The sequence below is a fragment of the Tenrec ecaudatus genome, chromosome 11 (genome assembly GCF_050624435.1).
Source record: "Tenrec ecaudatus isolate mTenEca1 chromosome 11, mTenEca1.hap1, whole genome shotgun sequence".
NCBI classification, from domain to species: Eukaryota; Metazoa; Chordata; class Mammalia; order Afrosoricida; family Tenrecidae; genus Tenrec; species Tenrec ecaudatus.
Window position 1 is genome coordinate 108401512 of NC_134540.1, and position 144179 is coordinate 108545690.

At 42.9% G+C, this 144179-nt stretch overlaps 2 protein-coding genes and 1 pseudogene across 3 annotated transcripts in view; 2 read left to right on the plus strand and 1 right to left on the minus strand.

Annotated features, from left to right (window-relative positions):
* Positions 1–595: 595 nt before the first annotated feature.
* Positions 596–95099, plus strand: RNASEH2B (ribonuclease H2 subunit B). Of its 2 annotated transcripts, XM_075563486.1 has the most exons (11): positions 596–960; positions 16356–16427; positions 24560–24667; positions 25453–25529; positions 35570–35684; positions 53550–53614; positions 54587–54689; positions 57095–57176; positions 63419–63461; positions 70647–70727; positions 73063–73497. In XM_075563486.1, the coding sequence occupies exons 1-11, from the start codon at positions 897–899 to the stop codon at positions 73168–73170; spliced, it is 918 nt and encodes a 305-aa protein (XP_075419601.1). In that variant the 5' UTR covers positions 596–896; the 3' UTR covers positions 73171–73497. The 2 variants fall into 2 exon arrangements, with proteins under 2 accessions (XP_075419601.1, XP_075419600.1); XM_075563485.1 differs by lacking the exons at positions 70647–70727; positions 73063–73497 and adding an exon at positions 94758–95099.
* LOC142460859 (translocon-associated protein subunit delta-like) lies at positions 55231–57065 on the plus strand (annotated as a pseudogene).
* A 14830-nt stretch (positions 95100–109929) lies between the features above and the next one.
* Positions 109930–144179, minus strand: part of LOC142461034 (guanylate cyclase soluble subunit beta-2-like) — a 101052-nt gene continuing 66802 nt past the window's right edge. Inside the window, exons 15-16 of the mRNA XM_075562698.1 lie at positions 136155–136247; positions 109930–110030 (exon numbers count right to left, since the gene is read on the minus strand). Of these exons, the coding sequence (XP_075418813.1) occupies positions 109930–110030; positions 136155–136247 (194 nt within the window). The remainder of the gene's footprint in view (positions 110031–136154; positions 136248–144179) is intronic.

Sequence of the window (144179 nt, forward strand, 5' to 3'; positions counted from 1 at the left end):
CATTGGACTGCGATCTGCATGGTCAGTAGTTCAAAGCCACCAGCAGCTCTTTAGAAGAAAAAACGAGGCTTTGTGTTCCTATAAACAGTTACAGTCTCAAGCCCACAGGCGGTCACGGTCACGGTGAGCTAGCATTGACTCAAAGGCAATGAGACTTAAACTTTGGGTTGCTAACCAGCAACCTGAGCAGTAGCCACAGGAGGCTGTCTATAGTCCTGTAAAGATTTAGTCTCAGCAAATTCAAGACTCGTTTAACAATAAGAAAAAGACTAGTCCTATACCATCCGATATATAGTCATCGGGAGTCGGAATAGACTGATTGACGATGGGTTTGGGGGTTGCTTTTCATGTTTTGGGAGTCACCATGCACAGGAGATTCTAGCATTCAGGCCAATGCGGGGGGCGACAGCAGACCAAGGTACATGGACTGAGACACTAGTCGTCACGCCTGCCTGTGTCGCTCCCGGCTGCAGAAGTGCTGGCCCCTGTCCGAACCCGGCCGGTCCGAGGGCCCCGCGGGTGGAGCTGCGGTCGCGGTCCCCGCGCGCCCCCCGGCCGCCCGGGCCCCGCGGCTCCGCCCGCCGCTCCGCCCGCCGCTACCATCGGCCGCGGCGCGGAGGGGAGCCCGCGGCGGCTGCCCGGGCCCGGCGGGCGGCGCCCGGGCCCAGGGTTGCCGCGGCCCGGCGGCTGCACTTAAAACGTTCAGCGGGGACGTCGCGCAGACCCGCGGCTGGCTGGCCCCGAGGACGGAGCGAAATCGGGGCTCGGGCCGCCCCCGCCGCTCCCCGGCCCTTGGCGCGCGCGCCGCCGGAACAGCCCCCGCCCGCGCCCTTTCCCGCCGCCCGGAGCCCGAGGGCCGAGCTCGCGCTGCAGAGTGCCGGGAGCCCGCGGGCAGCATGACCGCCTCCGCCGCCCGGGCCGCCGGGCCGCGCGCCCGCCAGCACGTGTTCCTGCTGCCAGGTACCCACGCGGCCGCGCGCGCGCGTGCAGAGCCCGGGGGCAGGGCTGCTTCCTGGCACGGGCTTCTGCTCGTTTCCGGGTGCCGCGATCCGAGCCCCGGAGTGGACCCGGACCGGGAGTCTGCTCAGCTCGGATCCACGTGGGCCCCGGGGGCGAGCGGGGACAGCCCCAGTCCGTGGGGTGGGGCCGGGGGACGAGGTCGAGGGGCCGGGCGCCCCGCAGGGTCCGGGCGTTTTGGATCTGGGTATATCTTGGTGCCCCCTCCCCTCCTCCCCCAAATTAGGTAGTGGATCAGCAGGCAGCGAATCCTGTAGGCCCGGTGTTGCCCAGGGAACTTGCGTGGCTCCAGCACCTCTCCTGCCCTGGGCCAGCCCGCGGCAGTGGCACTGTTGAAAAACGTTGCACCTGTGCTGATGTAACCCGGGTCCCTGGTCTCGGAACCGAAGAATGGAATCACAGACCACACGCGGCAAACTAAGCAAAAGTTTATTTAGGACGAAAGAAAAGCAGCAGACACAGAGGGTGGGGACTCACACAGTTGCTTGTTTCTCCAAGGTATGAACGAACCAAACCGGAGTCTGGTCACACCTCTCAGGTCCTATCAGTGGCCTGGTCACTCTGTCCAGATAGGGTCTTTGCATAAACATGGGCAAGGAAGTAAGCAAGCAACCGTGTCAGCAAGGAGACTTAAGGGTTGCTGACTTTGAAATTAACCCAGGGTCCAGTGACTACTGATTTAAGATTTAAAATTATCCTAGGCTGTTGAAATTCCCCCTACACGCATCCTGTCGCTTTCAGTGCTTCCTGTGTGGCTTTGTGAGGGCCCTCCAGCCCTGTCTGCCTACACCGCTCTGCCTCTCACTCCCATGCCCCGTCTCAGTACTGCCTTTGCATCGATTTCCACTCTTAACAACACTATAGGACAGAGTAGAACTGCCCTGTGGGTTCCCGAGACTGCATCTGTACAGGGGTAGAAAACCTCATCTTTCTCTCGCCTAGAGCCCAGCCATTGATGCTTCCAAAGGGCAGCAACTTGTAACCCCACTACACCACTAGGGTAGTGAGGCCTGAGGAACTCAGGGTGAGCAAAGGATCTTGGTTGTAGGATCGGGAGAGTTCCAAGCGATTCAGACCTGCGAAGACCAAGTGAGGCTAGAAGCAGGCCCTCTGCATCCGATGACCAGCCATCAGGATGTGTGGACTTAGAAAAATAGACTGCCGGCCACCAAAGGAGAAGTAACAATGCATTAATTGTCGAATAAAAGATTTTGAGAACCTAGGATGTGCAAACATCATAAGATTTGTTTTATAGAGGAGCTGATACCAAGGGCTCAAGTAGAAAGAAAATGTTTTGAGAATGATGATGGCAACAAATGTACAAATGTGCTTGACACAATGGATAGATAGATGGGTGCATTGTGGTTAGAGTTGAATGAACCCCCAATAAAATTATTTTTTAAAGAGTTATTTTGGTTAATTGGCTAGCTCATTTGGTGGCATAACATAGTCAGAAGGGGCTTTCTCTCCCCCAAAATTCATGGAACAATGGAATGAAAGAAAATGGAATTTTCCCAAGAACTTTTTGAAGTCCCTGCGTATTTAATTTTGAGATTGAACTCAGCAGATGCAAGGACTTTTTTTTAGTAAATGTTTACTGGTGAGGATGTAGTTGCCCAGTAATCTAGATTTGTGTGGGGAATATTGAAAATCAGTCACCTGACAGTCTGTCCAGAATTTAGTGTATGTACATTTTAGTCCCTTTCCTTTAGAAAAAAAATATATAACATCAGCTTTCATTGAGCTGAATAGATTCCAATCTCATAGCAACCCTATCGGACAAGGTAGAACTGCCCCTGCCGGTTTCCATGGCTGTACCTTTTATGGGAGGAGAGAGCCTCATTTTTGCAGTTAGCAACCCCGTGCGTAACCCACTGTGCCAGCAGGGCTCCAAGAATAGGGTGTTATGCTCCACCCTAACCTGTAAAATGCACAAATCTAAAGTGCAAATCAACGTACACAGACAGCCCTGTAAGCATCCCAGGTGGACATAGAGAAGTTTTCCAACTCTCTTTCATGCGCCTTCTGTGGATAATCTGTAGTTATACCTGTACGCGGGCCTCCCTTGCCATAGATTAGCTCTGCCTGTTTCTATCACTGTACTGCCTTCTTTCATTTAGCGCCTATGATATTCATTAATGTGGGTGGCAGTGTTGTTTTGTTTAGCAGTGGTTTTAAAATCATTGATGGATATCCACTACCTTCATGTCGTCTTTTGATGGACACTGGGGTTGTTTGCAGTTTGTAACTACACTTCAAAGATCATTTTAAAAAGAAGACTTTTAATAGGCATTTATTTCTCTGGGGTTTATGCCCAGAAGTGGAATTGCCAAGTGTCATGGATTAAATTGTATGCCTTAAAAATGTGTCAGTTTGTCTGGGCCATGACTCTCAGTGGTTTGACAGTTTTATAATGATGTCATTTGGCAGTTATCTAATGATGTCCTCATTCCCAATGTTGCTGTGATATGTTGTGAACTGTAATGAGCTTAGGGTGGAGCATAACACACTTATTAATTATTTTTGGAATTAGGAAGCTGTTTTATTGCTTGTTCGTGTCATTAAAGGTAAAGGTAAGCATCAGGTGCATTGTTTTGCAACATTAAAGTGAAATTGTACAACAGCATCGAAACCACTGAGAAAAGCAACTTTGCTATTATAATTTATAACTAGCATGCCATTCTTCACCATCAGTTAATAACGTGACATTCTAAACTCAACCGTTGAGGAAATATCACTCAGCCAAGTGATTTGTAAAAAAAGACAAACTAAATTTGAGCCTACTGACATAATTCACAGTGTCTTCCCCTTTTGTGTTCATGAAATAAATAGATATACGCTATCTAAGGGCCCTTCAATATATTTTCTTCTAGAATTCCTTGGTCCTGATTTAGTTATTTATGTTTCCTTTGCCTGAGTTGATTGAGACATTTAGTGTGGTTTTGCTTCTGTTTTTCAGTATATGAAACCCAGGATTGATGAACCCATAGAATCAAAAAGTAGACTAAGGGTTCATGGGGGTCCAGTGTGGGAGGGGAGTTTGTAAAGGGGAGCTGGTATCAAGGAGTTCAAGGAGGAAACAAATATTTGGAAACTGATTGTGGTAGCAATTGTATAGTACTGCCTGATGTGACTGAAGCAGTCACATATATGGGATCCCATATATGGGATGACGTATCTGTCCTAGTTCCTAATAAAATCGTCTGAAAATAAATAAGTAAGATCTCAAAACAAAGCTTCATAGGTAGAACAGCGTAAACAATTTCAGCATTAAAGATCGGTTTATTCTGGATTAGATATTCACTGTATTCTTAGATTTTAGCAAACATTTTTTTTCTTTAATCATTTTATTGGAGGCTTGTACAACTCTTATCACAATCCATCCATTGTGTTAAGCACTTTTGTACATTTGTTTCCCTCGCCTCGTCATTCTCAAAACATTTGCTTTCTACTTGAGCCCTTGTTATCAGCTCCTCATTTCCCCCCTCCCAACCCCACTGCTCCCTCATGAACCCTTGATAATTTATAAATTATTATTTTGTCATATCTTGCCCTGTCCAACATCACTCTTCACCCACTTTTCTGTTGTCCGTACCCCAGGGAGGAGGTCACATGTAGATCCTTGTAATCGGTTCCTCCTTTTCAACCCACCCTGCCTCTACCCTCCCAGTATCGCCACTCTCACCACTGGTCCTGAAGATATCATCCGCCCTGGATTCCCTGTGTTTCTGGTTCCTATCTGTACCAGTGTACATCCTCTGGTCTAGCCAGACTCGCACAGAATTGGGATCGTGATAGTGGAGGGAGGGGGCAACATTTAGGAATTAGAGGAAAGTTATATTTTTCATCGTTGCTACATTGCACCCTGTCTGGCTTGTCTCCTCCCCATGACCCCTCTCTAAGGGGATGTCCAGTGGCCTACAAATGGGCTTTGGGTCTCCACTCTGCACTACCCCCGTCATTCACCATGTTAAGATTTTTTGTTCTGATGCCTGATACCTGATCCCGTCAACACCTCGTGATCACACAGGCTGATGTGCTTCTTCTTCTATGTGGGCTTTGTTGCTTCTGAGCTAGATGGCCACTTGTTTACCTTCAAGCCTTTAAGACCGCAGACGCTATATCTTTTGATAGCTTTTGATAGCCGGTACATCAGCTTTCTTCACCGCATTTGCTTATGCACCCATTTGTCTTCAGTGATCGTATCATGGAATTGAGCACACAATGATATAATTTTTTGTTCTTTGATGCCTGATAACTGATCCCTTTGGAACCTCATGATCACACAGGCTGGTGTGCTTCTTCCATGTAGGCTTTGTTGCTTCTGAGCTAGATGGCCGCTTGTTTATCTTCAAGCCTTTAAGACCCCAGACGCAATATCTTTTGATAGCCAGGCAACATCCGCTTTCTTCACCACATTTGCTTATTCACTTGCTTTGTCTTCAGCGATTCTGTTGGGAAGGTGAGCATCATAGAATGCCAATTTAATAGAAGAAAGTATTCTTGCATTGAGGGAGAACTTGAGTGGAGGCCCAATGTCCTTCTTCTACCTAATATTAAACCTATAAATATACTTGCATAGATCTATTTCCCCTTCCTCATATATAAATATATTTGCATATATACATGTCTTTATCTAGACCTCTATAAATGCCCTTTGCCTCCCAACTTTTTCCTCTGTTTCCCTTGACTTTCCTCCTGCCCCACCATCAAAGCAAAGCATTCTTAGTGAAGTCACAATCCTGAACAGATGTCCAGGGCGTTTCCCTGGGGTGTAACTTCTATCACCTTTTATCTTGAGATAAAAGAAAGGAGCCAGCCGAGGAGGGATCTCAGTCCGACCAGGAGCAGGAGCAGAGTGTAGCCTTTGGATCCTTGGTCCCTGTACTGAGAACTTCATGTAGAGACACCGGGAGATCTCCAAGGAACGCCTTGCTCACAGACACTGTCAGGAGATAAGGACCTGACCCAGGGCTGACAGAGCAAGCCTTCCTGAGAGCTGGCCCTCTGAAGTTGTCTTTTCAATCATCCTAGACAGAGCAGAGGTGTCTGAAGCTCCCGTGTGTGCTACTTTTATTACAGCAGTATGTCCTAATGAAGATAGCACGTTGAGGTATTTACGCTTAGGTGTAATTTCTTGTTGCTTTGTGCTGTCCAGTCAATTCCAATTCAGTGACCCCACATATTAGAGCAGGGCTGCCTCAAAGAGTTTCTTGGGCAGGAATTTTTTTTTTTTACATTTTATTAGGGACTCATACAACTCTTATCACAATCCATACATATATATACATCAATTGTATAAAGCACATCCATACATTCCCTGCCCCAATCATTCTCAAAGCATTTGCTCTCCACTTAAGCCCTTTGCATCAGGTCCTCTTTTTTTTCCCCTCCCTCCCCTCTCCCCCCTCCCTCATGTGCCCTTGGTAATTTATACATCGTTATTTTGTCATATCTTGCCCTATCCGGAGTCTCCCCTCCCCGCCTTCTCTGCTGTCCCTCTCCCAGGGAAGAGGTCACATGTGGATCCTTGTAATCAGTTCCCCCTTTCCAACCCACTCACCCTCCACTCTCGCAGCATCGTCCCTCACACCCTTGGTCCTGAAGGTATCATCCACCCTGGATTCCCTGTGTCTCCAGCCCTCATATGTACCAGTGTACAGCTTCTGCCCTATCCAGCCCTGCAAGGTAGAATTCGGATCATGGTAGCTGGGGGGAGGAAGCATCCAGGATCTGGGGGAAAGCTGTGTTCTTCATCGGTACTACATCGCACCCTGACCGACCCATCTCCTCTCCTAAACCCCTCTGTGAGGGGATCTCCATTGGCCGACACTTGGGCCTTGGTTCTCCACTCTGCACTTCCCCCTTCATTTAATATGGTATATATATATACATACATATATACACATATACACATACATACACACACATATCTTTTTTTTTTGTATGATGCCTTATACCTGGTCCCTTGGCACCTCGTGATCGCACTGGCCAGTGTGCTTCTTCCATGTGGGCTTTTTTGCTTCTGAGCTAGATGGCCGCTTGTTCACCTTCAAGCCTTTAAGACCCCAGACACTATCTCTTTTGATAGCCGGGCACCATCAGCTTTCTTCACCACATTTGCTTATGCACCCATTTGTCTTCAGCGACCCTATCATGGAGGTGTGCAGTCAATGATATGATTTTTTGTTCTTTGATGCCTGATAACTGATCCTTTGGGACCACGTGATCACACAGGCTGGTGTGTTCTTCCATGTGGACTTTGTTGCTTCTGAGCTAGATGGCCGCTTGTTTATCTTCAAGCCTTTAAGACCCCAGTCACTATCTCTTTTGATAGCCGGGCACCATCAGCTTTCTTCACCACATTTACTTGTTCACCCCCTTTGGCTCCAGCAGTTGTGTCGGGAGAGTGAGCATCATAGAGTACCAATTTATTAAAAGAAAGTATTCATGCATTGAGGGAGTGTTTGAGTAGAGGCCCAAGGTCCTTCCGCCACCTTAATACTTAAGCTATAAATATAGACACATAGCTCTATTTCCCCATCCTCCTATATATATTTGCATGTACATGTCTTTGTCTAGACCTCCATAAATGCCCTTTGACTCCTAGCTCTTTCCTCCATCTCCCTTGACTTTCCTCCTGCCCTACTACCATGCTTCGTCGCCACCTGGGCTAGAGTATACCTCTTCTCTAAGCAACCTTACCCTTGATCATTCCCCACCAGGCCTGCCACTCTCCCCTCTCTACCATTTTGGGTCCCATGTTTTTCCCTTGTCCCTGGGTTTGTTAACACCACTTCCTTACCCTCCCTACCCCCCCAACCCCAAGTCCCCCCTGAACTGTCGGCCCCGTTGTTTTTCCTCCAGATAGTTCATCCAGCCTGTCCTATTCAGACAGACCTGTGGAGACACCAACATGCATGAAAACAAGACAGAGGAAAACAAAGCAACAGTATACAACCAGACAACAAAACACCAAAAACAAACCACTGACAAAGAACAGAACAAAACAATTCACAAGAGAAAAGCTTGTAGTTCGTTCAAGGATCGTTTGCTGGCCCTTAGGAGCATTTCCAGTCCAGTCTGTTGGGGCACCACGCCCTGGCCCCAAAGTCCACTTTCAGCATTCCCTGGGGACCTTGCCACTCCATTCCCCTGCTGTTCCGCTGCACTTCCCCAGTGATATGCCTCGGTGTGGTGGGATCAGGTCAGGTGCAATTCCCACACTGTGTCTCCGGTGTTGTCCCCTGTATCGCCCTTAGTCACTGAGTGGCATCATTTCTCATAGTGGGGCCAGCCATGTTGTTCTCTCTGGACTGGCTGCTCTACTCAATAACATCATCCTCACGGCCTCGTGGGCCAGGCTGTGCTCCACTCTCTCCTCCTGCCCCTTCATCTGCTCCCGTGTGCTCTGATCAGATATGTTCACTTCCCGGAGCTGCAGAGTCAATGTCGTCCTTTGGAACAAATTCTTTTCGGGGGAGGGGCAGGAATCCACTTAATTTATGGTGCTGGGGCCAGCCTCCCAGACCTCTCCACTGGTTCCCTACTCCATGCCGGGATATTGCATTCACACCTTGCGGCACTGGGTTGAAGTCTGGTCCCACTTTCCCTGTGGAGATATAAACAATACCCTCCCCTTGGGTGGATTAGTGCCCCATGCCCCCGCTCCCCTTTTCTTCCTTATATTCATCCTTTTGTTTTCCTTCCCCCCCCCCTCCACCATTGTCTACTATGTACATCCCTGGTTTTGGTCTGGTCTCTTCCATACTACACAGTCTTCACCCCTAGAATGTTTGCATACAGTAGCTTTTTCCCCTATGCCACTTTTGCTTTTTAAAAAAATTTTTAATTCTTACCTCAGCGGGCTCATGTTGTACTTGTCCTTTTGTGCCTGACTTACCTCGCTTAGCATGCTTTCCTCCAGTTCTGGGCAGGAATTTTTACAGCGTAGCCATTGTACCTCCGTTTTCCAGTTTACATTTTCATGAGCAATGTGTAAGATTTCCAGTCCCGCCAAATTCTTACTGGAGCTGTTTGTATGGTACAGTGGTTATTGTAACATTCAGGATTTGGTCTTCAATCTAGTGAAGGACCTACCTTTATACTTGCTTTACATGACGGGAGTCCTTTTGTTTCTTTGCCTCGCTGTAATTAGATTGAATTTTAGACGTCAGACTTGATCCATTTTTCAAAATCAAGTGCATTGCTAGCATTCAGACATATAAAATCAGCTGAGGACATTTGAGTTTTGAATTTTGTTCCATTTTATTCTTTATTGATATTATTTTTTTAGGGACCCATAAAACTCTTATCACAGTCCATACATACATCACTTGTGTAAAGCACATTTGTGCATTCAATGCCCTCATCATTCTCAAAACATTTGCTCTCCACTTAAGCTCCTGGCATCAGCTACTCATTTTTCCCCTCCCTCCCTGCTCCCCCCGCCACTCCTTCTTCCCCCCTCCCTCATGAGCCCTTGATAATTTATAAATTATGATTTTGTCATATCTTGCCCTGTCTGATGTCTCCCTTCACCTCCTTTTCTGTTGTCCGTCCCCAAGGGAGGAGGTCACATGTAGATCCTTGTAATCGGTTCTCTCTTTCCAACCCACCCTCCCTCTGCCCTCCTGTATCGCCACTCACACCCCTGGTCCTGAATTCTTAAAAGTGTGTTTATATCTTCATTGTATTAAGCATTAAAACTCTTAAAAGATGTAGCAATTTACTGTGTCTCTGGAAATCGTGCTGGTGGGTTATGAGAACAGTCTTGTTAAAAGCTGACAGGTACTGTGACTTTTGGCACTTTGGGGGAGGATATGCACCCCTTAGAAACCGATCAAGAGAACTATGCTGTCAGCCAAGCAAGATCTGTGACCTTTAAAACTTGAGTCTCAGTAACAGGCTGGCTTCTAGTGCCACCTACAGGCTCCGAAGTTAAACCCACAAGCGTGCTTTGATCGCTGCTTTTCATGAACCAAAACCCAAAAACATTGCCATCCAACTCGCAGTGATCCTGTAGGACAGAATACAACTGCCCTTGTGGGTTTCTGAGATGATAACTCTTTACAGGAGTAGAAAGTCTCATTTTCCACGGAGCAGCCGGTGGTTTTTGAACTGCCAACCTTGTGGTTAGCAGCCCAGTGGGTAACCTAGTATCCCACCAGAGCTCCTGTGACTGCTGTTCTGGAACAGGGCCCTCAAACTTGAGGACATTCAAATCAGCTGGGGAGCCGGACTACACCCCCAAGTTTCATACTGCATTGGTTCGGCTGACCCAAGAATTGTCCCCAACGTGTTTGAAGCTACTGGCTTGACCCCATTGGGAACCTCTGCATTCCCCACTGGGACGTCTGCAACGAGGAGCTGGGGTTGAAAGTGGCGTATTACGAGCTAAAGATTGGCAGTTGAACCCACTTAAAGGAATCTTAAGCCCTGGCGGCATAGTGGTTGTGCATCGGTCTTGGTCGCCAGTTTGAAACCACTGGCAGCTCAGAGGGAAAAAGGGTGGGCTTTCTACGATCTTGGAAACCCACAGGAGGTCGACAGGAGTCAGCAATGACTAGAAGGCAGTGGGGGCAGGAGCCTTGGGCTGTTAAAGTGCTGGGTCAGCAGCTCAGACCTGCACCTGCTCCATGGGAGAAAGATAGGGCTGTCTGCTCCTGTCAAGGTTTATCTCCCAGATACTCTGGGGGTGGGGGCGCGGTGTTGCTGAAGGTCACAGCGTTGAAAACCATATGGAGAGTCCCACTCTGCACGCATGGAGTCGCCATGAGCCAGAATGAACTCCACAGCCACCAGCAACAACCTAAGTAATGCTACTTTGGGTGGGGGTGGGCGTGGGGTGGGCAGAGGGTGAGCTCCTTTTGGGAGAGGTAAGAATCTTAGGCCAATCTACCCTAGGGCTGTGTATTTCCAGTGCAACTGTGTGTATTTATGTGAGACATGATAATTACAATAATACTACTATCAGATTTGTTTCTCCAAATGGAGTGCAAAAGTAGAGGTGGGTGCGTGCTCGAGAACTATTTTCTACTAAAAGGTCTGCAAAAGAACTCAATCGTAAAAGGAAAATTTAATTTTCTTATTTACTCTTGGAGAAAATTTATATTAATGTTGTTATTTCTGTTTATAGACTTGTGAGTATACCTTTTTATGAACCCAAAAGGAAAATTTTCTCATTTGGGGCTGGAAAAATAGTAGTTTAAAGTATGGCAAAGGAAAATCTTCTCTGTAGTTCTGTTTTTAGTGGTGTTAATAAAAAGAAAGCGTTTTCCCTCTTTCCCTAAGGGCACGTGGTTAATTAAGCTCAGAAGACAAACTTAAGCAGATAGTTTTGTTCCTTGTGAAAGCTCTGTGTGTGTGTGTTTAGATGGACGCCTGTGTGTGTGTATTTAGATGGACATCTGTGAGTGTGTATTTACGTGGACGCCTGTGTGTATGTGTGTGTGTTCAGATAGACGCCTGTGTGTGTGTGTATTTAGATGGATACCTGTGTGTGTGTGGTTAGATGGACGGTTGTGTGTATGTGTATTTAGATGGATGTCTGTGTGTGTATTTAGATGGACGCCTCTGTGTGTGTATATGTTTAGATGGACACGTGTGTGTGTGTGTGTGTGTTTTGACGGACCCTTGCATGCTGAAAACTTGCTTTCAGCAGAGGTAGTTCTCAAGACATAAAGCCGAACGTGGCGAGCAGTAGCCGGTGTTCGTACTAATGATAGACAGCCCCGACTAATCATGCTCTCTTTCTGGGAAGGGACTTCACTTGGTGTGGGCAGTCAGCAATGCAGACGTCTCTGAGCTTTCCACAATGGCGCATGTGTAATATGCGTATAAAGTCTGGCTTTGTCTTAAACTATTTTGGGGTAAGAACTTGCCTGGCCTCTCTCAGATGGCCACCGGGTCAGCTCCCTGACTGTGGAGCCCATTGTGAAGTGGGCGGACTCTACATGTGCGGCCTGTTGGTGTAATCAGACAGTTTTCATAGCCTGAGATACTAAAGGATCTAAGATACGTGTAAGTAAGAACTGATTGTTCCTGCATACTTGTCCTTGAGGATAAGCTGAAAAACTAAGCTCACGGCCATCGCGTCCAGGCCGACACTGCAGGACAGGGCAGGACTGTCCCTATGCCTCTCAGAGACAATACCCGACCACAGAGGCAAAAAGCCCCATCTTTCTCCCGCAGAGCGGGTGGTGAGTTCAGATCGCAGCCAACATGTAACCACTTTGCACCAGGGCTACTAGGTTAGGGGGGCGGAAATCACCGAAGGAAAATAAGCACTGTTCATTAAAAAAAATTAACCCATCAACTGGCGTCACCTGGGAAAGTTCTCTCTGGTCAGTGATTTTTTTCGTAAAAGCAGTTTCACTTGAACCTCATTTTTTTGTGATGGCTGATAGAGACCTGCGTGCGGCTGGAGAATTTTGGTTCCTGCTTGGGGAAAATGCTGTAGAAACCCCTCTGATGTTGAGCACAGCTTCCAAGAACAGCGCTACGGGAAACACTCACAGCATGTCAATGGTTTTCCCATTTCCAAAAATGGTGAAATGTCGACTGATGACAAACCTTGTTCTGGAGGCCCATCACCTTCCTGAATATGTCGACTTGTAGTACATGTATTTAGAGTTGGTTCCACCAGGTCAGACTGTTAATCTACTTTCTATTTAGAGGTTCTGAAAAGATAGTGCAACAGTATGTGACAAAAAAGCTGATTTGTGGCAAACAGGGACTGGTTTCGCTACCACAACAATGCATCTGCTCACACAGCCATCTCCGTGTGCCAGTTTTTGGCAAAAACCAGCATGCCCTCTTGCCCATGCACCTTACTCACCTGACCTTGCTCTGCAAGACTTCTTTTTGTTTCCACAAATGCAGAGGGACACGAAAGGACAGCGATTCGACGACTTAGAAGAGGTGGGGAGAAAAAAGGAGGGAGATGCTGTCAACAGATGAGTTTGAAAAATGTTTCCAAGAGTGGAATTGCAGATTTGACAAATGTATTCCTTATAATGGAGAGTACTTTGAAGGTGATAAAGTTGTTTCATAAAAAAAAAATTGTGGTTGGAGGGGGGTGCCAGCCCCCCACCACTAATCATGAGTTCAGTAAGCACAATTGTACAGTTGAGATATATAAATATTACATTAAAGTCATTGAGAGCATGAGAGATTGAAGAGAGAGTCAAACAATTGAGTCAGACACATTTCATGGTAGCATGCTCACCTCCTGCATGGTCATGATCTTACCAGCCAGGTCTGTGCACAGCGAGGGCCAAGGCAAGGTAGGGCAGGAACCTGGAAGGAGGCTTGAACACCTGGCAGGTGCACCCCGTTAATTGCTAACCAAGGTTTATATCTAGTTAGCGGGGCGTGATCACAGGAAGGGGCAGTACCATAGGCATATATATTATAGGAAGGGGATATACAATGGGCATAGGCGTAACAGGAAGGGGTGTGCCCATAGGAACGGGAGGGTCTAGGGCTATACATGTGACAAGATGGGTGGACCCTAGATTCATGATGGAGGCCTAACCTTGGTCACCCTTCGGTGGGCTTGACCTCTCTGGTGTCTCCTTAAAGGAAACAGACAACTCCTATCTTTATCAGAAGGGAGTGGGTCCTAATTGTTGTGGGATAAACAGTGGTGACTGCTTGCTCTGGATGGCTGATAGCCCTTAGGAAGAATAACCTCTGACCTACTCCTGATTACCTCCAAGTGTATAGTCATTCGCAGCAGCTAGGTTTGGCATATATTTGGGGGAGACAAGTTGGAAGAAATCCTTCTGTTTAACTAAAAAATTTCAACATGTAGCTTTGGGGAAAAAATTCGGGTTTTGGGGGGGGTTCATCCTCATGCTTGTGCACAGGCTTTAGGAAAGGATGGTCAGATTCATTTAATGGAGAGCCAGCAGCTGAGAGTGTCCCTCTTAATTTGGATGAAGACAGAAACTCACATAGTAATATTAACAAAGTTGATAAAAAAAAGAATCTAGATGCTCATAGTAGATCTATCATAGAAAGTAATGACATTTTGTCAGAATTCATCAGGGGAACTGACTGCATCGGAACTGAAACACTGTGGTACAGCCAAACTGACACACAACTTTAACCATCGCACCATACCACTCAGAAACATTCTGGGTATATTTTTGTCTTTCAATAGGAAGATTCACTTGTTTCCTTGCCATTGTCTAGCTTGGCTGGTCTGTTTTTACTAGTAGATATTTATTGTACTAATCCAAACAAATTCCTCCCATTTCTTTTATGAGTGCAGGTTTTCATACTTTTTCTGTCCCTTGCCTTATAATGTTAGCGACTGTATTATACATTTCCAGTTCTCCCCCTCTTCTGCTGCATCTCTGGTAGTGTTAGACTTGGGTCAAGACGGCTGAGCAGATGGCCCTTCTGTTCCTGTGACTGAGGAGGACAGGATAGGCCGGGGACAGATGAGTTTGGATGTTTGTGTCGTAGAACAATCAAATCAAGCTTGTCATTGCGTTTCAAAGCTGCTCTGTCTTTTCTGGGTTCAGGAGGATGGAACTGCAGATTAAGAGCTCTGTGCAGGGTTGATGTTTTAAAAGTTAGCTCTTGGGTATTGGAGAGATGACTATGAGAGGTTAAAATGGTAAACCTGACTCGGAACAGTTAAAACCTTGTCACTTGATTCCCCCTCGGATACACATTAGGTCTGACCTGGCTTTCAATACTTTCTGGAGTTTTTTGTTTTCATATTTGAGTTTTCTCTGATGTAGCTTGTCACTTTTGTGATATGTTTTCCTGTTTGTCGTATATGAAACCCAGGATTGATGAACTCAGGGACAACTAGTACTAGGATTCCTGGGGGGGCTCAGTGGGGGGAAGGGGAGCCGATATCAAGGAGGTCAAGAAGGAAGAGAATGTTTTGACATTGCTTGTGGTAGCAATTGTACACTACTGCTTGATATGATCGAACTATGGGATGATGGTATCTGTATTAGCACCCAGTAAAATGTTTTTTTGGGGGAGTGGAAAGTTGGCTCTGAGATAATACTTATATTTAAATCCTGGTGTTATAGCTGATTAGCCCTGTGATTTTAAACTTCTTTAAAAAAAAATTTTTTTTAACTTTGGTTAAGTTTCTCATCTTGACCCCTACCTCCAACCCCCATCCAAAAAAAAACCCCCAACATCTTGGGAATTAAATCAGCCTCTATTTCATACAGATATTATGAAGGTTAGTTATATTATATAGTCCTATGTGGAGGATTTATATATAATAATGCCTAATGTCTAGTAAATTGCTGATAAATATTAGTTATTGTTTGTGGATGTCAATTTGGGACTTGAGAGGATTAAGAGTGAAGGGGTGGAGTCTAGTCTGTCAATCCGGAGATAGCCAATGAGGCCTCTGTGTGGGCATGGACTTCTCCTGAGGATTCTGGGAACTCCTATATTTTCCTCCTTGGCGGTGGGAGACAAATTTTTCTCTCTCATTTCACGCCATTGGAGATTCTCTACTGACAAGACTGACTCCCTGTGAGCCATCCCTGAGGAGAAGCCACATGGACCTACCTTGATGCAGACAGAACTCTGGACGTGGAGAAGCCACATGGAGACCCCTGCCAGCACAGAGATGCTCACACCACCACTGGATCCAAAGACTTTCTACCCACTGGCCTAATCGTCCTACATTCATCATTATTGCAAGTGTTTTGTGAGCCAGCAGAGAACTTTATAGATTGATATCAGACATATGGACTATATGGACTTATGGACTTGATCTGGACTGGGCTGGGATGTTTTCTCAATGTTCAATTCCTCTTGTGTATACATTATAAATAATGAATAAACATTTATTTTAATTGTTTAAAAATGTTCTATGTAGTGGCAGTACTAATAGTGATAAAAACAATCAAGCTATTAGTAATAGTTCTGATTTATCGTATGTTTTTTATTTTTCTGATTGTGTTAGGAGCTTGCAACAAAATAGTTAAAGCAATTTTTTAAAAGGCAACTGTATTGTTATCATTATTTAATAAATCTGGCAACTGAGAAAGGAGATTAAGGAACGAACTAAAGTAACAAAGTCATCTAGTGGTTGAAACAAGTTTATAACCAGACCCTCTGACGCAAGAGCTCCCTTCTCAAAGAACTCACTCACATACAACTACCCAAAGTCTCACTGTGAGTTAAAGAAAAGCTGACGATTTGCTCAAGATCACCCGCTTGTAAGTGTTAAAAACTGAGTTAAGCTTTAGAGAGAAAAATCACATAAGTAGGAAGAGGGTGATATAAATAAGATGATGGCCCAAACAAATTTCTTTTAATTTTTAACATTCACTATTTCTTTTCAGAATATTTGAAAGATACTTCAGAGAAGATGAAAAGTGGCCTTATGTTTGTGAAGCTGGTTAATCCGTGTTCAGGTAAATTTCTTTGTCCTTTCCTGTCCTTTGCTCACCCTGAGCCTCCTTCCCTCTGGCCTGCCCATCTTTGGCCTCCTCTTTCTCTCATTATTACGCCAATAATGAAACGTGAGTGCATTTTAAATGTTGTGGTTATAAGGGCATTTGTACTTATTTGACATTGGATCTCCATTCTTTTAGAATTTAACTTTTAAGTAGAATTTAAAGTGAAAACGGCCTCATAAGGTGACACAAACAAGCTGAAGGCTTTTTCCGTTTTCCAGCTAATTTCACTCAACCTAATCACTTTTTAGTTTCTTCTTATGATTTTACTTATAATCAGAACTGTTCATATGAAATGCTGGCACAGCAAAAGAATAACAAATTTGATTTCTGTCTTAAAACAGATTTTCTTAAACCAACTTTTTTTCTGAGTAGTTATCTAAGATTACCTTTCATTTGTCTTTAATGTTGTATGGGACTAAGTTAGAAAATGTTGCTATGAAATCATAGAATCCTGTATTAAACCAAAATTTCAAACTATGAAGCTGTTGTTTCTCAACATATCCTCCATCTATGCACTTCTCAAGTCAATGTTTTAATTTTCTTAACCACGAATTCTGTGCATTTGATTTACACTAATTCAAAACAGCATTTTGGCATCTTCCAAAATTTAAATTTTGTACCTTTTAAATGTTCTTTGAGTTCAGGAAATAAAAAAGAAGCCTACAGGGGCAAAATCAGGCAGGAGGGTGGATGGGACAGTTTCATAATTAAATTGTCGTAGGACCGTCCTTGTTACCCTGGGAAAATGAGCAGGTGCATTGTGGTTCTCCTTTAACTTTCTTGAAACTTCTTCACAATGAGCCCCCATGATTGTCCTGTGTCCTTCAAGAAATATATCAAAATTACCTCTTTGAAATACTACCAAACCATCGCCATGACGCTCTGAGCTGACCCTATGACCTTGAATGTCAGGGGCTGTCACTCCTCTTGGAAGCAACAGTTTGGCTGAGCTCTTTTGTTAAGGTGTCCTCCAAAACTAAGATAAGTGTGCTACTGAGGAACGCCTCTGCCCTTGTGTCGAATGAACCTGTGTTTGGAATGAACTAGGACCCTAGCAGTGATCCTTGTTGACTTACTCCCTTGTAATGAAATAAACAACCCATGGTTTCTTTTTAGAAGGTTTTTACTTGACTTATCAAAATTTTGAGTTGTTTCATTTTTGGCTTGCTCTTCACGTTTTCATTAGGACTAGTAAGTATTTTTTTCCTCGTGTGGTTTTTTTCCCCTATGATATTTTATATAAAAGGGATTTTTGTTTTGTTTTTAAGATCTTTTTATTGGGGGCTCTTACAGCTCTTATAACAATCTATGCATCAATTGTATCAAGCATATTTATACATATGTTGCCATCATCTCTTTCTAAACATTAACTTTCTATTTAGGGATGTTTGTTTTATTATAAATAATTTTGTTCAATTTTCTATGCAGTATATCTTCTGTTTTGTCTTTTAGTTTTTTGTTCCATTGCCATTAAGTTGATGCTGACTCTTAGTGACCCTATAGGACAGAGCAGAACTAGCCGGTGAGGTTCCAACACTGTCACTCTTCGAGTGGAAAGCCCTGTCTTTTTCCCGAGGAGGCCGGTAGTTTTGAACTGCTGACCTTGTGGGATCGCAGCCACTAGTAACCAATCTGCCACCAAGTCTCCTTCCCTTTTTGTTCAGACAAAATATAATTACATAGCAAATTGATAATATTTATTTTTGTGTGCTTGGTCGATCCTTGATGATTTACTGAGTCAGCATTTTCCTCCTAAGTGTGATGCTGACTAGTGAAAGCACATGAAAAGCAGTGGGAAGAGACGCTCGCTGTTGGAGACACATAAAGAGCAAGAGAAGGAACAACAGCTGGACACCTCTAGTGTTCTTTTCCTAAAATGAAAATGAATGTCCATGTTGGCTCTTTGGACACCTTGACCCTTGTATAATAGTAAATCAAGGTGAGAAATCTGTGGGATCTTCAAAGAGTGTGTGTGGAAAATGAGACTAAAAGTTAAAAATAAAAAATGTAAAATGTATTTCTCAATATATAAGCACTAAGAAGGCCAAGATATCTTTATGGTTAGACCAGCTATGCTTAGAGAACTAAGGGCCGTGGGAATTTAACCATGTTAACACTGTGTTTTGCCTTTGTTCACTGAAGAGAAATGGGTGCCTTTAAGGATTTTTTAAGATTAGGAAGCAGAAAGAAGTCAGAAAAAACTAAACTAGGACTAAGTTGGAATGCCTAATGAGTTTCCATTGAAAACTTACAAAATTGCCCTCGATTGATGAGCCGACTGAGAGGAACTTTGTCCTGATGGAGAAAGACTGGGGAAGTTTTCTTCAGTATTTTTCTGCTAGAGCTTTGGCTCACTTCTCAAAACACTCTCATAATCAGCAGGTGTTACCGTTTCGTCCTCCAGAAATCAACAAGCAACATGCCTTCAGCATTTCCAAAACTGTAGCCATGAGCTTGCCCTTGATCCCTGTGCTTCTGCTCTGACTGGATCACGTCCACGTCTTGGGAGCCATTGTGTCTTTGGGATCCTTTTGAAAAAGCCATGTTTCTTTCATCTTTTGCTACAGTTCTTCCAAGAATTGAATCAGGATCTTAACCCTACTAGTTTAAATTTTCCAAGGAAAGGTCTGGTCCTGTCTGCAGTTGATCCGGGTGCAACAATTTTGCCACTTGCTGAGCAAAAAGTTTGCTCGACTTGTCTCTCTCACTCAGAATGTTGTCAGCTGAGCCAGTTAAAGCGTCTCTGAGGTGGGCTATTATTTCTGCCACGAATTGCCTGTCTTTTTCAATGAGGGCACAACCATATTTAATTTTTTTCTTTACAGATTGATGTGCATTGTCTTTGTGCTATTGTCTCCGTAAATGCTTTTCTTAAAGCATTACTAATTTGGTTATTCCTCCAGCCAAGCTTCATCATAAATTGGATGCTCATTTCTGCGTCAGTTTGTTTCATTAATTCATGTTGCGCTGACCGGGGCGCTTTTCAAACCGATGTCTTATTCTTTCTAGTGTCTCAAACTAGATCCTGTTCAGACATGTTAGATTAGGTTCATACGGTTTATTCTGGTGTTAAGAAATTTGACATCCATGTATATTTCTTTCTTCGTATGCATATTCCATGAACTTGCTGAAGATTCTCGTAGTTCTTAACAAGAAGTTTTATTTAGCGGGAAAGCTTTTTTAAACATTTAACAAAATTCCAGATTTTTTTTTTTAAAGTTAGCCCTGTTCTAAAATTCTTGTTTTGCCTTAACGTCCATAGACAACATGTTTTTACTTGCTGCCGTGGAAAAATAAAAGCTGCCTGAAACGTTGCTGTATGTTCTGTCTTTCAAATCTTCCCTGTGGGATGTAGTTTAGTTTGGTTTCTTTTGGTCAGGTACATTGAATCAGTTCTGACTCACAGGAGCTTTATGTATAATAGTACAGAACAGCGCCTTGTCCTGCACCAGCTTCATAAATACTATTTTTGAGCTCATTTTTGCAACTACCATGCCAATCCATCCCGTGGAGGATTGTCTTCTTTTTTTAAATATGTCCTCAGGGATGGGTCCCTCCTGGTGACATGTCTAAAGTCTGTGACACAGTACCGGACTGGCTAGAACTTCTCTTGGGACTGGACTCAGGCAACACGTCCCTGGCATACCAGGGGAGCAAGCTGGCCCTGGAAGACGGGAGGGAAAATTAACACAGGAGCGCTTGAACTTCATCTTCCTGTGACCCATCTTTCTGGCTCATACCCAGAGGAGAGTAATTTAAAAGAAAAGGTGGGATGGCCACCGGATAACAAGCTTGGGAAGATCTCAGCAAATACCAGAAAAGTTTCAACCGGAGGGAATCCCCAGGTCCCTGGAATCTAGAGAAAGAACATAAAAACTAAGTATACCACCTTTTTCTTTCTTCGAATCAAGAATAAGAAATTTCAGCCAATTTTGTCTCTTTCTGACTCACCTTCACCATTGACAGTGGTCTGACCTACCTCAGAGCACTCCCCCTGCATGGACCAGATCTTTCCCAGGTGAGGTAGTTAGTAGATTGTGCCAGCCTGGCCGATAAGCACAGGTAGGGTTGATTGAAGGGCAGAGGGATAAATGGCTTGGTGAGCCTCAGCTTTCTAGTTCTTGGGTCTCTTGCTTTCTGATGGTCGGACTAGGGTGCAGCTGCCTTAGCCAATTCCTTGCTTCAGCTGGCAAGACTCACTTCCTGTAAGACATCCCCAAGGAGAAGCTGCATGGACCTACCCCGATGCAGCCCTGGTGCTGGAGCAGCCGTGTGGAGACCCCTGCCAACGCTGAGATGCTTATACATTCAATGACTCGGCTTTCCTCCTACAGTCAGCAGCATAGTGTGTGTTTTGTGAGATGGAGGAGGACTTTGTGGATTGGTGTTTGACATGTGGGTTAATGTTGGACTTGTGGGCTCGGGCAGCACTGGGTAGGGATGTTTTCCTGATGTGCACTTTCTATATAAAACTCTGTCTTATACATGCGTTTCTGTGGATTTGTTTCTCAAAAGGACCCAGATTAATACACCAGGTGTCTTTTCAATTCATCCGCCCAAACCCCTCTCCTGGCTGGCCGCTGGGAGCCCTGCATAATAGCAGAACTCACCAGGGAGCACCGTGGTGCAGACATGTTCACTACCCAAGCAATGATTTTTGCCATCAATAAATTTCCCCCCTTCACTTCCTCATTCCTCCCAACGTGCTCCCCCTCCCATCCCACCCTGCCCAGTGGCGGATGAAGACACCTGCAATCCTATCAATGAAGCAGGAGCCCCCATCCAAACTGGATTTGTTAAATTTACCTCTTCAAGTTTTATATCCTTTTATTTATTTTAATCTATGTTACTCTTTGACCCTAAAACCCTTTCTTTGCGCCCCCACCACCTTGTGGCTACACATACCCCACAGGCAGGCCCTCACTGAGCCAGGTGCTCCCCGTCTTTGAAGCCAGGTTTTTCTCACTGGCCTTTAAGAGCACAGACCACACTCAAGTTCACACTACCATAGCAACAGAACTCCATATCTGTACCCAAGCCAAGCCAAGCCCTTGCTTATTTTTTACTCCTTATGTGCTCTACACATATAAATCTCTCCTGCTGCTTCTTTAATCTTCCTTCTCACTTTTTCCTCCTTATCCCCCTTTTAAAAAATTTTTGAATTCCACATTAACTCTGCCTCTGCTAAATATATATACATACAAATACTTTACTTTGGGGTTTGATTTTGAATTTGCTTACAATTTTTTCCTGCCTCGTTACTTACCTCTTTCTACCTTTTCCCTCTCCTAGTGAGTATGCCTAACCCTCTTAAAGCACATTTTCCCATTATATTTTACAAACCTTTCAGAGTGTCCAGATGGTACCTTACCATTGTTACTATTGCCAATATTTTAGTCTCTCTATTCTTCCCCCACCCCACCTTCCCCACATACCCATCTTTCTCCCTTTTCCCTAATTTCCCCACAGTTGGTTTTCCAGGTTCTGCTAAATGTCTCCTTCATAACTGGAAAAAGCCAGTTAGCCCAATAGAACCCAGTGGCCCACAGACCACTGATAACTGCTCCCAGGGCTGAGTTTGAACCATGGTGTCCTGAAGAGCACCAGGGGCTGCCAAAGTGACAAACTCCCTTGGAAGGACCATGGTCAGAATGCCCTCTAGAGGCAAGGGTGGCAAGACTTGGTCTCACAGACTTTAGACATGATGTCAGAAGAGATCTTCCCTGGAGGTCATTGGTCTTACAAAATCTTGTCCTGTGATCTCTAGCGTAGTTTCTATCAACAAGGCTGTATATTTCAACTACGGATCCTTCTTTGGTTCTAATTTTCACATTCCAGTGATCAATAATTATCAGTGTGCCTTGATTGTATCCTCAGTTAACTTCAGATTGCAGAAGCTGGTAAAAAATCTGTTTCTTCATCTTTTGCATCTGTTGTAAAGTTGAATAATAATTGTGTTAACTACTCTTTCATGGGAATTTATATTATTTTCTCATTGACAGCATCATACTTCAGGATAGATCTTGAAATTTCCATTTTTATTATGAATGGGTGTTAGGGTCTCATCCAGCGAGACCCTCACGCAGTGACCCGGAGGGGCAATGAACCTGGATGGGAAAAAGAAAGAGAGACATGGGGCAAGACAAGTGCTGATCAAGCCCGTTTATTTTGCCAAAACTCTGGGTATATATTCACAACAAGAAGGAAGTGGGAGGCACATAATCCAATGAAGCACACTGTACAACAACCAATCAGCCACATGTTCCCAATAAGGTACAAAGGGTGTGCAACAGTACTCAAAGACATCATGGTGACGTAAGGGTGAACTTATCACTATGTTCCTAATGTGGTATATCTGCAGTTCAATGGGTGCTCAGTACTTTGACTAATGGCAACAAGGTCAGTTATCGGAACTGCCCATACTACTGAGCACGTAGTTTGGAATGTGGGGGCGAAGTTGGGCAGGAAACAAAGCCTTGCTGTTAGAAAGCGGCCAAGTTTCTGCTACGTGTCTGAGGCCAGGGTCTTAATGGCTATCGGCTCCCACAAATGGGACCCCATTACTCTTCAATTTACCATTTCCGCTATAGTAGACCATATGATAGTCTAACTTAGATTGGCCAATACCAAGTCATTTCAGCTCACTAATGCCTAAGATATTTTCCTTTTACATGTTCCATTTCATTTTCTATAACTTCTCATTTTCTTAGATTCATATTTATACAATTTATGCTCTGGTTGCTAATTGATGTTTATAGGTGTTTCTTTTCATTTCAGTCATGCCACATCAAAGAATGAACCTCCCAAAGTTTTACTCCAAGTACATCATCAATTTTGGGTGCCTTCTAACCTTAGGGGCTCATCTTCTGGTACTATGTCAGGCAATATTGTATTGCTATTCATAGGATTTTCACTGGCCAATATTTTAAGACACAGACTACTATGGGCTTCTAGCTAGTCTGTTTTAGTCTGGAAGATCCACTGAAACATCCTCCGTGGTGACCCTGCTGGTATTTGAAATACCAGTGGGCATCGCTTCTAACAACGCAGCAGCATGCAAGCCATCAGAGTACAACAAACTGACCGCTAACTAGTGGTGGGTTCAGTAATGTCCCATTTTATAGAGGTGGAACCAGTGGCACAAACGGTTATGTAACTCTTCCATGACACATGGCCAGCGTGTGGTAGAGATGAATTCAAGCTTAGGAACATTGGCTCCAGAGGTGATGGCATTTTAAAAGAAAATTTTCATGAATTTGAGGGTTGGAACACTCAGATGTTCACAGCCCACTCCCCACCCACACACTCCCCCAACACCACCACCCCTTATTGTTTAAGAAACCAGGCGGGGCTAGGGATCCACCCAGATGAAGTCTACTTCACCTTCTTTGACAGCAGGAAGAATATTGTCGCGACCTTGCTCTTCCCCTATGGAACCGGTCTGCGAGCTCGCATCCTTGGTGTTCCCCTATGGAACCGGTCTGTGAGCTCGCATCCTTGCTGGGCCTCGATGCCAGGGAAGCCACAGGCTGCCCCACTGGGTTTCAGTGGTACAGGAATGGGTCTCCATCCCACCGCGACGGAGAGTCAATGAGAGAGAAGTCATCTCCATGTTTCGTTTTTTCTTAAGCATTTTATTAGGGCTCATACAACTCTTATCACAATCCATACGTACATCAGTTGTGTAAAGCGCATTTGTACATTCATTGCCCTCATCATTCTCAAAACATTTGTTCTCCACCTAAACCCCTGGCATCAGGTCTTCTTTTTTCCCCCTCCCTTCCCACTCCCCCCTCCCTCATGAACCCTTGATAATTTATGAATTATTATTTTGTCATATCTTGCCCTGTCCGACATCTCCTTTCACCCACTGTTCTGTTTTTATTATTGGTTTGAGTGGGGTTTATATAGCTGGAAAATCGGCACATCTATTTAATAACTGTAAGCTATCCTTGGAATCAGTTGTATAGAATATACCTGCATATTTATTCGTTTAATAGGTACATTTCTCAGAATTCTTATATAATCTCTTAATTTTTTTTTCTTTAATGTGAAAATTTTAATAAAAAACAGATTTGTCTTAACAGGGGAAGGAGCCATGTACTTGTTTGATCTAGATCTACAGAAGCTGTTTGAAATAAAAGTCTTCAAGGAGAAATGCCATTCTTGGTTCATAAACCAGTCAGTTCAGTCAGGTAAGTGACATGGTAAATGTATTTCCATTAACTAACTTCATGCTCCATCTCCTCTGTGTTAGACAAGATTGTCTAGAGAAACAAATCCAGAGACACAGATATTTGTGCAAGAAAGAGCTTTATCTCAAGAACCAAGGCCATAACAAGTTTATAAGCATCCTAGCCTAGTCCAACTCAAGTTCATAAATCAAGTGGCTCCAAACTCAGTGGAAACTTGACAGGGCACCAACAGACTCACATTGGCCACCCCTGGAGGCAGGCAAAATCCCAGAAGGCAGAAAGGTGTAGGGCCCGAGAGAGTGCCTTTTAGTGTCTACAACTCTTATACAAGAAGACTTATGACACCAGGGAATGTTTATCGGGCTGCAATTCAATTGATAGATGGACCCCACCCCTACCCTTAACCAGGTATGTCTGGTTAACATGATCCCTAACCATCACATCACATCCATTTTTCACACAGTTCTGTCCACCTGGGTTTGGGTTTGGTCCATGGCCCTTAGCACCTTAAACCCCCATCCCTACCCCTCTACCCCTCGCTCCCCCAAAGGCAAACAAACAAATAAAAACACTGCCATCGAGTAGATTGCAACATGAGGATTTGAAGCTCATGGTTTATTGTGACTTTAAGAATTGTATAGGAGACATCATGAGCCTGTTTCCCAAAATGTCTTAATTAGGAATTTCAAATGCATTTTCAGTGAATGTGTTTTCTATTGAGATTAAGATGAAATTACTAAATTGTTGAAATGTAATCTCCTTATTGTTCTCTCTTTAATCTGTAGAAGGCCATCTACATTTTGCCACACCAGTGGATCCTTTATTTCTGGTTCTCCACTATCTTATAAAAGCTGATAAAGAGGTGAGTTCCTCTTTTTTAAAAAAATGAAGAAACAAAATAGATGGGTCTTTATTTAGCTCTGTCTCTCCTTGTAATTATTCAAATGTAGATTCCCCGCACATCAGATTTAATTTGGCTGTTGGGGGGTTGGGCTGAATGTGCTCTGTGTGCTGATACCGACAAGAGTAACGACTCACAGAACTGGCAACCCTGATTAAATTTAATACTTCCTGTGTGGTGCAGGTGGTCCATGCTTGCAGTTGCTAACTGAAAGGTTGGAAGTTCAAGTTGACCCAGTGGTGAAAGGCCTGGCTTCCACGTCTCCAAACACTAACAATTAGAAACACTGTGGATCCTGTTTCTAGTTTGGCATGCATGGAATTTCTATGAGTCACTTAACTATAGCAGCTGAGTAGCTTATTTGTCAACTGTGTGACCTCATTGGAGCTTTTGTGCCTTAGGGAACTGACGTCCTTAAGCACTCATTACATTTGAAATATAATAAAAATGTTTTCTTCTCTTTTTTAAATTACCACAGGCCTGTGAATCAGGTCTCGAAGGAGCCTCAAGCTCTAGCAACAAGATCCCCATGTTGGCTTGGCCCACAGGTAGTGTAGCTCACAGGTTGAGACAGAGAACACTGGCCCAATCACCAGAGAGCAGGAGAGAGATGGAATGCTGGCCATCTTCATTCGTCTTGGTCGCCCTCCAACCAAGCTCTGACCTGATCAAACTTTGCCCACATTTCTCTCGGCCTCGTTGGCTCAATAAACCTAACCATCACTTAACTATACGCAAATATATGTGTCCACATGTAAGAAGCTCACCAGCCTTTGTGATTCTAGGATTGTAAATAATATAATCCAAATCCGAAGAAGGGAACAGTATCAGCTAATATTGTGATCACCCAATTTGTAGAAGGCTATTTGCAGCGTCCACACGTGGTGTGGTGAGCGTGTACAATCCTACCACACCACCTTTCCTGATTTTAAGCCCTGCATTAATCTTGTGTTCTGGTCTCACAACTGCCTCTTGATCCATATACAACTTTTGGATGAGCACAATGAAGTGTTCTGGAATTCCCATTCTTTTTGAGGTTATCCATAGTTTGCTATGATCCACGCAGTCGAACACCTTAGCGTAGGCAATAAAGCACAAGTAAACATCTTTCTGATAGTACCTGTTTTCCACCACAATCCACCTGACATCAGCAGTGATATCCCTGGTTCCATGTCTTCTGTATTTAGCTGAACCTCCGGCAGCCCCCTGTCAGTGTACTGCTGCAACCTCTGTTGGATGACCTTCAGCAAAATTTGCTTGCATGTGCTATCAATGATATTGTTCTATAATCTGAGCATGCTTTTGAGTCACCTTTTTATGGAATGTGTACAAATATGGATGCGGTCTCTTCCATTCAGTTAGCCAAATGCATTGGCATATATGACTAAGTGTTGCCCGTGCTTCCGCAGCCTACTGAACATTTCAATTGGTATTCCATTAATTCCTAGAACCTTGTGTTTGACGAGTGCTTTCAGTGCAGCTTGAACTTCTTCCTTAAGCACCATTGGATTTTGCTCATGTGCCACCTCCTGAAATGGTGGAATATCAACTAATTCTTTATGTTCAGTCACTCTGTCTTGGTCATTCAATGTTTTTCCCATAGAACCTTTCGCTATTGCAACTTGAGACTTTTTCTTTAGTTTGCATTTTTTTCTTCTTTCAGGTTAAGATATGCTGAGTGTTCTTTTTGGTTTTCTATCTCTAGATCTTGTGTTTCATTAACTACGCACAGGCGTTTAATTTTGTGGACCCTTATAAATTGGATAACCTTGAATGGGAATTTCACAACACTTCATTGCGCTCAGTCAGAACTTGTACGTGGATCAAGAGACAGTTGTGTTCAGGGAAGGTGTGTGTCAGCGTTGTATCCTTTCACCATGCTTGTTTAATCTGTAGGCTTAGCAAATCATCAGGGAAGGGGCACCCTCACCCACTTAGGAACATTGCTTTACAGTAACACCTAACATATTTCGTTGTTTCCTTCCTGTATTAGAAGTGATCTTTTCTTACTTAGTTAAAACAATACAAAACAGAACAAACGTGGCAAACACTTTTGAAATATACTAATTCTTTTCAATCTCCGGACTAATTTTATCATTTATTTATTTGAGCCTTTGGTATCAGCTCCTCTTTTTTCCCCTCCCACCCTCATAAATCCTTGACCAATTATATATTAGTGTTGTTATTTCGTGTCTTAAACTGTTGTTGTCTCCCTTTCATCCCCTTCTCCCCACACTCCTACCCTCATGATATCGCTGCCCCCACTACTGTTCTCAAGGTTTTTATCTGTCCTGAATTCCATGTGTCCAGAGCTCTTATCTCTAACAGTGTACTTGCTCCAATCTAGTAGGATTTGTAAGGTCGAGCTAGGTAATGGTTGTGGTGGGGAGGAAGCATTCTGGAACTAAAGGAATGATGTGTGTTTTGTCGGTGCTTTATAGCACCCTGGTTGAATTGTCCCTTCCTTGTAACCCTTCTGTGGGCCATGTCCAATTATCTACAGATGAGCTTTGGGTTTCCATTCCAACCCCCCTCATTCACATTAATAAAATTGTTTGTTTTGGATATTTTGATACCTGACCCCGTTGAAACCTTAGTATGTGTGCTTCTTCTTCCATGTGGGCTTATTTACTTCCCTGCAGGATGGTTGCTTTTTTTTTTTTTTGATGGCTGCTTATTTAACTTCAAACCTTTCAGACCCAAGATGCTATATCTTTTGATAGCCGGGCACAATCCACTTTCTTCACCACAGTTGCTTATGCACCCATTTTGTCTTCAGTGATCGTGTCAGGAAAGTGAGTATCACAGAGTGGTCGGTTATTAAAATAAAGTGTTCTTGTGTTTAGGGAGGCCTTGAGTAGAGGCCCCAAATCAGTCTGCTATCTTAAAACTAAACATATAAATATTTGTATATTTAATATATTCACATATATACACGTTTAGAGCTATACCTCTATAAATAGCTTTTGCTTCCTACTTCTTTCCTTTATTTCCTTTGCCTTCCCACTATCATGCTCACCCTCCACTCAGCTCTCAGTAATTCCTGGTGGATACATTGCACTTGATCAAACCCCACCAAGCCTCCTCGCCTTCATTTTTAGACTTCTTGTTCCCTCATCCTTGAATTGGTTGACTCCCAGCTTCCCCTCACTGCCCTGTCCTCTCCCATGTCCCCATTGGGACCTGGGACCTATTCTTTTCTCCTCGGGATTGTTTGTCCTGCCTACCCTATATAGATAAACAGGGCGGAGGAAACAAACAAACAAAAAACCTGATAGATAGTTCCAGGTCTGTCTGCTGACCCTTGTGAGTGTTTTCTAATCGGGTCTGATGAGGTCCCAGCCCTGTCCCCAAAATCAGAAGTCTGTTTTCAGGATTCCTCGGAGACCTGGTTACTTTGCTCCCTTTGCTGTTCTGTTGCACTTCCTTCGAGTTTCACCCCTCTGTGTTTGGGACAGACCAGGTACACTTTCCACACAGTGTCTCCAGTGCTGTCCTCTGTAGTGAGGGAACGTCTTGTCTCATGGGGGTGGGGTGGGGGGGGGGTCCAGCCCTACAGTCCTCCAGTCCTCTCTGTGCATTGGCTGCTCTGAGCAGGGATGTCATCCCGGGGCTTGGTGCGCCATGATGAATTCCACTCTCTTTCTCTTTTAGTTAGTGCCCAGGTGGTCTAGACCGACCTGCCACCTTCCCTGGGCTATATTTTTAATGCTGTCCTCTGTATTCCATTCTTCTTGGGTGGGGGAGGGGTCAACATAGCTCGACTTGGGCCCTGCTCCATCATCCTCTCTGTTAGTTCACTGCCATACCAGTATGTTGTCCTCAAGGCTTGGCACTCTGGGATGGGGTCTGGTGCCTCTCTCCCTTTCCTGTGGAGACATAAACAACACCCTCCCCATAGGTGTGTTACTGCCCGTTCCCCCACTACCCATATCTTCCCCCCCCCCTCCTTTTTAGTTGGCTATCATATGTATCCCTGGGTTGGATCTGACCCTTGCTAGAGTGCCTCGACCTCGCCCCGGGAATTGATGCAGTTTTTCCCCTGTGCCCCTTGTGCTTGTTAAGCTCACCTCAGTGGACTCATGTACTTGTCCTTTTGTGCTTGGCTTACTACAGTTAGCATAATTCCCTTCAGCTCTTTCCATGAGAAAATGTGCTTCATGCGTGTTCATAGCAGCATTTTAGGGCTACGTAGTAGTCCATTCATTGTATGTATATAATAGTCTTTTAATCTATTCATCAGTTGATGGAAATTTAGATGGTTTCCAATTCTTCGTGATTGTTAACTGCGCCATGATGAACATTGGAGCACAGATATCTGGTTTGGGTCTGTTTCTTCCTTCTTCTGGGTCTATGCCCAGTAGGAGGATTGCTGGGTCATATGGTAGCTCGATTTCCGTTTGTTTAGGTATGACCAGATTGGTTTCCATAATGGCTGCACATATCTACAGGACCATGAGCAGTGCATGAGAGTTCCTGTCTCACCACACTCCCTCCAGCACTTGTTGCTTTCTGATTTTTAGAATTGGGCTAACTTTGAGGGTATTGGGTGGTATCTCATAGTGGTTTTGTTTTCATTTCCCTATGGCTAATAATAGGAAAACATTTTCTCATGTGTTTATTGGTCGTTCGGATTTTTGCCCTGTGAAACTTCTGTTCAGGTGTTTTGCCCACTTCCTCGGTGAACTTTTTTTTTTCTTTCTTGTTGTGGGTTAGCAGAGTATTATATATTTTTGTAATAAGCCCTTTGTCTGATGTGTCATTGCTAAAGATGTTTACCCAGTCTCTGGGCTCTCTTATTACACTCTTGGAGAATTCTTTCGATGTGCACAGGTGTTTTATCTTCAGTATATCCCATTTGTCAATTCGTGTCTCCTCTGTGTTGTGTCCTTCCCTATTTCCGATAGACTGTGTGTTCCCTGCACCAAAGTTCTTAGGTTTGTCCCAGTTCCCTCGTTGATGGCCCTAATAGTTTGGGGTTTTACTTCAAGGTCTGTGATCTACCTTGAATTTGTTCTTGTGTATGGGGTGAAGTAAGGATCTTGCTTCATTTTTCTGCACATAGACATTCCTTTTTTTTAAAGCACCACTTGTTGAAGAAGGTATTTGCTTCCCATTTGATGTTTTGGGGGCCTTTATTGAAGATCAGTTGTTTATATGCTGATGGTTTTATTTCTGGGTTTTCGGGGTTTTTTTCATTGGTCTAAGTATCTGTCATTATACCAGTACCATGCTGTTTTGACTACTGTGGTTGTGTAATATGTTTAAAGTCAGGTAAAGCAAGGCTTTCGTCTTTGTCTTTCTTTTTGAGGAGTTCTCTGCTAATTCTGGGCTTCTTCCTTCTCCATATGAAGTTGACAGTCAGTTTTTCTAATTCTTTGAAGAAGGTTGTTGGTATTTTTATCAGTATAGTGTTAAACTTATATAGTACCTGGGGTAAGATTGACATCTTTATTATATTGAGTCTTCCAATCCATGAGCATTTGATATTCTTCCATTTGTGGAGGTCAATTTTAGACTCTTGTTATAGTGTTTTGCAGTTTTCTTTGTACAAGTCTTTTGGTTTTTGTTTTTGTTAAATATATTCCTAGCTTAAAAAAATATTCCTAGCTAGGTACTTCAATTTGTGCTTGTCTATTGCGAAGGGTACTACCTATTTGATCTCCTCTTCTGTGATCTCGTCCAGTGTTTATAGCAATCCAATAGACTGTTGATCTTGTATCCTGCCATATTCCTTTATCACTTCAAGCCACTCCTCTTGTGGAGCTTCTGGGGTTTTCAATGTATAAAATCATATCATCTGTGAATAATGGTAGTTTTGCCTCTTCTTTCTCCAGATGAATTCCTTTAATGTCTTTCCTTTGCCTTATGTTGTTAGCTAGGACTTCCAGTACAATGTTTAATAGAAGAGGGGACAAGGGACATCCTTGTCTGTTCCTCCTTTTCAGTGGGAATGTTTTCATCTTATCTCCATTAACTACTTCGTTAGCTTTTGGTTTTTCATATATGGATTGTATTGCACTGAGGACTTTTCCATCTTCTTGAGTGTCTTAAGCAGGAATGGGTGTTAGGGGTTGTCAAATGCTTCCTGTGCGTCTATCAATATTATCATGTATTTCTTATTCTTTTTCTTGTCAATGTGGTAAATAATGTTGATAGACTTTCATATGTTGAACCATCCCTGCTTCGCTGGAATGAATCCCACTTGGTCATGATGAATTATTCATTTTATATGCTTTTGTATTCTATTGACCAATATTTTGTTTAGGATTTTTGTATTGGTGTTCATTAGAGATATCATTCTGTGGTTCTCAATTCTTGTGGGATCCTTGCCCACTTTAGGTATCATTGTAATACTAGCTTCATAGAAGGAATTCAGTAGTTTGGTAATTTCTGTGCTCTGGAAGAGCTTGTGTAGGATTGATATCAGTTCTTCCCTGAATTCTTGGTAGAATTCCCCTGTGAAGCCTGGCCTGGGGGATGTTTTTGTTGACAATCCCTTAATACCATGTCTATTTCTTCTATTCCTATGGGTCTGTTGAGGTTCTTGACCCCCATGTGGATAGTCTAGGGAAGTATTGGTTTTTTTCAAGTATTTGTCCATTTATTCCAAGTCGTTGAATTCATTGTAGTACAGGATGTTGTAGTACTGGGTAATTAGCCTTTTAATTTCATCAGGATCCATTGTAATGTCCCCTATTTCTTCCCTCATCCTGACTATTGATGTTTGTTCCTTCCTTAATTTGATTAAGTTTGCCAACTGTCTATCAATTCTGTCAATCCTTTCAAAGAACCAGCTTTTAGCTACATTGATTTTTTTAAAATTTATTTTCCTTTTTTCCCCTCATGGATCTCAGCTATGCTTATTATTTCTTTTATTTTGCTATTAGTAGGATTATTCTGTTGACTCTGCTCTAATTGCTGGAAGCTTTGTAACAGAATATCAATGATAAGTCTCTTTTCCTTTTTTCATGTGTGCAGTTCATTGAAATTCAGCTATCAAGCTTCCTCTGATAACTGCTTGTGCTGTGTCCTAATGGTTCAGGTACATTGTATTCTTGTTTTCCTGGTTTTCTGAAAACTTCCTAATTTCATCTCTGATCTGGGCTAGTGCCCCTTCATTTTGCAGAAGGAAGTTATTCATCCTCTACTTTGTTTTCTTAACTGTCCTTTTTTTATAATTTCCAGCATTATTGTATAGTGATCCAAGAGGGAAGTTTGAGTGATCTCTATGTGATCATATTTACTTAGGTTCGATTTGTGCCCCAGCCTGTGGTCTACCTTCAAGTATGTGCCATGTGCGCTTGAAAAGAATGTGAACTCTTTTGTGTTTAGGTGAAGAGCTCTAAAAATGTCTATTAGGTCAAGTTACTTAATTGTAGAATTTAGTTTTGTAGCTTCCTGTTAAACTCTTTCCCTATGATCTATCTTTCTTGGAGAGCAATGTATTAAAGTCACCTAGTATGAATATTGAGCCTGTGGTTTCTTTTTTCATCATTTGGTACATTTAATTGATGAATTTCCCATGTCTCTTTTGGGGTGCATATGTATTATGCTCACTAGTTCTTGCTTTACTGTTCCCTTGAGCATTATATACTGCCCCCTCCTTATCTTTTTAAGGCTCACACCTTGAGATAATTTTGGCAGCGTTTAGGATTGTAACCCTGCTTTCTTTGAATTGCCATTTGCTTGGTATATTTTTTTCCAGCCTTTAATTATCAGCCTATTTTTGTCTGTGAGCTTAAAATGTGTCTCTTGTAGGCAGTAGATTGATGGGTTATGTTTTCTAAGCCAGCCTGCTAGTTTGTCTTTTAATGTGTGAGTTCAGTCCATTGACATTCAGAGTTATTACATCCATCTGTGGACTCTGTGATGTCATCTGGTACCTTCTGTGGTGTGTGTGTGTGTGTGTGTGTGTGTTAGGGGGTGTTCATTCTTGACTTATTTTCACTGTTGAGCTGTTATATTCGGTTCTGTTTTCGATGTGTTGACCTTTGGGTGGAGTTGCTCTATGTGATGGTCTCCTATTTGTGCTCAGTACATGTTGTACTTCTGACTACAGTAGGTCAGTATGAATGTTTTTAGAGCTGGGTTTATTTTAACGTACTCACTGAGATTTTCCTTGTCTAGGAAGAGTCATACTTATCTTCATAGATAATTTGGCAGCGTAGAGGATTCTCGGCTTGGCATTATTCTCTTTCAATTCTCTGTAGATGTCACTCCACTCGGTTCTTCATGGTGTCTGCTGACAGATCTGACCATATTCTTATCTGAGTACCTTTATAGGTGACTGCCTTTTTTTAAACCCTTGTGGCTCTTATAATTTTCTCCTTTTCCTCAAAGTTAGATACCGTATATACTTGAGTGTAAGCTAACCTGAATATCAGCCAAGACACCTAATTTTACCACAAAAAGTACATTAAAAATGTGCCTTAAAAACTCGGCTTGTACACAAGTATATACGGTAGATTAACCATTATGTGCCTTGGTGACTTCTTCCTGGGATTCAGTGTAGCTGGTTGGACTTATTTTAACTTCAGTAAAAATAACTTTACTTTCTGGCTTCCCCAAATAGCACTAATTTTATATTCAAAGTGCATGTGGTTTTGTTTTTTATGTATGTGTAGAAAAGAAAAAAATTAATACAGATTGTATTATGATTGTATAATCCTTTACAGGTAAATATAGGATTACTTCAGCGTTAATATCTAAAATGGTTGTGCACAAAGGTATGGAGATTAAGATAGAAATTTGAAGATAGTAAGACCTTGAAAAATATAAATTATTATTATTATTTGAGAGAAAAAATAATATTTGAAGTATTTCTTGGTACTTGTTATTCTATCAGAAAATATGGCAAGCTATTATACATATTTCTAAAGACTGAGAAGATTTAACACTTAAAACCAAAGAAAGCTACATTTCCAGAAAGAAAACTCATTGAACACCTTTTGTCTTCAAAATGAATTGTCACTAAACCAGAAAAGTAGAGTGAGTTAGATGTAACACATAGGTGAGATGTATATCTTCACCGAGCCACTATATAATACCGTCTATTTCTGTATCCTCAAATCCCCTTGATACTGCTAGTGAAGCGAAGACAAACGGAACCTAAGTGAAAAGAATCATCTTTTTATTTCTTCTCTTCCGCACTACTGGGTCCATTTTCACCCAAGCTGCCTGCACTCATCTCTAAGCTTGACTTGAGTGTTCCTGCAGCCTTTTGGGACTTATTCCCTAGTTGTCTTTTCTTTTACAATGGTCTCCATTTGAAAACACACCAGATAGCTTTAACAGGTACTTTCCTATTCCTTATAAGTGATGAGCATTCCTCAAAACACATTGAGAGGGAGGGAGAGAGGGAGGGAGGGAGGGAGAGAGAGAGAGGGCGAGAGAGAAACACAAGTTAGTGATCATCAACTGATTCTGACTCACAGTGAGTCCATGTGTTTTAGAGTAGAAAGGCCCCACCATGAAATACGTGTGTGTGATCTTTGGAACCAAATCACCATACTTTTCTTCCAAGACATTTCGGAATGGGTATGAATCAACAACCTTTTCGTTAGCACTTAATCATTTGTACTATCTAGGAGTTCTGTTCTGGGTTTATGTCCATGTGATGATCAGGATTCCTACTCATCTGCTCATTGGTCCTCTGCTGCTTCATCTTCACATCCAATGTGTTAGACTAGCCATAAGTGATCTCAATATCTCTGCAAGATTTTTTTTGCCTCCAGTGCTTTTCCAGAATTATACTCCTCTTCCTTGGTCTTGATGCCCAAGGTAGATGATGTCCTGGTTGGAGCCCAGCTCTTGTAAGGGCTCCCTAATGGGTACTGAAGGCCAGTTTTGAGCCTGCCCCATTCAGTGTAGGGGTTTTTAAGGGCTCATTATTTAGGACAAATGAGTGACCTCAGTTTAAAAGCATAGCTATAAGGTAAGATATCTTTTCCCCTTCTTTTCACATGTGAGCTCCTTACTTACCAAATCATATTTTTCAGGGTAAATTCCAGCCACTGGATCAAGTTGTGGTGGATGATATATTTCCAAATTGCATCTTGTTGCTGAAACTTCCTGAACTTGAGAAGTCACTTCACCATGTGACAGAGGAAAAAGGTACAGTATATGGGCCTTTGAGAATTTATAGAAAGGTTGGCAATATGCTTATATCTCAAAATATAACTTCTTAAAACTCACACCATTGCATCAATTCTAGCTCATAGCAATTCTTTAAAGATTTCGTAGAACTCTGCTGTGGGTTTCTAAAATTGTAGTTCTTTACAGGAGTAGAAAGCCTTCTCTTTCTTCTAAGAAACACCTAGTGGTTTTGAACTGTTGACCCTTTGGTTAGCAACCCAGTATCCACTGTGATACCAGGGCTCCTTTTAGCTACTTAAAGTGTCCCCTGAATTTAGTATTTACTCTTTGTTGGCCATAAGGAAAGCTTCTTCAGGAGATTTGCTTCCATGTATCAAGACTATTCCTCTATTGCTTTAGATTTCCAGCCTTAAGGTAACCTCCTAAAATATCTGGTGGCCCAGGCATACAGGGCCAGGCTTTGCAAGGCATAGATTTTCGTTTCAGTTCTTTACAGAACTCACAAACTGCTTTATGCTTCGTAGTTCTCATGTGTAAAATCACATGACGTCTGCCTTGATTGATTCAAGAAGCATTTGTTCAAACTCTTTACTGTCAAGTCCGTTCCAATACATAGTCACACTTGGGCATAATGTAAATGTCCCTGTGCTTTTTTGGACACCGAGGAGTAGAAATCCTCCTCTGTCTCCTACAGAGCAGCTGGTGGATTCTAACTGCTGATCTTAGAGTTAGCAGCCCAAAATATAACCTACTGTGCCACCAGGGCTCCCTCCGTACGTATTCGTTGAGCACCTATTAAAAGCATGTGTTTAGTACTAATGCTAGGCTATGGATGTATATATATTTAAACAAAGGGTTGTCCTTTCTCTCAAATTACCTCACATCTCTGGTGAACTGGAACCACACTCAGGCTACGACACCTCAGTGTGGTGGAAGGGAGCCTGGCTTCTCTAGGGAGACATTAGACACTTATCACTAAACTAGAAAAGTGGCCACACGTGATATGTGGGTAAAACCATACTTCTTTTTTATTAAGATAAAAATATAAACATCATCAAGTTCAACGCATTTTTATAACTGGTGAAACTAGCCATTCTATTACTAAAGAAATTAGGGTCCTGGGAATTTAACCATATCAATGTTAGTCTGTTTTATATACTTAGTTGAAGAAAAATGGGTGTCCCTTAAATAATTTTTAAAATTAGGAAACAAAAAGAAGAAGTCAAATTATGAATAAACAGTAGAGGCCTAGTGATTGCTCATAAAGACTTCCACAAAATTGCTCTCGTTTGATGACAGGAATGAGAGCATTGTCTTGGGGAGAACTTTCTGAAGAAGTTTTCCCTGGTGTTTTTCTGCTAAAGTTTTTCTTATATGTCACATAATTATCCAAGTAATTCCCACATTTACTTTTCCTCCTTTATAGCCACTCAGAACAGTGTTTAGGTCTGAGGGGTGAAGAATCTGGAGGGTTTGTGAGGTTGTGACTCTTCTTTTTATAAAATGAGTTTAACTTTATTAATTTTTTAATATATACTTTTCCCTTTTGTTTGTGGAATATAATACATTCAAAGTAAAAACATATCCCGAGTAGTTACATAGCCCATCTCATCAGATCAGTGACAGTGTCCCATTAAGTTATCCATGTACCTCGTATGTGGCTTCTTTTTCTACTTTCCATCATCACCTTCCTGTCTCTCCCCTCTCCCCCTGCCTCCCACTCCCATCCCAGCCTTGTCGTGGTCTTTAAAGTCGTAGCCCTTGGTGTGAAGACAAGTTTTGTTTTCTTTTTTCCCTTATAAAAATGATGTTGTGAAATATGTATCTTAATGAGACTGGATAACTTTGCTGATCAGAATGCCCTCTAATTTTGACCGTGTCACGCGATGTTTGAGACTCGTCATTGTTTTAAGGATACATAATATTCCATTGTGTGACTGTACTAGAGTTTGTTTATCCATTCTTCTACAGACAAGGATTTTGATTGTTTATATCCTTTGGCTACTGTAGAGATTGCTGCAGTAAATGTGGTGGGTGTCTGTCTGATTATGTTTTGTTCTTTATGTTTTTAGAGTAGATCCCAAGTAGACTTCTGAATTACAGGGATTGTTTCAGGAAGCTATATATGTTCCATAGTGGTTGTACAATTCTGCAATCTCACCAGCAATGCATGAGTGTTCCAACTTCTCTACGTCCTCTCCTACATTTATTATTGTATGTTTTTACACTTTTTGCTAAGCGTGTCAGTGTGAGGTATTTCTCTTTTTGGCTAACGAATACGAACATTTCTTCATATGATTGTTGGCTGCCTAGGTGTCATCGTTAGTAAATTGTCTATTCGTGGCTTGTGCCTATATTTTTATTGGGTTTTTGTAATTTTCTTTTTAAGGTGTTTTGATTTTCTTTTGATTTTCGAAAGTAGCCCTTTATTTGCTATATCATTGCCAAATAGTTTCCCCCCACAATCTTCTGGGTTCTCTTTTGATGAAGTGTTCAGTTAAAATATAAGTGTTATATTTTTAGAGGGCCTCAGTCCTGTATTTTATCTTCTGTGTGTGCGTGTTTTTCTTTCGGGTTGGTACTGTATTTATGCCTTAAGTTTAGGGTCATTAAATTTGTCCATTTTCTACTGATGGTCCTTATGGTACTTGGGTTTCTATCTAGGTCTTTAATCCATCTTGATTTCATTTGTGTACATAGTATGAGGTATAGATCTTGTTTTATTCTTTTGTAGGTGGAAATTCAATGTTGCCAGCACCATTTACTGAAAAGGCTGCCTCTTCCCCACTTAATGTTTTTCAGTCCTTTATCAAAAATTAAGACTCTGTAGGTACTTGGTTGTATTTCTGGGTTCTTAATTCTAATCCATTGATCTACATGTCTACATTGTGTCATACTAAGCCATTTTGAGTACCATTGCACTACAGTGGCTTTTGAAATCTGGGTGTGAAAGGACTCCTACTTTGTTTGTTTGTTTGTTTTTTTGTTTACCCTGGGTTACTTGCCTTTTTATGTAAAGTTGGTGATTAGTGTTTCCCATTTCTTTGAAGAATTGTGCTGGACTTTGTATCAGAATTACATTTTCACTATATTGTCTTCTAATCCAGGAGTACAGATCATTTTTCTAAGTCTTTTTTAGCTTTGTGTAGTATTTTATTCTTGTTCTTTGTACATACATATATAATGCTTTTGTTAAGTGAAGTGTTTTGTATATATCTAAGGGTTGAGATGAGTTTGTTGCTTAGTTATTCTGTATCTTTGTCAATTTTCTTTCTAGTTGATTGATCTTTGCTTGAAAGTGATGTGTTAAAAGTCTCCTAGTATTATATTATGGTTTGCTTGTCTCTCTATTTCTATTTGATTAATGTATTGTGAAGTTCTTTTATTGGATGCATAGATATTAATTATAGTTTCTTATTCAATTAAAGCTTTCATGATTATATAATGGCCTTCTATGGCTCTCAGTTTTACTTTTACTTGGATATTTATTTTGTCAGGCATTAATTTTATTACTCCTAATTTTTTTTTTTTTACTGTCATTAGCTTGCTATGTTTTGGTTTTTTTAGTCTACATTTGTCTGGAGAGATTTGTCTTCAAGATCACTGATTTTTTATTCCATTTTTTCAAATTTTTCTGGGTTTTTTTTTCCTATAGAGGGTTATCTAGTTCTAACATTTTAGTATTTGCTTTTAAAATTTCTATTTGGAGTTGTTTAACTACTTCTCGTTTTTCATTTATTTTGTCAGATTGGTCATGTAATGCTTTTCTGAGTTCCACTGTTTCTTTCTCTCTTCTTTGTATTTATATGAACAATTTCCTTCAGTTGCTAAAACAGCTGAAGATCATTGTTCTTAAATCTCTCATGGTTTAAAACTCTCTTCCACCAAGACCTCCCCGAGGTCCACATCTGTACATACTGCTGTCAGATGAGCTGTTTTCTCCTGTTTGGAGATGTGTGCTGAGATTGACTGCTGCCTCCGAGACATGGCGCTCTTGTTTTATATCTGTCTCTGGTCATAAAGCAGTCCTCGCACACTTATTGTAGGTCTTGGAAAACCAAGGGTAGCCAAGCAGTCTGGTACTAGCCCATCCCTAACAGGAGCCAAGGCAAGGAAGCAATTAACTGTTGCCCCATCAAAATCCTGGTTTCAGGGCTGACTCCCAAGTCCCAGAGAGTGCTAGGCAGTGATCAACACAAGCAACACCACGGGGGAGAAAAGAAGATGTCTGCAACACTCGAGGATGCCTGTCGGAGCTGCACACACGGACTCTGAGCTTCAGATCAGGGCCCAGATTATGTTTGCATGAGTGCTCATGATGCTGCTTTGAATCCTGGGTCTGCAGAGATGCTCAAACTCACCTGGGTGGATTTTCCCCCTGACACAGGGCCACCTAGTTCTGCACACCCTCAGAGCTGGCTCACCCCATGATGCCCTGCCACAGCCTCGTCTGAGAGTTCCAGCCTATCTACATCTAACCTATACAGAGGGTATGCAGTGAGTGGTTGAGGCCCTATCAGCCCCAGGGGGTGGGCGCCCATGAACTTCACTGTTTGAGTTCAGACTCAGCACACACACACACACACACACACACACACACACACACACACACACACACCATCAGGGGAGAAAGTTTAGTGTCCCCTAAGGTGTCCTCGTCCAGGTAGATATGGATTATGGGTTTCCCAGTTCACTTGTTCATATTAACAGTCCCACGCTGCTTGAAGAAGTCGTCACATTGTCGCGAAGCACAGTGAGTGTCATTTAATCCTTGCACATACATCATAACTGTTGTCAGACTCTTCATCTTGATTGACAAGTGGACCTAAATCAAGATCTAGTTCCTCCTCTTTGGGTCCACCAGGTGTTCTGAAGTCACCTGTTCTCCAGTGTTCCCATTCTACTACATCTTCCTCCATGCCCACCTCTGCTTATACCTCCATGATCAAATCTCTCTCTTGCCCTGTCCCGATTACCAGTGCCATTCATACTCCAGTTCTCTCCTGGTCTGGAAAATCCTCCAGACTCCTGCCTATAAACACCAGGCTATTGGTACTGGTGCTCTATTGACTTAGAGCCTGGCTGTAAGGTCCATTTTGGGAGCGGTTAACTAGTGGGCAGCTGCTGTCGCAAGGCCGGCAGACCCCACCCTGCTTCCTTAACGGAACCGAAGGGTAGAGAGGCCTCCCACTTATTCAACACCTTCCATGTCTCTTCACCGGGCCAGACTGGAGTCAAGTTCAACAGGTTCTTTGCAAACTGATTCCGGAAACCCATCCCCTTGTTTGAGGTTTCACTAGATATTGGGTAGGGACAGTAGGAATCTCATTCGTCCATTTGTGCACTTCACTAATTAGATGATGAGGCATGGGGCTAGTCCTGCATGCGTGCGCGCATGTATGCCCACCCACACACACCACCCCCTTATTTGAGTTTCATTGACTTGCTTCACTTTGACATTCAGAATCCTGGGCAGAAATCACAGTGTGTCAACACCCACTGCTGAACTTTGAAATCCTTTAGAGTTTTAGGGATTGTCTGGTGGAAAACAGAAACCTGAATTTTTAAAGACGTGCTGACTTCGTCTCAGTAATATCCCTTTGTGCGGCCATAAAGAGGGAGAGAGATGTTGGATAGTCTATGAAAGACAATCCTCATCAGAGCAAGGGCTCTCTGTTCCCAGTCATCATGTTCCCCTGCAGGCCATCGTTTATGATTCCCTTGGATACTGGCCGCCTTTTGACTTTGGATTCTTTCCCAATTATAAGTTAGTGTTCAATTACATTCTCAGTGCAATGTTTTATTTCTATAATTTTCAAATCAATTTTAAGAAACATGACTCTAAAGAGCAGTTGGAGTCCCTGGGGAGTGTAAACGTTAACACTGTTTACTAATTTACTAGCACTGAGTAGTAGCCGATAGGTTGAAACTTCAGGTCCATCCATGACTTCGAATCAGCACATGATTCTGCTCCGACATGCCTGGGTCCTCAGGACTCAGTCAAATTGACAGCAACTAGAAAGACTGGAGTCCTCAGAGAACACCCATCACTGAGAGTGATGATGAAGAAGAAAGGCTTTAACTTCCATCCTCTTGTGGACGCATGCTCCCCAAGCAGCCATTGTGAAGTCAAACCCCAGACGCCCTCTGGAAAATCTGTGGCATTACAGCTTTGCCGTCTTCTGCTAGCTGTGTGAGGACCGTCCTTCGTCCCTGGTGGCAAAGCCACAGTTGGTTGTGTTCGAAAGGGAGATTGACAGCACCTGGGCCCTGCCCTCTTTACTAGGCAAATCATCTGTCTCTATTTGCAAAGCCCATTTCTTGTTAAAGAAGTTCGCAGTGGAGAGATGGCAGGGGGAGGGCCAGTAACGGGTTATGGACTTCATTCTTGAGCATTCCACTTTATTTCATAATGCAAGCCCAAGTTCCACTGTGCTGTCTGGTGTGACTCACGGGAAGAGCCAGGAAAACGTACTCGATTAAAATACCTCAAATGTGCTTGCCAAGTTTCTATCCCCAGGAGGTAGGAAAAAGATGCGATGTGTTTCTTAGTTATAGAAAACATTGAAGAGAGAGATGTTAAAATGTGCTTCAGGCAGTTTGTTCATCAATACATCAGAGAAATTCAAGTTTGTGAACTTATTACTCAATTGCTGGACACAATGTTTAATTGCGGGCTCACTTTTATTCCATCTTTGTTTTCTAAGCCAATCTTCTCAGATGGTTGAGAGTAGTTTTATAGGCATTGTGTGTGATGGGGAGGTTGGGGGGGGGGGACAACCTTTGCATTTAAAAAATAAAATTTCAAATTGGGTTTCATCAAAAATTAAAATTCTCTGTTTTTTTTGAAAGACAGCATTATTAAGAAAATAGGACAGTGAACCACAGGCTGGGAGAAAATGTTCCCATGGCATATATCTGATAATAGTTACGTTTTATACACACACACTTAAAAGTGATGTTAGCACAATGAAAATTTTATTTTACAAATAAACTGGAATAATTATGAACAACAAATGAAATGTGAAAACACATCTCAAGAAGAGCCGTCACCAAGAAAACATACATTAAAATTTCAAGGAAATGTCACTAGTTTCTAATAGAATGGCTAAAATTAAGAAGAGAATGCCAATAAATTATAGAACATGAACTCATGTATCTGGTGGGTAGAACCGTAACATAATGTAACTACCCCTTACAGTAATTAGGGGATCATTAAGAATTGGTCTGCAATACACAGGGTCACCATTCGAAGCCACTAGCTGGTCCTTAGAAGAAAGATGGGGCTTTCTACTTCTATTAATAATTACAGTCTCATAAACTCCCTGCCCTGTAGAGTCACTGAGTCAGCATCGACTTGATTGCAGTGCTTGAGGGGTGAGATACCCCCAATGCCACCACTTGACTGTCAGTTGGTCGTCCTGTAGTGGCTTGCCGGTTGCTGTGATGCTGAAAGCTGTATCCCTGCTCTTTCGTATGTTATTGGGCTTGCCCAAAGTGAACAGGGATCAGCCAACCTTTGAGAGACCAAGAGAAGACTACAAAGAAAACATAATCTGTGCCCATTAGAGGAATTAGCTCCTGTAAAACTGTGCATAGCAGAATATTGTTAGAGGCGGTGGCAGCAGATGAGCCCTTTTGGTCAAAAGATACTCAACATGTCAATGAGGAAGCGCTGCCTTCTCAAAGTAGAGTTGACCCGAGGGAGATAGATGAAGAAAAGCCGGAGTCCTTCGTTTGCTAATGGGCATGCCTCCAAATGAGGAGAAACGGCTGTAGCCACCTGCTCATAATTAATACTTGGAATGTACAAAGTATGAATCCAGGGAAATTGGAAGTTGTAAAGTTTGAAGTGGAGGCATAAAGATTGACATCCTAGTAGTGACCATTTAGAATCAGAAAACCATATGGTTTATCTTGCTTAGAATGACACAGAGGAATGGCATTGCATTCATTGTCAAAAGGATGTTTCAGATTGATCTTGAAGTAGCTGGAACCCCGGTGGCGGCGTGGTTCTATGTTGGGCTGATCCTGGCGAGGCCTGCAATTTGAAACCACTAGCTGTGCTGCGGGAGAAAGGCGAGGCTTTCTACCCCCGTTGAGAGTTCCAGTCTCAGAGACCCACAGGGACAGTTCTGCCCTGTCTTACAGTGTTGTTAGACACGTGTGCACGTCTCCAGGTAGAAGGCACAAAAATCAAACTGACTGCATTTGTGGGACAAGACAATGGAGAAGCTCACTTTCAGCAGCTAAAATGAGACAAGGGGCTGATCAGTTTCTCATATGTAAGTTCAGATTTAAGCTGAAGCAAATAAAAACAAGTCCACGAGAAACAAACCTCTACCTTCAGTCGGTCTTACCTGAATTTTGAGAACACCTCAAAAATAACTTTTGCCTGCCTGATAGCTAATGAGAGATGGCTTGCTCTGTGGATGACATCAGCATCGTACATGAGGAAAAGAAAAGGTCCTTAAGGAAACGGGACAGAAGGAAAAAATAAGTGGCTGTCAGAGAGAATCTGAAATTTACTCTTCATCATAAACTTGTTAAGGCAAATGAAAGACCATGAAGTAGAAGCTAAGCAGAAAATTTCAAAGGGTACTTTGAAAAGACAAAGTAAAATATGGTAATGAAATGTGTAAAGACCTAGAGTTAGAAAATCAAACTGAGAGAATACACTTAGCATATTATAAACTTGAAGAATTTTTAAATGCAAGCCTCAAGTTGCAACATTGAAAGAATCTATGGCCAAAATTTTGAGTGATGCAGGAAAAGAGGATGGAAAGAACACACAATCACTGTATTAAAATGAACACACAATCACTGTATTAAAATGAACACACAATCACTGTATTAAAATGAACACACAATCACTGTATTAAAATGAACACACAGTCACTGTATTAAAATGAACACACAATCACTGTATTAAAATGAACACACAATCACTATTAAAATGAACACACAGTCACTGTATTAAAATGAACACACAGTCACTGTATTAAAATGAACACACAGTCACTGTATTAAAATGAACACACAATCACTGTATTAAAATGAACACACAATCACTGTATTAAAATGAACGCACAGTCACTGTATTAAAATGAACACACAATCACTGTATTAAAATGAACACACAGTCACTTTATTAAAATGAATACACAGTCACTGTATTAAAATGAATACACAGTCACTGTATTAAAATGAACACACAGTCACTGTATTAAAATGAACACACAGTCACTGTATTAAAATGAACACACAGTCACTGTATTAAAATGAACACACAGTCACTTTATTAAAATAAATACACAGTCACTGTATTAAAATGAATACACAGTCACTGTATTAAAATGAACACACAGTCACTGTATTAAAATGAACACACAATCACTGTATTAAAATGAACACACAATCACTATTAAAATGAACACACAGTCACTGTATTAAAATGAACACACAGTCACTGTATTAAAATGAACACACAGTCACTGTATTAAAATGAACACACAATCACTGTATTAAAATGAACACACAATCACTGTATTAAAATGAACACACAATCACTGTATTAAAATGAACGCACAGTCACTGTATTAAAATGAACACACAATCACTGTATTAAAATGAACACACAGTCACTGTATTAAAATGAACGCACAGTCACTGTATTAAAATGAACACACAGTCACTGTATTAAAATGAACACACAGTCACTGTTGTCATTCCGTTATTTCAGGACGTACAGCACATGAGCAAGAACGAACAGTCCTAAAGGAAGAAACCAAAGTGCACCATAGGCATTAGCTAAACACACAAATCTCAATTGAAATTTTACAGCCAGCCGATGAAGCACTGAAAGCACTTACCGTACAGACCCATGTGTAAGCCGAGCTTTCCAGCAAATTTTTAATGCCTCATTTGTGGTAAAATTAAGTGCCTCGGCTGCTAGTCAGGTCTGCTTATACTTGAGTATATACGGTATCTGTTTATGCTGAGAAATTTGGAAGACAGCTCTCAGAGTGACTCGAGCAGGAAGGCGAAGGCAGAGAGAGAGAGGATGTTCCCAGAATCCTCCTCATGAGAAGGTGATGCATCATCAGGCTGTGTCCTGATTGACAGACTAGGCTCCACCCCTACACTTATCAAGTTGACATGAAATTATGTAACTATCACAACATTTATCCAACCCCCTTGAATTGTATATTTAACATGTGCCCATAATGCAATTACCATCATACCCAAATAAAATTGATTTGATAGAAAATGCAGTTGTGGTTTCTGCTCCGTTACTAGAAGTTAAGCCTCCTGATATTTTTCAAAGTATTGTCTTTCCTTAAAAAAACAAACAAAAAAACCCCCAACCTTATTTTTAAAAATGTGTGTTCCCCGGCCCAGCTAATATTGGCCCTTTCTCGCTCCACATGCGCTATCTCATGGAGGGTGTGACTAAGTGCAGGAGGGGAAGTAGGAAAGAAAAACGGCTCTGAGATTCCGAGTGACCAGAAGGCTGGCTTGCGGTGCAGGGGGACAGTTTGGCTTTAGACGAACGGGCTTCGTTTAAGCCCAGTGCTCTGGTTTTCAGGTCATGCTTGTCTAGCCAGTGTGAGGCATGAAGCAGTCACTGCAGGAGAAAAGTGCAGTGGGCCTTGTAGGAGGAGATCGTGGAGACTGGAAGAGAATCGGTGGAGTAACCCTCAGAGAAAGGAAAACAAGGAACGAGGTTTTACGAACACCATGGGAAGGAAAGGCTTTCTTCCAAGGCTCTGAGCGGGCTGAAGTGCTGAGGAACTTGTGGAACCAGCTGAACTTCACGTAATGAACACCAGACCCATGATTTTGATGTCAGCTTTGGTAGAAATCCCATTACCTGGCTCAGTGACTTTGGGCAATGTTGTAATGTAACTCAAGCCTAGTCCTTTAAAATGGGAGCGAATAGTGCTTTTTCCCCAAGCGTCAGTCTGGGAATGAAGTGTGAAAACTCAGCGGCACGTAGGCGGGGAGCCCAGACCGTGCTGGCTGCAGCAGGGCAGGCGCTGCCCCTTGGGATTCTCAGACGGAATACGCCGGTGTCAGTAGTCCTTCCATTTCATTTCTATAGCGGCATGACCTGAGGGTGGAAGTTCAGGGTCCCTCCCCATTCCAGCCTTATTCTTGCCTATACCACGGACCCTATCATTGACCCCCAACACCAATATGGGGAGGAAATGCATTGGAACTGAAGCACGGACCTCCGGGTGCCCCTTTCACACAGATCATGTAGTGGTGCAAAAGCAGATTGCAGAAACCTGTCCCTGAAAAAAGCACCGTCCAGCTTCCCGTCTCATCATGATTATAGAAGTAAGCACAAGAAGAAATTCTGTATCACCCGGAGAGCTCCCGTGGGGTGATGGTGGCTGTAGGATGGACAATGGTGATGGTGGCTGTAGGATGGACAATGGTGATGGTGGCTGTAGGATGGACAATGGTGATGGTGGCTGTAGGATGGACAATGGTGATGGTGGCTGTAGGATGGACAATGGTGATGGTGGCTGTAGGATAGACAATGGTGATGGTGGCTGTAGGATGGACAATGGTGATGGTGGCTGTAGGATGGACAATGGTGATGGTGGCTGTAGGATGGACAATGGTGATGGTGGCTGTAGGATGGACAATGGTCACGAAGACAGCTCCTCCCAGGGAAAGTGGATGTGCTGACTTGGCTAATGGTACAGAAAGCAAGCAACCCAACAAATAAATAGCGTTAACAAAAAAATCAGTGATTTGATGACCTAGCACATAAAGCTAAGTGGATTGTGAGGAGTGGAAGTATAATTTTTTTTAAAACATTATTTTTGTAAAGGGCCTGGTTAAGCCGACCATAAATCGTACAACCACCACCACCAAGTGTGTTGCTGTTGAGTCAGATTGATTCCATGTCGTAGTTCTAGGACATTCTAGAACGTCCTGTGCTGCTTCTGAACTGCTGTTTGTGAACTTTAAGAAAGCAGATGGCCACGTCTTTCTCCTGCCAAGCATCTGATGGGTTGAAACTGCCAACCTAATACCTCTGCACTTATGTAATACCTGCGCCATAAATCGAGCCTCTGCAAATAGCTGTGATTCTGCTGCAGTACATCGAGCCATATGGGAGCCATGTGTTTATCCTCTGTTAATCCTACCAGCAGGGAGCCCTGGTGACACTGTTGAGTAAGCATGGGGCTGCTCACTGCAAGGGCAGCAGTTCAAACTGCTGCCCCAAAGGGGAAAAATAGGGCAGTCCATTCCCATAAGGATGTATAGCCTCAGCAACCCGATAGAGGGTTAGAATAAGTCATCATGTACTTGCTGGGAGTGGGTTTGGTTTGGAAACTTTCATCCCCAGTCCTGGGTAGTTAGTAATATATACCGTATATACTCGTGTATCAGCCAAGTTTTGCAGCCCATTTTTTTAGCAGTTTTTGTGGTAATGTTAGGTGCCTCGGCTGATAGTCGGGTCAGCTTCTACTCGAGTACGTACGGCATTTTTTCTGGTTGTATAAAACGAGCTTTGTGTCGTTGTTCTGGGCCTTCAAGTCCATTCCTACCCACAGCAACCGTGTGCACGACAGAAGCAAACCCTGGCTGGTCGTGAGCCATCCGCACAGCGGTTCCTATGTATGAGCCCAGGTTGCCGCTGCTGTCTCACTCCATCTTGTTGAAGGACTTCTTGTTACTGCCCCTCTCCTTTACTGAGCATGATGTCCTTCTCCCGGGACTGCCCGCTCCTGACAGCATGTCCAAAGTATGTAACATGAAGTCTCGCCGTCTTTGCCTCTAAGGAGCACTCTGACTGTACTTCTTCCAAGATAGACTGTTTTGTTTGGTTTGTTTTTCTGAAGTCCTTGGTATGTTTGATGTTCTTTACCAGCTCCAGATTTCAAACACATAGATGCTTCTCTGGTCTGCCGTATTCCGTGTCCAACTCGCACATGCATAGGATGCCATAGAGACTAAGTGCCACGGCTTTGGTTACGTGCACCCGAGTCCTCAAAGGAACATCCTTGATTTCAGTGCTCTGCGTGCAGCACATGTAGCTAACACAAGATATCTTTTGATCTCTTGACTGCTCTTTTCATGTGCATGAATTGTGGATCCAAGCAGGATGAAATCCTTGACAGCTTCCACCTTTTCTCCATTTGCCATGATTACCTGTTGGTCCACTGGTGAGGATTTGGGTCTGCTTTACATTGAGTTGCCGTCCACACTGATGGCTGTAATCCTGGTCTTCAGCAAGCAAGGCTGTGTGTCATCTGCATGTCTCAGGTTGTTAATAAGCCTCTCTTCAATTCTGGTTCTGCAGTACCCTTAGAATACAGCTTCTCTGATGATATGCTCAGCATACAGATTGAACAAGTATAATGAGAGGATAAACGCCAATGCGCATCTTTTTTTTTTTTTTAGTTTTTGGGTTTTTTTTACATTTTATTAGGGGCTCATACAACTCTTATCACAATCCATACATATACATACATCAATTGTATAAAGCACATCCGTACATTCTTTGCCCTAATCATTTTCAAAGCATTTGCTCTCCACTTAAGCCCTTTGCATCAGGTCCTCTTTTTTTCCCCCTCTATCCCCGCCCCCGCCTTCCTCATGAACCCTTGATAATTTATAGATTGTTATTTTGTCATACCTTCCCCCCCTTCTCTGCTTTCCATCTCCCAGGGAGGAGGTCACATGTGGATCCTTGTAATCAGTTCCCCCTTTCCAACCCACTCACCCCCCACTCTCCCAGCATCGCCCCTCACACCCTTGGTCCTGAAGGTATCATGCACCCTGGATTCCCTGTGCCTCCAGCCCCCATATGCACCAGTGTGCAACCTCTGCCCTATCCAGTCCTGCAAGGTAGAATTCGGATCATGGTAGTTGGGGGGAGGAAGCAGCTGATGCGCATCTTAAACCATGCAGTATCCCCTTGTTCTGCTCGCACAATGCCCCTTTGCTCCACGTACACGTTCTGAATGCACACAGAGGAAATGCTCTGTAATTCTCGTTCTTCTCGAGCCTATCCAGATTTGGTTGTGACCACTCTGGCAATTTCCTTTCCACAGTCAATAACACCCAAGGAAATCTCTTTCTGGTATTGTTTGCTTTCATCCAAGATCCATCTGACATCAACAGTGATGTCTAATTTTAGACCTCCGCTTCTGAATCTGGCCTGAACCTCTAGCAGCACCCTGTCTTTCTTCTGCTGCAGCCATTGTTGGTTGATCTTCTGCAAACTTTTACTTGTATGTGATGGCCGTGATAGTACTTGTTCCATAATTTGAACATTCTGTGAGTCATCTTCCTTTGGAATGGGTACAAATATAGATATCTTCCACTCAGTTGGCCAAGTAACCGTTTTTCAAATTTCCTAGCACAAGACATGTAAGTGCTTCATCAGCTTTTTGTTACATTTCGGTGCTTATTCTGTCAATTCCTGGACGCTTGTTTTTAGCTATGCTTTCAGTGCAGCGTGGCCCCTTCCTTCAGGACCTTCGGCTCTTATTTATGTGCTGCCTCCTGACAGGGAAGGGACCATGTGTTCTTTCCCTCTTCTCTTCTTGGGGTGCTCCCTGCGTCACTCCAGATTTTGGCCATCGAATCCTTCAATATTGCTAGAGCCTTGAATTTTTTTTCTTTAGTTCTTTCAGTTTAAGATATTCTAAGCATGTTCTCTTCTTTTGGTTTTCTAACTCTAGGACTTTGCACATTTCACTATAATATTTTATTTGTTTACTTTTAAATCATTGGGGGCTCATATAACTCTGATCACAATCCATACATACATCAATTGTGTAAAGCACATTTATACATGCATTGCCCTCATCATTCTCAAGACAGTTGCTCTCCACGTAAGCCCCTGGCATCAGCTCCTCATTTTCCCCCCTCCCTCACTGCTCCCCCCTCCCTCATGAATCCTTGATAATTTATAAATTAATATTTTGTCATATCTTACACTGTCCAATGTCTCCCTTCACCTACTTTTCTGTTGTCCATCCCCCAGGGAAGAGGTTATATGTAAATCCTTGTAATAGGTTCCTCCTCTCTATCCCACCCTCCCTCCACCCTCCCGGTATCGCCACTCACCACTGGTCCTGAAGGGATCACCTGTCCTGGATTCCCTGTGTTTCCAGTTCCTATCTGTACCAGTGTACTTCCTCTGGTCTAGCTAGATTTGTAAGGTAGAATTGGGATCATGATGGTGAGGGGGCTGGGCGGGGGAAGCATTTAGGAACTAGAGGAAAGTTGTTTGTTTCATTGTTGCTACACTGCACCCTGACTGGCTCGTCTCCTCCTCGCGGCCCTTCCAGAAAGGGATGTCCAGTTGCCTACAGATGGGCTTTGGATCACCACTCTGCACTCCCCCTCATTCACAATGATATGATTTTTGTTCTGATGATGCCTGATAATTCATCCCTTTGACACCTCGTGATCACACAGGCTGGTGTGCTTCTTCCATGTGGGCTTTGTTGCTTCCAAACTAGATGGCCACTTGTTTATCTTCAAGCCTTTAAGACCCCAGACGCTTTATCTTTGGATTGCCAGGCACCATCTGCTTTCTTCACCACATTTGCTTATGTACCTGCTTTGTTTTCAGCAATCATGGTCAGGAAGGTGAGCATCATGGAATGCTAGTTGAACAGAACAAAGTATTCTTGCTTTGAGGGAGTACTTGAGTGGAGGCCCAAGGTCCATCTGCTACCTTAATACTGAACCTATAAATATATGCACATAGATCTATTTCCCCATCCTCATATATAAATATATTTACATATATGCATGCCTTTATTTACACCTCTATAAATGCCCTTTGCTTTATTTCCTCCTACTTTCTTCTTCTCCCACTATCATACTCAGCCTTCATTTGGGTTACAGTAATTTCTCTCAGTTACATTACCCTTAATTGCACCCTACCAGGCCTCCTACACCCTCCTCACCACTGATTTGGATCACTTGCTGTCTTCTTGTCCCTGGGTTTGTTAACACCACTTCCTTTCCCCCCACCTCCCCTTCTCCAATATCCCCTGGAACTGTGGATCCTGTTGTTTTCTCCTCCAGATTGCTCATGCAACCTATCTTATTTAGACAGACTTTCAGAGATGATAACATGCACAAAACAAGACAGCAAAACCAAGCAACAAAAGGAAAGAAAACAACAACAAAAAGCCAATGACAAAACAAAACAAAGCACAACAGCAAAACAGAAAAGCTTGTAGTCAGTTAAAGGACTGTTTTTTTGTCCTTTAGGAGTGTTTTCCGGTCGATTCTGATGGGGTGCCAAGCCATGGCCCCAAAGTCTACTTTTGGTATTCCCTGGGGACTTCGTTGCTCTGTTCCCCTTGCTGTTCTGTTGCACGCCCTTTGTGTTTTCCCTCGGTGTGGTGTGATCAGATCGGCTAAAATTCCCACACTTTGTCTCCAGTGTTGTCCCCTGTAGGGCTCTGGGTCAGTGAGGGATGTCATGTCCCATAGTGGGGCCGGAGGATTGGCTGCTCTGAGTGGGAATATTGTCGTCAAGGCTTGGTGGACCAGGATATGCTCCCCTCTCTCTTCCTCCTCCTTAATTTGCTCCCATGTGCTCCTATCAGACATGTCCCTCTCCCTGAGCTGCAGCTTCAGTGCTGTCCTCTGAAATAAATTCTTCTGGGAGAAGGGCAGCTTTCTATATAGTTAGGATTGGGACTGGCCCCTCTACTTTGTCTTCTTGAGCTGACCTTTGAACTTTTCTCTTCAGCACTTGGACTTCACTTCTTGCATTTCCCTTAGCTACTCTATGATTAAGAACAAGTGTCAGAGTCTTTTCTGACATCCACTTGGATCTTTTCTTTCTTTCTTGTGTTTTTAATGACCTTTGCTTTCTAAATGAATGCTGTTCTTGATGCCATCCTACAGCTCATCACATTTTCTGTCAGTTGTGTTCAATGTAGCAACTCAGTTCTTGATATGCTCTTGAAATTCAGGTGGAATAGATTCAAGGTCGTATTTTGTTTCTCTTGGACTGGTTTTCATTTTCTTCAGCTTGAACCTGAACTTACATATGAGCAATTGATGGGCTTTTCCATCAGCCCCTGGCCTGGCTTTAACCACTGATACTGAGACTCTCAGTCTTCTCTTCCCACAGATGTAGTAAATTTGAATTCTGGTTATTCCATCTGGAGAAGTCCATGTGGACTTTTGGGTTATTGAGAAAAAGGTATTTGCTATTAACAAGTCCTTAGTTTTGTAAAATTCTATCATGCTCTCACTAGCTTCGTTTCTATCACTAAGACCATATTTTCCAACTATTGGTCCTTCAGCTTTTTGTCCAACTTTTGCATTCCAATCACCAATACTTATCAGAGCATCTTTATTGCCTATTTAATCAATCCAGCATGCCAAAATTTTTTTCTTTTTCCTGCATGTATGAAATGAACCTTGTAGACATCTGTCTTTAGTTTCTATTTTCTTTCTTACAATTTCCGTGGTCATTTTAATAAAAGAACTCTTTTATTAAAAAATTGAATTGAGTTTAAAATTAGTCAGACTCAATGAATAAATGTTGACTGGCATGTCACTTTTCAGAATCTTTTTTAAAAATTCAAAGAAATGTTCCGTAATTTGTAAAATTTGATGACATTCTTAAAATTCCACCTCCTTTTGGTTGAATAAATCCTGAAATACCCAAACTGTTTTTAGGGATTATAAAATCTGTATTAGTTTTGCAAGTCAAGTAGGATTTCAGTTTTATAAATTCAGATGTCTAAGAACATGAACTACTGTGAGATATTCTAAATTATTAGTTGTATTTGCATGTGCTGTAACCTTGAATTCATGTCATGTTTAATTGATCATGCTGAGCCTTTTGATTCTCTTTCTTTTAATATAATCCAGAAATAAGCAGCAGAAAATATTACAAGTACAATAAAGAGAAGACATTGAAGTGGCTAGAAAAAAAGGTAGAGTACCTCTCTAAGTGCTGTATGGTAAAATAAAAATGTAATGCTCCTTTTTAAAAAGACAGTAAATCTAAATTCAGAGTCCATATTATATTTCCAGCAAAAAGAGGGAAACTAGAAATATCCAAGTATGAGAAGAAATCTTTTCATTTTATCCTTCATTGCTCATGTCTCTTCAGTCAGCATCATGTTCTTCCCTGGCTGGGATCCCTATTTTAACGAGTCCTCCTCGCTGAATGCCTTGCTCTTGGTGTAAACGTGAACCTCCAGTCCACAACGGGCCCAATGTGCATTTGCTTATGTCGGCCTTGCAGGCATCTCAGGGTCAATGTTACCCACCAGCCATCAGGCAGGGCACAGATGTCACGTTTCCCAAGCTCACTGGCTGGACTAGCATTGCCTTCGAAATGGAATGGACTGGAAATAAAACGGGATCGAATAGAATTGACTGTCTCAAGAATGTATATTCTTCAACTGTGTTTACTTTCTGAATTTCCCAGAAAGTGAGAAATCTGTATTATTTACTTTGTTCAGAAAATCACTGCATCCATGTCATAGCCCATACTGGTATAGTGTTTACTCGGTGCCCGGTTCTGTTGGAAGGGCTTTATGTCTGTAAATGCATTTAACCCGCACCGCCATCCTGTGGAGTGGGGACTGTTCTCCCTCTTTCACAGATAGAGACACAGAGAAGTTAAGTAACTTGCCCCTGGTCCTAAAACAAACCCAGCACCCTGGTCCCAAAGTCAGTGGTCTGTCTGCATACGAGATCCATGTAATATAGCCAGCCAGCTACACTGTTGCTGCCACTCACTTTTTCTCCAAATGGCCACCTGCCCCTCATCTTCTGATACCTGGGCCTTCAAATACTTCCTCCTGGATCTTCAATGGATTGAGGACCATCAGTTAAGCTTTGGATTTCTAAGGTTTAGCTAGAAACACCCTGACTCTTCCCTGTTGTTTACTTCATAGGTGATGCATACTTCAGCAGCCTTAAAAACCCATAACATAAATGTTGGTGCCCGAGTGCAGTCTGCATATTTCTCAGGTGACCAAGTATCCAGTGATAAGGAAGGTAAGGGAATTATTACTTCATAAGAATTTCCACCCTAGTAAGTTGATGTGGGGCTGCATCTCTGACAGTGTCAGAATGTTCGCATCATCAAAACCTCACATTGTTGTCAGCATGTTCACACAGATCTTGTGACCAGTGCGTGCCTTCTTTCAGTGTCAAGTACTAATTCTATTATTGATCACGTCTGTCATCATCCATTCAGCAAGTGCCCATTTGCCCATTAGTGGTAAGAACAACCCTGGCCGAATGTCATCGAAAAATCTGCATAGAATTCTGTCAGATGGAAACTTAACGCGCTGTATTAACTTTAAGCAAACATTTAGTAAAATATCAACTTATAAAAGAGGTCAACTCTGGCAACCGTTGGGTACCAGGCCTTGTGTCACATTGGCACATACTCCCTCCTAGAAAGTCTCATTTCACAAATGAGTCTTGAACTTGTCTCAAAGCCACATAGCCTCTAACTAAAGCCAGCCCACTGTTCACTTTTGTTCATGCTCCTCTGATGAGACGGCTCCCGGAGCCTGCAGATGTTTGCCATTGATTTTCAAGACGCTTCTGCCCTCCTACCAGATGTATTTTGATTGTAGATGAAAATTGATTCACTTGGTAGATTTTTTTCCCTTTAGGCTACTAATTTATATATATTATTTTGCTTTTTTCCTGTGGAATACCCTCATTTTTCCATATATTTAAACACACAGTGCTCCGGAGCCCGCTCTGTCCTCTCGGCTGAGAACAGACGATGGTGGCGGCGGTAGCTCTTGGGGCCCTGGCTCTCTTCCTGCTGTCCGGCCTGTCCAGCTGCTCAGGCACCCCTGCTGAGGCCTGCATGGAGCCCCAGATCACCCCCTCGCACTACACCATGTCAGATGCCATCGTTGCCATGGAGACGGTCTTCATATTTGAGATCTCCCTGAGCTGCATGAATAGGGTCAAGAACATGGCTCTTTATGCCGAAGTCATGGGGTGGGGGGTGGGGAGGTGGTGGACAATTTCCTGTGACCTGGGGCCAGGATGTCAGATGCTACCAGGTGTCCTGGAGCCTGGATCACAGGAGTGCCCACGTGGGCCCCTACAAGGTCAGGTTCTTTGATGAGGAGGCCTACAGTCTCCTGAGGAAGGCTCAGTGTCCCGTCCCAAGGGAACTTCAACGCGGACCCGGGAGAAGGGAGTGGGAATTGGGGGGACAAGAGACATGAGAAATGGAGACAAGACAAGTAGCCTGATCAAGTCTTGTTTATTGAGTAAAAGGCTGCAGCTTATATAGGCCAGGGAAAGGGAAACAAGCCACAGGTGTTTCTCTGAGAACAATGACCGCAGAACAAACAGTTCCTGTGGAAAGTTACAGAGCTCAGGCAATAAAGATCAAGACAATGGCCGGGCCTCATGGCTCCGGACAGGCAAGGTTATGGCCGGGCCTCATGGCTCCCGACAGCTCAGAGAAACAGCGAGGATGTCTCCATCATCCAGGCCCTGTTCACAGTCAATGTAGATCACCATGACGCCGGGAACGGGCCCTGGGTCTCCACTGAGATGCTGGCAGCCGTCCTGGGCCTGCTGCTCTACTACCTGGCCTTCAGCACAAAGAGCAACATCCAGGCCTGAGACTGCCACCCTCTTTCTTCTGCTTTCAATAAACATGGGCACAGGAAAACAAACAAACAAACACACACACACAAGCTAAACATGTTGCTAATTTTTTGCTCTGACTCCCGGTGACTGTGTGTTCCATTTATGCCACAGGTGTTCTTGGCCATGATCTTGACAGCAGCAGGCTGCCAGGCTTTGCTTCCAAGTTACGGGCACTTGTTTTTGTTAAGTGCTGTTGAGTGGGTTCCAACTCACAGCGACCTTCTGTACAACAGATCGGAACACAGCCGGGTTCTGGGCCATGCTCACAATTGTTCTTATGCCGGAGTCCATCAGTGCAGCTACTGTGTCAGTCCATCTGTCGAAAGTCTTCCTCTTTTTCAATGTTTCTCCAGGGACTGGTCTCACCTTACAACAGGTCTAAAATATGTGAGACGAAGTCTCACCACCATCCTTGTCTGCAAGGTGCTGCTAGGCGCGCTCAAACTACCAGCTTTTCAGTTAGTAGTCAAGTGTCAGCTTTATGCCACCCGGCCAATTTTTATATGTATAAACCAAAGCCACGCCCACTGCTGTGGAGCACCAACTCATAGTGAATCCACGGGCAGAGCAAAAATTGCTCTGTAGCATTTTCAAAGCTGTAAATCTTTACAGAAGCAAACTTCTTAATTTTTCTATCTCAGAGCAACTGTTGACCTCTCTATTAGCAGCTAGTGTTTAATCCTCTACACCACCATGACTCCTTTTATATCTCTACCCATTGCCAGCAAATATGGTTTGATTGTTTCTTTGTCCATTCTGCTTTCTTTCAGAGGATTATATTCGTTATGCTCATGGTTTGATATCTGACTACATTCCTAAAGAATTAAGTGATGACTTATCTAAATATTTAAAGTAAGTATTATTCCATATGGATTAAGCTTTCCGTGAATCCTCTCTGACCATAGACCCAGGCTGTGAACAGACTTGCTCTCTTGCAGAGGACAACGGGAAGTGGATTATTGCTGATATTGTTAGGTTACAATTTAACACCTTATCTTTGAATTCCCTTTTGATCCTCTTAAAATTGGTCATCACTTTTAATAGTTGCTACATTTCTATTGAGATTTTTTGGTTGTTTTATTTTGTTATTGTTGATAGGTTTCTTTTGTTTGTTGTGTTTTATGTTTTCTTGTGGATGAAATCCAAGATAGATAAATCTATAGAGACCGCAATTGGATTAATGGTTCTTTGGGGGTATGGCAGGAGAGATGTCAGGAGAGGCTGGGGGAAATGGGGAGCTAATAAAGGTAAGTACAGACAGAAGAAAATGTTCTAAACTTGATTGTGGTAATGATTGTACAACCCTTCTTGATATAATTGAATTATGATATGTGGATTATATGCCAATAAAACTGCTTAAAATAAATAAATAATTCGTCTGCAGCCTAAATAAAGTACCTGTGTGCGCTTAGTTTTTCCAACAATAGAGATTCCTTAGGATTTTTAATTGCTTTATTTTTTATTAGAAATTATTCTTGAGTTGTGTTGTATGTACTAGGATTCCGAGGTGATTTTTAGTGAAGAGTGCTCAATTGTGACAAATTGATAGCTGGATGCAGATTACAGGAGTTGGTAATCATTGGGCTTGATATTATGGGCTAATATCATTTCATAGAGTCCCAGGGTGGTATAAAAAGTTAGCTTGCTTAGCTGCTAACCAGCAGGTTGCGTATTCAAGTACAGCCAACGATGCCGTGGATGAGATGCGTGGCGGTCTCCTTCTGGAACTCCATCAGGCAGCCCACTAGAACACGTTCTGCACTGACATGCAGAGGGGTGCCATGAGGTGGCGTCAACTCCATGGCAACCGGTAATGATTCTAGAGTCTAATGAGTTCCAATTATCCTCAATTAGATTTAGCTAATTTGGTTCTCTCGTAGCATGGTGAACAGTACGGAAAATGAAAAACAAAGAGTAGATGGCTTGTAGAACATTTTTTAAAGTTAGATTTGAAGTTTAAGACCATTTTCACAATCATCATTAGATACTCACTATGTGTCTTTAGTGTGCCAGACCTTTCACAGTCTGGATTGACTAGAGAAACAAATGCATAGACACTCATATGTGTATAAGAAAGAACTTTACATACAAAAGCAGTTGAATATTGAGAAAACATCCCAGACCACGCCAGATCAAGTCCACAAGTCCGATATCAGCCCATACATCCGATACCAATCTTAAAGTCCTCTTCAGACTCCCGAAACACATGCAATGATGCTGAATGCAGAAAGCTCACAGGCCAGTGGGTGGAGGTCTTGTAGATCCAGTGGTGATGTAAGCATGTTGGCACTGGCAGGGGTCTCCATGTGGCTCCTCCAGCTCCAGAGCTCTTGCGTAGCTCCATGTGTCTTGTCCACGAGAATCTCTCACAGGGAGTGAGTGTGTGTCCCGCCTCCAGCGAGCTATTTCTCTCCTTAGTGCCTTCAAAGAGGTCATCAAGCTGTAAGCTGATTGACAGGCTAAACTCCACCCCTTCACTCTTGAGTCTCAAATTGACACCAGGTTATGTAACTACCACAAAACCTGAAGAAGTAGCACGGTGATGAACTGAATTGTGCTTCTTCCCACCCCCGCAAAAAATGTGTCAATTTGTCTAGATCGTGTTTATGAATATTATATAATTATCATCCATTTTGACATCTTTTTGTTTTGTAGTATGAAAACTTTTTCTTGACTTTTTATAATGGTGATCGCATATAATATTCGTATTTTTGTGATGGACTAACTTCACTTAATATAATGTCCTCCAATGAAATGATTAAAATATGTGTGTGTGTGTGTGTGTGTGTGTGTGTGTGCCGTATATACTCAAGTATAAGCCAACCGGAATATCAGCCAAGGTACCTAATTTTAGCACCAATACTGCATAAAAAATGTGCCAAAAAACTCAGCTTATACTTGATGATATATGATATATATAAAATTATTATTATTATTTTTAATCCCCTCGGGTTCATTTATGTTATAAGATGTTTCACAGATTCTTCGTTATTCTTTAATGTTGCCAAGTGTTCCATTATGTGTATGTGTCATAGTTTATGTATCCATTCTTCCCTTGATGGTCGTTTAGGTTGTCTTCATCGTTTGTGCTATGTGAACAGTGCTGAAATGAATTTAGGTGTGCATATATCTATTTTTGTGTCAGATCTTTTTTTCTAGGGTATATACTAAGGTCTCAAGTTACTTTCTTCCCAATTGTTTGAGGAAATGCCTTACTGCTTTTCAAAAGTAGATGCACTATTTAGACTTCACTGTTTAGATGCACATAAACTGCCTCCAGCGGCCTAAGAGGGTTTCCATCTCTGCACTTACTTGCCAACATTTGTTCTTTTCTAAGTTTTGAACTTTGCTATTAATGCTGGGGAAAAATGATATTTCCTTGTTGGCTTTTGCATCTTGTGAATGGCTAATGGTTGCAAGAATTACTTCATATGCTTTTTGGCCACTTTTGAATATCCTCTTTGGTAAAGTGTCTCTCAATGCCCTGTCTGTTCAACAATTAGATTATTTCTCTTTTTCTTATTTAGGTGTTAAAGTTTTCTATAAATTTTAGAGCTTAGTTCCTTAGCTCCCCCCCCCAAAAAAAATTTCCTCACCCTGTACAGGGTTCTCTTTCCATTCATTTTTAATTAGTTTTTTATTAATCGGGAGTTAATGCAAATTTCATATCATTCCATAGATCAATCATGTCAAACAGAATTGTACAGTTTTTACCACAATGCGTTTCCAAACATTGTTTTTCTTCCTGGACTCCTTGACACCATCTCCCTTTTATCCCCAACCACCCCTGTACACCCCACCCCACCCTTACCCCCCGAAACCCTAATTTTACTTGCTGTCCCTATAGATTCATCACTCCTGGGCTTCATATACCAAAACACAGAAAATCACGTAACACAACTTCAAGAGGGTGACCTTGAATGACATAACACCTCTGAGATATACCCTAATATGAACAAGCAAGAACACAGAAAATGTTGGAAACCAGATCAGGTCCAGCCTGCATCAGTTGGGATATCAACTGACAAGGTTTTAACGGTTCAAGTCAGGTTTATGCCTTTGATCTTCTGCCGTCATCTCTCCTGTGCACTCTGTGTAGTAACCACTTTCCTCCCATCCATCGATTATGGTTAGAGAGAGATCACCGGAGGCTTATTTCCTACGGAGTTCCCACAAGTGAATCTTGGACTCCCACTCGCATCCATTGCCTTCTGCAAACCGGATTCTCACAAGTTAGGTTCTGTTACTACTCCCTCCTTCAACTTTGGATGATACGCTTTACAATCCTTCGGTGACTGATGATGGTGTGCTTCTTCCGTGTGGACTTGGTTGACATTCTCTTTTCATTCTGTGAGTAAAATCTCTTAATGCACGTGTCTTATTTTTAGCAGGTTCTAGCCATCAGGTTCATCCTCTCCTGTTTGTGTGTTTTCAGTGATACTTGATAGTATCTTATTGCCAAGTATTAGGGCCTCTAACTTTGTCCCGGTTTTTCCATTGATCTTTATAGTTCGAGGTTTCATATTTAAGTCTCCAATCCATCTTGAGTTCACTTTCATACACATGGCTTGAGGTATAGGCCCTTTTTTATTTTTCTAACAACTTAGATATCCAGTTTTGTTAACGCTATTTGTTAAAGAGGTGCTCTCTTCCCTAACTTAGTGTGTCTGTCTAATTTAACTGTTCGTGGTTGGATTTACTCAATTCTGCTCCGTTGATCTATTGTACCTGTCATAGGGCCAACACTGGGCTGCTTTGAGATTGGGAAGTTTGTTCTTTAGCAGTGCTTTGCTTATTCAGTCTCGTTCCTTTTCGCATAAAGTTAGTGATTAGTTTATCTCTGTAAAGAAGGATGTTGAAAAGTGGATCATAATTGCATTATATCTATTGATTTCATTGAGTAGTGCTGACATTTTCGCAAGGCTAAGACTTCCTAATTATGTGGATCTTTTGGTTTCTGGTACTAGTATTTGTGATGGGATAAAATTTCTTAATATGGCTCCTCTAGCCAAGTGTCCGTAATGCTCACCAAATGACGGGCGGTGGGTCGATGCAAATAAGGTGTGTGTAGCACGAAAAGAGGGGATTGGTCCGTTTTCATCACCCTCTTGCTATAACTGAGCCATCTTTGAAGCAGTAAGAGAAGAGAGAAAGCTGAAGGAGAACCTCAGAAGAGCACATTCAAGATCTCGGGATTGGCAGAGGCCTCCAAGACCAGATGCACCCACCTCTGCGATACTCAGAGAAGCTGCACGGAGACGACAGGCTGTGAAATGGAGAGGGACTAGGCTGCTGGCTGTGGACACCAGTGACTGTAAACTTACTGTTTGCTGATCCTGATGTGTGGTAACCTATTAACTTTCCTGACAGCGATTGCTGTCAAAATGCCCAGGAACCGCAGCCCCACAGATGTGTTACAAGGAGACAAGTCTTCTCTCAGAGCCAACAGAGATAGGAAAGCCTTCCTCCAGCTCTGAAGTTGGACTTCTAGCCTCCTAGACTTCTAGACAACTAAACTGAGCAAAGAAATGAGCTAAGACAAACCCACTCTGACTCCTGGAGGTGCTTTAGAATGTCCAAACATGTGTACCATCCTTTATAAAGCGCTCTAATAGAAAGGCTTTACCTCGTGTGGTAGGTACATAAGGTGGTGTCAACTTGAGATGATTAAGAGTGAAGGGCTAGAGCTTAGCCCGTCGATCAGGTCGCAGCTTGATGACCTTATTTTGGAGGCACAACATAGATAAACTGCTCACTGGATGTCAGATGCACTCTCTGCTTGGTCTTCCTGTTGACAAGCCACATGGAGCTTCACTGATAGAGCCAGAGCCCTGGAGCTGGAGGAGCCACATGGAGACCCACGCCAGCACTGAATTGCTTCCACTGTCACTGGATCCATAAGACTTTCTACCCACTGGCCTGTCATCTTCCTGCATTCAGTGTCATTGCATGTGTTGAGTAAGTTTGAAGAGGAATTTATAGACAGGTATTGGACATATGGGCTAATATCGGACTTATAGACTTGAACTGGACTGGGCTGGGATGTCTCCTTAATATACAGTTACTGTTTATATAAAGCTCTTTCTTACACACATGAGTGCCTCTGGTTTTGTTTCTCTAGCTGACCCTTAGGATTTTTAAAATGTGTATATTCTAGATATTGGCAGCTGTTGTTAAAATTTTATGTACGTAATGGATTGATAACTTTTCCTCATAATTTTTTTCTTCACTGATATATCAAGCTAAAATAAGTCTTTAATAGATGTAGTTTTTATTTATAGAAAATTCCATAAGACCATCTTTAAAAATAAATATAATAAAAACTGGCCCCTATAATAGTTAACGTGTGTTGAAACCTACATAGTCTGTTGTTTAATATGGCCTTAGATCGCTTAGCAGTCGTCTTACAAAAAGCCTTTTTGTGCCTTTTTTTTAAATTAACTTTAATTATAAATGTGGGGAGAGAGTAATAGGTCAGTTAACCTTGGCTGTTATGGAAAAAGTAAAGTTTACTTTTGTTTTCATCACAGTTAGAATAATTTTCATTTCATTTTAAAATCTATGCGCCATTGTCATTTGTGAAGAAAAATAATCCAGTACCAAAAAGAAAATTTAAGGAGGTTAAAAAAAAAAACAACTCGCATTTCAGCCAATAGGCACTAGTTTGTTCTTTAAATTCAGACACTTCCGATATAAAAGGGTAAGTAGCAAGAGGAAGACTCAGGCGTGTGAAGAATTTCATGCTTTACACGATGATGATTGTATTGTAAGATGTATAAGGATTATATGGTAATTTTTAAATTTCATTTCCATGGTGACTGCTTAGGACCCTGCAGGGCAGGGTGGAACTGCCCCTGTGGGCTCAGAGACAGCACCTCATCACGAGGTCAGAAAGCCTCCGCTCTCTCCCATGAAGCAGCTCGTGGTTTCCGACGAGCTGCTGACCTTTGAATTAGCAGCCCGGGGTGTAACTCACTGTGCCCCCAGAGCTCCTGTCGCAAGATGTATGGGGACTATGACTCCGTTTACTGTTTACCGAGGCTTTCTGTGTGCTTGTCTATGAAAAATCTTGACTATGATTTTTGTTTCTGTAGGCTTCCAGAACCTTCGGCTTTATTGTCCAGCCCTCCTTCAAAGGTAAGAAGCTGTAACTACCATTTCTTTAGGGTCCTTGAAACAATATTACACGTCCACCACACAGGTCTAAGCTTGTTCTCAGTGCAGCCTACTCAATTATCCTTTCACTAAGTGCCATTCTGTAGAATACGAGTTGTACTGGGCTTTTCATTAGTATTTTTAAATGTTTTATTCGTTGAGATTTAATATATGTATCGTTCTATATTTCAATCACATCAAATAGAACTACAATTGCTACCAATTTCCAACCATTCTTTTCCTACATGGACTCCTTGACATCGTCTCCCTTTTACCACCCCCACTCTACCCCTCCCCCAACCCCTTATTCTACTTGTCCCCATAGCTTCATCAATCCTACGTTTCAAGCATTTTTAATTTTTATATATTTTACCTGATAATAAAACACCATGAAAATCTTACTAAAGTAAGAGTAATAAGAAATATACTTGTATAAAAACTATAGCCATATTATTAAAATGAGATCTTCTGAAATTAGCTGGAAATAAAGCGACTGCCATCGAGTTGATGCCGCCTCATAATGACCCTTTAGGAGAGGGTAGAACTGCCCCCCCTGTGACTTTCTAAGACTAACGCTACTGGGGTGGAGAGCCCCATTTTCTCCCTCGTTGCAGCTGGTGGTTTTGAACTGTTGACCTTGTCATTAGCAGCCCAATAAGTAACCACTGTGCTACCAGGTGTAGCTCGATAACTTAATTCATTTTATGAATCACCAGGAATACCTTCCTTATAGCTGAAACTCACATTGCTAAGTCTAATTCTCACTAGCACAGAGCTCAGTAGAATATGATTTTTTTTGGCCACACAAAGAATCTTTTGAACCGAATGGTCACATTTTTCTCTCCCGTATTTGAAATGAGCACGGAAATTTGTGTAGCATCATTTTCTGTCGGTTGAAACACTTTCCCTCTCCGAGATAGTAAGAAACTGCCAGCTCCCCATAGCTACTCCATCCTGGGAACAATGGCAACACTTTGGGTGAACTCCTTTTGTGGAGTGACCCCACGCATGTTGGAGTAGACTGTGCACCATAGAGCATTCAGTGGGATTAGTGTGTCAGGCCTTTCTTCTGAGGTGCCACTGATTGGACTCAAACCTGGAACCTACTGGTTAGCAGCCAAGCCTCTTCACCATTTGACTCAGGCAGGGACTCCAGAGTCTAGAGAAGGCAGTCGTAAATCACATTCAGGCCAACTCTTGGAGAAGTCAGAACAACTTAGAGACGGGGAAATGAACACTGCCCTCAACTCCCCCGTGGGAGCCGTGCATCGACAGCCACGACACATGGATGCCTTGAGAACGTAAAACACACGTGTTACAGATGTTCCGCAGGGGCCTGGGCCCCTGCATTTGTCCCTCATGCATCTGGGTGGCCAACATGCACAGTGCTTTTGTGCATTGTGGGGGCTTCTAACGACACTCCCACTTTGACATTTAGAAGAATATCGACACGTTTGCTTCATTGTTAGTTGGGCCACTTTAAGCAGGTTGTAAAGGAAGCCCACTCGTATGCTGTTGAAAATAGCATCAGGAAGACATCACATCCCATGGAAGGGGAAACTGTCCAAGAAGGAAAACTCATGCAGTAAATAGAAATGTAAAGGTGGTGACTACACCTGTTAAGAGTGGAAAACTTCCCGATATTGGGGCTGGTCTATGGCCAGTGGGGATTCACCGGGAGCGGAGTGCGCATCGGCACCCTGCCAATGGATGCTGGGCCTCCACTCTGGCCCACAGCACTCACAAAGGGAGTATTTAGAATTTAGATATTGTACCATCATTCCTCTTCCAGATGGCATATCTTGTCATTAGGTTTCCCTTTGGGCCCACTGGAGTTTAAAATGTTACTATTCTCCTTTCTCTTCGACTGAGGTGTCTCTCTGTTTTCTATGGCCATTATTACTGAGTCCTTTTGGGGGGGGGGGTGTCCTTGTTTGGTAAGCTTCTCTGTGTATGGAAGCTGGAGGTGTAGCTGGATTTGCCTGAGGGCGTGGAAGGGGCAAGGAAATGCATTCACACAATGAAACAAGAAAGCAGAACACTGTCAAAGTTGGTTGTGATGATGGTTGCAAACCCTTCTTGATACGCTTGAACTGTTGAATTGTGCGATGTGTTACTTATAGCTCGAGACAATTGTTGCTTTAAGGGAAAACTTTGAAGAGCTGGAGAAACAAAAGTTCCAGTCCTCACAAGTTTCACGTCATAAGACTGCTGTCTCTGGGTCGGACCTGTTCCTCTCTAATGATGGCACTACAAACCAAACGACCCTCTGCAAAAGCAGACCGGGGAGGCTTCACCAGCTTACCCACTGTGGCGCCAGGACTCCCTCGGGAAGCACTAAACCCTTGCCCTTGAGTTGGTTCCCATACATACCAGCTCTGTGGGACTGTCTCAGAGTGCCCAAGGCTGTGCATCTTGACAACAGCCCGCGGCAATATCTTTTGCCCGTGGAGCAGCAGCTGCGCAGAGCTGTGGCCCTTTGCGTTGGCAGCCCCGCACTTCACTGTAGCATTCCAAACTCAAACCCACGGCCCTGGCAGCCATGCCAGCTCCTACTGACGCCAAATAGGGTTTCCAAGGCTGTCAGTCTTTATAGCGCAGACAGCCTCACTTTTCTCCCACGGAGCAGCTGATGGGTTTGAACCATTAACCTTGTAGTTACCAGTTCAATACTTATCGATATTGCCACCCAGACTCCTTAACCATAGCGCTCAAACAAAAATCCAACTCGCTGCCATCTAGTCAATTCTGACTCATACTAACCTTACAGGACAGGCGAGAAGCGTCCCTGTGGGTTTCTGACACTGTCCATCTTGACCAGAGTAGAGGAACCTCATCCTTCTCCCAGGAATAGCTTGTGGTTCTGAACTGCTGACCTTGTAGTTACAGCCCAACTCATAACCCACTACACACCAGGGCTAGAGGACTTCAAAACCCCAAATATCAAAACACCTGGCTCCACCGTCAACTCTAACTCATGGTAACCCTGTGTGTAGTGGAACTGCCCCATCGGGCTTTTCTCAGCTACGGTCGTTATGAAAGCATCTCCAGGCTTTTCTTCTGTGGCCCTTGGGCGTGTTCACACCACCAACCCTTGTGTTACTGTTGTTGGTAGGTGCCATCGAGCAGATCTGACCCGTGCGGACAACAGAAGGAAACAGTGCCGGGTCCCGCGCCATCCTCTTATTCCTAGGCTTGTTCCGTGGTGGCAGTCCCTGTGTCCGTCCTTCACCGTGAGGGCCTTCCTCCTTTGGGCTGCCTCTCTACTTCACCAGCCATGATCTCCTTCACTAGGGACTGGTTTAGCTTAGCAACATTCCCAAAGCACACTTCTTCCAAGACACATCTGTTGGCTCTTTTGGCAGTTCATAGTATTATTTTTAATATTCGTCACCAGCATCGATTCTCCTTCCATCTTCCTTATTGTTCACATGCATAGGAGGCAGTTGAGAAGTCCATGACTTGGATCAGGCACACCTTCGTCTTCAAAGTGCCATCCGTGCTTTCAACACTCTAAAGAGAGTAGTTGAGAAGTCCATGACTTAGATCAGGCACACCTTCGTCTTCAAAGTGCCATCCGTGCTTTCAACACTCTAAAGAGAGCTTGTGCAGCGGACTTACCCAGTGCAGTGCATCCTTTCATCTCCTGACTGCTGCTTCCATGATTACTGATTGTGGATCCAGAAAAGACAAAATCAGTTTTACTTGTTCTCCATTTATCATGATGTTGTGTGCTGGTCCAGTTATGAGGATTTTGATCTTTTTTATGTCGAATTTAATCCGTATTGAAGGCTGCTATCCTTGGCCTTCCATCAGCAAGTGCCTCAGGTCCTCCTCACTCTGAACAAGCCAGGTTATATCCGTTGGATATTCCAGGGTTTTTTTGATAGACCTTCCTCCAGTCCCAATGCCACATTCCTGTTCATAGAATCCAGCTTCTGACGATTTGCTCCGCATCTAGATGGAATAAGTGTGGGGAGAGGATACACCCTGACACGCACTTCTCCTGGCTTTAAACCATGCCGTAGTCCCTTGTTCTGCTTGCCTACCTGCCTCTTGACCCATGTACAGGTTCTGCACGAGCACGAGTAGGTGATCCGGAATCCCCATGCTTCTCAAGGCTATCATAGTTTCCTTTGATCCATGAAGTCGGACACCTTGGCATAGTCAATAAAACACAAGTCAACATCTTTCTGATATTCCCGCTTTCAACCAGAATCCATGTGTGATGTCAGCAAAGGTAGCCCTTGTTCCACATCCTCTTCTGAGTCTGGCCTGAACCTCGGGCAGCTCCCTGTCAATGCACTGCTGCAACTGTTAGTTATCCGTGCAAGCTGTGTACACCATCCAGAGACCTCATAGGAGACACAGCGAAATATAATTGTCTTGCTTTAAGTAATAGAGGATTTATTGTTTTTTCTCCCTCCCAAAATTGAGCATCGTCCTTCCTCTCAAATATCTTTTCTTTAGTGACTTAGAGCTCATTCGTGACTTGATCTAAACCTTTCTTGAAGGCATTATTAGGCTCTGATGCCCTTTGAAGTAATGAGTTTCATAAGTGTGTTCATTTCATTCTCAGTTTTCTGTCTTGTCATTTTTGTTTGCATAGTATAAGTAGTTTATGCTTTCATCATTTTTAATTTAGGCGTCAGCACACTGGGTTTTAAAAGCCCAGGAGTAAATATTTTAGGCTTCCTTCGACAGATTGCCTCTCACAACTACTCGGTTCTGTGGCTGTAGTGTGAAGAAGTCATGGACAACATATAAATGAACGAGCATGACTATGTTCTAATAAAACTTTATTTACAACTATGGACAGCCAGCTGGGTTTGGCCTGATTTAGAGCTTAGTGTCTTGTTCCACCCCACTGTCATCTCTGGATACTTTTGTTTGCTTTTTGAGGTCTTCTCTGTCATGTCTTCTTTGAGTTATGGTGTGTACACATTGTATACTTGGCTGGATTGCATACCATAATTTAAATAAACTCAAGACTCATTGTCATCAAGTTGATTCTGAATCATAGCAACCCTAGAGGGCAAAATAGAACCACTCCTGTGGGAATCTGAGCCCGTGGTTCTTTACAAGAGTAGAAAACCTCATCTTTTTCCCTACAGATCTGCTGGTGGTTTCAAACTGCTGACCTCGCAGGTAGCAGCCTAACACATAGGATATGTCTGCCGCTAGCCTTCCTTTTGGTGTGCAGGATTTGATAGACTTTTCAGGAAATGCACTATAGTAGTTCTTTGATCTTTGTAACTGTCATCGATGGTTTGGAGCCTGTCCTCACTAATGAGCTTTTTGCATTACAGCTTCCTTGCTTTCACATGTTTTCCTGTTTGACAGCACATTTTCCAACCTCCCTTCCCTTTCATCTTTTGCATTTGCCACTGTTTCACTAAGAAAAATTCCTGGAGCCCTCAGTGCATCTGGAGATGTTTCTAAGTTGTTCTCAAAAGTAATTTATAAGAATAAGACTGATTTTAGCATGAGCCTCCCTGGCACTTTGCTATGGGTTCTTCTTTTTCCAGCGCCTTTTGACTTTCTATCTGAGCATGTTTTCGTCTACTGAGACATTTCCCCAAATCTGTAGTCATTCGGTCTTTTAAAATTAAGAAGAGTTTAAGGAAATAGCTCAATGGTGTTTTCTTTGGAAATTCAATAGCGTGCTTAGAATAACATAAGAATTAATGTTGAGCATAAACGTTTTCCTTTTCATAAACCCTTCAGCGAGTCTCTTCTTTGGGAAGGAGCCATGAAACACCTGAACCAATCAGTCACATCGATGTCAAACATTTTGATCAATTACCAAGGAGATATTTGAACAGTGAGAAGCAAAAAGCATTTAGATTGTTAGAGTGACATCTGTCTTTAAAAAGATGTTTCCCCTGGGAAGGGAATCAAGCATCCTTATAGCGTCGAGCTTTTCGCGTTCACAAAATAAAGCCTCATCTTATTACCTGTGAGCTCTGCCCTTCTGGTTGAAGATACTTTTCTAATAAAAGGCCACCTCACCTAAACATCCTTTGCTAACTTAGTTTAAGTAGGAACATATATTCTTAAGAATATTATGTGTGTGCTTTTGCTTTGGGCTGGCAGATAAAATTTATATGTGACAAATTAATTTAATATTTTAACGATTTATTTACTAGAGGTTGCTGTGTGGCCGATCGGTTCCCCACAGTATATGGGACATTCCCCAGATGCACCTGTTACTTGACAGGGAAGAGGCTTCAGAAATGTTTGTCCCCTGTGCTGTGCATGGACTTCTCTACCAGCTATTATCAGTTCTACGAGTTCTTAGTTTAGCAAAAGGAAGACTAAGAACAAATTTGCATTTCCTAGAGTAGACCCATATTGAGTCTTGTTAACCTATGTTCCCCACAAAAAACATGTAGAAATTTGTAAGAATCCGAGTTGTGCTCACCTGACAGTCCGGGCAGCCTTGTCTACCCAGCTCTGGTACCCCTTCATAATGAGCGTTACGTATTGTGAACCTCCAGGCCACTCTGGATAAGATTCGCACATTCATTGTCACAAAGCGTCCGTGTGACTTAGTTATCACATTGGGTCTAGTGGGAAGAACAGTGGTGGAAAAAGGAAACCGCATAGCACAAGTCGTCTCCAGAGTGACCTTAAAGTAACCCCGTGCCTCTCTGTGCCTCTCTGCCCCGCTGACTGCTTGCTCTGCGAGGTGGTTCTTTTATGGATAACATGAAATAATTGAGTGCAGAGGAAGGAAGAACATGCAGCTGTGCAAGATGGTAATCATGGGACGACCTCGTCTTTGCACTCGGAAATGGGCCAGCCGAGGAAGGAGCCAAGAGGCTCGGGCTGGCGGTTGGCGCACTAAAAGGGACTGCCTCTGATCACTTTGCCCTGCTGACGACGCCTCTCAGAATGGCCTCTGGGTTTAGCATCGGGAGACCCCCTGAAGGATTGGGTCAAATAGCTGTCCGATCATAGCCCCCACATCACCAAGGCCCTGCCTGAGAAGTGAAGTGTGCTTAGCTTCCTACAGTCTGCAAATGGGGGAGCGCTCATCAGTCCCAAGCACTGTTCCCATCTCTGTGCGAAGGGGGCTCTGGCGCCAAATTGCCCCCCTTTTTTATTTTTAATGTTTTGATGTATCAAGGTGACATTTGACATGAATTCACTCTGACATTACAGAAAATAAAATTGTCTGATGAGCCTGTAGAAGCAAAAGAAGACTATACTAAGTTTAACACTAAAGATTTGAAGACAGAAAAGGTATGTGTGCGCAGCGCAGTGGCGTGCTGCGGGTGTACCCGGATACAGCTGTCTGGGCGCTCAAAGGGAGGCGGGGGTACTGGAGGTGCGTGCGCAGTCCCGACTGCAACGTGATGACCGGAGTGTTGCGGATGGAAGCCTTTATTTAAAATTGTGCATGACAAGGAAAATGTTAGGCGATGAAAACGTTTCACAGAAAAAAAGTACTATGCACTGTGTGTGCGTATTCATCGTGGCAAGGGGAGGCCAGGGCGGGAGCAAGGTGTATTTTACCAATCTCCCTTCCCGGAGGCTTTCCAGGAATTCTCATCCTCCTGCTGACTTCAGCCCATGTTAAAACATTAGTAATATTGCTAATCAACTTATTCCTTTTTACATATATTTACATATAAATAAGTATCCAAATATATACTGATAAGTATATAAATAGATCTGTTTATTTATGTTTAGTATAGGTGTCATTATAAATGTAATATATAAATTATGTATAAGAACACATATACACATGCATATATACCTCTGCTACACATGACTTAAAATCGGTATTATAATATTGATATGGTTTTTAGTTCTTTTCTTTTAATTTACTATATTAAGATATTATATCCACATCATTCAAGGATGTGTGTTATTCGATTTCATCATATGGAATATAATTTATTTAATCATTCTTCCTCTTTGGGACACATAGAATACTTCAGATTTAAGAATTTTTGATGTAAGGAAGTACTTAACTTTTTAATTTATAGTCTACACCTCTGATTACTGCACTAGACCCTTTTTAGAAGTGACCATAAGAGGCCAGAAAACATGAACCATTTCATAATATTTGAAATACATATGGTCAAAATGATTTCCAAAAATGTTATAAAGTATGGACTCTCAACCATTACTGCTGCTTACATGGTTGACACCACTGAGTATCATTTTTATTCTTGAAAATATTTGCTTGTTAAATTAGTTTGCTAATGGGTCACTGTAGTTGAGTCAATTCAGACTCATAGTGACCCTTCAATAGTGGTTTTTACAAATGTTTATTGCCCATTTGAATTTCTGAAAATGCTGTCTTGTTTTTATATTGGAATAGTAATGCTTTTTCTTGTTGATTTTTATGAATTCATTCTAAATTAATTCTATTAACACTTTCCATGACATATAGACACAAATAATGATACAATAATTTTTAGTCCTTTTGATTATTTAGCAGTTTTAAATTTTCTCAGAAATAAACATGTAAAACTTTCCTTTATGATTTATACCATTTTTGATGGTTTAAATTCTACTTACATTTTAACAATGTTCAGCAACCACCCTTAGAGTTTGATTTTTCGTTGTTGTTGTTCTTTAATCTACATGAAATTTATTTTAGCATGTAGTGCCAGGGGATAATTCAATTTGAGCTCATGGTAGCTAGCTACCTCTTTGTTAGCAGGGACATTTTCAGTTTCTCTCAGAGCAACATTTGCGTCCCGTCCTTCTAAGTCCCCCGTCTCTTTGTGTCCAGTTGGGACTGGCACCACTGACTTAGGGGTTGAGCCAGGGTGTCATCAAATCATTCAGGGTAGCTTATCTGAAAGGGTTTGTAATCTTTAGCCCTCTAGCCAAACACTAAGCCCATTAAATTGTCAGTGACAGAAAGTGTGGGAGGAGTGTGAGGATCATGTACTGTAGCCATAAAAGATACTTGGGCAATCATTTTATTCCAATGACACACAAAATAAAAATTTTTTTCTTTGCTGATTCCCACACAGTATTGTTCTGAATAAGCTGCAGAAGAAGTAGATATTTACAGGGAAGACTCATTTGGAGTCAGCTTTTGGGAAAGTATTCCTTTGTTGGCGGGAAAATAGGCAGCTCTTCCGGTGCACTCAGGATGCCTGGTAATACCGGCATCTTTGGAACAGAGCCCTGTTCTCCTGGCTTTCCCACAGAGTGTCAGAATAAAATCAAGTGGTACATTGCTGTGAATTATGCACCAGGTAGTAACTCAAGGCTGCAATTCCTCCCTCTGACAGCACACATTGGATTATAGTCGGCAGTCAGTTCCACGAAGGGTGTTAGCTCTTAATGCGCTCTCAAGAATCATCCCACCTCTAGTAAACCATCACTTGTAATAGTCCGCCCCGCACAAGACAGTAGTTAGGTCTTTTGGCTTTTTTTCTGAATAGAAATTCTTAGTAGAATGCAGAACTCCTTTTCCAATCACTGCCGCGTTAGCTGTGAACGCTTACTTCCTCGTAGTGAGCCTCCAGACATGCGCGGTCTCGTTTGATTTGCAGGTGTGATTTGTCAATGTTACATTTGTAACAATTGTCCCTCTTATTTTCATTAACAGAAAAATAGCAAACTGACTGCCGCACAGAAGGCTTTGGCTAAAGTCGACAAGAGTGGGATGAAAAGTATCGCTAGCTTTTTTTGTGCCAAAAACAAAAGAAAGATTTGAAACTTTGAAAATAACATCTAGAAACGCTTTGCTTTTGCTTTATAACATGTCCAGCTTCCTCTCGTCCTCCACACCACAGTACTTCCTGATCCTTAATGGCCACTTTTGGAAGATAGAGCAAAAAAATATGTCCACAAATAAGCTAATGCGCAATTTTCATATTCAGTTGAACAATCTCTGTATTTTATTTTTATGTTCCTGGATTTGCAAAAGCAATTGTGTAATTGTATGGCCGGTGGCCTTTGGAGGCTTGTTCAACATGGGGAAGCGTAATCACGAGGACAGAATAAGCAGCTGAGTCCCTCAATAAAAGATGACAGCCTTTCAGTGTCTGTCTGTCTGTCTGTTGTTTCCTACAAGTTTGCCGTGTAGTTGCTGCAGATAAACTATTTTCAATGTTCCGAGAAATCATCGCTAACCTGTCAGGTAAACTACTACCCTTAAAATGTCAGCTTTTGGTAAATGGTGTTTTACTGTCTTTGTGTTCATTTAAGGATGGATGGATGGATGGATGGATGGATGGATGGATGGATGGATGGATGGATGGATGGATGGATGGATAGATAGATAGATAGATAGATAGATAGATAGATAGATAGATAGATAGATGATAGATTGGTAGATAGATAGATATATCGATGATATATTGATAGATGATAGATAGACAGACAGATATATGTCTCTAAATCATGGCAAGCTTGTGTATAACAGATGGAAATATGGCTCAGTCTTGCATCAGCCCCACAGTCTTGCATCAGCATGCTCAAGTTCATCGCTGAGGCTATTGCGTCCATCCATCTCACCCAGGATATCCCTCGTCCTCATTGGCACTCTTCTTCATGTAAACATGCCTTTCTCTAGTGCTTGATCCCTCCTGGTGCTGGATCCAAGCAGGAGCCTTAGACAGTGTTCTGCTGTAATTCATAGGGTTTCACTGTCTGATTTCTAAGTGCCACTAAGCCTTTTGTCTACTCTGTCTTGTCACTGGAGACCCTGCTGGTATTTGAAATCCCAATGGCGTAGTTTCTAGCACCACAGTCACACACAGTCATCAGAGTACAAGAAATTGACAGCTGGGCAATCTCGTTGACTCACTGCCATCTTGTTGATTTTGACTCCTAACGACCCTGTAAGACAGGCTTGAACTGCTCCTGGGGGTTTCCGAGACGAAATCTTCGCCAGAGGAGAAAGCTTCGTTTCTCTCCCTTGGAGCCGCTGGTGGCTTCAAGCTGCTGACCTTGTAGTTAGCAGCCAATGCATAGCCCAGCGTGCCACCAGTCCTCCGCAGATGAGTAACCGGTAAAAATATTACAAAGGATAAAATGAAAAATTTAATCTTCATCCTTTTTATTACCTGGAAGCAATCTGGAAATATTTTATAATAAGAATTTTTGCAAGAAATTATAGTGGTAACTTTAAAACCATTTTTATACCATTTTATGGGCATATCTCTCATTAATGCTAAGTATTCCACCTAAATATTAATTTTAAAGTCAGTCCTGGCTGCTATTGACTCACGATAACCCATGTATACGAGAGCAGAACTGTGCTCCCTAGGATTTGGCCACTGACTGGTTTTTCAAACACTAACGCCTTCTTCTAAGATACTTCAGAGCGGACTTGAATCTTCAGCATTTTGGAAAGCAACGAAGCACATTAACCATTTACATGATGCAGGGACTCCAAAACCAGTGTTTCCATTATTTTTATATTTGATTAATAACACGGACCCTATTTTTGACAGATTATTTGTATGTAGTTACTGTTGTAAATAATGTAAACAGCCGGGTGATAGGTAAATATCTGCCTTTTTATTCTTTCCTGAAAATGGCAGTTTTTACATCTTTGACCTTTTCTCTCAGGAGTCCCGAGCCTTACAGTGGAGACTGGTGTTTAGAAACCAAGGCCCAGGCAGTCGTCTTGTTCATTTCTGTTGGTGGGTCAATTCTGCCAGCCTACTTGGCGGCCAGAGCTAGGAAGTGTCTGTGTGTTTGCACGTGTGTATCTATGGATGATCTACTCTGTCAGAACTATTTGCAGGGTGCCTACATGGATGCAGCTCCCGGTGAGTCCCCTCTAACCATCTCCAGGGATGTGAATAACCTTGTATATCAGAGAGCGCTGTAAATCTGATTAAGGCCGCTGTAGTTAGGTTATAATGTAATACCTTATCATCTGATCTCCCTTTTGGTTCATTTTAAAATTTCAGCTTTTAATATTTTCGGCGTTCTTTTTGATTGAGGTTTTGCTCTGTTTTGTCATTGTTGGTTTTTTGTTTGCTTGCTCCCTGTTGGCGTTTGGTATGGTTTTCTGTGTATGAGATCCAGGATGGGCAGATCTATGGAGATGGTAACTGGCTTAATAATTGCATCGGGGAGTGGCAGGGGAGGTTGGGGTGAGATGAGGCACTAACAACAATAAGTCCAAGAAGAAAATGTTCTGAAACCGCTTGCAGTAATGCTTGCACAACTCATTCGTCTTCATATGATTAAATTGGATGTGAACTATATGCCAATAAAACTATTTTTACAAACCTCTTTATCCACATGCATTCATCGATATGTGTGGCCTTTATTATCAAGTTGGGGAAGTTCTATTCTCAGTTCACTGAGAATTTTTATCATGAATGAGTATTAAATTTTGTCAGATACTTTCTGGCATCTATTGACGTGATCATATAGTTTCTGAAATCTGATGATTAATTTAAGTTACTAATATATACTATTATGCTATGCCCCATTTGAAATAAATTTTAAGTGTCCTGATTTTCTATGGGCAAGCAGAATGAAGAGTGGCATATGATATATGTTCTTTATCTTACAAACTAGAACTGACAGCGACAAACTGATGTTATTTTTTTTAAATAAGCAGGTCAGATATGCTCAGAAACAAGTGTAATATTTAAGGTACCAGTGTTTCTGATATTTCCTAATTTCCTTTTGATTGATGGTTTTCTGTGTGCTGTAGCTGAAATCCAGGGTAGGTAGCTCTATGGAGACAGTAACTGGGTTAATGGTTTCTTGGAAGTGTGCCGCGAGAGGTCAGGGGCAAATGGGGGGCTCGTAAAGATGAGTCCCAGATGGAAAGGAATGTTCTAAAATTGAGTGTGCAGCTCTTCTCGATATGCCTGCACTACTGAATTGTATGATTTGTGGATTAAGTGTCAATAAAACTTTAAAAAATGAAATGGAATGCATAAAAGATTGATATCCTAGGCATTAGTGAACAAAAATGGATAGGTCTGGGTTATTTTGACAGGATACCCTTATGGTTTACTATGTTGGGAATGCCAATTTGAAAACAAGTAGTGTCATATTCCTCATCAAAGAGAACATTTCAAGATTTACCTTGAAGTACAATGCTGTCTCTGATAGAATAATATTTATACAATTAAAAGGAAGACCCGTTAATAGGACTGTTACTCAAATTTATGCACCAACCACTGAACCCAAAGATGAAGAAATAGAATTCCATCAATTTCTTCAATCGGTACTGAAGAATTACTGAAGATTTATCAAGATGCACTGATGATTACTGGTGATTGGAATGGGAAAATTCAACTGAAGAAGGAGCAATAGTTGGAAAATATGATCTTGGTGATAGAAATCAATGTTGGAAATTGCATGATAAAATTTATTAAAGCCAACAATTGATTTATTGTGAATACCCTTTTAAACTAACATAAATAGTGTTTACTGTGGACATTGCCAGATGAACTACCCAGGAATCTGATTTGTGGAAAATTTCAGTATCATCCAGCTAAATATGTCCAGGAGCTGAATGTGAAACAGACCAATAACTACACATATCTACATTCAGGTTAAACCGGAGAAAGTTACAACAAATCGACAACAAGCAAATTAGAGCCTTGTTTACGTCCCACCTGAATCTAGAGTTCATATCAGTGATAGATTTGACACATTGAAAACTAATGATGGAAGAACATGTAGATTGTGGACATCAAGAACATCACACATCAAAAAAAAAAAAAAAGAACATCACACATGAACAAACCAAACTCGAGTGACATCAAATCAATTCTGACTCACAGCAACCCTATAGGACAGGGTTATTTGCCAAACGGTCTTTACAAAAAAGTGGGGGGGGACCAAAGTCAATGTCAGAAGAGATATTGAAATTGGCTTTTGAATGTAAAGTAGCTATAGCAAATGGAAGACATGATAAAGTAGGGGGGGGTTGAATACAAAATTTCAAAGGGCAGCTCAAGAAGACAATGTTTAGGACTGAAATGAAATGCACAAAAGTATGGAGTTTGTAATACAAGCAGGAAGAACTTGCTCAGCATTACTCAAGCTGAGAGACGCAAGAAAAAATTCCAGTGTGTCATAATATTAAAAGATTCTCTGTGCAAGAGTTGTATGAGTCCCTAATAAAATGTTAAAAAAAGAAAAGAGGGAAAAAAAGAAAATGATTAGGGCAAAGAATGTACAGATGTGCTTTATACAATTGATGTATGTATATGTATGGACTGTGATGAGAGTTGTATGAGCCCTAATAAATTGTTTAAAAAAAAAAAAGATTCTCTGCGCAAAACACTGAATGATGCAGGAAGAATTTTTTTTAAAAAACATAAGAGGAATACACAGAATCACTGTACCAAAAAGAATCGGTCAAGGTTCAACCATTTCCAAAAAAAGTAGCATTTGATCATGAACCTACAGTATATATTTTTAAATAAATGATTAAGGTATTTTTAAAAATGGTTTTATTGGCATATATTTCACATCATTCAAGTCAATAATTCAGTCATATTAATAAGATTGCATAATCACCTTCCCATCAATTTTCAAACATTTACTTTTTCTACTCATTGCCATCAGCTCCCAACTTTCCCCACCATACCCCCCAACAGACCATCAGTGCAATCCCTGTCTATAGCTCTACCCATCCTGGATTGAATATACTGAAAAACATAGAAAACAATTTAAATTTAAAAAAAAAAACCTTACTGTACTCTGCATGATAGCAAGTCTATTCATATCCCTTGTCTGTGGTGAGAGAAGAGAATTCACTGGAGACTCCCTCCCTGTGGGGAACCTAAAAATGGTTTTTGGGCTCCCACTGTCATCCGTAGCCTTCTACAAACCAGCCGTTCACAATTTAAGCCCTGATACCACTCCCTCCTTCAGGTTTAGATTTTATCATTCATAATCCTTGGGTCACACCGGCTGGTGTGCTGCTTCTGTATAGGTCCAGTTGATGCCTTACTCAGATGGCTGTTTGAAGCCAAGCCTTTAAGAATTCAGTTGCGATTGTTTCTAATATGCAAGCACCATCTAGTTCTTTGGCTATACTGTAGCACACATATCTTAAGTGATCTCTTCATGTGGACAGCATCAAACAAGGCCATGTAATAAGAACTAATTGTACTCAGATTGGGGCTAGAATTAAGTGTGAGCTCAAAATTCATTCATATACGTATGGCTTCTGTTTTACTTTAGAGGTATCATTTTATGTTAGAGAACATTGATCATCCCTCTGGGGCATGATGTAATGCTATTGATAGTGTTATTTTTTAGCCAATGGTGTAGAATTAAAAACAATTTTGAGAAATGATACAATTGTAGGCTGGCTACGAAGCTCAATACACGAATTGTTGATTTGTCTAGATTAAACAATAGTCAACAGCAATAATCACACAAAGACACACACACAAAATCAAGAAAAACAAAATCTAACAACTGAAAAGTACCCAAACCCTATGGAATACACTGAGAAAGAAGCCCCGGAACTACCAGAAAGAGAGTGTTTAAAATGACGTTTAGGAAATATACATGAGGATGGGGAAATAGATCTATGTACACATATTTATAGGTTTAGTATTAAGGTAGTAGATGGACATTGGGCCTCTACTCAGGTACTCCCTCAATGCAAGAACACTTTGTCTATTAAACTGGCATTCCATGATGCTCACTTTCCCGACATGATTGCTGAAGACAAAGAGGGGGAATAAGCAAATGTGGTAAAAAAAGAAAGCAAATGTGGTGAAGAAAGCTGATGGTGTCTGGCTATCAAAAAATACGGTGTCTGGGGTCTTAAAGGCTTGAAGGTAAACAAGCGATCATCTAGCTCAGAAGCAACAAAGCCCACATGGAAGAAGAACACCAGCCTGTGTGATCACGAGGTGCTGAAGGGATCAGTTATAAGGCATAAAAGAACAAAAAAAATCAAATCATTGTGAATGAGGGGGAGTGCAGAGTAGACACCCAAAGCCTATCTGTAGGCAATTGGACATCCCCTTACAGAAGGGTCACAGGGAGGAGATGCAGTGTAGCAACGATGAAAAATACAACTTTCTTCTAATTACTAAATGTTTCCTCTCTCTCCCCCGACCCCTACCCCTACCCCCACTATCATGATCCCAGTTCTACCTTACAAATCTGGCTACATCAAAGAATGTACTCTGGTACAAATAGGAACTGGAAACACAGGGAATTCAGGACAGATGGTCCCTTCATGACCAGTGGTGAGAATCACGATACTGTGAGGGTGGATTGGTGGAAAAGGGAACCTGATTACAAGGATCTACATATAACTGTATGGCTGGATCAATGCCAGGCTGGCTTCTAGCAGCAAGTGACCTTGAATCCCCCCCACCCGTGTGGAGCTGACCAGAGCTGACTGACACAATTAGCAGCAAGTGGCCTTGAATCTCCCCCACCTGTGTGGAGCTGACTGACACAACTAGCAGCAAGTGGTCTTGAATCTCCCACCCACGCCTGCAGAGCTGACCAGAGATGGCTGTGTAACCTGTCAGCAGCTTTGCAAGGTTTTTTCTTTCTTTTACTCATGGCCCGTTTGGTTCAGTACCCACTTTGTTCTTGGCCCGCTGCTCTGCACCCTGCACGAATACACCTGGGAAGAGGAAGACACCTTACATTCCAGAAACACGACACCTATACCTCCCTATCCCTGACTACTTTACTGTATATGGACTCAAAACAGCCCAGTCACGTTTTCTGGCCATATAAGCGCCACCCCTGTAGCCTGGGGCGCGACTTTCCCAGCCCAGACACTGTGGACCGTGGGACTTCACCCAGGCTGGGTTTTTCTCCCCACTAAAGTCTGTTTGCTCTAATTCGATTGATTTGGACTCTGGCACCTATTGACTACCTTACAATAACCTCCTCCCTTGGGGATGGACAACAGAAAAGTGGGTGGAGGGAGACGTTGGACAGTGTAAGATATGACAAAATAATTTCTAAATTATCAAGGTTCATGAGGGGGGGAGTGGGGAGGGAGGGGGAAAATAATGAGCTGATACCAAGGGCTCAAGCAGAAAGCAAATGTTTTGAGAATGATGAGGGCAATACATCTACAAAAGTGCTAGACACAGTGGATGGATGGATGGATTGTGATAAGAGTTGTATGAAACCCGAGAAAATTATTTTTAATGACGTGTATCACACTACAAAAGAGCTGAGAATTGCTCCCAAAAGCAAAGGAAAAACAGTATTGAAGGAAGAAGTCCAACTGCACCAAAGGAATCAGCCAAACCCAAGGCTCCAGAAATTGACTAAATATCTATTGAAATGTGCCCACAAGCTGGTGCCATCTGGAGGCACTCATGCACCTGTGCCAACAAGTTGGGAACACAGCTAGCTGGGCAGCCGCCCGGAAGAGACCCATACTTCTGCCCATTCCAAAGAAAGATGACCCAACAGAATGTGGAAATTTTAAAACAATACCATTAATATCATTCGTAAGTAAATTCTTGCTGAAGTTGAATTTTAAAGTGGCCTCAGCGTTACATTGACAGGGGGCTCTGCCAGAAATTCGGAAGAGCATTTGGACTGAGAAATATTGCTGATGTCAGATAGATTTGTTTATGAAAGCACAAAATACAAGACTGCTTACTTGTGTTTTATTGACGATGAAAAGACATTTGACTGTGTGAACTATAACAAACTATAGAGAATATCACAAAAACTATAGATCAATATCACAATATCACCAAAACATGGAATTACATAGCAATTGCTTGCTTAAGTGCATAACACAAGAGCTTATATAGAATCATTTGAACAAAGCAAAAGACTACTGTATAGCTTAAACCCAGGAAAGCGTGCATCAGAGTTCTTTTCACCATATTTTTTTTACCAATTTATGCTTTATACATATACTGAGAAGCTGGACTACTTGAAGAATGTGGCAATAGTATGAATTGGAAGATGATTCGTGAACAAGCTGTCATATATAATAAATATGGGTAGGTAAGGATGAATATATGTATTTTTTCCTTTTCTTTTTTAAATCACTTCATTAGGGGCTCATACAACTCTTATCACAATCCATACATACATCAATTGTTTAAAGCACATTTGTACATTCACTCTCCTCATAATTCTCAAAACATTTGCTCTCCACTTAAGCCCCTGGCATCAGGTCCTCATTTTTTCCCCTCCCTCCCCGCTCACCCCTCCCTCATCAACCCTTGATAATTTATAAATTATTATTTTGTCATATCTGGACCTGTCCATTGTCTCCCTTCACCCACTTTTCTGTTGTCTGTCCCCCAAGGAGGAGGTCATATGTGGATCCTTGTAATCGGTTCCCCCTTTCCAACCCACCCTCCCAATATCGCCACTCGCACAACTGGTCCTGAAGGGATCATCCGCCCTGGATTCCCTGTGTTTCCAGTTCCTATCTGTACCAGTGTACATCCTCTGGTCTAGCCAGACTTGCAAGATAGAATTGGGATCATAGTGTATATATGTATTTTTAAGCCACAATTTAAAATTTATTTAAAATGGAGTATAACATAATAGTCTATATTAGCAACTTAAACTAACCTTCGGAGTGGACCAAAAAGGGAGTAGTATATTGATTTTATAGAAGATCAAACTGCAGTTCTCTATACAAACATGTGGCAGAACCTGCATGTCTACTATTTTATAGACCTAGTGCTGGTGTAGAAAAAATGATCATAAGTAGGAGTTTTAAATAACCGGAATTTATTACCTCCGTTTTGGAAGCAATGGGTCTGGTTTAGGGCAGAGGAAAGTCCTCCCTTGGTTCCTGTCTGTCTTTCCACTGTGTCTATGTCTCTGTGCCTAGTCTAAGACACTTCTTAGAAATGATTAGGTCTAGGACCAACCCTATTGGCATGTCCTGTTTACATGACAAAAATCTCTTTCCAAGTGGTCATAATTACAGGCACAGGAGACAGGACTTGACCACATCTTTTGGGGAGGGACACAATTCAGTACTTAACACCCTTAGCCCCAGGCCCTTTCCCCTTTTGTTCCCCCAACACCATTTTACTGTTTGTGTCATTTATGGTCATATATCTTAAGTGGTTTGATTTGTTCATTTTCCTTTAAGGAATGAAAAATGGGATTGCATTCTGTGCCATTCTCTTACTCCAACATTCATAAATCAATTATGCCAGTCTATTTGCCCTCAGCAGTAGTATGTCAAACCCAAGGTGAAGTGCCTACTTCTCTGTGTTTTCATGTTAAATGCTGAGTTCAGTAGTCAGTATTTTAGCGACTACTCTAATTCCATCAATACAAGTTACTTTGCTGACCTCACGCCAAGCAAAGTGTCCTGGTGGCTTAGTGGGTTCTGAGTTGGATTGCTAACTGAAGTCAGCAGTTCAAAACCACTGTCCCACTGGGTCACTATTAGTCCGAATTGACTCGATGGCAGTGGATGCGGAGCATTTCACACCAATCAAACCTGCCAGAGAGAGACATGCACCAAATGAGATTTGCGGAGGAACCACAGCTTCTTTATAGACTTAAAGGAAAGATTACCTTCAAAAAACCAAACCAAGCTCACTGCCATCGAGGCAGTGCTGACTCATCGTGACTCCCTGTGGGTTTCCCAGACAGCTGTGGACGGGAATAGAAAGCCCAGTCTTTCTGCCTTGGAGCTGCTGGTGAGTCCAACTGCCAGCCATGTGGATCACAGCACATGGAACTACCCCACCACTAGGGCTCCCCTGTGCTTTCATCAAAATCTTTGTAAAATTAAAGCTAGCCATGCTGTTATTCTTTTTTGTTAAATTTTTAATTGACATATAATTCGCGTTCATGCAATTCAAAAGTCAAACTCACTGCCATCAAGTCAATTCTGACTCATAGCAACCCAATTGGGCACAGTAGAACTATACCTTGTGATTTTTCAAGTCTAAATCTTACAGGAGTAGAAAACCTCATCTTTCTCTTACAGAGCAGGCTAGTGGATTCAGACTGCTGACCTTGAACTTCACAGCTCAACTTGTAACCCACCATGCCACCAGAGCCCCCATACAATTCAATAGTTTAAACATATGAAAAAGAATTATGTAACCATCACCACAATTTTAGAATCTTTTCTACTTTCTTGTACTCATGATCCGCTCCCCGTTTCCTGCTACCTTCCCATGCCATAACCCTAAGAAACTGTTCATCCAGTTATTGTCTCGAGATTTACCCATCCCACGCTCTTAGTTAATTCTTGCAAAAGAAAAAATGCATGGAACTATGTCTCGATTTACATATTTATTTAATAACACATACTAAGCACTCACAATATACCTAAAATTGTTGCACTGTTTGTCGTTAATTGCTTTTCAGAAACAGATCGCCAAGCCTTCCAGGAGCCTCTTCTGCTAACCTTTGGCTAATCGTTGAGCGCTAACCATCTGTACACCCAGGGACTCCTAAATATTGTCCTGGGTTCTGGAAACCCAGCTGTAAACATGGCAGACAGAACAGCTGTCCTCACAGGCTTTCTGCACTAGGATAGGTAGGCGGTTGGTAAGTCAGGTAATGATAGAGGCCTATGGGAAAGAAGCTCGGGATGGGAGTAAAGTTCTGGGGGCCTTTGAATAAGTGGTCATCCACATTATGGCAGAGCATCTGATTTTCACCAACCATAACACTTTTATAACTCAGAGTTCCAGAATGTGTAGGGTGGCCGTGAGTCAGAATTGACTCGATGGCAGTAAGTTTGGATTTTAGAATTCCAGAAGAGATTACTTTTGACATAGAGTTAATAAGAAACTTACAGTAATTAAAGTGGTTCAGTTACATGCTTCATGGGGATATTTGGGGCAACTGCTTCAACTAGTAAGTCTCGATTTATTTATTGGTCTATAAATAAGAGTTTACATAAGACTATCTTTTCCTGAAAGGATCTTAAAAAGAAAGAAATAAAGAAAAGAACAAGGAGAAAACCTGGTTAGAACTCAAAACTTTGTTGTCATGTTTCTTTTTCATTTTCTTCCCTAAAATGATCATCCATATTCCAAAAGTTTGGCCAACTCTTTAGGAGCCTGATATGCAGCCTTAGTGATGTCATGAGGCCTGGTGGCACATTGAGACCTGTTACTCCCTGGCTGGTTTCTCAGAAGCAAGCATGAGGGGATCAGCCAGCCTCACCTTTCTCTTCCAGGCACTACCAACAGGGCCTAGGGCCCCCATGGCTGCTTCCTCACCACCAGGGCACAGCACAGGGCCCCCCTTTCTCTCTGGATGCCAGGCAGCACCAAGACAGAAGGAATCCTGAAGCTAGTTGTTCAGCAATAGACCTAGCCAATAAACTTCCTGCATAACTTCAGACACCTACAAGGCTTTACACTTTTTTCTTCTGCGCTTTCTAGAAAAATCGCCAAGTACAAACAGGCATGTTTTAAAGAACTAGCCGTGAGTGTTTTGATTGTACATGATAATCACCACTCGACTGGGGCAGTGGCTGGTCATGCTGGAGCCCCTGGCAAGGTGACAGTCATGGAGTGTGAATCTGCCAATACAGCCCTGCAAGCATGCTGTCCACTTTCCCAGCACCCCAAAAAGGCATGTCTGATGGAGAAGGGGCACGGCAAAATCCTCATTTCTTAAACCTGACCACATTGGCCCATTCTGCCCCCTGGGGTGAGCGCCCATGCAGGCTTATAGGGTGATCAAAGAACTTGATTTCCCCACACCAAGATTTAATGAACCAAGTATGAACTCTTACATTTAACTAAAACTGACCTTTTTTTGCCCCCTATCAATTTAGCAACTTTTAATTCTTAAATTCTTAATGATACCTAGACATGTGCATTTCATGATCTCCTGAAGTTATAAATATTGCTTCATTTAAAAAACACATTTGCTCAGCATATGTATTATTTTATTTGCTTAAGAGGACATAGGATGTTGGGGAATGTTTAGACACCAAAAGGTAATGTATGAGGGGATCCTGGTGCACAGGGACCGTGCCTGGAGGGGCAGCACAGGGAGGGTCTGCACAAAACTGCCCTGGCTTTGACCTGCTTCTGGATGGACATGAAAAAATAATGAGGCGCTGGCTGCTAGCCAACGCTCCCAACTGCCAACACCACCCCGCACCACTTGTTTGGTTTTTTCCCCAGCAACAAGAACTTGGCAGGTTACGGTTTTTACTTCATAGCATTACTGTTAGAGTTTCGGGATGCATGGTTATAGTAAAGGGTGGCAGGAAGAGAGTCCAATGTGTGTGAGCAATGCAAAATGAATACTTCTAGATGTTGAAGAACTGGTAAAACCATTTTTTTAAGGAAAGTTCATGTAAAGAAAGAATCCTGAGTTGGGATACTGACTGTGACTGTGTTTCCAACAGAAGGTTCCAAGGCACAGCGATTGCTCGTGTTTTGAAAAGCCAAACTGCTTCACGGGCACCCGGCTGGAGCCCTCTGGAAGCAGCTTGACAAGCCTCCCATTCGCCCACCAACCTCCTGTCCTCCCCAAAGAATTCACGTTAGCAAAGTCAAATTTAGCATATCCAGGGGGGTTACTGGGATACTGACAATGCTTTGATGCAATGGGCTATGCAACTACTACATGTGTGGGGGTACCCCAAAACGCTGTAAATGCGCTAGGCAGAGCAGAGTTTTAGTTGTACGCATTTTCCCCAACAGGCGAGTATCAAGCAACTCGCTCTTCGTGAGTGCACCCAGTGACGTCGCCCGGGAAGGTTCTCTCAGGTCACAGTGCGTTTTTCCTTAAAAGCAGTTTAACTACAACCTAATTTTTTGTGGTGGCCAATGTAAGAGAACAGCATGTGGCTGTGAAATATTGTTTCTTGCTTGGGAAAATGCTGCAGAAACAGTTGTGATGTGGAACACAGCTTGATGTGGAACACAAGTGTCTGAGTAGTTTTCTCATTTCTAAATAAGTAAAATGTTGATTGATAACAAATCTCATTCTGGACATCTGTCAACTTCTGGAACAGATGAAAATGTCTACATGTAGTACATTTGGAGTTCATTCCACTGGATTAATCAAACTTTCTATTTAGAGGTCCTGAAAGATTGCAAAACAGTGTGCGACAAAAAAGGCATGGTTTGTGGCAGACGGGGAACTGATTTTGCCACCACGACAATGTACCTGCTCGCGCAGTCATCTCAGTGCACCAGTTTTTGGTGAAAAAATAGCATGCCTCTTTTGCTGACTCCCTTGACCTTGCTCTGTGCAACTTCTTTTTTTTCCCATGAATGAAAAGGGACATGAAGGGACAGCAATTGACCACTTAGAAGAGATGAAGAAAAGGAAAAAAAAAAAAGAGGGAGGTGCTGTCAGCCATCCAAACAGATGGGTTTGAAAAATGTTTCCAAGAATGGAATTGCAGATTTGACAAATATATCAAAGTGTAATGGAGAGTACTTTGAAGGTGATAAGTTTGGGAAACAGAAAGATTTCTCCCAAGTCGTCTCCCCCAAATATATGTTAGACTTAGGACACTGCTTGCAGCTAATGGTAAATGATTGTCAAGTTACCTCCCTGAAGGCAGTTAGTGGCCAGATCACTGGTCCCATCACAAACAGCCATTCCCTGCTATTAAGGACAATGGCTATTTCTCTCTAAAGGCCTGTGGTCATCAGTTTGGTCCCTGAAGGGTGGGTTTACACCCTACTGATAATGGTTTCTATAGTGAGCCAGAGAACAGGTCAAACCTGCTCAGTGACATCCAAAATTAGGTCACCATTGTGAATCTAGGGTCGGCCCATCTTGTCACATGTATACCCCCAGTCCCCCCTCTTCCAATAGCATCTGAACCCCTAGATCACCCCCCTCCCATTACTGTATTACCTATAGCACAACCCTTTCTTGTGACATATGTCTTCACCTATAATTAGGGGGCTTGCACGTCCCCAGAGAATATAAAGCCTTGGCTAGCAATAAATACCTCTCCACGTAGACCCCCAAGTGAGGCTGAGGTGAGCATGCTACCATGAAATGTGTCTGACTCCATTATTTCAATCTCTCTTCTATCTCTCATGCTCAGTATGACTTTACTATAATCTTTCCTTATTATCGCCGTACAATTGCACCTACCGGACCCGCGATGATGTGTTAGGGGCTGTTCAACCCTGACAGATAAGGTTATTTTGTAAAAAAAATAATAATAATGTAAATACATAGCTTTGGGGGCAAAATACGGTTTATTTTGGGTATCCCCTCATATAGTATATTTTTCTTTGTACGTGTCATATTCCACAAATAAAACGGAAGAAGAAGAATGAATGAATTAAATTTTAAAAGAGGCAGAAAGGAGTCACAGCCTTAAAAACCTTCCAGATTTTTCACCCATCGGACCTAAACACTGGTCTGAGCGGAGGGATTATCAAAAGAGGAAAAGCAAAATTGAAAGTGGATTAAGGCATTTTGGGACACAAGATAGTTTCTAATTTACAATACAGTGAGAGCGCTGAGGAGGGAAAGGGGCAGGGAGAGAAAGAGGGCTGCAAGACTGAGCTGCGAGGGATGGCAATGGGAGCACACGTGGGGTCAACAACTGGTGCTTCTTTGGGTAAGGTCATGTGTGACTCAAGAAAACATACTTACACATGCTGAACAGCTATAACGGTTTCTAGTAGCCTAGCATAAATTTATAATAGCAGCATCATATATGTGTATAAGTATATATAAAACATGCAACACATATGTGTGTATACATATACGTATTTGTTGGTGTTACGTGCTGTTCAGTCAGTGCGACTCATCGTGAGCCTATGTGAAACAGAATAAAACACTGCCCGGTGCTCCCAGTTGTTATGTTTGGGTCCACTGTTTTCGCCACTGTGTGAGTCCATCTTGTGGGAGGGCTTCCTCTTTTTTTTGCTGCTCTTCTTCCTACCTTGCCAAATATGATGTCCTTCTCCAGAGACTAATCTCTCCTGAGAACATGTCCAAAGAATGTGAGGCAGTCTTGCCGTCCTTGCTTCTAAGACACATTCTGGATGTACGCGGGCACTCCATGGTATATTCAATATTCTTCATCAGCACAATAATGCAAATGCATAGATTCTTCTTCAGAGTCTTCCTTGTTCAATGTCCGAAGGTAATATCCTTGCTTTTCAGCATTTTAAAGAGGTCTTATGCAGCAGACTTTCCCAATGGAATGTGTCGTTTATTTTCATTTCTGCTTCCATGAGCATTGACTGTGGCTCCAAGGAGGATGAAATCCTTGACAAACCTTTTCTCCATTTATCATCATGTTACTTATTGGTCTAATTATGAAGTTTGGGGTTTTATTTACATTGAGTTGTAATTCATACTGAAGGCTGCAATCCTTGATCTTCATCAGCAAGTGCTTCAAGTCCCCCTCACTTTCAGCCAGCAAGGTTGTGACAGCTGCATATCGCAGAGTGTTAATAAATCTGCCTCCAGGCCTGAAGCCACATTCTTCTTCATCTAATCCAGCTTCCCTGATGATTTCTTCCACATATAGATTGAATAAGTATGGTGAGAGGACACCCTGACACATCACTTTCCTGATTTTCAACCATGCAGTATTCTCTGGTTCTGTTTGCACAACTGACCCATGGACAGGTTCTGCGTGAGGATCAGGAAGTGTTTTTGAGTTTTCTCATTCATCTCCAGTCAACCGATGGTTTTTTATGATCTACACAAGCAAATGCCTTTGCATTGTCTATAAAGCACAAGTAAACATCTTTCTGGTATTTTCTGCTTTTAGCCAAGGTTTATCTGACAGCATGTTCCATGTCTTCTTCTGAATATGGCCTGATTTCCTGGTAGCTCCCTGTCAATGTACTGCCGAAATGGTTGTTGAATGATCATCAGCAAAATTTTCCTTACATGTGAAATGAATGATATATATTTTTATCTGCTATTGCTGTAAGCTGACCTCAGGGTTAGCGCTGACTCCTGGCAACCAATTATTTCAATGGCTAATTTTTGGAAGTAGATCACTAGGCTTTTACTTCCAGTCTGCTTTGTCTGGCAGATCCACTGAAACTACTCAGCGTCATATTAAACGCTAAAGACAAAGAGGTGGTGGCTTTACATGAAAGACAATGGTCAGGAATCACACCCACTCTCCTTCGTGGAAAGGTGAGAAGTCTACCATGAACAACTACTTCAATGTGTGTGTAAAGAGAGAGAGACGTCAATATAATAGTTATAAAGAGATATTGATGTATGTGTGTGTGGATGGTAAGAGATAGATAGCTGTCCACTCATTCTAATTAAATCCATCCATCCCTTCATGCCCACTGGATACAGTTGACACCCAAGTTGACACTGGAAACCCCGCTCTCCTGCCTATGCTCCAAGATCATATCCCATTGGCCTTTGACCTTTGAAAAACTACCTACATCAAACCCAACATACCCGCAATTATAAAAACTGTTTTTATTTCTCTTTCTAGAAGTAATTCTTGACAAATTTATTTCTACAAATTGAAAAATTGCCAAAAAGTGCTCTATGGTAGACTGCCCCTAGGAAGCCCCCAGAGTGGAGCTAAGCCTGTATTTCTAGCACTGGGTATTGTTGAGCTGCAGAAAATCTAAATTTTCAAGTCTTTTGCTTTATTTCCAAGTTGGTCTTCAGAAGTTGTACTGTTTTAGCAGTATACAAGACTTCCCATTTCTCACATCTTCTCCACCTCAGCATCAGTTCTCAGCAGTGTCTTTTATAGATATCAAATAGGCCACACTCCCAAAGAAATGTCATCATGCTGTGACTTGCACCACACAGGGGAAAGCTTTCTGCCAAAACATAGAGAATCCTGGCCACTAGTATGAATAAGTCTGCCATTATTAGTCAAGAGGGAGCAGTCAATTGATGGTGCGACGTGCCAATGTTAATACCCAACGTATCAGCACCACTAAATGGCGTCTTGGTGAGAAGTGATCCTCCGTAGATTTCAACAATTTTGTCTGGATGGGAAGTTATAGGAAAGCTGCTTGACCGATACTACTTAAAAAGCACTGGGTCATAATTTATTCCACAGGGACCTGGGTGCTATACCCTTTCAAAAATGTCACACTGGTCCATTCCATTAATAGAATTATGCAGATTGGACCTAGTAAGGAAGACACATCAATTATTCTAGACCTTTTGGTAAGCCATCTGTGTTTTAAAGCATAGGAAATTAACTCAACAAAAATTCAGGTACCTTTTACCTCAGCAAAATGTCTAGGGGCCTGGGCCATGTCAAGATATTCCTACCAAAATAAAAGATAATTATTGTATCTGGTACCTCTTTGTATTTTGGAGGCAATATATCAAGCTAATGGTGGTCAAAAGACATCAGTAGTAGCAATATTAATTTCTGACAAAACAGACACGAAAGCCACCAGGAGAAACAAAGAAGACCATTGTACACTGATGAGAAGCACAATGGAGCATGAAGACATAACTGTGATAAGTACGTATGCACCCAATGAAAGACTTTAAAAATACCTTAATCAATTCTTACAGAACTGAAGAGACACATAGACTTTGATACCATAATACTAGGAAACTTCTACAGGTCACTTCTGAGCAAAGACAGATCAACTAGAAAGAAAATCAAACATACAGAAGAACTAAACACAATCAACGTGCTCTCTTCAATATGGGCAGAACACTGCACCTAACAAAAACACATGGAAGAAACTCCAGAACAGATCATATGCCAGGCCATCAATTAAGCGCCAATGAAATTTAAAACATCTATATGCTCCAAACCAGTTTTTTATATCACAACGCTAGAAAATTAGAAAGCAACCACAGGACGATCAACCTCCACCCACCTCCCCCGAAAAAAAATTCAATTACATAGAAATCGAACACCATTTTGCTGTAAAATCACTGAGTCATTCCTGAAGAAATAAAAGGCACAATTTAAAAATTCCTTGGAACAATGATAATGAAATGTACCAAAATCTCTGGGGCACAGAAAATAGTGCACATAGGACAATTTATAGCAATAAGTGCACAAACCATAAAGAAAGAATTATAATATCTTCTTGATGTCTTAAAGCTCTGGCCAAAACTTTCAGGACTATATTAAATGAGGATAGTGATAACAGGCAACGCTGTCTGGTTCCTATTTGGAAGGGGAGTGTCTTCAATTTTTCTCCATTAAATGAGATGCTAGCTGTTGGCTTTAAACAGATGGCCTTTATTATGTTCAGGAATTTTCCTTATATTTCTATTTTATTAAGTGGTTTTCAGTTTGTTTTTTCACTTGAATCTTTGGTAATTTTTAAAAATCATTTTACTGGGGGCTCATACAACTCTTAGCACAATTCATACATACATGCATTATATAAAGAATATTTGTACATTCATTACTCCATCATTCTCAAAACATTTTCTCTCCACATAAGTCCCTGATACCCTCTCCTCATTTTTCCCCTCCCTTCTTGCTTTCCCCTCCCTCATGAACCCTTGATAATTTATAAATTATTATTTTGACATATCTTACACTGTCCAACATCTCCCTTCACCCACTTCTCTGCTGTCCAGCCCCCAGGGAGGTGCTCATATGTAGATCCTTGTAATTGGTTCCCCCTCTCTACCCCACCCTCCCTCCACCGTCCCGGTATCGCCCCTCTCAGCACTGGTCCTGAAGGGATCATCTGTCCTGGATTCCCTGTGTTTCCAGCTCCCATCTATACCAGTGTACATCCTCCGGTCTAGCCAGATTTGCAAGGTAGAATTGGGATCATGATAGTGGGCAGGGAGGAAGCATTTAGGAACTAGAGGCAAGTTGTATGTTTCATCATTACTACACTGCACCCTGACTGGCTCATCTTCTCCTTGCGACACTTCATTAAGGGGATGTCCAGTTGCCTACAGATAGGACTTGGGTCCTCACTCCACACTTCCCCTCATTCACAATGGTATGAATTTTTGTTGTTTGATGCTTGATACCTGATCCCTTCGACACTTTGTGATCACACAGGCTGGTGTGCTTCTTCCATGTGGGCTTTGTTGCTTCAAAGCTACATGGCCACTTGTTTACCTTCAAGTCTTTAAGACCCCAGATGCTATATCTTTTGATAGCCGCGCACCATCAGCTTTCTTCGCCACATTTGCTTAAGCACCTGCTTTGTCTTCAGCAATTGTGTCAGGAAGGTGAGCATCATGGAATTCCAGTTGAATAGAAGAAAGTATTCTTGCATTGAGGGGGTACGTGAGTGGAGGCCCAATGTCCATCTGCTACTTTAATACTAAACCTATAAATATATGCACATAGATCTAATTCCCCATCCTCATATATAAATATATTTACATATATACATGCCTTTATTTAGACCTCTATAAATGCCCTTTGCCTCCTAGCTCTTTCCTCTTTTTCTTCTTACTTTCCTCTTGTCCCAAAATTATGCTCAGACTTCATTTGGGTTTTAGTAATTCCTCTCATTTACATTACCCTTGATCACACCCTACCAAGTCTCCTACACTCTCCTCACCACCGATTTGGATCACTTGTTGTTCCCTTGTCCCTGGGTTTGTTAACACCACTTCCTTTCCCCCCACCACCCCCTCTCCCATGTCCCCTGGAGGTCCTGTTGTTTTCTCCTCCAGATTGTTCATGCAGCCTATCTTATTTAGACAGATCTGTGGGGATAATAACATGCACAAAAACAAGACAGAGCAAAACCAAGCAACTAAAGAAAACAAAAAGTCAATGACAAAACAAAAAAGAATGGATGTTGAATTTTATCAAATGTGTTTTTATATAGATTAATTGTGGTAATTACATAATTTCATGTCAACTTGATCAATAAGTATAGTGTTGGAGTCTAGCCTGTAATCAGGTCTGATGATGCCTCCTTGTGGACATGGACTTCTCATGAGGATTCTGGGAACTTCCTCTCTCCCTGGAGGTAGGCCACAACTATCTCTCTGCTTCACCGTCCTGTTGACAAGCCACATGAAGCCACACTGACACCTCCCTGGAGATGTTTCCACAGCCACTGGATCCCACCAACCTGTAATCTTTCCTCATTAGGCATCATTGCATGTGCTGCATGAGTCTGAAGAGAAATCTACAGACTAGTATAGGACTTATGGACTACTATCAGAATAATGAACTTGACCTGGCCTGGTCTGGGATGCTTTCTCAATATCTAATTGCTCTTTGATATAAAGCTATTTCCTATACATATATGAACGTCCCTGGGTTTGTTTCTCTAGTCAACCCGGACTAACACATTGATATAATCATATGACCCTTCTTTTGTCTTGTTTATGTGGCAGGTTACATTGTTTTTCTAATATTGAAACATCCTTGCAAACCTGATATGAAACCATGTTGATCATGGTGTATTTTTAAAATGTTTTGTTGAATTTTCTTTGCTTCAAATTTGTTGAAATTTTTGGCATCTATATTCATAAGGGATAAAAAACCATATGCATAAATGCTTGCATTCATTAGCCATATGAGAAATGCAAATAAAAACATTGAGATATCACCTCACATGGACACCTTTAGCAAAATATAAAATAAATATAATAACAAATGTTGGAGAAGAGGTGGAGAGATTGGAATGTTCATACATTGCTGCTGGGATTGCAGGTTTGAACAAACACTATGGAAAATAGTATGGCACTTCATTAAACAAATACAAGTACCTTACTATGATGCAATCTCTCTACATGGTATATACCCTGAAGAAATAAAGGGAAAAACATGCACAGATATATGAAAACCCGTGTTTATCACAGCAATTTCTATAATAGCGAGAAAGGAAAAAAAAGGTTAGGTTGCATTGTCCAGAGAAACAAAACTAGTAACTCTCATATATATATGAACGAGCTTTGTATCAGGGTAATCATATCAAGAAAGCACTCCAGCCTAGTCCAAGTTCAGTCCATGGAGCTGATGCTAGCTAGAGCCCTCTTTAGACCCATGTAGAGTGTAAAGGCTGATTACACTGAAAGGTAAAGTGGGATGCAGGAAGATCACAGGCCAGAGGCACAGAGTTGCATGGATCTAAGCTCAATGGATACACTGCAGTGAACCAACAACTCTCAGGCTCGGGCAGTTCACCTAGGCCACCCTTGGAGATAGGCACAGAGGCCCAGCAAGCAGAAAGGTGAAAGGGCAGAAAGAAAGAAGTTTCCACTTTCTCTCATTAAAAGGGCAGACTTCCACGGAGACATCATCCGCCTGTGACCTGATAGACAGGTTGGACTCTACTCCTACCCAAGTGCAAGGTGATATACAATGTAACTGCCATGAACCACCCCTTATTAACTTGACACCTGTACATAACTTTTTTATAGTATATAATGAGTTTTACTTAGCATTTTTATACAGTACATAACATAAATATGCAAATGACTCAAACCTAACAAACTATGTATTTTTCATAGGAAGGTGCAAGGAGAAGACAAAAATATCGTGAACCTCAAGAATATCTGAGCAAAGTAAAAAGTTCCCTGCAAGAATTTAGTTACAGACAATCCCCGAATCCTTTTTATGAATACCAGCAAGAGTTTACGCACCCAGATAAGGACAACAAATCAAGATCTCCAAACTGGTATGCGTATGGCTCTTCCACTCTTGGTAAAGATGTTGCCGAATTAGAAAGTTCTTCTCAGATGACTCATAGTGAAGAGACAGAGACCTATGTGTATTCTTACAGCTTACTCATACTTTTTCTTTTGATGTTAATATTTCTTGCTTTATATTTTCTCTGAAGATATCAAATAAAATCATTTCGGTAATTTTAAAAGATTCCATTTCATAAAAATGCTGTGCTCTCATTTTAGGGTTTCCTCCTAGAGTTTTCAGCATAACATTTCAATGTGAGCATTCAGCACGTGTGTACTCGTCAGTAGTCCTTGCAGCTATTCATAGAAACGTATTTGATGGACAGGTTGTCCACACAAAGGGTTATCACACACTTGATTAGGAATTGCTACTTCATAACTATCATTTTGCTACTGCTTTGAATCGGGTCACCCCTGTGAAAGGGTCATTCGACCCCCAAAGGGGTGGTGACCCACAGGTTGAGAACCGCTGTCTTAATCCAATAATCCTATCAACATCTTCCCCCACTTAGGAAAGTTTGTAAAGTAGCCACTTCACGGATTTAGCTCACCTTATTTGAGGTATCCAATATTTAAATTGCCCATTTCTACCAACCCAGTGTGCTAAGGAGACACGTGGTTTCTTTGATGTGAAGGTTCTTAATTGCAGTTGGAACGTTGTGTCTGCATCTCTAAGCAAAGTCAAGCAGACCAGGACCTCCATCAAGTTCGAAAGCAATGCGTAGTAGCATAGACATCTTCCTCTTGAACTACTTGCATTTAGGTCAACTTAGCATCATCAATGGATGCTGTAGTAAGCTAGGGGTTTCCCCTTATGACTACCCCCTGCTTCAGACTACAATCCCCTTCACATATCCTCGACAACACTAGCCCCTTGGACTAGGCCATGCCATAGACTCAGGTTCTACACAACTTGTTAGATCTCTCCAGGGAGAGATATACCTCTGTCCTTGGCTCCACGAAAGAAATAATTCACGCGGAAGCCTGGTTTGTGATCCAGGTGAGTTTTATGAGAGTTAGAAGAAGTTTCAGGTTTACACAGGCACCCACAGGGCCTCTCACCCCATACAGCCTCCCTAGAAGCTGCTCAGAATGTCACGTGGTCAGCTCTGGGCTCCTGCCATGGTGGACAACCTGGTCGACTCCATTGGCTGAATTGAATGTACCTGGCCTACGTGGGCCAATCCAGGTGCAGCACCCACCCAGGTGTACCTCCTCTTCCTGGCAAGAAACCTGAACCTTTGAGCATGCGCAGTGTACTACTCCTTCTTGGGCCCGGAGCTCTGACCTCTGGGCATGGGTAATGGACACCCGCGTCCCTAAGCTAGACTACCTAACAAACCCTTTACATCTCAGAGCAGCCAACCTTTTCCTTCTCTCTACTACCTGTGAGTCATGCCCAAGACGTTGGTGGCCAGACTCAACCTTTCTATTCATTGCTATGTTTCCCCGACTTCCAGTCAACAAGTGAATCCAAGGGGTCAGCTAGTGAGCCTTTCAGGCTTCCCACCGGTGCCCTTTACCTTTCAGTTCTAGAGGGGTGTCGTCCTCTGCTGGGTACAGACTTCCAGCCTGGCTCCGTGGATCTATAAGCAAACTGCTTACTCAAGATTCAAAACACCAAATCCACGTGTTTTTTTTCCTCTTCAGTCTCCCAGTAGTTCTACTTGCAAATCTTTTCAAATGCAAATATACTGATGAGAGAACCTTCAAGCAATGGGACAAAAGGAAGCAAGGTTCCCAAGAAACAGTTTACAATTCCCCAGGGGGTTAGCAGACCACTAATTTATATTGCCATTACTCCAGAGGGTATCAGCCTGGTAACTGTTTAAGGTTTGGGGGCTCCATCACTTATATAAACAGTCCTGCTCAAACACCACCACCACCCCACTTCCTGAGATGGAAGCATCCTGAATAATCAACAAGGTTTTCCACAAGCCCCAGGCCTTGAATAATTAACAAGTTTAAAAGGAATTTACTATAGATGATGGACTGTTACATCATGGTTGCTTTTAACAAACTAAATTTCAACAAACTCTGTTCCATTTTCAGTACTGATTAATAGCAGGCTAACACTTGCCCTTTCCTATATCAATATCAAGAAGCAATTTTCTATCAAGAAAGCATCCTAACCCAGTCCCACTTGAGTCCATGGGTCTGATACTAGCAGGGGCCCTCTTCAGCGTCACAGAGCTAGCTGCAGTCTGATGGTGGCATGCAGGAATATCACAGACTGGTGGGTGCGGAGACGGCTAGGCCCAGGGACAGTGGAAGCATGGCACTCTGCCAGTCACTCTCAGTGTTGGGGAGCTCATGTGGGTCTGCCTCTTGAGGCCGACCTTCATGAAACTGTCACCTTCCCTGGGAGGCATTCTTAGGCTGTGTGACCTGGTTGACAGGGTTGTCTTACCCAAGTGCAAATTGACTTACATTCTTACTGCCACAGATGGAAAAGTACAAAACCCGGTCTGGGGAGGAATGGCTAAACAATTTTGGTACACACACAAATGAGGTAGTTAGTTTATTGTGCCAGCCTGACCGATAAACACAAGTGGGATTAATTGAAGGGTGGAGCGATAGATAAATGGTTCGGTGAGCCTCGCCTTTCTTGTCTCTCGCTCTTTGATCATCGGACCAGTGTGCGGCTGCCTTGCTTGTTCTGTGCCTCAATTTAAAGGAGTACACTACCTGTGGGATGCCTAGTCGGTGGACTGTGTCGCTGTAAGTTGAGGTCCCTTTAAGCCCACACGATTGGAATGTACATCTCTGGAGCTGGGGACCAAAGGTTGGTGACCTGCCTTGCTGTTTGCTGCCTGTGTATATATAGCCTAGCTCTCGCTACAGAGGATGGACTGGTGGTCCTTAATACTTAAAGGACTGCCAGTGTCTCACAACTCTCTCAGGGGAGTGACTTGCACTGAGCCATTTGTACTGCTTTATAATTTAACTGTTCATTTCTTGTATTGTAAATCTCGCTATCTGTATATAATTTAACAGTTAATTTCTTGAATGATATATCTATCTTTATAAATATATATAAAATTACTAGCACTCTGGTGTTGTCTATCTAGAGAACTCTGTCTAACACACACAAAGGATGAGAATACATCCTTAAAAACTATCATGATTCTGTCAAACACCTCATGACATGGACAAAATTGGAGGGCATTTTGCTAAGCGAAGTTATTCAATCTCATAAATATTCATGACACTGTTGTAGGGTGGGCACCGAATTGCCTGGTTACCGAAGCCAGATTACAGAATCCAGGTGGACTAGGAAGATTCTACGTTTTCACATGCATGGGAAAGGAGAGGGGGTGGTTGGGGCCCTTTATCCAAATGCTGGTCTCCCTGTCCCTTGTGTTCTCTCTCTATAGATAGGTAGATAGATAGATAGATAGATAGATAGATAGATAGATAGATAGATAGATAGATAGATAGATAGATAGATAGATAGATATAGATACACACACACTCTCTCTCACACAGGCTGAGTGAAACTGTTCTTTCAGATAGACACAAATTTGGAATGACAGGTACAAGTAAGGGAAAAAAGTTTTGTTTTCACAATGACCTTGTGTTAGAGCTTCTTTTACTTAGGGACTCCAGATCTCAAGGAGATATGCCAGGGGTACAGGCCCTGGCCTTTAGTGACATGAGGGAGGAAGCCTGGATACTATCACAGGATATTCTGTGAGACAAGACAGAGCTATTCAGGGCAGGATTTCCAGCTAAGTCACAACTAAACAAAGAATATAATTCTCCTAACTACATCATGTTTCCATTACAAAATAATAGCAGATTGGCTCTTCAGGTGACCCCTATAAACACCATTATTACAAAAGGAAAAACAAGAAAAAATATTTTTCACACCAAAGGAAATGACTTTGAAGATTATAATGACATCCCGGGCAGGGAAGGGAAAAGCGCATGCGTGCGTGCGTGCGTGCTTGTCCGGGCGGCGGGGAAGGGAGAGACAAAGTGATAACCAGGAAGGGTGGGTGGGTACAGAAAAAAGAAAAAATCCACATACACAGGGGCTTTATGGGAATATTGTTCATGTTTTGATGCAATGGGATGTGCATCATAGATACACATCCCATTGCACAAAGACAAACTTATCATAGGTTTGTCTTTGTGTCATAGTCCATAAATAGAAGGGGGAAATAATAATAAATTATATATGTATATATTAATAAAGAGAAGGTTGAAAGCAACAATCCTCCAGGTTCCTTATCTATCAGATCTAACCACTGGTCTGAGTGGTTACAAAAGGAAGGAAGGTAGATTTGAAACTGTCTTAAATCTTTTCTTTTTAAGGTTTGAAAAGAAAGAGTAAGATTATTTGAGGGGGATACTGTGGAAAAGAAGTACAAAAGGTCCTTAGCTAGTCTAAAAAGCCTGACTTCAATTCTTTTTTGACACACACACACACACACACACACACGCACAAACATCACTGTCATCTAGTTCTCTAGTTGGTTCTGACTCATAGTGACCCTATAGAATAGGGTAGAACCGCCCTGGTGGGTTTATGAGACTGTAACTTTCATGAGAGTAGAAAGGACACACTGGGTGAAACACAGCATACACCTAGTTCTAGGCAAAAGATTGGAGGTTCACGCACATCCAGTCACCTTGAAAGAAAAGCCCTCTGGAAAATAGCCACTGAAAACTCTGGGGAGCACAGTTCTACTCCAGTGCCTGCCTTAGGGTAGGGGGAGGGTGGTGGTGGTCGCATTCATCACGGCCGCACAGAGAAGTGATGGTGTGTGCAGGAGTGGTTGATGGTAAAGTGGGTAAGGAAGGGTGATGTGAGGCTTAACAGTCAAGCAAAAGAGTTTGGCTTTGAAAGTAGATGGAAATGAAGGCCCTCAAACGGAAGAGCCATAAGACATCACAGCCATAAGAGAAGAGCACGAAGCAGGTAGATGTCAGTGTTGCCTGGGTGAGGAAGGTGGGCTTGGGTCATGGTCCAAGAGAGAGAAGTGGGACATAAACACACCTGCGGTATGACCAATCAGAAGGAGGGAGAATTCAGTCAGGAGGCAGCCTTAACTCATGGGTATTTGGAGAAACATTTAAAAATAATTTCATGTTTTTTCTGCTTAGGGCCTACTACCAGGACTAAGTCCCTGACCACTGAGTTGATTCTGACTCACGGCCATCTGATAGGATAGAGTAGAACTGTTCACGAAGGTTTCTGAGGCTGTCAATCTTTACAGGACCAGACAGACTCAGCTTACTCTCCCAGAGCAACTGGTGAGTTTCAACAATGACCTTGGAGTTACTAGCCCAATGTCTAACCCACAACATCATTATGGTTCCTTTGGGAGTTTAAAGGAACATAACAATTTTGATTAGAACTTCTGCTTAGGGCCGGCTAGCAAGTCTCCCGGGAGTGCAGCATTGGGCTATCTGGGGACCAGGAGCTGAGCAAGCCCAAGCAGGGCAAGCATACCATCAGGAGACTTCACTTAGTTTATTTCTCTTTTGTGGCACCCACCCACTGAGAATCAGGTGTGAAGGCAAAGCAGCAACTTTCAAAGCTGATCAAGGAGGCTTTCCATTGTCAACAAGTTTATCTGAGGCAACACATCACTAAGTGGGCACTAGTCATTTTGCTGCTAATTTACAGGTGTTTTTATTTCCAAAAGAAGAAAAACTTGTAAAAAGAGTGGTGGAATGCATGGCTGCAGGAAACTGGCCCTTTGCTTTACTCTGCTGACAGGTTTATAAATCAATAAAGTTTATGGGTAGCAGGAATTTTTAAGATATGTTTATTTTTAATTTTATCAGTTTTGTTGCCATAATTTATATATCATACAATTCAATCATTAAAACATTAAAAAATAGTTGTACAGTCAGTACCACAATCAATTTTAGAAAAGTTGGGATTATGAGTTGGACAGCTAACACAAAGTCAGCTGTTTGAAACCACCAGGCACCTCTAAGGAGGAAGGCGAGGCTGTCTGCTTCCGTCAGAATGTACAGGCTCAGAAACCCACAGGCGCAGTTCTACCCAGCCTTGTAGAGTTGCTATGAATCAGAATTAAGTTGATAGCAAGGAGTTTGGTTTTTTTGGTTTGTACTCATTATGAATAGCTCTTCATTACCCCTAACTTCCCCTGCCAGAATCCTGAGAAATTATTAATCCAGCTAATTTCTCTGTAGATTTATCTCTCCTGAATTTCATATAACCACACACACACACACACACATAAACTCATCAATAACAAAATGAAACTGAGGGGGAAATCACTAAAAAGTAAATCAGAAACTAACAAAAACTAGAACAAATTAATAATGGGTCAAAAATAAAAAGAACAAATGAAAAGGTGTTCAGTTTTAACCTAAGTATATTTGCATTAGTCCACTTTGAAATGCACGCTGTCTGCTAGCAAGACCGTTCCCATCCCTGGTCAATGGTTAGAGAAGATTAACCAAAGGTTTATCCAAGTAAGGACCCTGCAAGTGGATTTGGGGCTTTCATTGTCATCCATAGCCTTCTACAAACCAAGTGCTCAGGACTGAAGCTCTAACACTGTTGGATTTACAATCCTTGGATCACACAGACTGGTGGCTTCTGTATGGACTTAACTGACGCCTCACTTAGATGGCTATTTGTTTTAAGACAGGGTGTAAGACCTCAGATGCTATTCTTTCTGAAACCTGGGCACTATCTGATTTCCTTACCACACTGCTGTAGCACCCATAACTTCAGTGATCTCCATGAGGGCAAGTATCGAGGAGGGCCAAGTCCTGAGGACAAATTGATCTTAGATTAGATCTGCGATTAAGTGGGAGCTCAAACTCCATTGTTTTTAAGAAAGGATCAGGGTAAGAGGTGCTAGAGAATCTAGAGTCTGATGTCAAAGATGTCTACTTGGTCTCCTTTTCAAAACAATTGGTTTATGAATGATAAACATCAATCCACTGACGTTTTAGGAAATGAATTCCCTCCTATTTAGAGTACACTCTCCGGAGCACTTGACTGAGCAGTCTGGATCTCATCAGGAGTCGACTCAGAAGAAAGTGAATTATTTGGTTGACTTCATGATCAAAAAAAGCTAAATCAATCTGAGATGTAGATTTTAAGACCTGGTTTTAACATCATTGCCATGGAGACAGGGTAGGGTGGAGGACCTACCCTACCTTCATTCAGTTGGTGCATGGTAGACCTTTGCTCCTACAAGAGGAGCTCTAGGCAAGGGCCAGCAGCCAAGTCAGAAAGACCAGGAGTTCAGTGTTGGTCCTGCCTTCTTGAGTAAGTTCTTTAATCATCCTTTTTCCATTACTCTAAAATGAAGTCGGTTATATTACCTACCTCCTCAGAATGTTAACACAGAGAATAAAGTCTCGATCCCAGAGCCAGGCACATAATAATTGCCACACGTTAACACAAGTTAATGCTCTCTGTCCACTCCTACTATATCTAGGTATCTTGGTCACTAATTCCACCACCAGTGATTTATCCCTTGGAGTTAAACCTAGGGTCTTAGGGTTTTAGAGATCCTCTGGTCAACCCCCTTTTAGGGGAGGTAAATGTCCCATTATTTTTATTTAAAAGATATAAAGGATTGAAAGATTTAAATCTTTAAAAAATTTAAAGGATCGCAACCCTGTGAAGCAGTCATATTGGGAGTTTGCAGTGTTAAAGTTCACCTGTCTGGTTTGAAGATGGGGGTGTAAAATCAGTCCTCTCCGCATCTTCCTTCACATCTTCCAAAGCAAAAAGGACAAAAGCAAACGTTGAATTTTTCACAAAACTCGGAGGTAATTAAATCAACTAACAACAAAATAGGAAGGACTCTAAAATGGCGGGGAACAGACAAAAGGAAAACGCCAGAACAGCTCACGGATACAGAAATCCAGAAGAGTCTACACAAATCAAAGTTACGAGGTGCAGCGAGGAAAAGAATACGTCTCATGTTTGCAACAGAAGGAACTTTGTACGCAGTGTGCCTTCTTGGCCACAAGAACTCTCCTGAGACCCATGCAGTGTAAGAAGCAGAATTAATAGGGTTTAAAAAGTCCAATCCGTGTCTGCTGACAACAGGAGAGGTGGGAGACACTGCTTAAAAAAAACAAAACTTTATTGGCTAGAGAGAAGTAAATTTAAAACACACAACACCCTAATATATAAGCAAAATCTCTGGGATATGACCCTGTAGATGCCTGGGTAAGTAAAATGTTTCAGTTCATGTAGGTACAGGTTTATTCCAAACAAAACATGTTTCATCATCTCTGGGATCAGTGGATGTCTACTGACAGATTCTCTCAATACTTCAGTAATGTACTTGTCTTAGTCTCCTTAGTATGTCTTAAAAAAATAAAAGTTAAATTCAAGACAAAGAAGTCAGCTCAGAAGAGGATAGTGACTTTTTAAATGAGATTATTTCTCTGGAAGGTCACAAGATGATCATGGAGTCTCGTCAGAAAGATGTTTTAAGAAAATTGGAAGCCGTGAATCAGAATTGACTCGATGGCAGTGAGTTTGTGGGATTGTTGGTAAATGTTGAAGTGATGTAACTCAAGGGGGGCAGAATTTATCTGGGTAAGGTTAAAGAGGTGTGAACTTTACCATCAGACATGCATAGATCTAAATGGAGGCTGTGTCAAAAAATAATAACTTCACATTTTTATTTTTGTCCAATAAAGGTTTCTATGATTTTGTGACAATTCTTTTACTTAACTTCTTGTGTGTATAATATACAAGATATGTGGCAAAAGCATCCTGGATTTCGTAATGCCACAAGTGCCTACCCCTGTGAAAAAGTCACAGTCACAACCTCATTACAATAACACCTCCAAAATTACGTATTAAAAGGGCTTCTGAAGAGAGAGGACAAAAGCAAAATCCATTCTGAGACTGTTGCCCTTTGTTCATTTGTTTGTTTTTCTATCTTAAGCCTATAGCCAAACATAGTTTGAAGGGTTTTCTACATAATTTTCTACATTTGGAAATTTAAAATTATTTTTGTTGGGGAAAATGGGAAGTCTGTGTGGATCTGATATTCATCAGTCACTAGATCAGTACACACAAAACCAAATTCAGAAGTTTGGCGAAATTAGTAAATTATCTCTCTCCTATCAGGAATCTTGGTTTTTCAAAACTTACTGAATTGGGTGAAGTGTTACAGACTTCTCTGTAAACTTTTTTCTTTTTTGTTAAATGCTTCATTAAAGATACTTTTTAATATGATAAAATCTTCAATTTTTAAAAAAGATATATCGCATGTACTTGAATAATAGCCAACCCGAATATAAGCCGAGGCACCTAATTTTACTAGAAAAACTGGGAAAAACTTATTGACTCGAGTATAAGCCTAGGGTGGGAAATTCAGCTGCTACTGGTAAATTTCAAAATTAAAAGATACCAATAAAATGTCATTAATCGAGGCATCAGTAGGTTAAGTGTTTTTGAATATTTCTTTCAAAGAAAAGCAGTAAAGTAGCTCTGTAAGTGGAAAGAGGGTCAACAAAAACAACATGGTGCCCACAGTAACTATACACACAGTGTGACTACATGCGCTCGTTACTCCACACGCTGCCTTCCCACATGGACACAACGCGGCTTGCAGAGTTTGAAGCCAAAAGCAGGCTGATGATATTCCAGAACGCGATGCCGTGACTTTGCATAGACAGTCTGTGTTGGGGCTCCTAATATACGCGCCGCGTCGCTGCATGCGCTGCGTCCCTGCATACGCAGCGTTAACGCATGTCTGGGAAGTGCTAACACAACACATGCAGTAACAGTGCGTACACAGCGTGTGTATTATGAGCCCCAACACAGGCTGCTCTGTACCAGCATTGCCAACACTGGGTCCAGATAGGGGGCAATAAGAAAATAACAAATAAAATATGCAGACTAAGCACTGTAAATAAACATACTGTACATCCAAGACCACAGACAGACCGGTACTTGTGTTCAGCCACGCTTGGGCGGAGCAAGGGGGCGTGACCAAGCACAGGTAACGCTGTAAAGGCTACGTCATTGGGTCACAGCCTGGAGAAGAACGGGGAGAAGAGCGGCCTTTGCATCGACATTCATCTGACAAGGATGCGGTGCGCCCCAGGTGCCAGCACCCAGAAGCCGGCAGGTTCTTGCCCAGTACAGCTGCCGGCGAGCAGGGGGAAAGCAGAGCGGTGATATCAGCGGTCATCCGACCACCCACAGAGGCTGCGGGCGCCCGCAGATGAGCGGGAGAGACAGGAGAACACCGCACTGCACTGGGGAACAAGTAAGTGGGACTCTCAGGGGAGGCGGGGAGGGGTGGGGGTTCAGCATAAAAATGTGCTGAGAAACTCGGCATATCCACGAGTATGTATGGTAATCTACCAGCAACTCACTGTGGCATTAGCCAGTTGAATGGCATGTCTTTTGACAGAAGTTGAGGTCAGTTTTAGTTCTTATGGATTTTAAAATGCTGGCTTAATTGGTTTCCCATTTTCTCTCCAGATTCCTTCCTTTTGGGGCAGAGATAGAGGTGGTATAAGCTGTGTGGACGGGTGGTGTCCATGCCCAAGAGCTCTAGGAAGCCCATTTATGGGATCCTTTTCCTGTATTACATTCTTGAGTAATTTATGACTTCTATCGCATTTGTGCTTCTCACTAGTGTGGTCAGTCTTTTTAATTAAGGTGTTTGAATGCAATAAGACTAATATTAATTAACTGTTCCCCTATTTTTCTTCATACAGATAGAAATGAAAAAGGTGAAAATATCTAAGAAGTAAACTTTTTTTTCCCTAACCAAAGACAATGCTGATGGTCTGAAAGGTTTGAGTCACCTAGGGTGTTTTTGTCTCCTTGGGCAAGTTAAAGTGACTCATGATTGGAGGGTGACGCCTCAGTACAGGGGGAAATGAGAGCATTAGGGTGCCGGTAACCCATGCTGGACATCTGACGTTGTTTGAGATCCGGGCTGTGGAAGACTGGCCTGCAGAAAAACATAATGTTACCAGTCACCCCCGATTCCTTGCAGTAAAGTTCCCTTTTAAACTTAAGAATGTTCTAATTCAGCAAGTTTGGACAAACAAAACCATCTGGGCAGGCAAGGCCTTTTAGATAAGGAGTGGAGCCTGGGACCTCCAGGGAGTGAGGAGATGGCTCTTGTTTCTGTGAGCCAGGCCTCCTTGGTTCTGTTGCTGTGCATTATAGCAGACTGGTTAAACGTTCCCTCAGCCTGCCTTTCACTAAACTTTCCAAGCAGCTTGGGGAGCTTTTAACCCACTACTTTTAACCCACTACTAAGCGCTTGCGGAAAATAAACTGAGATTTTTTTGAATCAACCTACTCTCTGTATTTAACTAAAACAGTGACAGTCACGCTGCACGTTATCGTCCGGCATTGTCGTGATCCCTCCATTTTAGTGAGCTAGTAGTTTGTTTCTTTCTATAGAGGAGCTTCTTGGACTTTCAAAACAGTACTTGTTGACTCTGAGAAAATATGAGAGGGCCCCATGTAAACCACCAGATCAATGTTTAAATCATATTCTTAATATAAAAATACTGGTTTTGAAAGGTAAAATGTCTACCTCCTTTCCCAGTTCCAATTGGCCAGTTCATGCATCCAGTGCAGCTGCTTAGTGGAGAGACCCAAGGGCTGTGGAGGACCACAGCCACACAGACCAACGTCCACTGCTGCCTGTCTGCTCCAGGACGGAAGAGAGTGGTGCCTGTCATCGGAATGCTCTACTTTGGGGGGAAACCATCTAGTTTAAAACCAGTTTGGACCATAACTAGTGATTAATTTTACTACCTATTTTAGACTCAGCATACATATTTTTCTTAAATGGTGGGATATTTCAGGGGAAGATAGCATCTTAACTTTTGTTCAGGTCTCCCATTTAGTTCCCTGGAACCAGATGTGCTCGACACAGGCATGCACACGTGAACGCACACTCCTTGCACCGTCTGTTGAAACTGTGCTCAAAAACAACATTAATGATGCTTCAGACCTGACCAGGAGCTAAGGCCAGAGCGGGAGAGGGCTAGATCTAAAGCCTGGTGCCTCCACTTAGTGCGGTGCCCGTTTCCTGGTATACAAAATGTGGATGACAGTACCTGTGTATTCTAGTCAGTGGCAGGATTCTCACCTCTCTTAGGGCAGACATAAGTTCAATTCCCAGCCAATGCACTCGTGTGCAGCACCCCATCTGTCAATAATAGCTTGTGTATTGACACAATGCTGAGTAGATTTCGGTGGAATTTCTAGACATAGACTAGAGGCAAGGCCTGGCAATCTATTTCCAAAAATCATTGTGACCAATGGGTCACAAAGGTCCAGTCTGCCACCACGGGGATCGTGCAGGACTGGGCGGCATGTGTGTTCCATTGTGCATGGGGTCCCCATGTGTTGGGGTCCACTGAACAATAGTTCACGACAACACTAACCACTTACAGGACTCTCAGAGGTTATGTACATAAACACTTAGCTCAGTGTTTGATATGTATCAAGTTCTCGACCAATGGTAGCTACAATTGCCACTCTTCCAGGAAGAGTTTCTATATATCTGAGGTAGTTAGTTTATTGTGCCAAGCTGGCCGATAAACACATGAGGGGTTAATTGAAGGGTGGAGGGATAAATGGCTGGTTAAGCCTCACCTTTCTAGCTCTCGGGTCTCTTGCTTTCTGATGGCTGGACCAGGGTGCAGCTGCCTTAGCCAGTTCCTTGCTTCAGCTGGCAAGGCTCACTTCCTGCAAGACATCCCTGAGGAGAAGCCACATGGACCTACTCCGATGCAGCCCTGGGTGCTGGAGCAGCTGTATGGAGACCCCTGCCAGCACTGAGATGCTTACACATTCACTGACTCGGCTTTCCTCCTGCAGTCGGCGTCATTGTGTCTGTTTTGTGAAATGGAGGAGGACTTTGTGGATTGGTGTTGGACATATGGGTCAATGTTGGACTTGTGGGCTTGGGCAGCCCTGGGTTGGGATGTTTTCTTGATGTACATTTAAGCTTTATAGAAAACTCGCTCTTATACATGACTTTCTGTGGATTTGTTTCTCTAAAGTCCCCAGACTAATATAATACCTAAGATGAAATGTAGACATGAAGCTGCTCGATCCGTCAGACCTCTTCTTTATGCCAACAGGAGCTCACCTCACGGGGAAATGACGACCTGAAAGACTGATGTTCTGAATTGGGAAACGGAAAACAGGCACAGAGCAGCATCTGCCTGGCTTTGCATGCGACATTATGCTCCTTTACAGGCAGACGAGTTCAGCAGCCCGGTGACATACCAGCATCACATTTTGAAGCAAAACAGCCAGAAAATCTATGAACGCTCATCACACCATTAATTCTGCCTGGATTGTTCTGTGCTCTTGAAACATATTCTATTGACTGAATGGTCCCTGGGGAGCACTGGCCACCTTTGTCCCCGTGACACGGCCAGTGGTGTAAAACCTCTGCATCTGCCAGATTTCTCCAGGGGAAGCATAATTACCTCATTTCCATGAGAAAGTACAGCCCTGCCATTAAAACGACATAAGCCACCAATGATGGCAATGATTTCCTGACACCTACCGGAGGGAGGGGGCTGGGGGGGGGCATAATATGGTAATAAATATGTGTAGCAAATGAATGCACACTCAGAGAGGGAGCAGGTCTAAAGGTACAGCTGCAGATGAAGGGTTCTTTGGGAACAAAAAAAGGGGGGAAAGAATAAAGAACAAGAAACCGACAGATTAGCATCAGCATGCGTCTATTGGAGCCAGATGGCTCTCTGTGGAAAGTGAGCGTCCCTGCTTTCTTCCACTTGCCCCAACCCACAGACGGAGCCTCTCAAGAGGGGAGAGAAATGATCTCATTCCTCTACCAGGCACATGATTCTCCTTTTTCACTCACACACAACTTGAGCTGAAGGGGAGCTGGAGGAGACAAAGGGGGACACAGGGAGGAGGCAGGCTTGTTATAAAGAAAGAGCAAGTTGTAGTCCAAAGCAGGGGGAGTGGCAGCCTGGGGGGTGGCGGGGGCAGGCTCAACTACGCAAACTGGTTCCTCTCCATGAAGGGAGAGGGCAGAAGGGACAGTCTAGCATAGCGCAGTTTCCTTTTCCAAGCTCCATGAACTTGCCTTCCACAATCTAAGGCCGCACAGAGGCCCGGTGTTCAAAGAGGCTTGGAAGAGGGGCAGGGCGCTGGCAAGAGGCTTGGAAGAGGGGCAGGGCGCTGGCTGTCTCAATCATGCACTGAAGCCTGTGGCCAGCGGGTGAGGATGGTAGACAGTGTTTTCAGGTTCTGCACACTAACTAGTGCTTTGGAAGAGTCCTTGCACTGCAATACCAGGCGGGGACTCAGACTCACCAGCAGATTGGAGCCAGCTTAGCTAAGCAGGCGGATTGGGCCCTCGAATGGAAGGAGCGGGAGAAGGTGGGAGCGAGGCTGGGATGCTGGGTAAAATGAAACTTACAGGTTGTAGGGGTGGGCAGGCATTTCTGGAAGATTCCTTGCAGAGCTCACTGCACAGTCAATTTGCCTTCTTTGACGGACAAAGCATGTGTTGCTCATAAGCAAATGTCTGCTATCTGTAGTAGATGTCAGCTGTGCCCCTGAGAGGCATCAGACCGACCACCAGATGCTGCTGCACCAACGAGAGCATTGACAGCGGTGTGCAAAGGTGCAGACATTCTGCAAACCAATCTGCCCTTCTCCTGGGTGTGCCCACACCCCAGTCTGGCCCCAGTGCTCCACGGGGCTTCTGAGCAGAGAGGTGGACCCAAGAAAGGGAAAGGCTCTCCTGGGGAGGCCAGGAGAGCACAGGGCATGTCTTCAGCCTGCCTGGGTTTCCCAGGCTCCTGAAGTTCATTTCCACCAGTGTTTTCTTAAAGCAACAAATAGTAGGTTCTGTGGGGGATACTACATGCAGGGAAAGTAAGTTGGTCATCTACAGCTGGAAACTATTATTTCAATCATAATAAACAGTGCATAAAATTCCCTCGATTCTAATCTAGGAGGAAGGCACCCGCTTCGTAACTTCTGGCAGTTTTAGGGATAGCGGAGCCCATTGGACGAGCACGTTCTCTTAGGGTCCAGCGGAACAGAAAACTGCCAGCCGAGGGCCACCGTCTCAGGGTCCTGCGTCTCTCCTTTCAAAAACAAAACGGAAAACCTTCATGAAACCAAACAGCTGCTTTGCTCTTCGTCCATCTATCAGACCATGCTACCTCCTTGTGCCAGTTGCCAAGGGAAAATTCTGTGAAGTCTGACGTATGGCAACCCCATGCATGTCAGCGCAGAAGTGCGCTTCATAGAATTTTCAAGGGCTCCTTTGGGGGCAAGTAGATCCCCAGGTCTTTCTCCCAAGTTGCCACTAGGTGGACACCAGCCTCTTAATTTCTGACTAGCAGCTAAGAGCTGCCCCATTTGGACTATTCAGAAATTCCAAACTATGCGCTGCAACTGTTCCGTTCTAGGCACAAGACCCAGCTGCCACCTGGAAAGATAGAGTAAGGAAAGGTTGACTCTTGGTGGCCTTGCTTTTCCCCTGTGGGACTTGCAAAAGGACACTTCCTGTCTCTTAGAATAAATAAGGTACTAGCAAGGATAAAGGAGCCTGGTTTTGTAGTGGTTAGTATTGGACTACTAACTGTGAGGTCAGCAGTTCGAAACCACGAGTTGCTCTGTGGGAGCCAGACAGGGCTTTCTACGCCCACAAAGAGTTACAGCCTTTAAAACTCACAGGGGCAGTTCTACCCTCCCCTATAGGGTCGCCATGAGTCAGAGTTGCCTCAGTGGCGTGAGTTTTTGGCTTTGGGAGCAAGAATAAGTCACAGCTGATGCGTCCCTTTAAAGCTTTCTTTATTAGCTAAATCAGAAAGTACAACTCTTGTTACCCTCACCAAATGCCAGTGCATAGTGTCCGGAGCTCTGCCCTGTACCCCTCTCATTTCCGAGAATGTCCCAGTGCGCTCTTCTGTGGAAGGTCTTTCTAAATCCACGGCTGTAAGCAGCAGAGGAGTTACCGGTGTCTGGCTGCAATGTCTTGCTTTCCAAAACGTCTCTAATTCGCCCTGCCAGTGTTTTGCACGTTTCCCCCTCCAGTGAACAAACAAATTTGTCTTGGAAGATCTGCATGGCCAGAATGCTCCTGAGAGGCAAAAATGGTGAAACTTCATCTCACGTCCTTTGCACAAGTTGTCAAGAAAGACCAGCCCCTGGAAGAGGAAACGTAAAGGGGCAGCGAGAAGAGAAAGGGCCTGACTGAGAGGGACTGACACCGTGTGTGCTCCCATGGGCTCAAGCACAGAAACCACCGAGAGGTGGGGAGGGCGCAGCACTGGGCATGCTCCATTGTGTCCTGCAGAGGGGCGCGAGTCAGCGCCTCCTTGACGGCACCCAAGATACAGAACGTGCAGCAAACCCCTGGGGATTGCAGCCTTGGTTCTGTTGCTACATGTAATTCCCAGTGCTGAGAATGAACTGATTTCCCCTCGTGACCCTGGCGGCCTGCCGTCTCCATTCCCCTTGTGTTATGCGGTGATTTAAAAACTGTGGATCTGGGTCCCTTCCCTTCTTCTCCCCTCACCTAAAGCAAGACATTGCACCCATATGGCCTCCAAAGTCAGAGTATCCTTGACATGGGTCACTGGGGCTTTGGTTCCAAGGCAGAACTGAGCTGTTATCACAGTGATGACAGCATGGAAGCATTGGGAAGAAAGACTCAGCCCTGCAGCAAAATGGATCTCTCTGACAAGAAGCAAGCCTCAAAGCCTCCACGTCTAGGGCTTAGCTGTGGACTAAGAATGTAAAACACAGTCTCCAAACTGGACAGGGTTGGGTTTCATTTCAACATGTGTCTTCTTGAATGCACTTCGAAGAACGAGTGCATACACATTTTTGCACTGAGAACTACAAAGATATCCGTTCTTTTGGCGCCAGCACAGAACTTCCGAGAAAACGGAGGCAAGGAGCTCGTTTTCCTTCAGTTACAATAGAGTGCATAGATCAGACAGCACAGGGTCGCTCTGGAAGGGCTGTGACTCTGTCTGGTCGGAAGGCCGTGAGTTATCCGCTATCTCCAACAAGTCTGGTCCTGCGGCTCCACGCTCTTCACGTGGTGATTTCTCAGGAGCTGAAACAAGGCAGCAGGAAGACTAAATCAGTCAGGAGGTTCGGATCTGAGTTGACCCAAGAGCACAGTGCCATGCTATGCTGAGCCTTGCCTGGTTCTGGACAGGAGAATGTCTTCACGGCCCATACAGACCACTGCCTTGTGGGACTTACATTTCTTTATCTTGCTGGCTACATACCACCTCTTTTTTTCAGGGCTTCAAACGGGTTTGGCCCTGTTCAGTCATGACCAAGGAAGTGACACTGGAACAGACCCAAAGTTTTTAAAAGAAGGACACTAATTAGAATGGGAAATAGTACAAGTTGAAGCCCCGCTAGAAACGTGATCTACTTCTTAGAATATAAAGGGGGCATGCACATTGCCCAGTAACCAAAGCTCTTGGCCAGGGAGTCAGAAAGTGTCCAGCTCAGAGATGACCACTGGACACGCTGCTTGGACGGTGCTGTTCCCCTCAGTTCTTGCATGAAACCACTGGCACGCACTGGAGGCCTGAAAGCGTTCACCGCCCCCTCCCAGGCTTGCCTTCCGCCGCCTCTACTCATGATGTTTCCCATCCGGGGTAGTATTCTGTAGCCCCCAAATTTTAAAAATTGGGGTCTATTTTGGTTTTGTTTCATTGGCCATGGTTGAACCATTCAAGACTGTTTGAAGCCCTGCTTTATTTCTGCATAGTTCACATCATCATACTGAGGATCCATAATTTGCTAGCCCACAAATAAGTTACAAACATCAACATTATTCAGACAAATGTTCAGACATCAGCACTCATCATCCAGCTACTTTGGGTCTTGTAAAGAGCAATTCTACCTACTGGGATATTTAAGGTTTTGCGTCAACTTAGCTAGACCAGGATTCTCGGTGGCTTAAGCGTTAATCCCTCATGATCCCCCTTGAGCTGCCTGAATAAAGTGTCAGCACAGTCAGTCAGTCAGTTGCGAGCCTCCATAAAGGGATAAGATTAAGGCGGAAGAAACATCCTTACTCGGGTTGCGGCCCTGATGCAATGAATTGCACCGGAATGTGGCCTGATTCAAATTTTAGAGGACTCCATGGAAAAGGTCTTTTTCTTTGTTCTGGGTCTGGATTCTCCATGTCGCTCTTGACTTCTGGTTCTTCGGATTTTAGCCAACACCCAGCTGTCTTGCTTGGAGCTCCTGGCAGTACTTAGAAGCTTGTCATCTGACCTGCCAGCCTGGGATTTGTGCATCTCTGCAGCCACAAGTCAGACTTGCTCACCTTGAATTTATCTACCTCTGTAGCCACCAACCTGTGGTCTTCCTAACAATCTATGGTTCATTAGGTCCCACAACTATGTGAGTCAGGCTTGGGCATATACATATGTATAACTAGCATTGTCTTTGTTTCTCTCCTGGACCAAGCCGGCAACACCTACCTCTCAGGATGGGTATGATAACTAAATTAGAAGAGTCGTATAAGGTGGGTGGTTAGCACAAAACACAAACTCAAGGAGGCTAATCATTCTATCTTTGTATGGGAGGAACTGAGGGAGAAGACACTGGGAACGACTGGCCAAAAGACTAGAACTGTGCGTCAATGCACGGGTGGAGGAAACAGAGCTAAGAGGGCAGTGGGAATGGTAGAAGACACCATCTTCATCTCCTTCTGATTTCCCTGTAGTTTATTTTAAAAGGCCATCTTTTGACATGGCAAACCATACGCCATTCTCATTTTTAAAATAGTTAGACTGCCAACCTGAATGTTCCAGAAATGTTCAATTGCAGAGAGTTTCCTGTGTTAGAGATGAGGCTGGTGTACTTCGAGTGTTATAAAATCCCGCTAATACAGGCAGGGCTCACATGGTTAAGGGCTTTTGTTAGCCTTTCAGTCTTCTTCTTGAAATATGGTAATTGGTGAATTTTGTTTTAAGATCCTGAGAGCTATTGGTAAGCTTTAGCACAAATCATTAGACCGAGACAAGCTCAGTTGGCTAACTTACAGGTCAGTAATGAATTTAACGTATGACATACATGTAGCAACATTTGGAGAAACACTTTGGTAGGAAAACACCCTGAAGGAATGCAGTGCACTTCTTGTCCACTCCCAGTGATGGTGGTCTGTGGGGTCATAGATACCAGTCCTTTGCATGCAGCTAGGGTGCCGGGTGGCCTTAAGAATTATGAAAGGGAGGAGCTTCAGATGATGTCAGAGTGGGTAAGGAGGTAAGAGGGATCCGGAGAAAAGGGGGTTCCTAAAACACGCCTCTAGGGAAACCCCATCGAGGGATTCATATGAAATATTTAGCTCCTGCTTAAGTCAGGGTAAATCTAACAAGGAATCACAGTATTATAATGGGACGTGGTTGTGTAGTGGTTATGTTAGGCTGCTAACCATAAGGTCAGCAACTCAAAACCACCAGCCACTCTGTGGGAGAAAGATGAAGCTTTCTAGTCCCATAAAGAATTATAATCTCAGCAGACCTGGAACTATTTATAGCCCCCCCCCCTTTTTCTTTCTTCTTCCATGTCTATCTGTATAAGATAGGCACTATAAGCAATCCTGAGGAGAAAACAACAGGACCAATGGTTCTGGAGGACAGGGAGAGGGGGAGGTGGGAGAAAGGGAGAAGGGAGCCAACAAACCCAGGTACAAGGGAACAACAAAGATCTAAAGTCGATGGTGAGGCTGCACAACGCCTGGTGGGTGTGATTAAGTGCAGTGTCACAGAGAGGAATTACTGAGAGCCGAATAAAAGTTGAAGATGATAGCGGGACAAGAAGAAAGTAAAAGGAAAAATAGGAAAGAACTAGGAGCCAAAAGACATTTTATAGAGGTTCAAATATAGGCATGTACATATGTAAAATATTAATATATAGGGATATAGGTCTGTGTACATTGTTAAGTATCAAGGTAGCAGATGGACATCGAGTCTCTATTCTAATGACCTGGCATTCTGCAGTGCTCATCCTCCCGACATGATCGCTGGACTCAAAATTGGTACATAAGGATTGAAGTTTAAAAAAGCAGCCATCTAGCAGGGACGCAACAAAGCCCACAAGGAAGAAACCCACCAGCCTGTGTGATCATGAGGTGTGGATGGGATCAGGTATCCGAAGACCCCAACCAATCATAATGAAGTGAATGAAGGCATTCAGAGGGGAGACCCAAAGGCCATCTGTAGACAACTGTACAGCCCCACACAGAAGGGTCACAAGGAAGGGGTGAGTCAGCCAGGGTGCAAGTTTATCACTGAAACACACACATTCCACTAGTTCTTAAATGCTTCCCCCCCACCTCACCCTACCCCACGCCCATTATCAAGACTCAAGTTTTACCTTACAAATCCGGTTGGGCCAGAGCATGTACATTGGTACCGATAAGAGTTCTTGACACACAGAATCCAAGACAGATAAATCCCTCAAGAACAATAATGGGAGTAACGATACCATGAGTGTACAGGGAAGGTGGATGGACAAAGGGGAGAAAGGGGGAACCAATCACAATGATCCACATATAACCACCCCCCTAGGGGGGCAAACAACACAAATGTGGGTGAAAGGACACAGCAGATGGTGTAAGATATGAAGATAATGATAATTTATAATTGATCAAGGGGTCATGAGGGTGGGAAGTTGGGGGAGGAAGGGGAAAAAGAGCTGATACCAAGGGCTCAAGTAAAAAGAAAATATTTTGAAAATTATGATGCCAACATATGCACAATGTGCTTGATACAATTGATGTATGGATTGTTATAAGAGCTGTAAGAGCCTCCAGTAAAATGATTTGTTTTAAAAAATTACATTCTAGGAAACCAACAAGGGCAATTCTATCCTGTTTTATAGGGTCACCATGAATCAAAATCGACTTGGTAGCAGTGATTTTTGTTGTTGTTTGTTTTAGTTACTAAATCAGATGAGACCTTGTGGTTCAGTGGATATAGCACTTGGCTGTGAACCCACCAATTTCTCCTTGAGAAAAAGATGTGGCAGCCTGCTTCCATAAATATGTACAACCTTAGAGAGCCCATGGGGTGGTACTAAACTGCCTTACAGTCAAAATTGGCTCAATGACAGTGGTTGTATGACCTGGTGATAAAGTCTTGATTTGACAAAGTGCATATGTCATGAGCTATATGTTCACTTGAACTTCATAATGCATTTCATCATCTCCTATCCTAACCCATGGTCCACAGCTCTTCTTTCTAATCTCTTATTACCACACATACATACACACATGAAAGAATCATGTTCAGGAGTATTTTTTGTTATATATTTTTAATTTAATAAATCTTTTTATTGGGGCTCATACAACTCTTATCACAATCCATACATACATCAATTGAGTAAAGCACCCTTATACATTCATTGCCCTCGTCATTCTCAAAATTCGCCTTCCACTTGGGTTCCTGGAATCAGTTCGTTTTCCTTTTTTTTCCCTCCTCCTCCCTCCCCAGTTCCCCCTTCCCCCTGAACCTTTAATAGTTTATAACTAATTATTTTATCTTATCTTACACTGCCCGGCGTCTCCCCTCACCCACCTTCCTATTGCCCATCTCCCAGAGAGGAGGTTACACATAGATCCCCATATCACTTCTCCCTTTCTACACCTCCTTCCCTCCCAGTGTCACCACTCCCACCACTGGTCCTGAGGGGTGCATTCATCCTAGATTCCCTGTGTTTCCAGTGATCACCTTCCTCACATAAACGCTGAAGACGAATGTGTGCATAAGCAAGTGTGGTGAAGGAGCCTGATGGTACCTAGTTATTGAGAGATATAACGTCCGGGGACTAAAAGGCTTGAAAGTAAACAAGCGACCATCTAGCCCAGAAGCAACAAAGCCCACATGGAAGCAGCACACCAACATGTGTGATCGTGAAGGGCAGAGGGGACCAGGTCTCAAAAAACAAAGGCAGGGGGTGGGGAGAGGAAATCATATCACTGTGAATGAGGGGGAGTGGGTGATGGGGACCCAATGCCCAGCTGTAGACAGCTGGACATCCCTTGCAGAGGGGTAGTGGGGTGGAGATGAGTGGACCTGGTTAGTTCAGCAGTATTTTAAGCCTTTTAGGGTATTTTGTTATATACCCTTTGGAAATTTGCTATTTTTTGTTTGTTTATTTTGTTTTAATTACCAATTTTGTTACTTCAGATGTCCATTATCCCTTTTACTTTGAATTACGAAGTTCATTTCAGTACTGTATTACTTTGGGATGTAAGCCATATTCTAACTTATAATGGAATTGAAAGTTTCACAACTGGAAACTTGCAAGTTAATGAGGACAACGTGTTTCAAAGATTTAAATTCTGCTTTGTGTTGGTATCATAGTATATAACAGAAAGAGGGATTATATTGTCCATACCTACTGCCATCATGTCGATTCTGACCTGATGCAGGGCTTCCAAAGCTGTCAGCCTATAAGGGAGTAAACCGCCTCATCACTCACCCGTGGAGCAACCGGTGGGTCTGAACAGTTCACAGCCCTTGCATTATGCACACAAATGTATCTGACTTGAAGACTGTCTGTCTTTGGTCATCACTGCTCATCAATACAAAGGAAGGTAATTGAACTCTCTCCATGTCGTCTCTCTAGATACCTCAGTAGCCCCATATGTAGGAGGATACTAAACAACAAATCTTCTCCCACTCAACTTGTAGAATAAGTGCTAGAAGAATCCGTGAGAGATTAACATCATACTGGAGGTTTTAGCTAACAGCATAAGGCAAAGGAAAGACATCAAAGGTATTCATCTGGGGAATGAAGATGTGAAACTATCGTTATTTGCAGATGATATGATTTTATATATGGAAAATACCAAAAACTCCACAAGGGGAGTACTGGAAGCAATAGAGGAGTTTGCGAAGTGGCAGAATACAAGATCAACAAACAGAAGTCCATTGGACTGTTATACACATCGGATAAGACCACAGAAGAGGACATCAAAAAGGTGGTACCCTTCACAATTGCCAAGCACAAATGGAAATATTTAGGGATTAACCTGACTAAAAGAACAAAAGATTTATATGAGGAAAACGAACATTGTTATAAGAAACCTACAGTGACCTCAACAAATGGAAGAATATCACATGCTCCTGAACTGGAAGACTCAATATAGTAAAGATGTCCGTTCTGCCCAAAGCACTACATAAGTTTAATGCAATTCTGATTATATTACTCTTATCTTTCTTCAAAGAAATGGAACAACTGATTACCAACTTCATATGGAGAGGGAAAAAGCCCAGAATTAGCAGAGAACTCCTCAAGAAGGACACAGTGGGAGGGCTTGCTGTACCTGACGTTAGCAAATATTATATAGCCACAGTGGTCAAAACAGCATGGTATTGGTATAATGACATACTCAGACAGTGGAAAAGAACTGAAAACCCAGCAATAAAATCATCTGCATACAGATACCTGATCTTGGATAAGGGCCCAAAAAATATCAAATGGGAAGCATATGCCCTCTTTAACACGTGGTGCTTGAAAAAAATGGATATCTACATTCAGAAAAATGAAACAAGACCCCTATCTCAGTGTATGCACAAGAATAAACTCAAGGTGGATCTCAGACCTTGAGGTAAACCCCAAACTATTAGAGACATCAATGAGGAAATTGGGACCAACCTGAGAACTTTGGGAATACATAGGTTATCAGAAATAGGGAAGGAGACAAAAACAGATGAGTCACAAATAGACAAGTGGGATATACTGAAGGTAAAACACCGCTGTACATAAAAAGAATTCACCAAGAGAGTAATAAGAGAGTCCACAGACTGGGAAAACATCTTTAGCAATGACACATCAGACAAAGGCCTTATTATTAAAATCTATAATACTCTGCTAGCTTCCCAAAAGGAAAAAACTAATTTCCCATTGAGGAGGTGGGCAAAGGACCTGAATGGAAGCTTCACAACGGCAGAAATCTGAATGGCTAACAAACATGAAAAATGTTCCAGATTTTTATCCAGAAGAGAAATGCAAATTAAAACAACAATGAGATACCACCTAACTCCCTCATAGATAGCCCAATTCAAAAAATCAGATAGCATCAAGTGTTGGAGGAGGTGTGGTGAGATAGGAACTCTCATCCACTGCTGGTAGACCTGTAGGTATGTACAGGCACTATGGAAATAGATTTGGTGATATCTAAAACAGATGGAAATTGAGCTACCATATGATCCAGCAATCTCTATACTGGGCATATACCCCGAAGAGAAAAGAAACAAACTGGCCAGACATCTGTGCTCCAATGTTCATCATGGCACAGTTCAAAATCGCAAGGAGTTGAAACAACCCAAATTTCCATCAACAGATGAATGGATTAAAAAACTGTCGTACATTCATGTAATGGAGTACTACACATCGCTAAAAAGCAGTGATGAACGCATGAAGCACATCACTGCATGGGAAGAACTGGAGGAAATTATGCTAAGTGAAGTAAGCCAAGCACAAAAGGACAAGTACTACACGAGTCCGCTGAGATAAGCTTTAAAAAAAATGCAAAAGGGGCATAGGGAAAAAGCTACTGTATACAAACATTCCTGGGGTGAGGAACAGATAGTATGACAGGAGCCAGACAAAATCCAGGGATACATATGTTAGCCAACTAAAAAGGTGGGGGGAGAAATGGGTAGGGAAAGAGGGACCAGACTTCAACCTGGTGCACCAAGATGTGAAGACAACACACCAGCATGAAGCAGGGAGCCAGTAGAGAGGTCTGAGGGGCCGGCCCCAATCCCAACTATGTGGACAGCTGCCCCTCCCACGAGAAGAATTTACTTCAGAGAACAGCACTGAAGCTACAGCTCAGGGAGAGGGACATGTCTGATCAGAGCACATGGGAGCAAATGAAGGGGGAGGAAGACAGAGTGGAGCACATTCTGGCCCACAAAGCCTTGAGGACAATATCCCTGCTCAGGCAGCCAATGCAGAGAGAGGACCATATGGCTGGCCCCACTATGAGATACAACATCCTTCACTGACCCATAGCCCTACTGGGGACAACACTGGAGACACAGTGCAGGAATTGTACCCCATCTGACCCCACCACACCGAGGCAAAAGACTTAAGAGTGTGCAACAGAACAGCAAGGGGAGCAGAGCAAGGAAGTCCCAAGGGAGTACTAAAAATAGACTTTGGGGCCAGCTGGTGGCACCCCATCAGACCAGACCAGAAAACACTCCTAAATGTCAACAAACAGGCCTTGAACTATTTACAGGCTTTTCTTTTTTTGGTCATTGATTTTGTTGTTGTTATTTTGTTTTGTTGCTTTATTTTCTCTGTCTTGTTCTTATGCTTCTTATTGTCTCTGCAGGTCTATCTAGATAAGATAGGTGGGATAAACAAACTGGAGGAGAAAACAACGGACTGGTGGTTCTGGAGGAACATGGGAGAGGGGTGGGGTGGGGAAAAGAAGTGGTGTTAACAAACCCAGGGACAAGGGAACAATAAGCGATACAAAATCAGTGGCAAGGAGGGTGTGAGAGGCCTGGTAGGGATTGATCAAGGGCAATGTAACAGAGAGAAATTACTGAAACCCAAATGAAGGCTGAGGATGATAGCGGGACAAGAGGACATTAAAAGGAAACAGGAAAGAACTAGGAAACAAAGGACATTAATAGAGGTCTAAAGACTGGTTGTACATATGTAAATATATTTGTATATGACGATGGGGAAATATATCTATGTGCATATATTTATAGGTTTAAATTAAGGTAGCAGATGGACATTGGGCCTCCACTCAAGTACTCCCCCAATGCAAGAATACTTTCTTCTATTCAACTGGCATTCCATAATGCTCACCTTCCTGACACAATCGCTGAAGACAAAGCGGGTGCATAAGCAAATGTGGGGAAGAAAGCTGATGGTGACCAACTATCAAAAGATATAGCAGTCTGGGATCTTAAAGGCTTGTAGGCAAACAAGTGGCCATCTAGCTTGGAAACAACAAAGCCCACCTGGAAGAACAACACCAGCCTCTATGATCACGAGGTGTCGATGGGATCAGGGATCAGGCATCAAAGAACAAAAAAATCATATCATTGTGAACGAGGGAGATTGTGGAGTGGGGACTCAAATCCTATCTGTAGGCAACTGGACATCCCTTTACAGAAAGATAGCAGGAAGGAAATGTGCCAGTCAGGGTACAGTGTAGCAATGACAAAATGTACAATTTTCCTCTAGTTCTTAAATGTTTCTTCCCACCCCCCACTATCATTATTTCAATTCTACCTTACAAATCTGACTAGACCAGAGGATGTCCACTGGAACAGATAGGAACTGGAAACACGAGATATCCAGGACAGATGATCCCTTCAGGACCAGTAGTGAGAGTGGCGATACTGGAGGGTGGAGGGAGGGTGGGGTGGAAAGGGGGAACCGATTATAAGGATCTACATATAACCTCCTGCCTGCCAGATGGACAACAGAAAAGTGGGTGATGGAGGACATCGGACAGTGTAAGATGTGACAAAATAATAATAATTTATAAATTATCAAGGAACATGGGGAGGGAGGGGAAATGAAGAGCTGATACCAAGGCCTCAGGTTGAAAGCAAATGTTGTGAGAATGATGATGGCGACAAATGTACAAGTGTGCTCGACACATGGATGTATGCATGGATTGTGATAAGAGTTGTCCAAGCCCCCAGTAAAATGATTTAAAAACAAACAAACAAAAAAGAATCTGTGAGAGAAAGCTCCACAAAATAGTACGTTGATTTCACAACATATCTGTTTGTAATTGCACCAAAATCGGGGGTTAGCTTAACGAAAACCCCAAATGTGCAAGAAAGGATTAAAGCCGCTAGAAGGAAAGAACAGAGCCAGACAAGCTGTATCTCTTCCTGGACAGCAGTCTGGATCTAGCCATCTCGTGCTCCTGCTTCTTGTTTCAACACTACACTTGACTTCAGGTTAATTTCTGTCCGAACTTATCCATTTTTTCATTTTCTTGATTGTATCCTCACTGCTTCCCCCCAAATAAAATCACTGCCATTGAGTCCATGCTGACTCATAGCAACCTCCTGTGTGTTTCCAAGACTATAACCATTTACAGGAGTAGAAAGCCCAGTCTTTTTCCCATTGAGCTGCTGGTGGTTTTGAACTGCTGGTCATGTGGGTTGCAGCCTCACTACCATCTTATATGGATATACAGTCCTTTGTGTTTCTATTAAATGGACGCACCCCTACAATGTGTCATCCCGTGGTGGCTTGTGAAGGAATCTTAGTGACATTTTTGGGTAAGGGTGGGTCTGCTAACTGCAAGGCAGTCAGTTCAAAACCATCAGCCATCCCCAAAGAAAAGCTATCTTCTCACATAAAAGAACTACCGCCTCAGAAACTCTATATCGCATTGTGAGTTGGAATAGACTCATTGGCAGCTGGTGGCTGGCTTGCGTGTTGCTGTGATGCTAGATGATATGCCAATAGTATTTCTAATACCGTTAGGGTCACCCATGGTGACAGGTTTCAGAGGAGCATCCAGACTAAGACAGACTATGAAGAAAGGCCTGGTGATATGCTTCCAAAATTTAGAAAATGAAAACCTATGAGTTACAACAGAACATTGTTTAATATTGTGCTGGAAGTTGAGTCCCCTAGATTGGCAAAACACTCAACATACATAGTATTGGCAACAGTGCACTCAAGCATACTAACACTGCGCAGGACCAGGGAATGTTCTGTTTCATTGTACATGGGATTGCAATGATTCAGAATTATCTCAACAGCAATGAACAACAACAACAACATCTTGGCTATCTTTCAGCGTTTTCTATTGGATGTTTATTTCTAAAAACAGATTAATTGGGATATAATTCACATGTCATACAATTCAATAGTTTGATCATACCAAGAAGAGTTGTACAACTATTACCGCAATAAATTGCAGAACATTTTCTTCTTTCTTATACTCCTTGTTAATAGCTCTCATTTCTTCCCTATCTCCTCTGCCACGCCCCCAAGAAACCATTAATCCAGTTACTGCCCCAGTAGATTCACCCATCTGGATTTCATATGTCGAAAAACATACTAAAACAGAAAGCCAAGAAACAAACAAGCTAACAACAATAACAAAATAAAATAGAGAAAAACCTCGATCAAAAAGAAAGTAGACCATTAAGAGTTAGAACTTTAAAATTGGTCAAAATGGAGAGGAAATGATAGGGTGTTAAATTTTAGCTACATCTGCCATAATCCACTTGCCAAGCAAGGCTAGTCATGTCCCTGGTCTATGTTCAGAGGGAATTCACAGGACACTGAAACCACATGTATTTCCCTTTCACCTTTTAAAAACTTGATACAACTTTTAAATGGGATAAAAGGGGGCTGAAACAAGGTGTTATATTTTAACCTAACTATATCTACTATAATCATCTGTACAATGCTCTCTGTCTGATCACAAGGTTATGAAAATCCCATGACTGGTCAGAGGGATTCACTAGAGACTTAATCTATGTGGGGACCCTGCACATGGATGTTAGCTTCCATTGTCATCCGTAGCCTTCTACAAACCAGATGTTCACATGTAAGCTGTGATACCATTCCCGTCTTTGTATTTGGCTTATATTATTTACAATCCTTAGCTGACATAGGCTGGGACTCTTGGGATTCTGCACAGGTATGGCTGGCATTTGTTCCCATTCCATTTCCACAATCCAGATGGTGGAAGAATGACCTTGTTTATTTGAGAAGAATTCTCATCCATCACCTTTAGCTCCCCTAGACGACTGCTTACATGCTCAAAAGACTGCCTATTAGTTCTATCATTTTGCCACAGTTAATTCTCATTTATGGTGCTCAGTTGGGAAATGCAGTGTTTAATGCAATTAAGCTTCCTAATTGAGAATTACAGGGCTTATTTTCTATGGATTACTGATATAAAGACATCTGAGGCCACCCAAATACCAAACCTAAATCAAACAAGTTTAATCTTTCTTGAAAAATTCGGAGGGCATGCCAGCACTCACAGACAAGTAAGGTTATTCTAGAGGTGGTGTAGATACAGAGCAGCACAAGAAACCTGGGGTTTTCATTGAGCACAAAGCAGACGTGGCTATGGGAAGATAATGGCGCAAGTCACACAGGGAAGCCGAGCACCACATCAAGCGCATTATGTCATTTTGAAATTGCCCTCACCTGTTTTAAATTTTCAGCGCTTACATTTTCAATGTTATGATGCTGGGCAGGTTTCAGCAGAGCTTCTAGACTAAAACAGACAAGGAAGAAAGTCCTGGTGAACTACTTCTGAAGCTTGGCCAGAAGCTAAGCTTGAAAAGCTAAGCTGCACAACAGTCTGAGATGCAACCAAAGCATGATTTCCCATGGGATGGCTCCCCACGTGGCGGCTTTTTGATCCATTGTCCACGGGCCCCTACGTGGTGGGGCCAGTTTGGTGGCAGTGAACAACACCTACAACTATTCAGAGGAAAGGGACACGTGGCCTGCCAACTTTCAAAACAGCATCTGTCAGAAAATCCCATCTCTGTGACATAAAGCATGTATGTACTATACATGAACGATAGAAATAAATAAATGAATAATATCCACTTGGGCAAACTAACTCAACCCAGTAAAGAATTAAAAACAGAGTAGAAATCTGTTTCAATGTAGATTTAAAAAGGACTACCTGAAGCGATCAGTTACAGAAGGAACTTTCCCTGTTTTGAAAACAACCTTCCCATGAACTAGGCTGTCAAATGTGAATTTGGGTGATGCTGTGGTACAGACAACCTGGCTTTTGAGAAACATAGCCGGTTGCCTCAGGGAATGTAAGTGCATATGTATCATTGTCTGCTTGTGGCAGGCAGGAATCTATGAGTCATAAATGATATAAATATGGGCTTCCGAGAAAAGATTGTTACCTTGGTTATAAAAATAATCCCCCCCTTCCTTTTTTTCCTTTGCATTTCTGCATCAGTTTCTAATTTCCTAGATAGAATAAAATATAGAAGATATTTTTGGTTTCGATACTGGTTCTCTATGGTGCCTGGTTGCAATCCAATCTTCTCTGTCATCATCAAGGGGTTCCACTGCCCACCAGCTTTTCCTCAATCCTGGTATTTTCTGATATGGGGTCTGTTGCTGGCTCTCGCCACTTCCCCATGCTGGGCCTGCGCCTTCATTCCACATGGTTCCCATGTGTGCAGCATACTTGACTTCCTCTCATGTCACAGCCCAGTGCACACCTGCTCTCATGCAATCATGGGACAATTGTACCAGAGTTGTGAACAGAGAAAGGAGCCATGAAGTCCAGCAATAAAAACGGCGGAGGGAAACACAATTCAAAAGGCTGGTGGAACAAGGAGGTGGTGGTGGAATATTTGGACCTTTGCAGCCCCCCTCCTAGAATTTGATCCTAGCAAGCAGTGATAAAAAGGACAGGGTGCAATGGAGGGAGGGGCAGGATGGGGTGGGGAGGAAGGTGCCCCATCCTAGAACCACACTGGTTCCTCTCTACTTTTCCCCCTATTTCTATCCTTGGGAAGAGGAGGTCATGCCCTGGTGGACATGGGCCTCGGGTCTCCAGAGACCAGCGCAGAGCCAAAGGTCTTCCTGTTGCTGGTGTAAGTACCCTCCACTGAAAGGGTCTGTTTGGGGGTCCTGCTTTCCACAAGTGAAACTTCTCTCAGCTGGTCTGAGGCTCCTTGAGCACAACAGATGATCTTTATTATTATTTCCTGTAAACTCGGGTCAGGCAAGCAGCTAATGTGCTCCAATTCTAACAGAACGTTCTGAAAGTTGAACCTGCTCAGAGAAACCTCAGAAGAATGCACTGGCTATCGAGTTAAAAACACATCCTCCATCCTTGAAAACCCTGTGGGGCACTCATTCCAGTCTGACACAGATAGGATTACCACGTGTGGAATCGACGCTACGGCAAAACTGGTCAGGGAACTGCTGCAGGTTTGTACCAAGGCCCACCCATTTGTTATGTGGCTGACCTCCCAGGCAACAAGTCTCCGAAGAGATTCAGCCCTTGGGATACCTGACGTGTTGTCAGTACTTCGCAGTTTACAAGTGATGGACATGATGTCGTCTATTTCTCGAAGCAAGCACTTTTATCATCCCTGCTCAAGGATGAGAAAAGTGAAGCAGAAAATACTTGGCAGCGATTCAGAGTTCACCCAGTAGTCTCCCAACCACAACCAAGAAACCAATTCAAACCAGTTGTCATCAAATTGTTTCTTACGATGCTCCCCGTGTGTGCTCCGCAGAGTTTTCAGTGGCTAGATAATTTTCCCAGAAGTAGATGACTGGGCCTTTCTTACAAAGTGGCTCTGGGTGCACGAGAACCTCCAACTACTTTATCAATAGCCAAGTGTTTAACCATCTGAGCCACCGGGGACCCTCCACCACAACTAAAACTCGAAATGCAGTGCCACCGAGTAGATTCCGATTCATAAGAATGATTAAGGGACAGAGGATAGGATTTCTAAGGCTGCCAATCATACGGCAGCAGACCGTCTCACCTGTTTCACACAGAGCAGTTGAGGATTCAAATCCCTGGCCTTTCCTTCTGCCGCCCAAGGTTTAACCCAGTGCACTACCAGCGCTCCTTCCAGCACAACTCACTCACTGCCAGCCAGTCGCTGCTCACTCAGTGAATCCATAAAACAGGGTAGAGCTGCCCCCTGGGAGTTTCCAAGACTAGCATTCTTTACAGGGTAAAAAGCCCCATCTTTCTTCCTTGGAGTGGCTGATGGTTTCAAACCACTAACCTTTTGGTTCATAGCCCAACATGTCATCTCTATAGTGCCAGAGCTCTTCTCTATTACAGCCAAAAGACTAAACTTAAAAACTCACTGCCAATAACCAGGAAGACTCACTGCCATGGAGTCACTGCTGACTCATAGCGATCCCCTGTGGGTTCCCAAGACTGGAACTGTTTACAGGACTAGAAAGCCCAGTCTTTCTCCCTTGGAGCTGCTGGTGGTTTCGAACTGCCCACCATGTAGTTCACAGTCCAACGCATAACTAATACACCGCTAGGACTCTTTCCATCACAACAGGGCTACCTGAATATGGTAATCAAAATCCCACGTGGAGCTCTGTGGGAACCCGGTGCTGCAGGCTGACTCTGAATCTACCAAATCTCTCTCTGGATGGGGTGTAGCTGTCCATATTGGTGCCCTACCAGCTGCCTGCCCACGCGCAGCTCTTAGGTTAGAGACTAACTTTCACAATGAAAGTCCAATTTCCATCCTCAGTGACCTTATCTGCAACCAGGTCACTGACACTTCCCCCACTCTTCCTCCTAGCGAATTTCCCTGAGGGACAGCTCAACTTCTAGAAGGTCTCATAAACAGCCGTGCCATTCATTGGTGCCAAATAGAAAGGATCAGGGAATCCTCAGAAAGCCTACTGCCAGCTCTCTGAGCCGAGACAAGGGACCTACCTTTCCATTGGCAGCCTGACTCCAAACCAGCTGTTTGCCAACAAATTGGACCTGTCTAGGGAAGGGTCCACTCCTTGTCTGTCAGTTTGTCCTATTATGGTGGCTTGTGTGTTGCTATGATGCTGGAGGTTATGTCACCAGTACTTCAGATGCCAGCGGGGTCACCCTAAGGGAACAGGTTTCAGCAGAACTTGCAGACTAAGAGCAGACAAGGAAGAAGGGCTTGCCCCCCCCCCACATGTTGGAGGGAGTAACTGCTGAAAACCTAGTCATCGCTCCAAAATACCGTCAGATCTTGAAGGTAAAGAATGGAAGCAGGCATTGTCAGAGATAGTGGTGGATTAGGGGCCCCCAGGTCCCAGGGCACTGAAGGAGCTGATATCTTGGAGTGGAGTTGACCATGGCGAGGCAAGACGGGTAGAGCGTGTGCGAGTGGAGCCTGCAGAGTCTTCATTTGCTGAGGGGACACCACCCAAGGGAAGGAGAAACGGCTGAAAAACTCTGCAATGATTGGACCCTGGAAAGTGCAAAGTATGAATCTAGGAAAATCAAAAGTCGTAAAAATATTAAATAGACTGCATAAAGATTGATGTCCTAGGCATTAGTGCGCTGAGAGGAACTGGTATTTGAATCAGAAAAATCATAGGATTTCCTACGCCGGGAATAACACAGTAAGGAACAGTAGTTGGAAAACATTGTCTTGGTGACAGAAATGAAGCAGGAGGTCTCATGACAATTTGTCAGGAGAGGCCAGGCCCTGGACAAGGTGGAGGGACAGTGAAAAAGAGGAAGGCCCTCAACGAGGTGGATTGACACCATGGCTGCACCACTGGGGCCAGGCATGGGAATAATTGAGCAGATGGAATGGGATTGTGCAGTGTTGTATTCTGTTGGGCTTTAGGTTGTTATGGGCTAGAGCCGATTCAAGGGCACCTAACAATAACAATAACAACTTGTATTGTGAAGACTCTATTAAAAAATGGAGTAACTATCATTGAGAATGAAGGGAGTGCCATGGAGACCAAAAGCCCATGTGTAGACAATTGGACATCCCCTTACAGAGGGTCACAAGGAAGAGAGGAGTCAGCCAGGGTGCAGTATAGCACTGTTGAAACATACAACTTTCTTCTAGTTCTTTTAATGCTTCCGCCACCCCCCACTCTCATAACCCCAATTCTACCTTATAAATTCAGCTAGAGCAGAGCATGTGCATGAGTACAGATCAGAGCTGGAAACAGGGAATCCAGGACAGATAAACCCCTCAGGACCTATATTGAGAGTAGCTATACCAGGATGGTAAGGGGAAACTGGGGGGAAGGGGAATCAATCACAATGATCTATCTATAACCCCCTCCCAGGGGGACAGACAACAGAAAAGTGGGTGAAGGGAGAGATTGGTTAGTGTAAGACATGAAAAAAATAATTTATAAGTTATCAAGGGTTCATGAGGGGGGGGGTGGATGGAATGAGGAGCTGATACCAGGGACTCAAGTAGAAAGAAACTTTTGAGAATGATGATGGCAACAAATGTACAAATGTGCTTGACACAATGGACGGATGTATGGATTGTGATAAGAGGTGTAAAGAGTCCCCGATAAAATGATTTTTTTAAGAGAGAGAGAGAGAAACACACAAACACAAAAAAGAGCAAGGACCCTGGCAATGAAAGGACCACAAACCCATCCAGAACTATCCCTCAGAGGGACTGCAAATGGTAGACAAGTCCTTCCTGTTTAGAACAGTGAGTGGAATTTGGAAAGAATCAGCCAACCCCAAGCATCAGCCAGCTGAGTCCTGACTCTAGCTGCAGGTAAAAGTCCGCTGCCTCCGCTGTCATCCTTCAGAAGGACATTTACGACTTGGTTTAAGATGTCTCCACAGCGGAACGAACCTGCTGCAAACCCAGCCAGTGGACAACCCTGAGTGTGATTTATTAGGAGCATCACATCCAGAAGAGAGCCTGGGCATCTCGCCAAGGTACTGTGTGAAGTTCAGCCTGGAACCCATTATGATAGCCATCAGAAAGCTCGGAGAGACAAGTTGAAATTTGAAAAACACATTCACCGAGTCCTGACGAGTTGCCAGAAGAGCCTGCCAGCAGGGACAGCTGGAAGGCCAATTTCTCCGTCAAGACTGAAAGGTGCTTGCTTAAATATCTGAGTCAATTCGCATGTCTTTCTCTCCAGCTCAATATTCCCATTTAATTGCACTGGGGAGTCTCTCCCCTGACACTTCTAACACCCACATACAGAGTGGAGGGAAAGAAAAGACTGCTATTGAGGTGCAAATGAGTTCCTGGGTGCTGCCTGCAGGCTCGGTCTCTTGGGGCCTGTAGCAATTTGAGTCCCCTTCTTCAAAGCTGCCAGCTTCTAACTCTTTGTTGGCTGCAGGAGGGGGGCGTGCCAGTCGGGACGCTGACAAGGCATTGAGATACTTTGTGGGGCTCTGTACTTCTAGGGGAAGATGGAGACAAAGGAAGAGGATCTCCTGGTTCCCACACCCTGGAGCCAAGTCATGTGGGGAGGCAGGCAATTGGCAAGCCATCTCCCATTTGGCAGTCAGGTTATGATCTGGTGAGGACCATGGCAGACATGATGGAGGAGGTGAGTTTTGAAGGTTCTCCCAGCTGCCTCCAGGTGGAGAAACAGGCAGATCTCGGAGGTAGTAAGTGCCAGCAGCTAGCGTAACCTTACAAATCCTCATAGGCTTTGGTTACTGATAGGAACACTTTTTCCAGAGCAATGTGTGGGTAGGAACCAGCAGTCAGAGATGAGGAGTCAGAGACTCCTTGGCATCTTTAACTTACCTCAGAGCTGCGTATGGCAGAACTGATCTAGCCAGGATAGAAATAGCATGAGAACTAGGACATACACCATAATGAAGAAGCAGGTGCCATGGGCACGTGGGAGCCTCTGGGTAGTGTAATTGGTTAATGCCCTTGGCTGCTAATGAAAAAGTTGGAAGTTTGAGCTCACCCACAGGACCCTCAGAAGAAAGGCCTGGTTATCAACTTTGGAAAAGCAGCCACATTTAAAGAAAATGTATTTGGCTTTTGGTTTTGGTGAGCAGATGCCATGACTGAATGCCAGCAGGCTAAATTCTATGGCTTTGCTCTCTCATCTCTGCTGCCAACCCTAGAGATAAGTGAGAAGCCCATAGAGATGGAGAACTTAACCATAAGGGTACAAACAAATAACGTGGGACAGTAGTTACAAGGCATTTCTAATTCACTAGGCTAGGGTTGGATAGCCAAAGTAAGGTCGAATGACCCAGCTTGCTTTGTTCTAATTTCCCCGTCTCTAGCTCACACCAATCAGTTTAACACCGATCCTAGGAGTGTGAGTATTCATCACGGACACACCTGCTGATCCAATTCCTTTCTCCCACCGTAACATTAAGAATCTTTAGAAGTCAAGAAATCCAGTGTAACATCCTACAATTTGGGTAAATTATGACATTCAATATAGGTTCATATGACCTGCCCAAGACACAATCAAATTCCACTTCTTCTACTTACTAATTTTGTGACTGTTAGGTAGCTTAGCCTAGGGAATTGGGAAGTCCATTTACGCATGCCCAGGAGAGCCAGCAAAAGACAAAAGCTGGATTTTCCCACCGGTGGGCTTGGATGGGCGTTACACCTGGAGCAGCCCACCTGGGCCGGGTGATTGCAATTCAGCCAATGGAATTGACCTGGGGTCGTTCACCACACCTCCCCCGGGAACCCTTGAAAAGGCAGGGACCGGAAGGAAGAGGGTCTCTTGGGCGCCTGGTCTTTTGGTCTTGTCTTGCTTGGGCAGTCTGGTGGTCTTCGTGGGAGGAGAGAGATCCTTGCGTGTCCCGGAGCAGTCTCTGCCAGGCCGCATGGTCAAAGGAATCCTATGGGTGCCGCGTAAAACCTGATGCTTCTTTGAACTTTCATTAAATTCACTTGGATCACGAGCCCGGTTTCGGCATGAAATCTTTCTCGCATGGAGCCAAGGACCGAGGCTGAGATTTAGGCCGGAGAGAGAAACCTAACATGACCTTATATAAATTAGATAACCTTTCTCAGGGTAAGGTTTCTTGCCTCTGGTATGAATGCAGTAATAGCTACTGTTATGCCAAATGAGGTAATGTGCAGAGAATGAGTTGGTGGACAAAGCACAGCACAAATAGTTGCTGAAAAGATGTCAGTTTGCCACCATGACCCTTGGTCGCCCCAGTTGCTCCTTCTGTAGTCCTCTGGGTTTGTTTTTGTCCAGGAAAACAACAGGAGAGTCACTGAGTTAGGAAGCTAGTTGAGATATTTTCTGACTTCCATTTCTACACAAGATGCATGGCGCAGGTCAACTTGTTGAGTTTTCCCACGGAGAAAGAAACACTTAGGCACTCAGGAGGAGTTTGAAAAAATTAATTTGTTCATTTTCTCGGAGCATAAGTAGTCCTTAAAGCTCCCTCTCTGAGCTTTCATGACAACATCATGGAATTCAAATAGCAGAGACCTTCTAGCTGAGAATGTTATCCGGAAGTCACACAAGTTTCTCATCTTACCCACATTTCATACTCATCCTTTCTGCATGTGGATCAGCTCCAGGTCCAGACTGTCCATGGCCTCTGTGCATCTCTCTGACGACATCTCCTATTGCTCCCTTCGTCACCCACTCTCCGGACACACTGGCCTCCCCACTCTCCTGTAGGCTTGCCGAGCTGGGGGCTCATGGCTGCTCTCTCTGTCTGAAATCTCCTGCCCCTCACACTTATTGGAGAGCTCTTTCCCTTTGCCTGAGCCTTAGCTTTAATGCTTCTCCTTTATACATTTATCTTCTCAACATTTATCACTATTTGGACTGAACTTATTTTGATATATGTTAATTGTCTCCTAAAGCCGCATGAAGACAGTTATTTGCTGAGCAATTGGGCAAAGAATTGGAGAAGCTGAACTCTATGAAGAAGAGCATGGCGGCAGGATTGGAAGATGAGTCATTAACAACCTGAGATGTGAAGATGACACAGCCTTGCTGCTGCAAGTGCAGAGGAGGTGAAGCACTGATTAATGAAGCACTGACTAATGAAGCACTGATTAATGAAGCATAATTTTTTTTAAAAATCCTCAGAAATGGGATGATAACCAACATCATGATAAACAAAGAACACACTGACATTGTCAAGGATTTCATTTTACTTGGAATCCCACTCCAAGCCCTTGAAAGAAGTAGTCAAGAAATCAAAGAACACATCGCATTGGGTAAATGTGTTGCAAAGACTCTTTAAAGTGTTAAAAAGAAAAGATGTCACCTTAAGGAGTAAGGTGCACCTGACCCAAGTCATAGTATTTTCAATCGTTTCATATGTACGTGAAATCTGGAGATAGAATGAAGAAGACCAAATAAGAATTGATGTATTTCAATTATGGTATTGACAAATAAATATCAACTATACCATGGACTGTTAGGAGCACAAACACATTTGATGGTGTAGTCAGTTCAGCCAGCCTACTTTTTAGAAGTGATGATGGTGAGATGCATTGGGGCATGTTACATCGAAGAACAAATACCCAGAGAGGAGCACCAGGCTTGGTAGAAGACCTTCTATGAGATGGATTGACACAGGGAATGCAACAAGGGACTCAACTATGTCAGCATTTGTGAGGAAGATGCAGGACCAGGCAGTGCTTTATTCTATTATACGGAGGTCCATTATGAGTCAGAACTAACTTCTTAGTACCCGACAACTCTATAAAGGTAGAGGCTTCATGTGTCTAGCTCAGTGAGAACCTACAATTAAAATTGAACCTGACCCTGGACCCAACAGAGGAAAGTTATGCTCTGCCTCTTTTCGCCTGTGATTGAACTGAAGGTTACTGACCACTCCCTCGGCTTCAGTCTCTAGTAACAAACTAGAAAAAAAATGGTTCAGGCATCAGGAGGCTTAGGAGACACTCAATTGAATAGAAAATGCCAATTAAATTGAGCAATAGCTAAGCTCTATACGGAGTAGGGACTGTTGAGGGGCACAAGAATCTAAGCACTCAACTACTAGTCAAAAGGTTGGTAGTTTGAACTCACTCAAGGCACCTCAGAAGACAGGTCTGTGGTCTGCATCTAAAAGGTCACAGAGTTGACAATAGGATCCATTAGTTCTGCTTTGCATACAAGGCTTACCATGAGGAAGAGTCAACTCAGTGCCAATTAACAAGTCCTTTGTATGGATTATTCAGATGCCCTATTCTTTACCTGGTATTATGGGTAGAATAAAGGAACCCTGGTGGTGTCATGGTTAGTTAAGCATTCAGCTGCCAAGTGAAAGTTCAGGAGTTCGAATTCATAACAGGCTCTGTGGAACAAAGGGCCTGGTGATTTGCACTATAACAATTGCAGTGTTGCCTGCCCCTCCCCCCAGAAGAATTTATTTCAGAGAACAGCACTGAAGCTGCAGCTCTGGAAGAGGGACGTGTCTGATCAGAGCACATGGGAGCAAATGAAGGGGGAGGAAGAGAGAGTGGAGCACATCCTGGCCCACCAGGCCTTGATGATGAGATTCCCACTCAGAGCAGCCAATTCACAGAGAAGACCTTATGGCCGGCCCCAGTATGAGACACGACCCCTCACTGACCCATAGCCCTACAGGAGACAGCACCGGAGACACAGTGTAGGAATTTCACCCAATCTGATCCCACCACACCGAGGCAAAACACTAAGGGCATGCAACAGAACAGCAAAGGGAACAGAGCAATGAAGTCCCCAGGGAAAATACCAAAAATAGACTCTGGGGCCAGGGCTTGGTGCCCCATCAGACTCAACTGGAAAACACTCCAAAAGGTCAACAAACAATCCTTGAACTAACTACAAGCTTTTCTTTCTTGCTGTTTTGTTTTATTGTCATTGACTTGTTGTTTTTTTTTCTTTTGTTGCTTTGTTTTGCTCTGTCTTGTTTTTGTGCATGCTAGTATCTCTGAAGGTCTGTGTAAATAAGATAGACTGGATGAACAATCTGGAGGAGAAAACAATGGGACTGACAGTTCCGAGGGAGGGGGCATGGGAGAAGGGGTAGTGGGGGAAAAGGAAGTGATGTTAACAAACCCAGGAACAAGGGAACAACAAGTGATCCAAATCAGTGGTGAGGAAGGTGAAGGAGGCCTGATAGGGCGTGACCCAAGGTTAATGTAACCGAGAGGAATTACTGAAACCCAAATGAAGGCTGAACATGATAGTGGGACAAGAGGAAAGCAAAAGGAAAGAGGGAGGAGGTAAGGGGCATATATAAAGGACTAAACAAATACATGCACATATGTAAATATATTTATATATGAGGATGTGGAAATAGATCTATGTGCATATATTTCTAGGTTAGTATTAAGGTAGCTGATGGACATTGGGCCTCTACTCAAGCACTCCCTTAACACTAAAACACTTTGTTCTAACAATCTGGCATTCTGTGATGCTCACCTTTCCAATAGGATCACTGAAGACAAAGTGGATGCATAATCAAATGTGGTGAAGAAAGTTGATAGTGCCCGGCTTTCAAAAGATATAGTGTCTGGGTTATTAAAGGCTTGAAGGTAAACAAGCGACCATCTAGCTCAGAAGCAACAAAGCCCACATGGAAGAAGCACAACAACCTGTGGGATCACTAGGTTCCAAAGGGATCAGTTATCAGGCATCAAAGAACAAAAATTCATATCATTGTGTGCTCACCTCCCAGATACGATCGCTGAAGATAAATGGGTGCATAAGCAAATGTGGTGAAGAAAGCTGATGGTGCCCAACTATCAAAAGATATAGCATCTGGGGTCTTAAAGGCTTAGAGGTAAACAAGCGGCCATCTAACTCAGAAGCAACAAAGCCCACATGGAAACACACCAAACTGTGTGATCACAAGTTGTCGAAGGGATCAGGTATCAGGCATCATCAGAACAAAAAATCATATCGTTGTGAATGAGGGGGAGTGCAGAGTAGAGACCGAAAGCCCATCTGTAGGCAATTGGACATCCCCTTACGGAAGGGTCACAGGGAGGAGATGAGCCAGTCAGGGTGCAGTGTAGCAACGATGAAACATACAACTTTCTTCCTTCCTCTTCCTCCACTTTCATGATCCCAATTCTACCTTACAAATCTGGCTAGACCAGAGGATGTACATGGGTACAGATAGAAACTGGAAACACAGGGAATCCAGGACACATGACTCCTTCAGGGCCAGTGGTGAGAGTGGAGATACTGGGAGAGTGGAGAGAGGGTGCAGTGGAAAGGGGTAACCGATTACAAGGATCTACATATAACCGCCCCCTCCTGGGGGACACACAACAGAAAAGTGGGTGAAGGGAGATGTTTGACAGTGTAAGATATGACAAAAATCATAACTTATAAATTATCAAGGGTTCATGAAAGAGGGGGGAGTTGGCAGCAAGGGGAAAAATGAGGAGCTGATGCCAGGGGCTTAAGTGGAGAGCAGATATTTTGAGAATGATGAGGGCAATGAATGTATAAATGTGCTTTACACAATTGATGTATGTATGTATGGATTGTGATAAGAATTATATGATCCCCTAATAAAATGATTTTTAAAAATTGCAGTGTTGCAATTTTTAGAATTGCCCTATGAGGCAATTCTAGGTTCACAATGAGTGTGAATTTACTTAGTAACAATTAAGACAACTAAATCCACTGCCTTTGAGTTGATTTCAATTCTATGACACCAGCTCCACTCTACTTCCATAAGCTGTCTACTGGAATCAGCTGATCCTCGTTAAGGGTAGCACAGTTCTGGGAATGGGGGACATTATGAAACAGACCTTTGGTGGACTCACCATTTGCCTCACTGCTAAGGGACAATTGCCGATTGTCAATGTACTTCATCACAGCAATGCTTTTGTTGACTTCTTTTTCCTGAGCACTCGATTCTGCAAAAAAGCATGAGGGGCTTTAAACTAGGTTTCCCAACAGACACCGGAGCAAGATAGGTGGAAGGGCCTTCTTGAATTCTCCTTTGGTATTTCCTTCAGTAGCTAGTGACATGAAGGCCAGCTGTTAAGTGTTGCTGCTGGCAACGACCAGTGACATTTATTACCTTTAATGGATGTGCCCCCAATAGAGGACTGAGCAAAGGGACCTGGTTTTGAGAAACAAAACCACAATTGTGGTGAGTAGGTTCTGACTCACTGTGAACCTCTGTAGGTCAGAGCAGAACTGTGTTCCATGGAATGGTCAATGGCTGCTTTTTTTAGTATAGAGAACTCTAAGTCTTTCTTCCAAGACACCTGTAGATGGACTGGAACCTCCAGCAATTCAGTGTGTTGTCAAGTACCCTGAATGAACCCCCTCACCCCCAAGTGGTTTACACTGTTAAAGAAATGTGTAGCCACTGGACATCCCCTTACAGAAGGAGCTCAGGGACGAGACCAGCCAGTCAGGGTGCGATGTAGCAACGATGAAACATACAACTTTCCTCTAGTTCTTAAATGCTTCCTCCTCCCCCACTACCATGATTGCAATTCTACCTTACAAATCTGGCTAGACCAGAGGATGTACACTGGTACAGATAGGAACTGAAAACACGGGGAATCCAGGACAGATGATCCCTTCAGGACCAGTGGTGTGAGTGGTGATATTGGAGGGTCGAGGGAGGTTGGGTTGGAAAGGAGGAACAGATTACAAGGATGTACATGTGACCTCCTCCTTGGGGGACGGACAACAGAAAAGTGGGTGAAGGGAGATGTCGGACAGGGCAATATATGACAAAGTAATAATTTATAAATTATTTAGGGTTCATGAGGGAGGGGAGAGCAAGGAGGGAGGGGAAAATGAGGAGCTGATGCCAGGGGCTTAGGTGGAGAGCAAATGGTTTGAGAATGATGAGGGCAATGAATGTACAGATGTGCTTTACACAATTGATGCATGTATGGATTGTGATAAGAGTTGTATGAGCCTGTAATAAAATGATTAAAAAAAAGAAAGTTTAAAAGCAAAAAAAGAAGAAGAAGAAATTGGGCTAAGAAAAGCTTGCCTGGACTCTATCCCTTCTCTTTCCTGTTACCTTTGGGTATCTTTATGCAGGATGCAGTGGGGTAGGGGGGCGAGGACCAATGGCATAGATAACACCAAAGCAGAACCTCAACAAGACTAGTTGTTCTCAAGTCACTGCTGACTCCTGGTGACCCTGTGTTGCAGAGTAGAAATGTGCTCCATGACGTTTTCGAGACAGCACCCTCTGGAGGTGGATTGCCAGGCCTTTCTTCTGAGACACCTCTGACCTTTTGGTTAGTACTACAGTGAGGGATAATGTATGCTCCCCAGGGACTGCAAGCTATATAACAGTATTTCCATATATTTTCTTCTCTACTACTGGCTCAGAGAGGCTCAGCCTGGCCTTGTGGAAGACAGCAATGGGTCCCTGGGAAAAGTCCTCAGGCCCAGATTAATTGGGTCTAGGACTGGCCCAGGTAATGGACTCATGTCCTTGTGGCACTTGGAAAGCAATATTAGGGTGTGGGATTATCCTAAGCGTCCTCAGCTGTGTGCTTCTTGGGAGAATGGAGGGGTAGGTCTTTGAGACCCAAACTCCCAGATCAAGAGATCTGGGGCTCCCCTGGGAAGCCATGCCTGAAGGGGAATGGGTACAGAAAGGTACAGAAGAAGCAGGAAAGGGACCAGGATCTTCCTGGTACCACACGTGAGGTTATGAGTTAGGGCCAGGCAGGGGCTGGAATCAGCTCAAGGAGTTACATGTTCTTCTATGATAAGGCACCCGGAGGCTACCTGCTCCCCTCAGGTCACTTTCTCCCCATTTGCATAGAAGCCTTGTTTAAGAGGTGCTGTCACTTAATTTATTCATACACTTTGGTTTGGGCTTTTGCTTTTTCCTCAGTCGGTCAGAACTGAACGTGAGTTTGATTCCATTGACCAGTTATGTTCTAGAATTGCATTCTTCACATGGAAAATTTGGAAACAACCTACAGGGAGGGTCGAAGGTAGAGAGGAGTGTAAGACTTGTGTTAGGGACATCCTCCGAGCACCCTGTACCTGTCCTGTGCCTGTGGCTACAGCCCTGGCTGCCTCTCAGAACCACGCCCCTCCTCCCTTTACTCTGTTTATTTCCGACAGCAACGGGGGGGTGGTGGGGGGAATGCTGTGTTATTCCTCTCTTCTGAGCGTTCCTTTATAGGCAAACATTGCTTCTAACTTTTTATTTCTTTCTTTCATTTTAGTCTCTCCACCAGTAAAATGTAGCCTAAAACCTTCATAATTCACAAAGAAACTAGGAAGAGATGGCACTGAACGAAAGCATTGTGAGGCAAAGTGTTCTTTGAATACCTATCTCTGTGTGGCACAATGTCATACATCTTCCGGTTACATGGTCATATTGGGTTGAGAAAATATAGCAGAGGATTCGGAGAATATGGATAGCCACCATGTTGTAAACACAGGAAGATCTCCACAGCAACTACCAGAAAGGTCCCATCCAGAGGAAGATCCTATGCTCCCTGGGAGCCAGAAAAACAACTTAAAACTGAAGTACGCCAAAGTTCTTGGCGTTAGATATCAGTAACAGAGGTGACAGTTACCGACTTCATGATTGATCGGTGGTCCAAGTGGCTTTGCACAGTCGCCCTCTATTGCATAACGGATCTTTCTCTGCGCCTACTCCAATCCACCATGCCACACCTCCTGCCTCTCTGGCCTCTGGGGGTCATGCCTGCAGAGCAGACTGCGAGAACAGCTTGGTATAAAAATCCTCATTACCCAAGCAATGCTTCCCCACCCCACCCCTGCTTTTTAGACCTCTGTCTGTCTTCCAGCTCTGCTTCTCCTGCCCACATGTCCCCGCCACCCCATGTGCAACCAATGAATGTACACACTGCTACAGGATCAGAAATCCCAACTGAAACAGAAACTGCTGCTTTATTGTTTACTTTATTTACTTGTTTGGGGGATACCCCCCTTTTTTCACTCATACTGCCTTTTCCTGAGGGGACTATGCACCCCTCCCAGGCAGACACAAGCATGCCTGAAAATCCAGGCACTCCCACCCAAACCAGGATCACCTTCCTTTTCCACAGAGGCCACAGACCAGACCATGTGAACATTGCATTGCCACGGCAACAAAATTCCACACCCAAGCCACGCTATCACCTCCCCCCGCCCCTCACTGCATATTTACACTTTTCCTTCTTGTGTTTTTCTTTTTTCTTCTTTCTTTTCTCATTCCTTCGCTCTTTTAAAAAAATACTACTTCTATGTATGCACACATACATAAATTCTCTTCTTCTGATCTGATTGTTTGTTTATCCTTTTGTCCCATCCACCGTCATGGAAACCATTATGCTGAGTGAAATTAGTCAATCACAAAAGGACAACTACTGTGTGAGTGCACTATATAAGTGCACTATATAACCCCCCCGGCATCCTGGTCATCATGGGTCACTTTCGTCCAGCTCCTGGGGACGCCAGCAACATGCCCTGGACAGCTGGGATATTAGACACCGTCCTTTTGAGGTGCCCAACACCCTCACAGACCACCCCAGAAGGACCCAAATTGGAAAACACATTAAGAAAACTGAACTGGACTTTACACTCCCTGTGGCAGATCTAAGGAACTGACATACTCCCTTGAACTTAAAATCCAAATACCCTCCTGGGAGAAGAAATTGATCTTCATCAGCATGCGCTTCCTGGTCTCAATTTCAGCAAGCAAGGTTGTGTCATCCAAATATTGAAGGTTGATAATAAGCCTTCCTCCATTCCTGATGCCGCATTTTCCTTCATATAATTCAAATCATCCTTCTCTGGTTATGTGCTCAGCACACAGACTGAATAAGTAGGGTGAGAGGGTGCAACCCTGCCACACGCCTTTCCTGATTGGAACCCACGCGGTGTCCCCTGTTTACGCAGCTGTCCCGGTTTGCACAGTTGCTACTTGATCCATGTGCGGGTACTTCACGAGCACAGTGAGGGGTGCTGGATACCCATTCTTCTCTGCCCCCAGTTTGTGATGAGCCACACAGTCAAATGCTTTGGCAAAGCCAATAAAAGACAGTAAACACCCTCCTGGTATTCTCTTTCAGCCAAGATCCATCTGACATCAGCAATGATATTCCTTGATCTACAGCCTCTTCTGAATCTGGCCTGGATTTCTGGCATCTCCCTGCCAAAGGACTGCTGCAAATGTTGTTGGATGATCTTCAGCAAAATGTTTACTTGCACATGATGTCAATGACATTGTTCTATAATTTGAGCATCCTGGTGGGTTATCTGTCTTTAGAATAGGCACAGATACAGATCTCTTCTATGCCAAGTCGCGGCGTTCCGAATTTCTTAGCAGAGATGAGTGAGTGCTTCTAGGGCTTCGTCAGCTGGCTGAAGCAGTCCAATTTTTCCATCAATTCTGGGAGCCTTGTTTTGGGTAATGCTTTCAGCCTACTCCTTCTTCACAGACTCTTCTTAGTCTGGAAGCTCTGCTGAAACCTGTTCACTTTGAGTGACCCGACTGGCATTTAAAGTCACAGTGGCGTAGCCTGAAGCATCACAGCAACACACAAGTCACCCACAGTACAACCAACTGACAGACAAGTATTGGCATTATTTGTGTATCATACCCAAAGGTAGAGCACACCTGATATTAACTTTCTAATTGAATCCTTTTGACATAGTTTCTATCCAGCCCTCGGTGACCCAGGCTGCTTGCTATAGAAAACTGGGACTTTTAGATTTTGTCCTTCTAGGTGCACAGTACCCTTCATAGTTCGCACCAGGAAGATCCAATTTGGAAGTCACAGTAAGTGTACTGGAATTTGCCTCAAACGCTGCTGTAGCAGATTAAAGGAACCTTTAATCTGGATTACTGGATTACTCCCTTGGATTTAAAACGGAAAGCACTAGCATGAGAATAAGCAGGCGACAGCTATCCCATGATTATGGATTTGGAAGTCATTGGACTTTGGTTCAAATCTCTTGCTTTGAAGGAGTTCAAATAATGGCAATGCAAGACTCCCATATATTGGCTATTTTCTTGTTCTCTGCTTTTCTCTGACGTGCCTTAGTCTAGCAAGCCTTTGTGAATGAGAATCATTGAAAGTTGTGCCCTATCTCAACAACACTCATTATTTGCATAAATATCATCCAGTCACTTAATTTTTTTCATATGTACAGGTAACAACCCACATAGTTTAGTCTAAAAAACTGTCCTATACATGAATGCAGTACTTTCCTTAACAGTATCTTAAATTCTATGCCATTAGCAGAATGTTATTATCAATAGGGTTACCATAGGCATTATGGGGATGACATAATATTCCTCAATAAAATGATAATTATGTCTCTAGAGTAGACCCAGAACATAATAAACCCTTGATATGAATGGATTTTCAGTTCAACTTCATTGTCCCATTAGCCTAAGAATAATTAATTCTTATGACATGGCACTACTTGATACTTCCCCTCATGAAGAGATCACTGAAGAAATGAGTGTTAGAGGAAATTGCGGTGAAGAAATTGGATGCTACCTGGGTTTCAGAAAGAATAGTGTCTGGGGTCTTAAAGGCATGTCTTAGAAGAAGCAGCCATCTAAGTGAGCGGTCGGTTAAGTCTTTGCAGAGGAAGCACACCAATCAGTCAGTGTGATCCAATGATTGCAAATAATAGAATCCACGACAGGAGAAAGGAATGGTGTTAGAGCTTAAATTCTGACCACCCAGCATGCAGAAGGCGATGGATGACAATGTAAGCCCCTAATCCACCCACAGGCTCCCCCCACGCTGGAGTAAGCCTCTGGTAAATCCCTTCGAACCATCAACCAGAGCTGCGACTAGCTCGCTACCAGACAGAGTGTGTTGGGAAGTGGACTAACGCAGACATAGGTTAAAATTGAACATGTTATCATTTGTTCTCCCTTTTGAACCATTTAAATTTGTTCTGTTATTATTTTCTGCTTTATTTTTATGAGTTCTCTCTGTGCATTATATTGTTGTTGTTTTCTGTTTGTTTCTTTATATGAAATCCAGAATACGTAAATCTATATGAGGGGGTACCCACCCCCAAAAAGGATTTTTTTCAGAGCTACATATTTAAATATTTTACAAAACAACCTTAACACCTTCTCATAGTACCCTGCATTACACTTAATACATTTGTGAAATCTGCGATTCCATTCTTGGAAACATTTTTCAAACTCAACTGTTTGGATGGCTGACAGCACCTCCTTCGTTTTTTAATTCATCTCTTCTACGTCATCAAATTGCTGTCCTTTCATGTCCCTCTTCATTCACAGAAGCAAAAAGAAGTGGCATGGAGCGAGGACAGGTGAGTAAGGTGTTTGGGACGAGAGGCATGTTGGTTTTGTTTTTCCAAAAACCGGCGCACTGAGATGGCTGCACGAGCAGGTGTACTGTTGGGGTGGCGAAGCCAGTTCCCCGTCTGCCACAAATCAGGCCTTTTTGTTACATGCTGTTATGCAATCTTTTCAGAACCTCTAAATAGAAAGCTCGATTAACACCCTGACCTGGTGGAACAAAGAACTCCAAAAGCATTATCCTCTTAGCAATAAAGCAAATGAGCATCGGTTCTTGGGGGGAACCCCCTCGTAAAGACAGTAACTCTATTAATAGTTTCTTACTATTGTGGCAGGAGAGGTTGGGGAGAAATCGAGAGCTCATAATAATGAGTACAAGAAAGAAGTGTTCTAAAATTGATTGTAATCATGATTGTGAAACTTTAAAAAAACTTTAAATCATCAAATTGTATGATATAGGAATTATATACCAATAAAACTGAAAATAAAAATTTTAAATCTCTATGGACATCTGTTCTACTCTGACACACATGGGAGTGCCAGGAGTGGGAGTTGCTTCCACTGCAACTGGCTCCCCACTTTTGGAAGCCAGTGGAAAATGGGAGCAGCTCAGTATGTAAGGAAAGCCCACTTTGGGGCTTTCTCTGCATTTGAGGTGCACAAGGAGCATTCTGAAATTATTCCTTGATGGCAAAATCTCTTTGCTCGGAGAGGAGGAACCTGACCATTTAGTGTGGGTCCATCAGCCAGTTCAGTAGCTAAAATCTTGGAAAGTTGAATACTAAGAATACAAAGACATATGTGACAGGGAAAATTGCTGAGCCAGGTTTCAGTAACTTTCACCAGCTAGGGAGAGCTTCTGAGTGATGCAAACAGTTGACATGCACAGCTGTTGAATGAGAGGGTGGAGGTTTGAATCCACTCATAGGCATGTTGGAAGAAAATTTTGGCAATTTGCTTTTGAAAAATCATCCATTAGAAAGGGGGAACCCATCACAAGGTTGGATATATAACTGCCTACCATCCCCCTGCCCCATGGGAATGAATAACTGACATGTGGGTGAAGGGAGACAACGGACAGTGTAAGATAGGAAATAATAACAATATATATAACTTATCAAGGTTTCACGAGGGTGGGAGAATGGGAGAGGGTGGGGGGAAAAGAGGAGCTGATACCAAGAAAATGTTTTAGAAATGATGATGGCAATGTATGTACAAATATGCTTGATACAATTGATGTATGGTATGTTATAAGAGCCCCCAATAAAATTATTTTTTAAATTTTCCCTGAGGTGCCCAGATAAAAATTAAGAATAAACTTTCGGGGTATAGTAAAAATGGATACATTTTTTAAAACCATCCATTGAGAACCTTGTGGAAGACAGTTATACTCTAACACACGTAGGAGTGCCATGCATTGGAGGAGACATAAGGTAACGAGTGGTGGTGGTTTTCAACCAAAGGGAAGACATGAGCCAGCAGTGAGTGCAAACAACACCTGTGCTGACCTTATAAACCCATGAGCCACACTGGACACATGGGCTCTTAA

Coding starts and splice junctions, on each gene's coding strand:
- RNASEH2B (XM_075563485.1), top strand. CDS start 897: ATGACCGCCTCCGCCGCCCGGGCCGCCGGGCCGCGCGCCCGCCAGCAC. Junction 35,685..53,549: donor CCATGTGACAGAGGAAAAAG/GTACAGTATATG, acceptor AATATAATCCAG/AAATAAGCAGCAGAAAATAT. Junction 53,615..54,586: donor TGAAGTGGCTAGAAAAAAAG/GTAGAGTACCTC, acceptor TTTACTTCATAG/GTGATGCATACTTCAGCAGC.